A 127075-nucleotide genomic window follows, 5' to 3' on the forward strand; every position below is an offset into this window, starting at 1 on the left:
AGCCAAATTTGAAGATCGTATGGTTTGGCATGATTAGCAATTAATGGTAAAAAACGTTTCATATACTGTCTCAATTTCTGCGTAGTTATTCCAGGTTCTTAAATGTAATGTTATTAAATTTTTGCTGATCGTACGATGGTTATTTGGCGTGCTTAGGAGTGAGTAAATTAAAGCATTTAACTGAACATGACACAACAAAAGATTTTCCTTGTGATTGATCCTTTTCACATGGCGGGTTCACTGAAGCCCTAATTCACCCACCACAAAAGCTTCAATTACCGTCAGGGTAAAGACAGAGCCAACACAAAGACTTGCCCTGAGGCTTTTATTCAACCTGCAGGTTAGGCACCTTTGAACCAAACGCATCAGGGCTTGCAGCCCTCATTACGCCTACGCAGAGCCAGCCCCTCGCGCCGGACAATGCAGGATGTTGATCCTTCGAAATCCTGCGTGGTAGTTCTGCACCTAATAAACACCACAGTTAAGAGCTTCAGACTCCCTACGCTGATCTTAATATCGGAATGTTCCCTGTAAGCGCCATAACAATCCTGGACACTCATATTCTACGCGACTGGCGTGAGGAACGAGTCAGATCTCCGTCAGGTGATGGCCTTAGCTGACGAGGACTTAAGGGCGGTAGTGTCTGTGACTCTGACCCAGGAAACCGAGTGGGAGAGAGCGGTTATATGATCTTTGTGACTGCAAGATGATTTAAGATGAGCTCATTCAGTGACTTATCAATTTACCGCCTCCAAATAAATGTAAGTGGGCCGAGTGCGAAATTTCCAAAAATTGACTAGTTCTTCAAAATTTGAAGAAAATATTTTATGAAGTCACTATTTAGCTGCGAACTAGAGTGAGTAAGTCAATTTGAGAAAAAAATCTGTTAACATGAAGTCACTGTTTGATCTTTGATCTGTATTGAGTAAATCCATGGGCGAGCTAAGGGGATTTCGACCAGGCTGTGGGCAGATGATCACAGGGCGGCGACACGCGCGTGTTCTGGTGCCTCCGCTGCTGAGTTTCTAGGAATCATTTCGAACCTTCAATCGTAATTAATGTGAAATACCCTCAAGATTATAGGAAATTTAGGATGTACGAGGATTAATTTGGTTTACTTCCTCATAATAAACTTTCAAATTCCGACTTAATCTGATGGCAAAACGAATCGAAAGAGATTTTCTGCAACTTTAACTTGAAGAATTTTAACCTTCGAAGAACTATAACACACCATAGGTTAAGATTGCAATTGACTTGCGACGCGTGATAGCCTTCATCCTCGGGTGTCCCGGTGGTGATAAATCAGCTTAGAACAGCGGGTCAGGATTCTCAAGCTCAAGACTTTAAATGCAAATTGGAAATGGCGGGAAATCTATGGAGAAACTGCTTGCGTTCGTACTGATCGAGATGAAGAAATCTACTGTAACTGCATTCAAGAAAGACTTAAAAATAAAGCGTTCAGTTGACAATTATAGACAAAAATGTGGCGGTGGAGATGTGAGACGAGAATTGCTCATTAGGGGATGCCAAGGAATAGCGCTTCTGTGCAAAAGCAATAGAAATTTGTTATAATGAGAAGTCAGAAGATAACCGCTCCTATACGATGACTAGCGTATGGTGCTGCATTGTAAGGTGAAGGCCGTCTTGCTTAAACACATGAAGCATTCCGCTGGTCAGGCTTCGTGATAATTCCTGAGTGATATTTGTACGAGATAATGCCAGGTATAAATTTTTAAAGCATATTTCTGATAATTACGCCTTATTCATCCCAATATCATAGAAAGGGATCAGAATTTATATTCGGATAATGTAAGTTCGTAATCATGGAAAAATTGTTCACTGGTACTTGATAAACAAGTGGTATGAACGTTAATATAGTTCCGTCAATGTGTGTGTTTCATCGGGCAGGAAACGAACGTTTTTTTCACGTATTGCCTGGAACATGTGCAGCGCATCCTGCACCTCGGGAGCCTCCTTCACGTGTGTGTGACTCATTCCTGACGTCATCATCACTAGCAGCATCAGTATCATCGCCAACATTATAATCATCACAGCGGTAGTATCATCATCACCATTATAAGCATTACAGCATCAGTTTCATCGCCACCATTATAATCATCACAGCGGCAGTATTCTTGCCATCACCATTCGCATCACAGTAACATCAGCTGCACCACTCCTCCCTAATGTTGTTGCCAATTGAAGGCACATTCATTTTTTTAATCAAAATTTAACTAAAATTTCTATCGTTAAAATATATTTACAATATTTATATGTTAAACAGTTCATATATTTTCAATGTATTCGCAGAGCAACATAGCCAGACGCAGCAGCACCAGTAGCATCCGCATTTTTGGGCAAGCTGCAGACTCGCTCAATCTTCGTTTACTCCGGACAATATAATGGGAGCCAGTTGGGCTAGAGGAGTCTTTGCCACTGTGTCAATATGAAGAGTCTTTGCCACTGCGTCGATGCGAGGAGTCTTTGCCACTGTGTCGATGCGAGGAGTCTTTGCCACACTGTGTCGATATAGGAGGAGTCTTTGCCACTGTGTAGATGTGAAGAGTCTTTGTCACTGTGTCTATACGAAGAGTCCATGCCACTGTGTCGACGTGAAGAGTCTTTGCAAACTGTGTCGATGTGAAGAGTCTTTGCCACTGTGTCGATGCGAGGAGTCTTTGCCACTGTGTCGATGCGAGGAGTCTTTGTCACTGTGTCGATGCGAGGAGTCTTTGCCACTGTGTCGATACGAGGAGTCTTTGCCACTGTGTCGATGCGAGGAGTCTTTGCCACTGTGTCGATACGAGGAGTCTTTGTCACTGTGTCTATACGAAGAGTCCTTGCCACTGTGTCGATTCGAAGAGTCTTTGCCACTGTGTCGATGCGAAAAGTCTTTGTCACTGTGTCTGATACGAGCAGTCTTTGCCACTGTGTCGATACGAAGAGTGTTTGCCACTGTGTCGATGCGAGGAGTCTTTGCCACTGTGTCGATACGAAGAGTCTTTGCCACTGTGTCGATACAAAAAGTCTTTGTCACTGTGTCGATGCGAGGAGTCTTTGTCACTGTGTCGATATTCCAGGAATCTTTGCCAAATTAAGTGACTCGCGCTAATTGGCTTTGGATTGGATGCCTACGTAAAGGCGGAAATTAACAATTACAGATTTTACGGCGGTGACTGAAGGAGTAAACATTGACAAATTTTAAGATTTGAAACGCTTAAGAAGACAAACACGGACAGGCGCTGAGTCATACAGGAGCAATATGTTGGCGCGGGAGATCAGATGAAGTGCAAGTTTCTTGTAATAGAATGTGAGCTTGAAACCTTTTGGAACTCCCACGCGATGCAAGACTTTGAAGTAGGGGATTGAAACTTGAATAAAAGCTGTTTCTTGCTCGAACTAGTCGAACTGCTCCTGATAATCCTATAATCAGTGACTTATTTCAGACAATTTACTGTTGCTTTATATGCGATTACCTTTTATGAATAGGAAACGAACAAAAAAAAGGCCATGGAAATTCACCTTATATCCTCGTCGAAAGACAACAATCTTTCAGTGAAGAAATTGTGGATTTACTTGAGGTTTCCAACAATTTTAGTTTCTCGAGTAACCTGTGACTTACTCGAACAAGCACTTATAAATACAGCTTATAACGGACGAGTTTTGACTTGATATTTTAGATTATTTCTCGTCTGATCACTTTTACTTTCGACACAGGAAATTAAGCGAATATAACAGGGGAATGTGTAAAGTAAGCTTATCGGAAGTAAAATATTCTCAGCATGTTTCATGTGTAACCAAAGATATAATAAAGTAAATAAAACACCAAATTTACTTCCGTTAACAATAACTGCTGGCAAAGATTACGTCATGTATTTTGAATTGCATTTACACGATTTTTCCAACTCCGCCACGTCATTCAAATCATCTGACCAGCCTCAGTAGAAGCACGTTCAATTCCTAGTATTTTTTTTAGTTTTTTTTAAGAACAACCACAGACAAATTGCAGTCAAAAAATGAAACTTACATGCCTGAGATCTCTTCTTATTTATTTTATTTGGGGCAGAATTTCGTGCTGATTACAGGACCCAGCGACCGTGGGAGGCGTGAAGGGCCAAGCGTGGGTGTAAATGCCACACAAATTTAACCAATAAAGTTCACGTTCTTCATCTTTGCTTTGTCTGAACTTTCGTTAGTTAACCTTTAATGCTTTAGCCACACTTCTCTGTGGTAAAACGTGGAACTCATTCGAAACAACCAAGTTTTATTTAAGTATTGATTTGTTTTAGAGAAAACAAAGAAAATGCACAGAATCTTCATTCGTAGCCTATACAAGAGTGCAGTCCACTATAATATAATTTAAAAGACTGCATGCAGACTCTATTTAAATTCTGCTATAGCTATTAAAATAAACATGGTGGAATGAATGGATAGTTTAATGAATGGGTTATCAAAATGAACACGGTGAATAAGACTCGCATTCCTCATCCCGCAGATTGCAGAGCACCACATCGATGTAATGACATTGCATTGCATTCATCACTCGCAGAGAAAGCGTTAGTGCAAGGTTATGCGCCCCTGAGAACAGTGGCCAAATAACCGCTCATAAATCTTTGATTGGAACATCATTAAAATAATAACCGTGTCAAAGATCCATAGAAGTGTTTACAACAAGCATCAACAAGCTCGCGCACTCAGAGGCAGCGCAATGAAAATAAAAACAAGATTTGTACACTGATATAATTCCTTTGAAATTTTTCCCAGTAGAGATAGTAAAATAATGGATTTGGGGACACTTGTGTAATGATTGAATGGCGTAGAGATAAAAGAAGAAGAATATTCAGGTCTCAAAAATTTTACATCGGCGTTCTACCTGCTTCCGGCACTGAAGCTTCCAACATTGATTAATTTAATGTATGATAGTTTTACGATAATGTACAATATTGTTTTTAATGTAATATTTATGTAGGCATAGAATGGCAGTTCAGTATTATGCTTCAGGGTTCAGACCAGTGTATGCAAGAACTGCTGTTGGTTGAATTATTAAAGATTTCTCTGCAATACTGCAGGCTTAATCTAGTGGTCGAGAAATTCAATCGTAATTTTTTAAACGATTGCTCTTCCTAATCATCATAAATCCTGACTATCCATAGTTATTGTACCAAAATTATATGCGTGAGTTAAATCGATGTCGAAAATTATTCTAATTGAAACGTATGTCTTAGATGAAATTAAAAATGTGTATCTATCAATTTCCTAGTTTATTCTCACCAACACTGGAAAAAAATTCGTAAAAGTAAAAATGATTCCTTATAAATATCATTCCAAGGTAAGCACATAATAAAAAATGGTAAAAATTCGTTATTTTTCACTTGAAAAAATAGTCAATCATCAGCCGAAGCTACAGGAGAATGTTAGATAAATAATTTCGAATAGATAAATAGGCCTTGACGAATTTGCTGCTGAAGAAAAGCTTACGTCCATTCTAAACTCGTGGAATGCTCGTTCCTTGCAAACACCGCGGCCATTGCACAAGCGAGAGATGGTCTTTTCCAGCGGCTAAAATGTCGCACCGAAGTGATGCTTCCTACGGAGCCTTTCACTTGTATTGCTGTGTGTCCATGCCCACAGTCAGTTCGAGGTACACTTGAATAACCATCCCTTTCTTGTGTGACCATCTTGTGTGACCTGTTGTATGCTAGACAGTCAAATGCTCGACTATCGAAGTGAAAAGCGAAGGCAGACAGTTGACGGTATATTCTGAAGACCGTCTCCTGCCCAGTCAAGTCAAGTGAAACAGTTGACGGTAGATTCTGAATACCATCTCTTGCCCAGTCAAGCCGAGGCAGACAGTTGAAGGTAGATTCTGAAGACCGTCTCTTGCCCAGTGCCGCGAGGCAGACATTTGACGGTAGATTCTGAAGACCATCTCTTGCCCAGTCAAGCCGAGGCAGACTGTAGACGGTAGATTCTGACGACAATCTCTTGCAGACAAGCCGAGGCAGACAGTAGACGGTAGATTCTGACGACCATCTTTTGACCAGTCAAGCCGAGGCAGACAGTTGACGGGAGATTCTGACGACCATCTCTCGACCAGTCAAGCCGAGTGAGACAGTTGACGGTAGATTCTGACGGTAGATTTAATCTCTAGTCTCAGGAGCGCGCAGTCAAATCCAGCTGGCACTCCCACGCGCTACCTGAACTCACTTCCGTCATCTGTGCAAACTATAGAAGTGACTAAGCACAGTCGAAGATAATTTATTAATACTTGATAGTAAACCATCTTTTTTAAAAATATGGCAGGTACTAAGCACCATTGATACGCGGAAGTTAATTTATCAAACCTTCAAAACATTGATATAATGACACCAGCTAATCGATACTTCTCCCATCAATATTAATAAATATTCCATTAAAAGAGATTGGTTCTAGAAGAATTTTTCAAAATGTTTAAAGCAATTACGTCATGTGCAATTCTGAGGAAATTGTTTCAAGACTTCTAACAGTAATTAGCAACAGACCCAAGGATTTCACCGTCGCTCGTTCCATTTCCATGCCATTGACGTTTACTTCGTCGTGAAGAATTTGTGGGCATTCGGAGTGCAACACTCAGCGAAACGTGTGAGACATTGTTCAAATGGCGATGCCATTATAGTTATTGTGTGGGTTATCTGGCCAAGTCTGGCTCGACAGAAAGGCGAATCTGGGCTGCTTGCAGAAGGTTTGTTACAAAGGATAATAGGATAATTTAATCCATTAATTTTGCTGCGTGTAAGTTCAGAGGAGCTGCGGTAGCCGAAGTGGCAAGCCCAACTGCGCCTCGAGGGCCTTCGTGGTGTCCTGCATTCCAGAAGTGTACGCCAATTAACGCAAATCCTTTTAAAATTTCAAGCCCGTGACCTCGGAAAATGTTACGTAATATTTGATCATCTTTAGATGATATCCTCAAAACAATGACGATAGCTGTGTCAGGTGTAGGACAATGAGAAGAGGTCCGTTAAAGTGTTAAATAATCAGAATTAATCGAAAATTGCGATTAAGATTATATATTATATGAATTTTTATGAAAGAAATGAAAGAAATGCAGTACTATCATAAAATTGCTTTCATTAATGCAATAAACACTAAATGTCCTAGAGTTATTTTGTCATCATTTTTATTTTACTTTTTATTTATGATTTCTTTTTTTCAACAACATTATATAAATGAAGTGTGCTGCTTACACATGAGGTGTGAACAAGTCTCCTGCGTGTACACGAGATGGCGCGCGCGGTGCTGTAAGAACTGGACTTGGAGGAAGTAATGCGCTGTCCTTCTATTGAGTTTGTTTAGACGCAGCATAGCAATGATGCTTTTGCTGTCATCATCATGGACATCACTCTCTCGCTCTCTCATGCTGTCGCTTATTCAAGCTGTATATAAAAACATTCAAACAGGCTCTACAAATATTTGGAGATTAAGCGAACGGAAACTGCAACAAATACATCAGAACATTATAGTAGAAACCCTAGTGGCTGGTAGTGACACAAGAATTAGTATATCAATATTACTCACTACTTATAATTTAATCATGATGGCGATGATTATTCATAACTGCATGGATTGATAACCGTCCCAAATTAAAATAACGTTGTAAAATCCAAACCAGAACAAATGCTGGCGCCATAATTGCCAAGTTTTGGCGCTTCCTTCGTCCTGCACTGCTGGTTTTATATATACTCATCGTCAGACGACCATGCAGTGACAGTCACGATGACGTAGACTGCAGCCTTGCACGTCATGTACGTCCTGTCATCGTTAACACGCAAGTCCTGCCCGTGCCATCGAACACACCGTAAATAATCTGCAATAGATGCTCGAATATTTATTTGTTTGTTTTATGTTTGATCAATAGCACGAGAAATATTTAAGGTTCATTCATTCGCTCGCATATTCACAATTATTCACTATAACTATATGGTATTTGACTCTTTCTGGAAGGGAAATTCAAATCTTAGTGAAGATATCATGAGGGGCTCAGGATATCTTCACTGAGGATATCCTGGATAAGGCAAGTATCAGAATAGACAGTTCTCATATGGCAATATGTATCAGCAACGCTGGAATAGCGCTCGAGTGAAGAAATTTGTCTTCTGATTTCACAGAAAAGATTCAAGTTCCTTTCACTTGTTCATCCCACGAGCGCTAAACCGGTCCTGTATTCTTTTAAATCCGGACGACATTGCAACGTCGGTTAGTCTTCCGGGAGAACCTACCAGGTTTGGGTCGCCTGCCGAAGACCACCAGTGCCCTGGATGTAATGGATCGTCATGATTCCTGCCTTCCGGAACGTAGCCTTCAACACTTCAAGCCGTCCGTATCTAGGCCGTGCGTCGAACCAGCCCTCGGTCGAACGGCCACTCGTCGAAGGACGATAAATTTTGGAACAGAACTATGCTATCTGAAACTTAACCTCAGATGCGGTGAACGTAAAATTACGTAATTTAACGATGCTCGGAAGTCATTTTCGATCCGCGGCCTGGTGGTGCATGGCAGGTTCTATGCAAGGCCGGAGGAGGACAAAGCCGAGTGGTTCACGGCTGATTGGTGGATGTCCGGAGAAATCCAAGGCGTTCGATACAGGGCTTATTGGTGCATAAAATTGGTGGTGCACGGCTGCGCTCCCCCAGGTTTAACTACAGCACCGAATTAATCTGGTTGATAACCCATCAAGTACTGCAAGCAACACTGGGTTAAACTAACGGGTGTACTCGAAACGTCGAAATTATTAAAAAAAACAAAGTCGGTGCCTTGCTATGACAACCTCTGATGACTTCGCGGTGGGGCGCTGCCATGCTGCGCCTGGCGGGGTAGGCTGTACGCTGATTAAACTGCTTTTAGAACAGAAAATTCTTGTTTCTGAGTTTTGTTCCGGCCAAAACAGAATAAAATTGGTGAAAGTAAGATGACCATTCTAGGATCTAAATAAACTTTAACTTCCCAATGCCTAGACGCAATCTGCATTTAAGCTAAGCACAAGTAATATCCCAAGCCCAACGCAATTTTCCTTTACTCCATTCTTATTTCTCAACTGTATATAGTCTAGAAATTCAGCTGATAAACTTGCTAACTTTAACGTTTTTAAAATGACGCAGTTCAAGTTAGGCCTCGAACGTTGCTGTATTTGTCAGCAAAGTTCAATTGCGGTATTGAATGTCCCTGAATTTTCAATCTTTATATCGTTGTGGGATTGAGTTTTTCTTCCTTCTTTCGCTGAAATGAATGGTATTTCAGATAATTACCGGTTTTTGAAGTAAACAAGCGCAATAATATTTGAAATCGCCATTATATGGATCATTACCTTTTAACTGATTTCAATTCACTTTTTATTGAATTAAATTTGAGCTTTTTTACAAATTACCTGAATAACTGGTGTGCACCAAGCCACTCATGAAACCTCCAGTGAGCCTTCTATGTGAGGTGGTAAAAGTTTTTCAATAAGCCTCTATATATAAATATGTAGCCTCATTTGAGCCTCTCGACCGTATATAGTGCATGCGCAACGCTAGCGTTAATTATCAGGAGCTGGCACGACATAAGTTAAGGCATACCATATTAAATAACTTTTCTACGATACTAGTCCATTACAGGGACATCGAAAACTAGTTAGAAGCATTATTAGAGACTCGATTCAGACAATTATTTTAGATAAATGACCTGCACTGAAAATGAAAGTTCTTGTAATGAACACTTATTCAAACAATCAACTTGCCGATAATCTCTTCACCCCAGATTCTAATTCCCACTAAGTAATCAAGCACAAGCACTTCTCACTTTCTCAACTGCCCTCTAACTTCCCTCCGAGAGTCGTCGAGATGATGTGCAGGTTGTGGAGTGCCTGCTTGGAACCAGAATTTGACCAGGTGATGCGCAAATTGTGGAGTGGCTGTCTGGGTTCAGAGTTTGACCAGGTGATGCGAAGGTTGTGGAGTCCGTAACATGACTGAATGCTATAAAGCTGGGTGTGCGTCTACACAATCATATCTGAGACATTCAGTTCTACCTATTTAAAAAATATCGTTGGAAACGTGAGGCGTTAATGTTGCTCCAATGGTGATATTTAATCATTCTTCGTCGTGCAAGGAAGGTTTAAAAATTAATGCCGGCCCTTTTTAAAAAATATTCGAACGATTAATACGGTCCATATTTTTGAGGGATTTTAAGATAAATATTAGCACTTTTAATGAGAGTATTATATGTATATAAATACTGACCTAGTATCTTGGCATTGGAAAAATTTCAGCATTTGCAATTCATGACTGAATTACTTTACCTTTTTTTTATTAAATTGTGACAACCACCAAACAAGTACATTGGAATAAAGTGCTCTCTTGAACGGATGAAATTATTTGACAAGATGAGATCAAATTTATCGTACTTTTATTTCATTCAAGATGGAAGCGTTACAAGTTTTAATGAAGATGGTATACAATGCATGTTTTTGGACTCCCCGATCGAGGAGGAAATTTACCTGCCTCAGGTATTAGCCTATTTAAAGGTAAATTTGAACAATAATATTCCTCTAGTATTGGAAAATAATTTGTACAGCGATTTTTATAATTACAAACACAATAATATTGCGATTTATTTACATGGGAAACTCGCAACTTATGTTAAGTATGCGCACAGTGGATTTCAAAAAAAAAAAAAAAACGGATTTCAAGTGGTTATAATGTAGGACACTGAAGTCAAATGTATTCCTAGCAACAAACAAAAATTGTAAGCAGGCCCATGTAAACTAGGTCTTCCTTGTCACTGACGGAAACGCCGTGACCGCAAGAATGTCAGTGTCTTCAGTGGCACAAACAACCTCCCCCTCTGGCACCAGTGGGGCGGCCGGAGGCACTCAGCTGACCTCTGCGGACAATATTCAAGTGTCAAGGCTGGCACCCACGACAACTGTGTAGAGGTGATCACTTCACGAGGCCGTTAGTGGAGTGCTGTGCTGCTATGATGGCCGCACTTCTTTTGTTCACGCTGCCAACAAAGCAGCAGTTGTGGGTACACAGCTTGACTGATGTCGCGCGAGTCTTCGTCGCTGCAAGTGTCGCAGTTTAAAAATGCAAGGAATCTAATCTGTTGTTGAATGCGTGACTAATATTTCCGTTATTTGTCATTGATTAATGTGTTTATTCCCAATACCTTAAAATGTATCAGGTTATTTTCAACCCTATCACCTGATTCTGAATAGAATCGTTTAAAATAATCATACACATTTCATGTGTCATCAACATGCGCTTTGAAGAAAATATTACCGCCGCACGACATGCCATCGAAAAGCTCACCATCTCGGGTGTTTGCTGACACAACCCACAGCACAGCGTTGCAGGGAAAGGCATTTGTTCAATCTTTCTATTTCCGAGATCTCAGCGTGATGCCTCGGTGTGAGCGATGACTGCGCACTATCTGATTACAGTGCTAAATTTCCTGGCTGTTGCATGTGTTTGCAGTGCTTTGACTGTAGTGGCAGTGCTTTGGTTGCAGTGGCAGTGTTCTGACTGTAGTGGCAGTGTTTTGACTGTAGTGGCAGTGTATTATTTGACTGTTTTGGCACTGTTTTGGTTGCTGTGGCAGAGCTCTATCTGCAGTGGCAGTGATCTGGCTGCAGTGACAATGTCTATATATAGTTGTTCTGCTTGCAGGGGCGGCGCCCAGGTCACCGTGCCCTCGTGATGCCCTCTATTGCCATGACCCCCCCGCCGTAACGTGACGCTTGGCGTACCCATAACCAGCTTGCCGAGCTACCACCACACCGAGCGGTTGTGACTGATCACCATCACTGATCGCCATTACTGATCGCCATTACTGATCACCATTACTGATCGCCATTACTGATCACCATTACTGATCACCATTACTGATCACCATTACTGATCAGTAATCACCATCACTGATCACTATTACATGGTGAAGCAGGTTTGGTTAACGGTAAATCTACTGAACAACGACGTCCCTGGTATTCTTGAAATATCGATGTTTGTTTCATAGTTCTATTGTTTTTGTGTGTTTCAGTATTAGTGCGTTTGTGTATGAGTGTTTGTTAAAAGCCATCTTTGTTAGACCAATTCGTTGTCTGCTGAATATCAGAAATGAGGCTTCATGGTGATAAATTCATCATTATTTTATTATTTAAAGTTTTTAATAGATCTCTTTACATTTTTACCTTATTTTTATACCGTTTTAATTTATTTGACGTTCACTTTCTATTAAGTTCAATATATATTGCCCAGACGTTAAGTGTTTTAGGTACAATTATTTCAATTTCCCTATCATTATGCACTCAATTTATTCGCATCGAGAAAATATTTTTTTATTGTATATGAGTTCAAAAAGAATAAACTGGACGATCCTCACCTCACATAAATTCAGCTAGGTGAATACCGTTTTAGTCCGATTTAAATAGTAATGAAATTATTCCATGTCAGTGAATGAAGTAATTTGCCATTCCTATAATTTGCCATTCCCATAACTTAGAGTTTCAAGAGCACATCCATGGCATAAATTGTCATATCTTACTGTGACAGAGCACATCTTATTGTCATATTACGTATTGAAGATAATCGGAGCATTTGAAAGGTTTGGAAAGAACGTACAAAAAAGGTATAATTTAACTCCGATATCGAAATTGGAACTCCTTCCTGCAATTGTTTGTCGTGTCAGCGCGCCCAACGCATTCAAATTTTTGTACTTCAAGAATAGCAACTCATATATAGCAGCGTGATCATGGCAGCTAAATAACGGCGCTTCCATTAGAATAATTTTTCATGACAGGATAGCCACTGCTCGTAAGTAATAAATTTCTCTCATAATAACCTAATTAATTCGATATATAGGCATGTGCTATGAATTCTTGCATAAAAATAATACAATATTTAATCTTCTTATACTTGTCGAGCAGTCTTTCCGTGCACAGCAGACAGATAGTCGACTAGTCAAGTCAAGTTTCAGCTGTGGTCGAGAGCGGACGCTCGTGTTTTGCGGTCCCAGATTTTCAACTTTTAACTTTAACTGTGCCGTTTTCGGAACTCTTTTTGCATTGTTTTTATGATCCGTGTCAGTGAATGACTGAATTTTCAGTGAAGTCAGTAAAAGAGAGTGCAAATAGAAAAAAAAGCCTATAGTAAAAGTGTTTCCATCTGAAATAANCTCAATCAATCGTCAGTTATGGAAAGATCGGGTTCCAAAGGCCGGATCCCTTGTGAATCAAGTCACGAAAAGTTCAAGAATCGGCAACAGGCCATGGGCCTATTTCTTCAACGCCGACACTTCTATTCTATTCTATTCTATCACCAGCGATCAGGAGTCAGAGTTTCTTTGTCCAGCAAGACGTTTATTCAAATGCCGCAGCCAAATATTGTCTCCATCTCCAGACAAAAAGTGTGACTTGGTGCTAGAGGTCACGCTTCTTATTTACGAGTAAAATTTCTCCAGGTTCACAGGAAAACATATGAGCAACGAACGAGCTCAGGGGCGCGTTGAGCTGCGCGTATGTGCGACAAAAACAACGCACATTGAAAAAAATGTGATAAAAATTGAAGACCTGAAACATACATGGAAAATTTATTGTTCCGAGAGCTTCAATTTCATTTCGCACTTTCTAGTCATGTCACTATCCGAATGAATATACTGAAACTTGATGTTTTACGACAATTTCAATGTAGATGGCAACATGGAAAGAAGATGAATCCACGCGTAGAAGATAACCAGAAAATTATTCAGTGAAAATTTTGATGAATTTCTAATAAAGAATGAAATGATTTATTGTTAGCGCCGCAAGTTAAATTTTCCTTGACCTGCTCGGCAATAACGCCCATTAGCTCCGCGTCGACTCTCGGTCTCATACCCCGCGCACAGGTTCTGCAGTCACGTCGACCACTAACTCTTGTCTTCACACCTCATTAAAGTGCATCGCTTACTCAGGACCCTACACCTCATTTACGTCTACCACTTACTCAAGACTCTACACCTCATTTACGTCTACCACTTACTCAAGACTCTACACCTCATTTACGTCCATCGCTTACTCAGGACCCTACACCTCACTTACGTCCACCACTTACTCAGGACCCTACACCTCACTTACGTCCTCCACTTACTCAGGACCCTACACCTCATTTACGTTCACCACTTACTCAGGATTCTATACGCATCATTTTCGTTCATCTCTAGGGATGTATCTCAATTCCTTAAAAATTTAAGATATAAATGGAACGTGAGTTCTGTGAATATATGTATATATTATAATTAGCAATATACTTCCTGAGCATAATGTTTGCATTAGTTTATACCTGGAAATTTCGAGTGTTTGAAGGCTTGTAATAGCGCCAGTGAAACCTGTTACAAAAATACGGTCGAAGCTCGCCAGGAGGTGCTGTCACCAGTAATGCAGTACGACTTAAAAATGTTACAAGACATTACGGGACAGGTATCTTGCTTCGCTAATGGCTTTTATATCGAGTCACTGAGAAGACAAGATAACGCGGAAGGTTTTCAATTCTTTCTATTTTTATGGGCAATTTATACATGATTGAAGGGCAATTACTGGACGACGTAGCCCGATGATCACGCTTGTCGTGAGGACTTCTATAGCAGGTTCACATTTCCGAATCATTGAAGCATTTGTGACCTGACTGAGGTCACGCTCGGTCATGTCAGAGTCAATGTCACGACATAGCCAACCAGCTGGTCTCCTCATGCAGCCAGTTGTTGGGAGAAGTTAAGCTTGGTTGGGCGCCTGCACCGCAAGATACACGAGTACCGCGATGCTTGGATTCACCATCACTAACCCATCACCGGTACCCTGAATTGCTAGGTCAGCGCTCAGATTCACGTAACCCCTTGTCTTCTGATGCATTAACAGTCGTAACTCCGATTGGGCTCCAGTTATTAAATATATCGCCAGTGAACAAGGCGTTTATAAATGGCCAAACGGTCGGCCGCTGCGACCTCGGGTCAATTATACTTTATTGAACACAATCACCCCGACTTTCTACGTCACTTAGTCGTACGAACCGCAACTCGAGTTCTTTGATTTCTTCGGGCATTAATACTGGACGAAACATGCGCACCCCAGCGCACCGTGAAACTTAATTTGCTTAGCATCTCCCAATTACACTCCCCAGATGACATTCACCTTCATCGCTTTGATTATCTTCGTTAACGAGCACCAGCCATGGGATATCAACCCCTGCTCCTGATTGACCAATTATGAATATGAAAGACGTGACCTGGCGCCAATGATGAATGCCAATTGCGTGTCGTGGAGCGAAGATGTTGACCTCCTCAGCTCGCAAGGCCGTCTTTGGTGTCTGGAAAACGGAGCTGGGCAGACGAAGCATTTCCTGCTGTCGGCGGTGAGATCACCGCGCCAACATGAGGCTCTTGGACTTCCTAGACAAATATCCTAGCTGATTGTGGTGAAATAATAAGCGAACTAGGAACGTCTTGGTGTCATTACTATATCAGTTTAATAGAATTTAAAATTTCTCGGTCTGGTCGAGATAAGGATTTCACAAATTATTTACTTATTGTTCATCTGTCATCTATGTGATTTTGAAAGTGTTTTTATTATAAAAATATTTAAATTAAAATATTATTTATTTGTAGGATAAAATGAACATTATAGGTAGAAGAAATGAAATCAATTTTGCTCGTTGCAGCTTTATTGCTCAAAAACTCTAGGTAACCAAGGAAGCAAAAATTGGACAGCTTAAATTATTTTGTAGTGATATTTGAGACTTTTACAGAGCCTTAACCAAGTCATATGTTGAAATACTGTAATTTCGTATGTGTGGCTGAGTCGTTCTCTCAGGAATGGCGTTAAGGGCAGAGCTGAGTGACCTTATCCTTCGCTTGCCAAGCTACATTCCCGCCTCAGCTGCTCTCGCCTCATATGGCCAACCGACAGGGTGCTTGCCAATATACAATCCCACCTTTCGCTGGCCAAGCTACATTCCCACATCTCGCCTGCCAAGATATAATACCACCATTCCCTTGCCAAATTGCATATCCACCTTTCGCTTGTCAAACAACATTTCCACCTGTCGCTTGTCTAGCTACATTCCCATCTCAGATGTTCTCGCCTTTTTAACCCCGACCGACCGGGCGTTTGCCAAGCTACTCACTCTCCTTTCGCTTACCAAGCTATATTCCCACCACGCTCATTGAGCTCTTTTGTTTTGAATCATGACTTAGTGTCCTGATGGCCAGTGTGTATTGGGACTTAATATCTCACTGTACAGTTTGTGTCGGGACTTGATGTCCCGAGCTGGACAGTATGTGGAAGACTTAATGTCTTGCTGGACAGTTTGAGTCGGGACTTAATGCCCCACTAGATATTGGGTCGGGACTTAGCAACGTCCCGGGACGTAGCACGTAGCAACGTGCCCGTACCTGGCATTGTCCAGCGCAGCCACGCGCCCGTTGCCGGGACCGTCCAGCCCAGCAACGTGCCCGTAAATGGGACCGTCCAGCGGGGCATGAGAAAACTTGCCCGATCTGCGTAGACATAACAGGATGTTTGCATGCGATTTACCTGCCTTTACGTCGACACTGCGATTCGTAATGCAGGCAATATTAACATTGGAATGCACCGGTTTGATAAAACTTAGTAGGGAGACTAACACAAATGACTGAGAAACTCAGATGTACTTAACGCAACTGTCCGTTTCGTTCAGAAGTAATTTTTTTAAGTTAAATTTTCCAAGTTAATCCTTCAACATTTAATGTGCAATCGAATTTCAGATCCGGCACCAGGCCGGATCTTGAAATGAATAGCCAAAGACCCTAACGTTGCCCAAATAAGAAGTTATTCAGTAAAATAATAACTAACGTTACTAAAATAACCAATCATTTAAATGTGACTCACTTTACGAGATGTATTATGGTTAAAATCATAATTGAGATTAAATAATTGGATTCGGAGCTCGTGCCATTTATATTGGTGGATATTCGTTGCTCAAGCTGGATCATTCGTTGTGTTTTAATCAACGATGAAGTTTGACGTAGTAGTCACTATCACCTGCTATTAAAGGAAATTTGTATAGAATGTACTCAGCTCATAGTGAAACACTGACCTCCAGCAGCCGACCAGGCATGTCTGCTGGACCGAGGGCCTCGATACCAGCTAATGAGGCTGCAATTGATGACATGTAGTCTTACTGCGGCCTGACTGCAGCTAATGAGGCTGCAATTGATGACATGTAGTCTTACTGCAGCCTGACTGCAGCTAATGAGGCAGCAATCGATGATATATAGTCTTACTGCAGCCTCACTGCAGCTAATGAGGCAGTAAGTCGTGGGATCTGGTCGTATTGCAGCCTGACTGCAGCTAATGAGGTAATAGTTAATAAGATCTTGTCCTACTGCAGCCTGATGCGCTTCTGTTGTCACGTTCGGTTGTTGTTTGGAGCGCAAGTGTTTGATCAGGTTTATAGTGAAGTACAATTCATATTTATACTGAATAATAATAATAAAATTAATAGAAAGTACTGTTAAGGATATGAGACTAATTTTACATTCTCCCAGTATTTAAGTTATCTCAATTTCCCCTATCCAGGCAAGAATCTACAACGATTATAAAATTAATTACCCAAAATTGATTTTGGAAAACTGGAATTATCATAAATCAGTCATCATCATGAACTTTTTAATTGATTTACGTCTAAACCTGTCGAGCGTCTCATATATATGAGTAAATCATTGGTTTGCTGTTATTCAGGCTTTTGCTATTATTTATATCCCTCATTAGTTAAGAGACTGTGCGGTTATCTCTGCTCTTTGAAAAACTCGCTTAGTACAAAAATACTAACATTGTATCTGCTGGTGCAATTTTCAACCGATGCAATGTCACTAATATATTTAGGAATACTATTACCAGTTGAAACAAAAAAAAAAGAATAAATGTATAATAATATAATGAAAGAAAACTTTCCAAATCATACAAATTCAAATTTAGTGTGCAAACGCCGTGGATTTAATGGTTTCGACGTCCCGCAATACAGAATTCACAGCATTTTTGATTCCTCGTTAAGAATGATCTCAAATGAAAAATACGGAATGTTGTGAAATGTTGCAAATTATTTGAAGATAAATCAGTTTAATAAATTGCTTCAAAACCTCCTGGCATCAGAAGAACGACTGTTTTGAGTAGTTCGAAATCACATCAATTTATTTTTGTATCTGAAAACAATGACATTGGATCTCAAGAATTGAATTTGTTTGTACAATAATATTTTAAACATCACTCAAAACTGGAAATGTACTATCAAACAAAGTGAAACTGTCCTACGAATACGCAAATAAAGTCAAATGTTCGTTTAACTCGCCCGTCGTTGTAACCGGATACTGATTGAGCTCCCATCATTTAACAACAAAAAGCTACTCATGAGACACAAGACGACGCATAAGATCAACTTCTCTACAGAGGCATGCAAGTGTTTCTTGTCTTACAGCGCACAGCTCGGATGTACCGCGCCGCATTCTCTCCCTTGACGAGTTTGCTGAGAAAGTGCGGCCAATTTACACTGGTCCAGTATGGTTGCTATATATAGGAAGAAAGTAGATGTTGAACTCATCACGGAGGTTGTCGATGAAGGTATATAATATTCACCAAGAAGAGGTTCATGATGATTTTTTCCAATCAAGACTACATTTAAATTGATGGGCAAACATATCTAGAGCTATCAAAGAGAAGCCATTATCAAATGGAACTCATAATAGCTAAGCGAGGTCACTTCGAGCCAGGGTAGCTTCTGCAGAGTTATACTCTGTTAGTGCATTCTCACTAATTAATTCGTTGTATACAGGAAATTAGACCTCCAGATGTGTATAATATACGTAAAAATCGATATGTTGTAATTAATTTTACTATTCGAAATCTTGTGTTTTTTTGTGTTCTTAAGCTTTTTTCGAGCACACGACCTCACAGTCTAGGAGAATCCTTTCTAGGAACAAATATCACACGCCAACGCATCGTTGACGTTAATTTGTTAGCTTCACGCAAAATTGATGGCTTTACTGGCATAGTGAGAGGTCGTTCTGGGAACCGTTCAGCGCAGGTAAATTTTACCGTAGTGAATTCTACCGCTTTGAGACAGATTTGTAGCGTTGTTCATCTGATATGTAGAGCCCCGTATGATCAAAACGTCCCTAATATTTAAAATGTGAGAAGTCGGATGATTACAAACGCTGTGAAATTGTGAGCCATGAAGAAATAGGTTACACTTGAGGACTCTCCTTCGGAAGAGGACTATTGCGTTCAACAAGTCTGCATCAGGGAACACTTTACAGACTATACATGAAGATGAGGTAACTTACCTCGAGGGTCGACGTTACAGACTAAATAACATAACATAACATAGTGATGTCGGCGCTAAAGAGTAGGCCTGATGTGGCCTGTCGCCGATTCTTTTCCTTTTCGCGATATGGAAAGTAAACAGGAAAATAATCATAAGAAATTATTTAGAAGTATTCGTGTTAAATTATCTGATAAAAATTCAATGCCAACAAAGTCTAGACACTGTTAGCTCCAAATTTTTTTCGAATAAAAACAGACAAATGAGCTGAGACTCCATAATACATATTTTGTTGGTTTCGGAGCTCCAACGATTTCGGTTTCCAGCATTTTATACGCCATTTGCATAACAACGATATAAATCGATTCATTTCAAGGTGCAAAAAGTAGAAGTGACAAATGTTATTGCCAAACAATGTAAACAATGAACAAAGTATCTATGACCTCAGTTTGAATGCTCAAGATGACGTGTCAGTAGCCTACGGACGACGCAAAGAAGACGGTGCCATATAGTCAACACGTCGTTATAAATCACCAGGCTAAGCTGACAGCTCCAGTCGCTTTAATTGGTCTTCCAGAGTAAGAATCTCGGGACGAATGTAAAACCTGATGATGATGGAACATTCTTTCGCACTTTGAGTATACAAACCTTGAATTTGTCATGGCTTCAGTCTATTTAGTTTCTAATAATAAAAAAGTCTCACTAAAAATAGTATGCTAGATTCGTTATTTTTATTATATTGCGATCAACGAATCTAGATTTAAACTTTTGTCGAATCTCGGTGCAAAAAATCTAAAAATTCTTAGTAACTGGCTGAAACCTAGTACCTGCTGCCAACATAATCTAATATCGGCTTGTACCTTATTCACATATCGTAAAATTGAAATCTCATTGCTTTTACCGAATCCTGATAAATTTATGACTTGGACCACAAAGCTAAATAAAATCGTGTTTATTTAGACGTAAAACTCAAAATTACTATTTAACCAACCAATAAAATTACTATCATCTCGAGTATTGTCAAGAAACTGCCCCCGTGAATGTATAGTGCTGCTTATGGCGGGCAAACAGGTCTTCTGGCGCGATGACATCATCGGCCGCGGCAGCAGGCGCCCATGGCGGTGCAGAACCCAGCCTGTCCACCACCGGTGTTCGTCCTAAGCGTGTCCCGCTTGGCGGTGCAGAATCAAGCCTGTGCACCACCGGCGTTCGTTCTCAGCGTGTACCGCTTGGCGGTGCAGAACCAATCCTGTGCACCACCGGCGTTCGTCCTCAGAGTGTACCGCTTGGCGGTGCAGAACCAAGCCTGTGCACCACCGGCGCCCGTCCTCAGCCAGTACCGCTTGGCGGTGCAGAACCAAGCCTGTGCACTGCCGGCGTTCGTCGATCAAGATTCGTGAGATAAAGCGCCTAATGGTGGAAGCAAAATAAAATTTCCCGTCATCGAACGAGCTTAGGGAGAGTGAGAAAGAGGAAGAGTGAGAAAGAAAGAGAATATAAAGAAGTTATCCTGATTGTAAGGTGGAAGAAAGACGATAGATTCTCATTCCTGGCAGAAGATTACCTGCCATTTTGGCGGGTGGTCTGCTGGCTGTGGCCTTGTGCTTGAAGATTAATTACTCCGCTGCGTGAGGCTGCGCCGTGTGCAAAATAGAAAAGACTAAACCTGTAAACCGAGGATAGCCTCGAATAATTTTATATATTGAATTTAGTAAACTATTTCTTAAGTAGAAATAAAACAATCAGGCAGGTAGATTCTAAAACGTTCAGTTGTAGGTTCAATTAAGTATAGCTGTTTATACTGGGAAGTCATCTCTAAAATAATTACAATGAATCAATTACATTCAATTCCATTAGCGATCGGGAATTTGGCTTGGCAGTCAAAGGCAAATCAATTGAATCATCGATCCTTTTTTTATATCCATGGCTCAGAGGATTGTTTTGCATTTCTTTGTCCTTGGCGCTGAGCCTGAGTGTTGCTCAGAGACGTGTTATCTCAGCGGTCTTTTCTGGACTTTTGGGCTGGAGTGTTCGGTGAGACTCACGGACCTGGCGCGGTCCTGTCACAGACAAAAGACCTCAGAAATCGTAGCTTTTAAGCGTTCCATTTCCTTAACAAGCATACATGTATTTATTATGCTAACAAGATTGGCTAAATCATAGTTTAGCGAGCAGTCGTTAGAAGTGTCTAGTAGAATAATTGTGCACTGCAAACAAAGCGGGCATGAGCTGTACTCAAGATCATATTCGTAAAACTCAACAGATTACCGGCATGGTTTGCCGTTATAACATAATGATTCAATATGATTTTTTACTTTTCTTCAATTCCAATGCTCAAATTTCATCATTGTATATTATTTGTGATACTTTACAGCTTTCAAAAAGATTTTAGATCAGCAACATGCAGCGATCAGCTAGATCGGCAAACAGCTAAATCAGCAACAACAAGCTCGCTGGATTTGCTTTATTTCTCTTTGCTGTTCATCATGAAAGCATCATCATCCAGAAAACATGACAGGCTCATTATTTAAGATTCAGATTTTTGTTAAGACTTGGAAACACTCTGGAACCGAATCGATTTCATTTAGTGTTCTGTTTATGTCGTCGCATAACATGGAGTGTTTATTCCTATCTGATTTCGGCATGAAAAATATCAGGAAGTTAACTTTAAATCTGGATCACGAGTAGCAATTTAATTCAGAAATAGCGCTGATATAGATTATTTATACATTCCAATAAGAATTTTCTGTTCATAAGGTTTCCCCAATGGCTTTTCTACGTTCGTATCCTAATGTGTAAAATTTATTTGAAGAAAACTCTAACTTCATTGTGTGATGAAATGCTACAACTTCCGCATATTATTTACCCGCATCAGAAATTTGCTGGAACACAATTCGATTGAAACGATTAGAAGACAAAATATCATTTCGTCTTCGTGTGCAAAGAGTCATAATTATTGAGTGATTATTTTCAGATTCAATCAGATTCCATCACAGGAGTTTCGATTCAATAAATAGCAAAAGAAAAATGGACATTGGAAGCTGCTGTCTCTGTGACGCCTCCACATCAGCCACCGCACATATGGCGCGGGAAGGCCCGGGTAGTTTGCAAGCAGGCTGGCGGAGGCTTAATGCACGCAGGCTGGTGTATTCTGACTGCAGGCACATGGCATGATGTAGGCTGACTTCAGACACACGTGTGTAGGCTAACTGCAGGCAGCCTGGAGTAGGCTGAATCCAGGTAGGCTGGTGTAGGCTGAGTGCAGACAGGTTGGTGTATTCTGACTGCAGACAGGCTGGTGTAAGCTGGTGTATTCTGACTGCAGACAGGCTGGTGTATTCTGACTGCAGGCACATTGCATGATGTAGGCTGACTGCACACACTGGAGTACGCTGAATGCATACACACCGATGCAAGCTGACTCCAGACACACGTACATGTGTAGGCTGAGCAGGCAGGCTGGTGTAGGCTGACTGCAGGCAGGCTTGTGTAGGCTGACTGCAGGCAGGCTGATGTAGGCTGACTGCAGGCATAAAAGGCTCGTGTGAAGGTCGCTGGCGGGAAGTCGTCAGTTTACTTTTCTTTCTTCTTATAAGCCGCCGTGTCATCCGCGGCGCTAAGATGCGCCTCCGCTCAGCAGTTCGGCTCGTCACTCCCGGAAATGCTCACGCCTGCTCGCTGCTCACTGCTCACTGCTCAGTTTCTTATGAACGAAACACGTAAATACGTCCTGAAGTCAACACGTACAGATTGAATGATTGCATTTCCGACCGAAAACGTCCACCTTGCCTCGAATAAATGCCTAAGAAATTTTCCAAAATATCAGGAGTATATGGAGGTAAACCAGGTCTGTTGTGTAATGTACGGAGCCTGTATTTCGAATAGGTTTTATTTTCAGAGTAAAGAATACGAGTTTATGAAAATGAACAGAACATCTTTTGGATTAGGATTGAGTTAAATGTAGAATTGGATTACACAAGCTTCGGAATTCTATTATTAGCTGGATTCATTTGTGATAGCAATTTTTGCAGCAATATTTCGTGTTTTGCATGCGTAAAAAGATTGACCATGAACTGAACGAGAGAGTAACGTCAGATAGACGAGAAGACTGAATGAAGCTTTCAGCAAAAATGAAACATTTAATTAATGTGAACAGGTGGTTACAGATATGTGCAGTCATAATAAGCAACTTCTTGTATTCCGATCTTCATACTTTCTATAATGGTTGACTTAGGAGGATAGTTGGTCTTAGGAGAGTTGTTAGTCATCACGTTGTAGCGACAGTCGGTGAGTATGTATTCAAACCCTGCCACTTCATGAATAGTATTTGTGTGAACTTTTCTGAACTGCTAGCTTCCTAATCCTGTTTTTCTTATGGATTAGAAACTTTGACGATGAGGAAGATGACGATGACACTCAGTTGCTCGTGCAAGTTAATACACAGGCTATTTCAAATAAGCGCTATAATAGTTGTTAACGTTGTACTTTTTTTTGTTGAAGAAATCTTTAATGCGCTCTCACTGCTAATTTCGGGCGGGAAAATCTCAGTCAACTCAGTACCACTAAATTGCGTTTACATCTGAAACTGGAATATAACACGATTTATGTACACCCTTATTAATACTCGTCGTGTTCACGCAGAAATTGAGAGCATACAGTGCATAAGTTCATGCAGTGCATATGAGCATGCAGTGCATAAGTTCATGCAGTGCATAAGTTCATGCAGTGCATAAGAGCATGCAGTGCATAAGAGCATGCAGTGCATAAGTTCATGCAGTGCATAAGTACATGAAGTGCATAAGTTCATGCAGTGCATAAGTACATGTAGTACGTAAGTACATGCAGTGCATAAGTTCATGCAGTACGTAAGTACATGCAGTGCATTAGTACATGCAGTGCATAAGAGCATGCAGTGCATAAGAGCATGCAGTGCATAAGAGCATGCAGTGCATAAGAGCATGCAGTGCATAAGTTCATGCAGAGCATAAGTTCATGCAGAGCATAAGAGCATGCAGTGCATAAGTTCATGCAGAGCATAAGTTCATGCAGGCATAAGAGCATGCAGTGCATATGTTCATGCAGTGCATAAGAGCATGCAGTGCATAAGTTCATGCAGTGCATAAGTTCATGCTGTGCATAAGTTCATGCAGTACGTAAGTACATGCAGTGCATTAGTACATGCAGTGCATAAGTTCATGCAGTGCATAAGTAAATGCAAGTACACGCAGTACATGAGATCACGCACTGCGTGAGATCTAACACGTAAAATAAAAGATTGCACGCAGTTGACCTCCACAAGCGGGGTTGGTGTGGCAGGATCACGCGGTTCATCACGCGCGCGACGCTCATGGTCAAGGTTGCCTGCTCCAGGCTCGGCAGAAATGAACTCATCGACGTCTTGTGCTTGCGGAACCGTCTTGCTTCTGGTCAGAATTACTCGGGGTATCATTATCTTAATCTTCTGCCTATCAAATATTTTAAATTTACAAGGAATTTTAGCAAAGAATTTATCAAATAAATGTTGCCGAATTTTCCTGCCGTCATTATTGCTTATCCGATTATATTCCTAGTAAATTTGCGACCTCAGCATTATATTGATCTGAGTAAAGGTTGAGTTATTCTATTATCTATTATACGGAATTAAACTGAACTCATGAAAAAGTATGGGAAAAATTCATCGATTTATTAAGTTTCAGGTTATAGATGCCTTCGACTGAACACAAGATAAGAATTCCGGCCGGAATCCTGCACATTTTCTATAGAAATGTTTAATATAGCATCTCCTGTATTTGAGGACACTGTTGCTCATTAAAAATGCTTAAAAATTCAGTGATTGTTCACTCTGACAGTAGACTGATCGTAGGCTCTGATAGAAGGGTTAAAATTTCTGCTGTATAGAAAGGTTCTCGTCATTGGAGTACCGCTGTGCAATTAATCGCATTTACTTACCTCAAACTAATCTTGTTAGGGTGTGCATAAACAGTGGTTCCACCTTACCATGGCAGTGGTGGATTAATACCGAATCTCCTTCATTGTATTAATTTACAGAAATAATGAAGTAATAGTCAATTAATTCAGAAAATTATCCGTCATGCCCCCATGTCCGTGGAAAGTAAAGTTTTTATTGTAAAATCCTACAATTTTCACAATACAGACACGTAATCGAGTTGGCCATGAAGCAAGTTTGAATCATCGCCGTGCTGGTCTATGACGATGCCGTCGTTGAGTAACATGAAAGAAGAGACGCATAAAGAGCCTACTAAAAATTGCATATTAATTCTTGAGGATGCCGTTTGGAGCATGCAAGCTAAATAGAATGATAAGCTGCATGCCTAAAAGAATTACTATTAGGCTTGCATGCTACTTCGAGAAGTACATGCATGACCATCAGGATGTGAACCGTGCATGCTTCTTCGTATATGTTGGCCTTCTAGGCCAACACACTTACATTTACTCGAGCTTTTGAGGAGTACACATTAGCCTTTTAGGGTATGTAAGCCTCTTGAGGAGGCACATATGTCGGCCGTTTAGTAGACTCCTGCGTTTGGCATTTTGTTTATTCCGAGACGAGACGAGACGAGACAACAGGCTCTGTCTTGGTTCGCAATAAAAACCGGGACAATTTTCAGCCCTCCGTAGGAATTCCGGGACGATACCGAGACGAGACGAGACATCCCGGTTAAAATAGGCACCTTAAAATTTCCCGGAATTTATAGCCATTTTAACGAGACATAATGAGACGAATCAATTATTGATGACTTTCGTACAATTTTATTCTGTAATTTATATTATGTATGTATCATGCTGGTTTTTAAATAATATTTAATACTATTAAGTAAAACCTAAAGGCTTCATCTATAAATGTAGCGGTAGCGCTGTAGCGGCGGGCGCTACCGCTACCGCTACAATTGCTTAAATGTAGCGCCGCTACCGTTACTGAAAATTTAGCGGCCGCTACATGTAGCGCGCTACTGCCCACTTCTGCATTTATATAATAACTTGAGACGTATCCTTTTACTATTCTGATTGGAGCTCGGCAATTGAAATGAATTTTGCTACGAATACATGTTGTGGTTTATTACGGTACCTAATCTTGACAGGCAAATACAAATAAAAAACATGTTTTTTTTTTCAAAAATTGTGTTCTATGATGGTTTGGAGGAGGCCATACTAGCTGTAGCTGGTGACATCGGCTGACTGGACAGACTTTGATTTGCCTCCAGCTCAATCACAGAATCAGATTCATCGATCTTGCCTTAAGCAATCTCTTTCAACAAAAAGTTTGGAAAGAAATATCAACAACATTTTAAAATACAACAAAGTTTAAGTTGGAAAAATATAATAGTTTGATCTTCAAAAAAGAACTCGAAATATCCATGTGTATCCTTTCTAAATAACGTTAAACAAACCCAAGTGTTTGATAACAATTTAGGAAACTGCGCAATTGTGAAGATTTCCTGGAGGCGTAGCACAAAATTTTACTAGAGGCAGAGATAATCTAAAACTAGCTTTAGTATTATTAGGAATATCTTTATTATTAGGAATATCTTACCAGGACTCCACTCCACTGTCTAATAATTGCCCGACTAATCTAGACACTGCGTCCCTACTCCCCATGCGCTCCACGGCGCCTGAACTCGTTCCGAACGCGTAATAAACTCGACTCATATTCGTACGATTCCCATAAGTGCCATCGAAGCCTTAGTTAAGACTTAAGAGTAACATTTTTGACTCAATACTCAGCCATGCATACATCGACAGGTTTGCGGTGTTTGTCGGACCACTAATTAACTGCCATGTCAGTTAGTCAGACAAATTTTACTAAATCTGCAATTAACTCAATTTAACTGGTAACCGTCTATGGCCCTATTAGCAATAAAGGGCTAACTTGTCATTCTTCAACCCATGTCATCGAAATAATTCGAATCGTAATCGAAAAACTTGTTTTGTCTTAAATAATTAAGACAAATCTCGTCTCGTCTCGTTATGTCTCGTTTCAAATCTGTCTGTCTCGTCCCGGTTCATAATTTACCGGGACACAAGTTTTAAAGTCCGGGACAGAAGTCTTGTCTCGGTTCATACGTTTATTCCGGGACAAATTTTACCCTCTGTCCCGTTATTTTTTTCCCGGAATTTTCTCGTCTCGTTTCGTCTGTCCCGGTTCATTTCGAGAAAATTATTTCGAGACGCAGGGGTCTACCGTTTAGGGTGTGTGTCTCTTGGAGGAGTGCATGGCCTCAGTGTATGCAATCGTATTCAAAGTGTTCAATTGTGCAATTGATGATACACTGTTAATTTGTATCTTTCTAATATGGACATGCATCTTGGGTGGAGTCGCTCACTTGGTTATTGATGAGCTCTTTAATTGCATATGTGGCTTTCAGCAAGTGTATTTGAAACCAAAAAGATTATACATGTCTATCTAACAAATTTGTATGTTTATAGAAGAAAAAATAAATTGGATCTTCATAGTTTATTTGGATCTTCATAGTTTTGGACTAGTAATTTTATCTAGGCACTTGGCTGTGTATTTATTTAAGTCGAAAAATATAGAGCATGAAAGGTCTATCTTTCCTCTAAGTGTATATATGTATTCACGGATGTTTTGTTAGGAAGATGCACCCCTGAAGAGCGCGAGTCCCGTATGGTAAACAGACTTTTAGTTTCCGCCTCACCATGACGGCAATGAGGCACCAAATCTTACGAATATAAACTTTAGATGAAAACACACCTTTTTCTGATTTATTTCGAGTTTCAGGCAAAAAAATACTTGTCCCTGCCAGCAACAACAATGAAATTTTTGAGCAATGACGACCTTATAATTAGAATATACGAATATACCCCTAGAAGTATCATAAACTAGACGTTTATCTATTCGCAAGTCCAATAATGGTAAATAGGAAAAAGATCCTTGAGTTAAATCACATCTCTTATTTAGCTGTCTTCAAATAAATACAGACAAAAGTGTCGGTCATTGGAAGACACGCACATTGTTCAGGGCCAGCATAGCAAGGATGATACGTACGAGTGCTGAGATCACCGGTGCCGATGGAGCAGTGCTCCGCGACTGGCTTCTTCGATTGTTTTATCGATTTGTTTTCTATTTAATTAAATTTTCAGTAGTGTTAAGCATTGTTTTCGTCGAGACTACGGACACCATAGAGTAATGGTAACGTTTCTGAAGCTTATAGTAGTTCTGAATACTCATTCTGATATGGTAATGTTTCTGTAGTAATTGTGATTCCGAACTTTAATGACGATGTGGAAACGATCCTATAGTGATTGTGGTTCTGAATACTCACAATGATGTCGCAATAGTTCTGAAGTTGCGGGTGTAACGATATGATGGGTTGACGTTATTGCTTAATTAAGTAGACAGAAATCGTGCTGATAAAAAAAGGTATGCAAAGTCCGTAGATTTCTTCGAGAGAAAATGCGTATATAATATTTTTATGGATGACTCTCTCAAAGCAAGGCTGCAACAATTTTACCAGAAGAGTCTGATCAGAAAATAAAGCCGTATAAAAATGAGGGATCATTGTCTTCTAAACCTTATGATCAATGTAACACTGCAATGTTAAGGGGAGCGTCTCGGTCACATAAAAACTTTTTATTTATGAACGGATCACTTTGAAACTTGATACGCATAAGTAAAACAGAAATCCAAGAATTTTTTGAACGTGTAAACTTTTCGAAAAAAAACAACAGAAACGTGAAATTCATAGAAACGGAAAAAGGGGGTCTTTACAAAATCTAGCAACTCATTCAATTAACGTGCTATAACATCGAGATACATATCATTCGATTCGTAAAAATCGTATCTAGCGATTCGTCGCAGCTTTTTTCCAAATTTTTATTTATGTGGGTGGGGGGATTTTTCGTCCGTGTTTCGATTTATGCCCCGCTCTCCTTCCCTTTTTAGCGCATTTTCTCATTTATGGAAAAAATGCACTATTGTGCTCGCCATATCCGTCCGTCCGTCTGTCTGTCTGTCTGTCCGTCCGTCTGTCCGTGACCTCAAGTTTTCGTCCACGACAAAATGCCCTCTCTGTCACTCACTGCAGTGAGTACTGAGTTATATTTTTTACAAAATATTTCCAAACTAAAACGAAATTACAAAAAACCTACGACCATTCTCTAGACCTTTTCTTAAAAAATCGAATAGCATATTTCTCAATGCTGGAGCTTCGAAATCATAGGAGGAGATAGATTTTTAAGGTGGCTTATTCTGGAAATATTAATTGTTCAGGGGAGCCAAATAAGTGAAATTTATTTTAAAAAGAAGAATATGCCTAGTAAATTGCTTGATATTGTAGTCAAAGCTTTTCCATGGTAAATTAGTTGCATTTAGGGTACCAGCAAGAGTCTTTTGACTTACTTTTGACCAGTTTACCGTTAATAATAAGCTATAAATTTAGCTTTTTATTTATTTATATGTATGAAAAATGTTCATTTTAAATAAGTTTGCAACGGCCTAACGCCAAAAGCATTGCATGTACATCAGTGGTATTTGCTTTCTTGAACGCGAGTCGTTTGTAGCTTTCGAACGATGGCAAACACTTTTCAATTTCCGCGAATAATGAATGATCTATAAATAAAAAATTTTATATGAAAATTTGTATATATATTTTGATAAAATGGTCATTTTATAAAGGTTTCAAACCGCCTTACGCAAAAATTATTGCATATAGATCCATGGAATTAGCATTGTTGAACGCGTCTTGTTTGTAGCTCCCAAATGATTGCAAACACTTTGAAATTAACAAGAAAAATGTTCGATAAATACAAATTTAATTTAAGGAAATCTTAGTAGATATTGTTAAAAAATGTTCATTTTATATATTTTTGAAATTGTTTTACGCAAAATCTAGAGCCCGCACATACATGCGGCTTGCTGCGTAGAGCTACAAAATGAGCAAAGAAAATGAAAAAGTCAAAATTTTCGATTTTTGACCAGACGCTCCCCTTAATTATCATTCCCTAGCCATAAGAGCAACCGAGCTCAAAAACGTTAGCTTTTGCGTGTTTTTTCTTGAAATGTCGCGTCTTTTTTGAATTATCGAATTTAACGCCATTTGAGACGCGTGGCATGAGCCGTTTATTTTATGTGCTTCAGCGTACGCAATAAACAACTGCGGTACACACTGACACGGCTCCTAATGACCAGCAGTTAATCGCCTCTACCATCATCTCTAGCGGGGACTTTACTATCGCATAATCTTGTAGTGTAGCATGGTGTAGTGTGGTACAGTGTAGTGTTGTATCATATAGAGCTTAAAAATAACGTACTAAATATTATATATTTTTGATTGTAGTGTATATATGCAGAAAGCATAATCAAGGGTAAAATTAGTTTTGCTACGAAATGGAGGTGGTTTGCCACGGTATATAAGGCGGTAGGCTCGGCAGGTAGGACAGTCTCGGATTGGACGGCGACGTGTAGGGCTGTATAGTTTAGGGGTGCAGAACGCGTCGAGCCGAAGCTGCAATTATCTGCGCCGATACTACGACTTTGGGATGGACCGAGGTTTACAATAAAGGAGAAGAAGCTACTCAACATTACTTAATAATTTATCTTTTCATTACTTTGAGCTTCGTTGAAATGAAGAACAATAGACGTAAATCGCACAACCAGCAACGTACATGCATTCGAAATATGAGTACCGCACCGTTTGTATTCACCGCCATCAACCATAGGATTCGAGCTTTGACGCCGAGAATCAATCGAGTTCGTATCGTAGCCGGGCACGTTAATATATAGATACGACACCATCGATGAGGTCAATATTTTGCTACAAAGGACATTTGCTGCGCCGTAAAAGACAGAAGTTAAAAGCTATAAATAAAGTGCAACTCACAGCCTCACTGAAGTTTTGCCGGTCCAGAAAAATTTCCTGCAATTAATTTTTTTATTTAATAATGGAAATGTGCAAAAGTTATTATTTAGCTTAGCAAGATTAAAATACTTAGGGACTTCTGTGATGAAAACTCATGTTAGATAGGGGGCTATATAGGCTAAAGAAGGTATAAAAATAATTAATTCTACCCTTTGCACTTATTTACTAATTAGCAGCCCTGTTGAAAATTTAAATATCAATATAATCATTGGATTCGTAAGTTAAAATCTCAAATATTCTTGTCGATAGAACCTTCTAGCATCACCGCGTTCCAAGAAATAATCTTATGTCCTTCCATTCTTTTCTGTCCTTCCATTTTCTTTTGTCCTTCTTCCGTCACTGACTTTTTTCCATGCGACAAGAACTGATAAATAATGAAAAAGATCGGCCAGGCTCGATAAGAGAGTCCAGACACCACAGTGTTGGCAAACTCGGCGCATCGAATGTCATCACCGCAATTTCCACACAATGCTGACATCGAGGTTATGCTGATGATACATGCAGATCTGAGAGAATATGAGCAGAGTTGGAGCTTAGCGCCTGTATTGGTGAACAGTCGAGTTTGTGTGAGCTTGTGGATATCTTCTACGTGTGTATCGCAGAGGGATTTAGATTCATTAATTGTATTTAATTGATCAACGGTAACTAGCATTCCCAAATTGTTGATCATCTTCTCGGAATAACGTGAAGAATAAAATTGCGCTGAGAAAGTACCTAAACTTCTCAGAAGTAAAAAATATAACTCAGTACTCACTGCAGTGAGTGACAGAGAGCGCATTTTCTCGTCGACGAAAACTTGAGGTCACGGACGCACGGACAGACGGACGGACAGATAGACAGACGGACATTGCGAGCACAATAGTGCATTTTTTTCCATAAATGAGAAAATGCCCTAAAATGTAAAGAAATGCTATCATGTTCTCTCGCGAGTTTGGCACATACTTAAATTTTTCATATAAGCTAATTTGTCCCTTATTTCTTTACTTAACGTCTCTGCCTTGCGTATAGCAGTCTCTAAATATAAAACAAAATCATTTCTAATCACTTGCTAAACAATAATTTGTTGTGCTGAAAATACGTTGCATTTGGTCAACTCTGACTATATATATATATATATGTCGATGTGGAGTTGGGAGGCTGCGGCTGTGGCGGCAGCAGGTGGCGCGGCGGTGGCCGTCGTCCTCCTGATCCTCAACAGGAACTACCATCGCAAACCATCGCCCCCCGGCCCATGGGGCTGGCCTGTCGTAAGTGAGACATTGTCACGATATCTGAATTGCGTGAAGCTGTGAAAATACATATTATGACCATCTTGGCCCTTATTATGACCATCTTGGCCTCACTACAACTGTCATAAGCCCGACGTTCGTGGCTGTTGCGGTGTGCCAAATAAATTTTTTATGATTATTGTAAACGAAAAATTAAATTCCTACCAAGCGCGATCGGATTTAAAACTTTAAAAAAACCATGATAAATTCTCCTGTAAAATTATGCTGAAAACGTACATTATTACAGCTGTATAATTAGGCACTCAAGTTAATAAAGTGAGTGTCCACAGCTGCCTGGATTGCATTCAGTTATCCTGCAATTAAGTAGCGTCTGACCCTGCCAGCTATATCAACGCTAGCAAAATTAATCATTATTATTTATTAATCAACTCGTTTCTTTTGAAACGCACACTTACTTATATCCATGCTTTGCTATTCCTAAATAATACTTCATATAATGAAATCGCATTTAATGAATATAATAAATTTTAATAAACAAAGGACTAATATAATTTATTATAAACTTAAACCCAAACCAGATCGGATCACTGCTGCTGCTCGACCCCAAACAGCCTCATGAGAGCCTTCGGTCGCTGGTGCGTCGGTACGGTCCGGTGGTGCAGCTGCAGCTGGGCGAGGTGCGTGCTGTGGTGCTCGCGAGGGAGGACCTTATACGCACCACCTTCGCCAAGGAGGCCGCGTCAGGCCGAGCACCGCTGTACCTCACACACGGCATCATGGAGGGCATGGGTGAGTGAATAACTCAGGACGAGGAAAAGGCGAGGACAGGAAGCAAATCAGAAGGACATGGGTGGGTTACAAGACAGTAATATGGATTAGGACATGGCAATTTGTGAAACTTAATGACAAATAAATCGTCCATTGGTATCTACTGCACTGAACGCGCATCTCATCTATAAAAAGAGAATAATACAGGTCGGAATTACAATCTATTGGGTTCCATTGCCATACTATAACTAAGAAGCATTTTTAATTGCTCTAGAAAACTGTTGTTAGTTTTTAGCAAAATAGATCGCTTCTTTTAAAGGCCGGCGATACAAGTGCTGCGGCGAAGTTTATGGCTCCGACTGTAGATAGCAAGGCGAATCGCCCAGCGCTGTGGAGTGCTGAATATAGATTAGTTTACGTTCGAATTATTTTCTGTTAAGAAATCAGAAAATGGATAAAGAAAATAATTAAACAACACTCTTCCCTAATCTGGTCGCGCGATGCGTGCATCCTATTAATTGACTTGTTTCTCGTCATTAAATCGATACATCATGAACATCGAATGAATGCTATACAAGAGTCCTAGTGGTTCACTCAAACATTGACTGATGTTTCTTCATTTTTGAACATGAAATCTTGAGCGGTTGGCAAAACATAGTTTGTGCCAACCGTATATGTATATGCCAAAGCTGCTTCATGTTGGCTCTAACTTATTTTTCCAAAGACACCCAGTGATTACTTAATACATATCAAATCAACTTTACTATTCATATTGACTTATAATCGTAGTAGAATTCATAAATTCATATTTTTATTTCAATGAAGGCAATATCATTTAAAAAATTAAAGCACTGTAAGATTTTGTGTTATTGTGCCAGATCACCATCATCACTGCGAGTCGAAACCTAGTGAGCGTCTTTCATGTAATTCAAGTGATTGATCTTCTGAGGTGCAAAAGAATAGTTCGCTAGCTGTGTTATGTGCATGGATTAATAGGGTGGAACTATGCAGCCACAGGTTGTCAATAGAAATTCATTAAAAATTATTTTGCGTGGATGATAAGGAGATATAGATATGATCAGTTCAGAAATTTAACAACCCTAAAACTCAATTATATTTAAAGAATCGATCAGACCGAACGAAGAATGTAGAGAAATAGATGAAATTTTCTAACACCAAATGTCTGACTTCTAAGTTATCAGGAAGGGAAAATATTTTTGCGATCAGCTAGCAGAAAGTTAACGGTCAAAAGATTAAAATCTGAAATATCAAAAAATCAATATAACCGAGAAACAATAAATTAAAGCCATTCAAACGTATAGCATGTACAAAATATCATAGGTTCCATTTAAATGCACAATTCAATTGCCCACCCAACTAACTGTTGCCGAGCAACGATATATTAAAACGTGTCGAATTTCCATGTCGACATTTTTATGCAATACCTCATAGTCTATTTTGCATTTAGATACACATAGCATTCTCTCTTAAAACCGATTACAACTCGATTCTATTGAGTTATACCAGGATCTCAGTAAACCGACTGCCATGAGTGAAATGGCCTTGCATCCTCTCACCCATGGATGGGCGTTCAACAAGGTAAACAGCGCAACTGGACCGATCCGGCAAAGTCTGGAGTGCAGTGGTCCTTTTAACCATGTGAAATGTTTCGAAAACTGTTCACTGGCCTTGGCAGAAAGGTTCTTTCAGACAAGACACGCAAGTTTTTCTCCATAGTACGTAGTGAGACAAGTCAAATGAAAAAGATGCTCAATTGATGCAGAAAAGGAGATAATATATGTAATCCCTGTATAAAGTATAGATCAAACGCGTGTATATACAAATTCTTTTGTGTTCGTTTTATAAGCAAGAGTGAGCTATTTGTTACGATACTGAATTGAACCAAGTCTTAGTTTTGCATTTTCAACGCAAGTGGAGGGCAGGAATTTAAGAATACATATTCATCTGAAATTTTGGCCCTGTTTTTTTTTTTGTGACGTTAACGAAGCTCTATAAAGTAATTAATCCATTGCAAAGTAAATGACTGAAACTTCGTGAATGATTTTCTGCCTAGAACGGACTTCTTCACTCCTGCCAGAGAAAATTGACTCCCGGAAGACTTATGTTCTCGCCCCACCTTCGTCTGCTCCAAGGCCACCTGGACAAGCACGCCTTATGTCTTAAATAAGGCAGAAAAAATAGACGGCACTAGATATCAGTGAATACCAAAGGCAAAGGGTGCAATTCTAAAATTATTGACGGGCAAAGCGTCGTGCTCGAATTTAACGTGATAAAAAACGCTTCACGCTGAGCTCCTCGCAAGGCTTCAGACCTATTTTGGTGTTGACTTGGTTTTATGCATTGATGGCGCTTGATTGTTTGCAACGCTAGCAGTTGAAACACAGACTTGCGCAAATATTAGAACTGCTTTCTTTTTTCCATCATTTGTAAAATTTTACAAAATTTAACGAGTAGAAAACTTGACGTATCGACAATTATTTGAGATTTTGACATACAAAAGCAAATCTTTAAAATTGAACTAAACGAATATTGAATTAAATTTTAACAGTTGTATGGTAGCTGTTAACGATGCATACGCCCTTCATGCTCGTATTGCATACTTCCAAATAATTGTCTTGAGACTCAAGCAAATTATGTTGCCCGGCCAGTCCGGTTTCGATTTATCATTATTAAAAATTTTGACTAGCAAATGCGGAAATTTTTTAATAATATCTCAACTGCTATTCAAGTTTTCAAGAGTGGAAGGCAGCCATTTTATCTCCTCTTTAAAAAATGTACGGACACAATTTTTGGAGGAGAATCAGTACGAATGCCGGCATTTTTTCATTTATCATTTATTTGGCTGATGCCATCAATTATCAGAAATCTCTTTTATCTCAATGATTGAATATTAGTGATTTTATATGATTTTCGCGATACTAAAGGACAATCAACAATAATGTATTTAGTTTTTTTCGACATTCAAAGCGTGATGGAAGTATAATCTGAATATCATTATATGCAAATGGAAACACTATCAAGTCCTTGCCGCTTGATGAGTGAAAAATAACAGCGTATTCCCTTAGGATAAGCTAAATTGTACTCCTTGCTAACATACACGTTCAGTTCAAGGACTAACAATAAGATAGTTCATACCTAAGCCAAAATTATATAAAATTCCCGAACTGTGTTATCGAAAACTGTATAGGTTTTATTCAGAGGGCCTTAGTACCGTAAAAAGTGGATCTCAAACATCCGAGTCCGCGTGTGATGAGTCCCAAGTATAAGTATAATGTATATCCTGGGGAGCAAGTATAATCCGTCCTATGTATATATGCATGTGTGATGTGTGCAGAGTCCATGTATAATGTGTCCATTAGCAATTATAAAGTTTCCAGAGTCCATGTATGATTTGCCAGGGTGAATGTTTGTGGATTTGTGACCAGAATCCAAGTATGATATGACCAGGGTTCAAGTATGATTTGTCCAGGGTCCAAGTATGATGTGACCAGGGTCCATGTACGATCTGACCAGGGTCCAAGTATGATTTGTCCAGGGTTCAAGTACGATGTGACCAGAGTCCAAGTATGATTTGTCCAGGGTTCAAGAACGATGGGACCAAGGTCCAAATATGATGCAACCAGGGTCCATGTATGATGTGACCAGGGTCCAAGTATGATGTGACCAGGGTCCAAATATGATGTGACCAGGGTCCAAGTACGATGTGACCAGGGTCCAAGTATGATGTGACCAGGGTCCAAGTACGATGTGACCAGGGTCCAAGTATGATGTGACCAGGGTCCAAGTATGATGTGACCAGGGTCCAAGTATGGTGTGACCAGGGTCCATGTACGATGTGACCAGGGTCCATGTATGATGAGATCAGGGTTCAAGTATGATTTGTTCAGGAACCAAGTATGATATGACCAGGGTACAGGTACGATGTGACCAGGGTCCAAGTATGATTTGTCCAGGGTTCAAGTACGATGGGACCAGGGTCCAAATATGATGCGACCAGGGTCTAAGTATGATGTGACCAGGGCCCAAATATGATACGATCAGGGTCCAAGTATAATGTGACCAGGGCCCAAATATGATGCGACCAGGGTCCAAGTATGATGTGACCAGGGTCCAAGTACAATGTGACCAAGGTCCATGTATGATGTGACCAGGGTCCAAGTACGATGTGACCAGGGTCTATGTATGATGAGATCAGGGTCCAAGTACGATGTGAACAGGGACCAGGGTCCATGTATGATGTGATCAGGGTCCAGGTACGATGTGACCAGGGTCCAAGTATGATGTGACCAGGGTCCAAGTAGGATGCGACCAGGGTCCAAGTATGATGTGACCAGGGTCCAAGTATGATGTGACTAGGGACCATGTATGATGTGACCACGGTCCAAGTAGGATGCGACCAGGGTCCAAGTATGATGTGACCAGGGTCCAAGAACGATGTGACCAGGTTCCAAGTATGATGTGACCAGGGTCCAAGTATGATGTGACCAGGGTCCAAGAACGATGTGACCAGGTTCCAAGTACGATGTGACCAGGGTCCAAGTACGATGTGACCATGGACCAAATACGATATGACCAGGGTCCAAGTATGATGTGACCAGGGTCCATGTATGATGTGGTCAGGGTCCAAGTATGATGTGACAGGGACCAAGTACGATTTGACCAGGGTCCAAGTATGATGTGACCAGGGACCAAGTACGATATGACCAGGGTCCAAGTATGATGTGACCAGGGTCCATGTATGATGTGGTCAGGGTCCAAGTATGATGTGTACAGGTTCCAAGTACGATGTGACCAGGGTCCAAGTATGATGTGACCAGGGTCCAAGTATGATGTGACCAGGGTCCATGTATGATATGGTCAGGGTCCAAGTACGTTGTGACAGGGACCAAGTACGATGTGACCAGGGTCCAAGTAAGATGTCTATAGAGTCCAAGTAGAGTGATGTGCGAAGTAGGGTGGCTGAGAGTTTTTACAGGGCTTGAGGTAACTACAATGTTTAACACGTTGACTACGATTGCTTCATCTTGTATTATTATTTCATTTTTGTACTGTTTTTAAACAGGGTTGCCAGACGGTCATTTTTTCCGGACAAATTCCGTGATTTAGTTTTTCTCAATTGCGTTGGCCAGCTAAAATTTATATAGGGGTACTTCTTAATTAAATTTTAAATACTGCAAAAAGAAAATAAATGGAATTTTAATAGCGGAACCTACAAATAAATTAGTATATATTAAGGGCTCGGCCTTTTTTGGCCTTTTTTGTTCTCGGATTTGGCCGATTTAAGGCAACCTGAATTATGTACCACTACGTCCTGGAAAAATACATTTCGTGGTACGCATATGTACCACTTCGCAGTCAACGTGTTAACCAAATGTTGCGGCAACAATATCATTTAACTTTGAATTCACCGATTTATAAGACTATCATTTAATGCAGTTTCAGAAAATACTTGAATAATATCATATTATGCCGCTATGATGTTGGCAGGGTAGCAGTTCTCTCCAATAGAGAAACGATTTAATTTGCTGCGAATTTCAATGGGTGGAAACTAGAACTCGGATCTGGGATAGAAGCTCTAAAATTCTTTCATATCAGGATCCTGCAGGCTAGTCAATTATACTTCATATACTTATCACGCTCATCGTCCTCTTGATTGCGAATATCTCATTAATTACTGTCTCCTTATTAATGACTTTACACCGCTGAATTACCCCACTCACTTGTTTAATAAAAACAATCAACCACGTCTGATTGACGTATGAAGTTTCCAGCCAAGTGAACATTGAAATAATTCAGCTTTTATTCGAGGCAAAGATTGCAATCTTATTGCATCACTTTTGTGTCGGCGCCTGTATGCGCTCTGGCATGCATGAGCGAGCAACCTATACCCTGGCAAGGCACTCGCACTCCATCACCTCTCCGGCTCCACGTGGCTGGCACGAGGCTCGCTTGAGCACGATGGTCGTTTGAGTACGAGGCTCACTAGGATACGAGGCTCACTAAGGTACGAGGCTCGTTCTCGGCACGAGACTCGCTCGAGTACGAGTCTCGCTTGTGCACAAGCCTCGTTTGGGTACGATGCTCGCTTGTGCACGAGACTCGTTCTCGGCACGAGGCTCGTTCAAACTTGTTAGGGTACGAGGCTCGTTTGAGCTCGAGGCTCGTTCTGACATGAAACTCGTTCCTGGGACGAGGTTTGTTCGGATACGAGGTGTACGCCTCGCTTTAATTACATGCCGTCCACAAGCCACCATCGTAACTTAATACGATCATCGTAAACTCATATCCTACCAGAGCAATCGGCTGATATTCTTTGAAACCTGAATAGTGGCCGGCCGCAAGATGCACTAAAGAATACTTATTCTGAGTATTTAGCTTTAGAAAACGAAAAGGTAAAAGTTACATCCACCTTGGGTGTGCTAGAGAAGACCTGATGATGATGATTATGATGATTATTTGGCTTGTAATTGATGAGGTATTATCAAGCATCGATCATGTGCTGCTGACCTTCAGCAGTCCGCGCTCTGCAAGTCAAGCAACCGAGTCCAGGAGGCAGGCATTTGTCTCGGTCTCTTGTGGGCCTTAATTTTTTATGGACCGGCAATAAACGCAGGTTAGATTATTTGCTTCTTATAGCGTACCCTCAATGTCATGCGTTAGGATATAAGGTATATTCATAAAATATCCTCTCGTATTGAGGATACTAATGTCATCGAATAGGAATGATCTGCTTGAAATATTGAAACAGATTTGTGCCTAACGCAATTTAATGATATATATACTTTATATTTATGTTTTAACAAAATTAAAAAAAAAATTCTGCGCATTTCTCACAAGGTTTATATCTATTTTCTTCTGGTGATAGATTGAAATAAAAAATAAATAATGATAAAAAATGGATTTAAACGCAGTTTCCCTTCAATAAAAAATAGTTTATACAAACGATTCTGGGACTACACAGTTCGAGAATTTTAAAAATCTCAGCTGGGGGAATTTTCCGGAGAACATAAAAAATGTATCCTTGGAGACTGATTCGCAAGCTGTAAAAACAAGAATAATGTTTATATGATGGTCTTTAATCTTGGAGGTCGGGCGCAGATGGAAATAAAAATTAAAAAAGTTAGAATGGGTGCAAAAACCTGTTGGTATTGAATAAAAAGTTGCACTGAGGTGGATGTTAAGGAAAGAAGAAGCTTAATTACCATCTAGTTATTAGGAATATTAAGATGTTAATTAATAACATGAAAATTGGAGATTGCGGGGAAAATCTCATTTGAAGGTCGAGAGTCGATTTCTATAAACGTCCCATAGTAAGCAGAGCATTGACTATGCAAAATTAGCTAAAAATTTAATAGGGTATCAGAAATACCAAATGAGTGGAGGGCGACATAAATTAATCCACCGGGTAAATGATTTTGAAAGAAACGTACAATGAACATAATTTCAACTTCGAATACCTGGTGAGAGGCTTATAGTTCTACGTCATTCGATAGATTTCAGGGTCGTGGATGTTGTTGGCAAGCTTGCACGTCAACGACTTACCTGCACAGCAAGCAATTGCATCACAATTCGAACGATGTTCTTGTACCGTCAACTTCCAAGAAACGCCCACACCGGTCCTGGAATTCGGAGAAGCTCTAGATAAACTTGTTGGGAAATAATGCACCGAGATGCATGGGCAACCGCGCGGGGCGGACCGGTTATACAGCGGAATGCAGTCGCTTGGATGGCGTGAGCGCTCCTGACCTCGCTGCACATTTGGTGCGCGGTCTTTGACGACGGTCTCTTCCACGTCTGTACGACGACCCTTCCATGACGACATTTGTGTGCGGCATAAAGTCGGGAATTTTATTAGTTAAGTGATTAGTGTGCTTCATGCTATGAAAGAAGTGTCGCAAGTATTGTTAGTATAGTTTAATCAATTATCCGACGATTGAAGCAAAAACTTATTTCTGCTCACTCGTTTCGCACCGATCAACCCGGCATATACTTTGGTATTTAAAACAATTTTTAGTTTGCCCGTAACCAACCTGCACAGCCTGCAAATTAACAAATTTATGACGCAATTTAAGACCAGCGCAATTAGGGGCTATTCGAGTTTGACTTCCAGTGCGCAATTGAATCGAAGTCCAAGGAGGTTCGAGTGTCCACTGCGCAGGCGCAGCGAGGTTGTTGACATCGGTGTGTAAGGTCGGCCTTGGCTGCGGTAGTGGCGCCAACGATGGCAACGCAAAAACTCACTGGCTTACTGCCCCCTCTAGACTGCACGCGCTCCGTACCTCCTCTGATGGTGAAATCTGTGTGCACTCATGAGAATTATGTTACCTGCGCGGAACTAACATGCCAAGGTACATTTTTGATCCTCGTACAGTGCCTTGCGGAACTAGGGGCCTCGTTACACTTTTGAGACTCGGTCCTGAGCGGAACTATCATTCTCGGTACCCTTATGAAGCTTGTACACTTTTATAATCTCCGTACACTTTTTAGCCTTGGTACACGTTTGAGCCTCGATACACTTCTGAGCTTTGGTACAATTATGAGCCTCAGTACACTTTTGAACCTCGGTACGCTCTTGAGCCTCAGTACACCTAAGAGCCTCGGTCCATTTTTGAGCTTTTTACTTCCTGACGTACCTGAGGAGTTGATAGCTCCCCGTATATATGATACCCCGTCTTATCATGCTTGAATTATTCGATCCTTGACGTTAACCCGGCATTGTACGTAGAATTAAATGAGATTAACTACAGTACAATGCACTCTTAGAATTCTGCTCCCGTGGCTGCTTCTTCTATTGATATGTGGCCCGTGATACAGTCTAATGTACAATATTATACACGTCGTACTTCATTGCAAGATCTGAATTTGAAGTAAACATAGTTCATGTTTAGCAGGACAACTGTACTTGTCAAATTGAACGTGGATTTGCTCCAGTAAAATATATCATTTGATATTTGGAAAACGACCACTGGATAATTTAATACAGGTAAATTATAAAGTTTCATTCTTAAAATCAATGCCTATATTTCTGAAACATCTCTGATTATAATTTCGGAAATGCGCACAATGGTTTATGCTCACGTGGAATGGTTTATGCGCACGACGAGACAAGTTCCAATCGCTGGTACGCAGCGAGTGTTCGTTGACGCCAAGAATAATGAAGACGCGCCAACACAAATACAGGGGAACACAAATTTAGTTATCGGATTAATTAAAAGCGATAGCGTTTTTAACGTTCAAGTTTTGCTTCGATTCAACTGGTGTGTCAAGCAGATGTTCCTAAAAAGCGTGAATTCATACAGGCTTTTCATGAAATTTTCACGGATCAAATTTTGAGCTTCTAGTGCACAAACCAAATATATACTTAACAAGCAAATGGATACATTACCAACTAATATTTAAACAATCTTAGCTTTCAAAAAGATTATATCTTTTTGAATCATAAGGTTGGATTGAATCAAGATCTAGTTCAGTACGCTTCATTATCTTTAAAGAAATTGATTGTGACGTTAAATGGCTGATAGTAATATTTATTTTGCAAATTATTGATGCAGTTATACCAACAATCCATCAAGCCATTATTTTTTTAAACCAGGGACAGACTTATGAGTGAGACTGATGCGTCAATATCAATAGATTGCAACTAAATTATCAAATTAAAAACGTATAGATGTTGGAATCAGAATTAAAAATTATGGTAATCGCTCAACTCACGACCCCCTCGTATATATTTATATTTCCGGACTCACACATCAGTGTGTTCTGCAACAGGGCACTGAACTATGCTTATAGCGGTTACCTTGCGGATCCGATATAGAATTTGTAAATCATGAGGTCTTCCGCATTCAAATATTCATATCCACACAGCCTCGTCTTCAGGATCGAGTGGCTTCCGTAGCCGTGAGCTGCAGGTAGTGTTGGATATGGCGGAACAAGAGGGAGATCATTCAACTCTTGCCTTAACTGGGCCAGCTATGCAAACTACGACCTTGGCGGTGTTATCTAGTGAGCTCTTGTAACTCAAGATTTTTCTTCACTTTGAACCCAGCGTCGGGGTTTTTCCCTTGGTCTTGCTTCAGGGATTTAAATGTTGTAGTTCTCTATAAAGCGATTCAATGAACTCAGCCTCAGTCGCTGGAATATAAGGATTGTCTCATGGAGGTGGGGATGGCGGTATATTTTTTATTGATACTGGAAAACTGTATCCGGAATACGGAAAAAATGTTGACAGATATTATAGTGGTCATTCGGAACTGCCGCTAGAGTTCACTTACGAAGGTTATGTGAGTGTACATTACAAGCAAGAATAATGTATTGAGATACTTTAACGAGCTAGATAGGCGCTGTCAAAAAAGTTGTGATACTGAATTTAACTTTAAATCATTTGATCTTTTATGTAATCAGGGTAGTTAGCTCTAATATTTCAAGCAAAGGCCAGGTGTCAATGGCAGATGCCAAGGCCTGTTCAGAAACCACTCCAACTGTTAAGAGTTTTATATCAGGTCTATCATGGAACCACTGTCATGGAAATACTTGCATTTCCACATTTTGAGTATTCCAGTACTATGATAGTATCAGAACTTACGATAATTTTAGAAGACGTGCATAGAAAGTATACTGAGGCCCATAAAAATGTGCAGTACATGTAGGCCTAACAATGATTAATTAATCAATTAGTAGGATATTAAAGCTGCATTATCACGAGGAAACAGCGAGACAATAGCTCGAAACTTTTACATTCAACTGACATTTGTTGATGTCTAAATAAATTCTGCCGTTGAATCTGATCTGATTTTATATTTTTTATCGTCAGTATGAATTTTGGTTTCGATTTTGATAAATAAATATCGCTTTCCGTTTGTGGACTCAAACTTGCTCAATCGTGAACTTTTGATCGTGAAACGAAGCGACGAAAAGATCAGGAAATTATCCGTACTCATTTGGACCGCTTACCTGTGTGTCTTCTTAATTTGAACAAAAATTACAATAATGGATCTAAATTACCTGATGGCCTTAAAATTATGTAGTATATTATGACTATGCAAGCATAATGTTAAGACGCAAGGGATTTGATTGATTTTATTGGAGCAGTTTTAATTCTTTGCATGACTGTACAGAGATTTCTTGCGTTTTTAGCGCATTTTCTCATTTATGAAAAAAATGCACTATTGTGCTCGCCATGTCCGTCTGTCTGTCCGTCTGTCCGTCCGTCCGTGACCTCAAGTTTTCGTCGGCGAGAAAATGCGCTCTCTGTCACTCACTGCAGTGAGTCCTGAGTTATATCTTTAAAGTCCGTACGCCGCCCAACATAGCCACACGACGCCGAGTCGCGCACAGCGGCCTCTTGAGTAACTGATGTGTGAAGGCCGACTTCCGTGGACTAGTTGACCACTCAGGCTGTCTCCGCAGTACGCATACAAAATCATCGAATAAAATGACGAAGTTTAAAAATTTACATTTTCAACGATTAGAACCACCCAGGCTAATCAAAATAAAGATCTGTGAATGTGTTTGGCCGAAGGGCTAACAATTACTGTGAAAATTTTTTCAGAATTTTTAACCTGAAAATAACGGCCCGAATGGCCGATTGTTCCAAATAACCTTAATTTCGAAATTATTTCTTCAATGATCTTTAATGCCGTGAACTAACATTAGACGCAACTAATTATTAGCACCGCAGTTTTGCAGTTTTGGATTCCGCTCGTTGGAACTCACCATAAGGAAACTATTCTCGAATGCAATTTCAGAAGGAATACAGAATTAGCTGCTAGCCGTGTTATATATGAATAATACCCATGCATACCGTCTGGGCTAAAAACAAAAATCCCCCGAAACAAATCTTTTTCCCCCGAAATAATGTTGGCTACATGTTTATTCCACTTAAACAGCGTTTTATTAGCGTTATTTCAACGTTAGATGCATAATGGGTTATAACGTCTCACTGAATATCGGAATAGCCCGTGGCCATCTTTTTAAGTAAATAGGTATTATAGTGAGTAATTAACTAGTAATTCCTTAAAACATAGTAATTAACTGAATTACGATCCACAATATTGTGTATCACTATATTTTACAAACAAATGCCATTTATTTATTTCAAACTTTACAAGCGACGCAGGTAAATGCATTCATCTAGCAGGGGATATTACCTGCAATTTCAATAAAAATATTATGAATAGTAAAGAATTTCCTACATGAATTCAATGAAAGATTTCATATAATGATTTGATGTTCATTGTGAGCCTGAAGAAGGGTCGATTTGAGATCAACTAGGTGACAAAGAAAAGTCTTCCTTGTAGCCATCAGAATTCAATAAGAAATAATTGAGAATTAAAATAAAAATCGTTCGTTTAAATTATGATACAACGCCAATTTAATTCTTGTCAGATAAAATTAAATTCTACAAATCAAATTTAAAAATTTGCATATGACCAAAATTTATTATTTTGGGTAAAACGTACTTTTGTAATCCCAAAACAGAGTTCACACAACTACGAAATCTTGCAATCAATTTTTTGGCAATTGAATGCATGAAGGAATGCATGTGAAGGGAGAAATTCATTACAATGCAAGATTACTCTTGAAATAAGAAAACTGTAGGGAGGATGTGTAAAAACAATAACGTGACAAAAAACAAACAGGAAAACATTATAAGAGAGTAAAAATTTGTGTGAAAATGTATGTAAAAACAATTAATAGTGGACGGACATGATTGACACTCAATGAAAGATTCGAATTTAATGCAGATAATTGAATGCAAATTGATTGAAAGTTGATTGATAAAGCAAGGCTTTTAATGAAAATTTATGGACAGTGGAAGGTTGACCACCAACATAAGATTACTCAAGTCGCTGACATTATTTTCCGAAAAAATTGTCACTATTTAAATTTTCATCCTAATTCCACATTTTGGCATCATATTTATTCATGTCTTTGTCGCCAAATTCGTTACTGTATTGTGCATATATTCATTGGCTTCCTGCCCTATTAATTGTTTTATTGCATATTATTAAATAATTTTTCATTTATTTACATTAATATTTGTTTATTGGACTACATGATTAGCACCTGTTTTCAACAATGTTCAGTATGGTATTACATATTTTTCTAATTGATAGAATAATATAACATCATAACACATATATTTGCATATTGTGTACTTCATACTAAAAGTGTTGTTTACATCTCATTAACACTTATTAGCATAATTATATTTAGCAGCTTCTGGTCAGTATTTATAAAAATTTATTATGGCCGAAGATATTATGGCCGAAGACTCAAAACTTTCATTCCTTACACGTTTCCCAGATATTGTATGAATAAATAAAGCTCTATTCACCAGTGAGGTTGCAAGCGTACACCTTTAGCCTATAGCATCTTACCATCTTACAACTCACGACTGTGAAAATCTTAGACGTTGTGGTACTACCACTTCTTACTCGAACATACAGTTACGTTCTACGTGACGCAAGAACTTACAGTTCACACCTGCGAGCAGTACTGAGCTGTGGTGATCATGATATATATAACTCTTGACAGATGTAGCAGTTACTGAACAGGCCTTGGCATCTGCCCTTGACACCAGACCTTGACATGATTAGATATCTCACTTCCGTTTTTCTACTATTCTCTCGTGGAGACAAGCAGTCTTATCTATTAGACGTTCAGACGCATCAATCCTCTCGACTACCTAATGTAGACTAATGTAGACTCGTGTAGATTCATGCAGACTCATACAGAATCATGTAGACTCATGAAGAAATATGGCAGACATCATGCAGATAGAGTTACGCTTGCAACATAGTCTTCATTGAAGTTCATGAGTGAACTCATAGCGCCATTGAGTTATGACTGATTAATAAACATCGACCAGAAATTGCGATCATCACAGAACAGAAAATTAACTCAAGAAGACGATATAACGCAGGTCTATCATGGAGCTATATACTGTCATTCCCAATCTTTTGAATATTCCAGAACTAAGATCTTTCTAGAACTTACGATCATCTTACAACGTGCGATGACTGCAGAACTTGAAATTATTATTGCATCTTATGTGATTCGACCACGAAATCAATTAATCGAACAGCATAACACTATCGTTTTGAACTTGAAATGTTCGTTGAGCAAACAACGGCTGTACAACACTTTTAATTAAACTGTTAAAACTTAGGTTTCTCATTTTAAGCGACCATAAGTTTAATTCGAAACGATACGTCTAGATACAAAATTGAGATCTACTAATTGTTTTCGATATAAATTATAAACAAGTGAGTTGTTCATTGAACTTCAGTATTCCTTCCAGAAATGTTGTCGTCAATGTCAAGGCTTTCGAGTCTATCGTCGGCGGAGCTCGAGTCAAGGCTGACGCCCGCCGCGTCATCGGCCCGAGTATAGAATTCTTTTCCTCCTAGGAGAATGTATCAGGGGATTTTACTTAACTTTCTATGCACGTCTTACAAACTTTATAAAATTCACATAACCCTTTAAAATCACGATTATATTCTCGACATTGTAGAAACTTCGTAAACACGTGGGTGCTCATTCAAATTTATTTATTTTACGCGTGTGCTTTTGTTCAGAGGATAATGTGAGCACGTGATTATCTGTAAAATAAAACAAATAAAAAAACTTTTAAAAACCACGTTTTCTTAATTAACGGACAAAAAAGAAAAACATTTACTCCTACATAACATTTAAGTTATGTAAAATGTTATGTAATGTTATGTAAGAGCAAATGTTTTTCTTTTTTGTCCGTTAAGAAAACGTGGTTTTTAAAAGTTTTTTATTTGTTTTATTTCACTATTTTTAGTTTTGTAAAAACCAGAAAAACGTGGTTTATAAAATATTTTTATATTTATTTATTTTCTACTTTTTAGTTAGCAATTTTAGCAATTCAACTCAATTTCCAGGGTTGGCAAGTGTGGATGTTCGAGAAAAAACTCAATTCCAAACCGTGAATTTTTAGTGTTTTTTTAATTAAAAAATTTATTTTTTTCCAAAATTATCATTTCTAATGATCAAATCTTGAATTGTTAGGCCGCATAAGCATGCATGCCAAATTTCAACTTACTAGGATGTTTAGAAGTGCTCTAAATTAAGGTTTGAATTTTTGATGACAGACACACGAAACGAAGTCAAGAAAAACGTGGTAATATTCTGAAGATACGTGCGTATTATGAGGGTATAGAGAGCGTGCAGTTTTCTTGCGTGTTTTATCAGGACCTTTTGATCGAATTAAATTAGCCAGATCATTGGTCTCAAATTTTTCTAGATTTACTCTAAAAAATATAGAGAATATTGCTCAAAAAAATTATATCGTGGATCTTACTCTCCCCGCAATCCGAAAGCGCAAGAACTTTCTTATATTCTTTTTTCTAATATTTTCGTGGCCAAAGAAACTTTATGTTTTGAAAGATATCCTGAACAATTTATACAAGAAAACAATTGTTCCGTTTTATTTTTTCCTATGCATTGGGGCCGATATACATATACAACGTAAGATAAATTCCTACTTTTCAAAGATTCATCGATTTCTTTAGGTCATTATTACTCAAAATGTACTGGGTTTCACATCAATTATATTTATAATGTTTTTTGTTGCGGTACAGGGCTCGTATGCGCAGAGGGGGAGCTATGGCGCGACCAGCGGCGCTTCACGGTGTCCGTGATGCGGGCGCTGGGCATGCGCAGCGGCGCGGCGCGGGCTGCTCTGCGCATGCGCATACTCCAGACCGCCCAAGAGACTGCCGTAGTAAGAACTCTCGATTATAGTGCAGTAGCACATAATTATTATGATAATTTCACAATTTTATGCTTATCATAATATATATTATTACATTCTTCCAGGAATTTAATATAATCGTAATATATCACAATATTGAATCGTTTTGAAATTTGGTAAGCTTATGAAGAAAAAATGATCCGAATCACGTAAGACAATTTTTACTAAATAAACAACTAAATATAATTTTGCATTAATTTGGTATAGTTTATTGGCGCTGTTCTTGTGCAGAGTAATATTGTTTGCTATAAATTCCCCAGAATCTCGGTAACGGAGACGAGGTGAGCATCAGGGACCCCAGTTCAGAGCTGCTGCACAGTCTGGGCAACACCATGAACCTGCTGGTGTTCGGGACATGCTACGACAGGCACGACCCGGAGTGGGCCCGTCTGCTCTACCTCCTCGATGAGGGCAGCAAGCTTATCGGAGTCGCGGGGCCTCTCAACTTCTTACCCTGGCTCAGGTCTTGTATTTTAAGTAATATTGATGTATATTATATAATATATACAAATTGTAAGTCGGTGGCGTCAATGATGCAGCGCAAGGCGATTATAGAGCGCTATGTCGGTGGCATTAATGACGTCAGCGACGCCGTGCACGACGCACGGCTCCCAGAACCGCACGACGCAGTTACGCATTTCTGATATCGTCACGGCTGAGTTCATTGGCTTCCTGGGGGATGAGTGGAGTGGGGAGGAAGGGGTGAGAATGGGTCCGGTCTCAGGCAGGTATCCCGGTAGAAAAATACTTCTCTTCAAATTCATATTTTAACTTTGGTTATTTAAATTTTTATTGAATAATACATATAGGATTAAGATTAATGTTCCTGGAATCAGAGAGTCTTACTGGTCAGTTTGTATGTGTGCTATTTGTACCTCATGTCTAGATAGCAAATGTGTTCTACTTTTTTCAGCAATGTTTGATGAAATGTCGGAATGACTCATTGCAAAGCAATAATCTTCCAACAGATTTTTGCCGCAACACCGCCGGACTCTTAAGTTCATCAAGGAGAACCAGATCAAGTCCCATGCAATCTACCAAAGAATCATCGACAAATTCGTCGCGGAGAAGGCGCTACAAACTGAAGAAGATGCGAAGGAAGTTCGGCACTTCGTTGACGCTTACATGCAGGTTATTTGAGTACCTGGAATATGATTACCAGTCGCCTGAGTACCAGTCGTCTGAGTACCAGTCGTCTGAGTACCAGTCGTCTGAGTACCAGTCGCCTGAGTACCAGAAACACATTCGAGATGTGGTCTGACGTGTGGTGACGTGCAGGAGGTGTGGTCGCGTGGTGCAGGCATGGAGGGGAGCTTCACCCCCCGCCAGCTTCATCACCTCGCTGCTGATCTCTTCGGCGCAGGCACGGAGACCACCGTCACCTCCCTGCGCTGGCTGCTGCTCGACCTCGCTGCTCACCAGCACTACCAGGTCACGACTCACCCGTTCTGCTCTCCTGAGCAGGATTGTAATTTTATCTATCATGAGCAGGATGGTACATCCATCTATCCTGAGCTCGATTTAAAATCCATCTATCCCGAGTATGATTTCAAATCCAGCTATCCTGAGCATGATTGTGCTCTTGCATGCTACCCTTAACTCTTGTTTATAAATCTTCGGTTGACGAGATTATTGCGGCCCATTTGGATGTATATCTTTTAGTAAGTTCTTTCTTTTAGTGGTTGTTGTTAATGATCAAATTCTGCGAGCAGAACTTATTTTTATATTTATGTTTTAATTATATAAGCCAATGTTATAACTTCGTCTAGAATTTATACTCACCGACATGGGTCAGACATTGAACATAAAAGACATTAATTAATTAAACGTAAGAAGTACTACCATTCTGTGCTCAGTTCAGCGCGTTTGGGACACTGTTTCATTACTTGTCAGTCATATTAACAGCAAGAGTGATTGACTGATAATTCATGTTTCACTGATTATTATATTTCACTCTACAGGAGAGAATATTTAGTGAGATATCAGCACTGGCTTCAGAAGGATACGTTCAGTTCTCGGACATCCCGAAGCTCCTTCTGACGCAGGCGGCGCTGCAGGAGAGCCAGCGGCTGCATCCTGTCGTCACGCTCGGCGTCCCGCACGGCACCACGCAAGTCAGTTACGAATTTTATTTGGCTTATCAGTTATTGTATTTTATAAAAATGTTATATATCGATTTTATTTCTATAAAACGAATTCTTCCAATGAGTGTGATTGATTTTTTTACTTGTGTTTCAGAGAGAAATTTAATCCTCGTTCACTTACTGATTTCTCGTATTTCTATAACTTGGACTGTAAATACTTTTTAGTTTTTGTCTAAGGAGTAGAGCGCAAAGATGTTATTTCTATTCAGCGATTACTTAATTATTTTACATTTTAAAGTGACATTTATCTAATCTACAAATCTATCGTTATTTTAGATATTCATTTGAAAATTATTATTTTAGTACACGCAGCACGCATGCTGTGACGTGGCAAGTTTACTAAATATTTGTCATATACATAAAATCCATCATCAGGTGGAATAAATACTATAAAAGAATAAGATTTAGATTAAAGGATTTTCAACTTGCAACTCGAAGTGTAATTTTTTGAGCTTATTGATGGCAGCCGAATATCAGGAGAAAAAATCTTAATTATTCGCGTCACAACTTTGAAGTTGTTTCTATATCCGCTCGAATTATACATATACTCGCTTATAGCTGCTTAAATTATACATGTACTCGCTTATATCTGCTTGAATTATACATATACTCGCTTATATAGCCGCTTGAATTATACATATACTCGCTTATAGCCGCTTAAATTATACATATACTCGCTTATAGCCGCTTGAATTATACATATATTCTCTCTCATTCTCTCACTCGTGTTTTTAGTTTTTTTTATGTTGCGTCGAGGGCGTAATAAGTAAGTAAAATAAAAATTATAATGCATGAGTACGTCCACTTATTCACCTAAAACTTAGAATAAGAATGAAGGGGGGCAAGGCCATTCCTCAAAAGTAATAGCCAGCCTTCGTTAATTGTGAAGTAGCGACAGCATGCGTTGCTTGAAGGTTATAAATAAAATTGCACAGAGATAACCCGTCGATTCGATTTGAATAAAATGTAAAGCATTTCATATGGGCTTAGGTTATGTCATCTTTAGCGTATCCAATAATAAAACAATTACTTTTTTTAGTTTCAACCCAATCGTAAATAGTCACGTTGTCAATATCTATTGAATACGTCACCATCCGTTACGTTCCTTCGTTAATTTTGTAAGCCCAAAAGTTACTGCAAATCCTACTGCCTTTTTGTGATCATTTTGTTTTTGAATGAAATCCTGAATGTCAAATCTCGTGAAATTTTACTGATAAAAGATAGCGTCAAGAATAATTGTAGTTGTGAATCACTTATTGTTGTGAACAGCAAGTTGAGAAATTCTTCAATACCGGATTAATCAAGTTTTTAAGCCTGGGGCATCAATAAAAATCCGACTCTCTGCGTTTACCTAATTATCATTGTACAGCGTTAATCATGAATGGTTAATCAACCGCAATACCTACACTCCAGGACCTGGAGATCGCAGGATACCACGTGCCTAAAGGAACTATGCTCATCCCGCTGCTGGCTGAGGTACATAAGGACGAGGTGCATTGGACGAACCCTGAGCAGTTCCTGCCAGAAAGATTCATCGACCACAACGAGATGCAGATCATCAGGCACGCCGCCTTCATGCCCTTCCAAACCGGTTTGTTCGACAAGTTTTATTAATTTTGTTATCATTTTAATTTATTCTGTTCTTAATCCCGACTCGTGCTTGCTAAAAAGATTAATTTTTACTGAATCGCATACTTCGGGTTTGAAGGTGCTTTGAAGGAACTGAATATTATGTGTTTATATACTAATAACGTTGTATTGAACATATCTACCTCTGAGATAGAAGCAAATGTATAACAAAAAATCGCGGAGGCTTCCCCGTCTATGAAAGGTTATGACCTTTATAATGTTTTTGTAGGTCGCCGTGTGTGTCCCGGCGAAGATTTCGCTCGTCTTGTCCTGGTGCTGTACGTGACGCAGATCTTGTTGCGCTATCGCCTCGTGCTTCCTAAAGATTATTATAATAATTCTTATCCAGCAAAAAGTGGCAATCCAAAAGCTTGCGGCTCCACAAAGGGGGCTGGAGAGACGACGCCATCTTCTTTGCTTCAAGAAGGACACGGCGACCGGTTCGAGACCAACTCCGAAAAAAATGAACTTTGCCGGAAACCAAATCCTCTGGCAGCTTCATTAGGAGATGCGACCAGCGACGACGACGTTGATGGAAACGAAGGCAAGTATGAACATGTCTCTCCTCGTCAAGAACCTCAGAACGACAATAAATATTCAGGACAGGATGAACTGCATGAATGCTGGGACGACGATCCGTTTCTGAACCCTGTCAGTGGGTTCACAACCTCCCCCAGGCCTTACAAACTTGTTTTTATGCCAAGAAAACATAATACTTTTATCAAACCACAATTTTTTTAGCCACGTCTGTCGTTCGGTCGAGAGGATCCACTGATTTAATCATATTGTTCTGATCCTTGTTGTCTTCATGGATTGAGATCCAAGTTATTGGCATTGTCGCCTCCTAGAAAATTTCCATATATTATTGTCACCTCGTGTTTGATGTTGTGACTTATCGTCACAGCATCAAACACGTCACAACATCTCGTCAATTCTGGTGACGAGAAGAATTCGGTGACGGACAAGAAATACTAAATAACATCTTGAGGGGAGTGTTTTCATGAACGAATTAAATTCTCGCTTCAGTGGTGAAATGAATCGTAGCCTTGTACGGACAACCAGCAATAAGTATTATAAGTGAAGTATTCATAATAAATTTTTTTAGTGACCGAGTACCACTTTGAGATCCTGCAAACTCGCCGAGTACCAACAAGGACACGTTGAGACGAGCGTGGGACAATAAGTTGCAAGGTTACATTACCAGTAGTAGTTTTCTGTAGTAAATGTTTATTAAAATCATTCATGACCGAGAAAGTGTTCACGTTACCCCTGCAAGGCCCTTTTATGCAAATAAAGGCTCGCGTAACTCTGGTCGGGAAGGTCAGTGGTCCCATGCTGTGAGTCTCATCGAGGATCGTTCCGTCATTGACTGACACTCACGGGGCATCGATTTCCTAATAATAAAGAGCATCCTCATTCAGCCAAATACATGGCTTTACAACTGTAACTGTAAATATATTTTTCGTCGCTCTCCATCCATAGATCCAATCAAGCACCAAAGCCAAGAGCTTGAATGTAGAAGAGGTATATATAGGAGTAGTTGTCTACCGGCAACATAAGCTTAGATAATCAGAAAAATATTATAAAAGTTTGAAAAAATATGGCAAGCAATAAGTGAATACGTACTCAGAACAGCAGCGTAAAATTTTATCTTTGCTTATAGGGGAAATAATTTAAGCTAATCTGTATGTAATTAATTTGATGAAAGTGTGAAAAATAAATAGATCACTAAATTATGCAAAATAAGATACGAGTAATAATTAATACGGTTCTCACGGAAATAAGCAACAACGAACTACTACAAAACAATCATGGTTGAAGTTTCTATAAGACGTACCTTTAAATTGAAAGATTTTGTCATATACACAAAAATTTATTTCTTGCTTAATAAAACTTCATTGAGTCAAAAAAACTTGATGGGTCTTACTTTATTGCGGTAATTTAATAATTGGGCATCGATAAAATCACAAAAGATCACTTTAATGAAGAAAGATAAAGTTTCAACAAAACAAATTTTAATTGTATATCAAAATTAATTTATTGCTGACAACCGCAGATAGACGGAAACCCGCCCTGATCATTCGACCGTCTCTGCTCAAAGACTGCTCAAAAACCGCCTCAAACAGCGGCTCATACATCAGACATACTGTAACTCCGGCTCAGAATGCCACTCAAAATAGCGTCTCGAACAGCGGTTCAAACACCGGCCCAAACACTTGTTCAGACAGCTTCTCTAACACTAGACTAAATTCCGGCTCAGATTGCGGTTCAAACAGCGGCTTGAACAACGGCTCAACGACGGCCCAAATACTGGCTAAAACACTGAACCAAACGCCTGGTCAAATACCTGCGCACAGCGAAGAGATCGATTCAAACAGTTAGTAAATATAGGCTGTGTTTAAAGCATCTAAAATTGTTCTGAATAATCTGAAGGCGGAATTTTCCTCGGTGACCTCAGGTCCGGAATGGAGCGACACCAGCGATCTGCCAGCGTCACTAGGTTAGGCCTAATCGCCGGACGGGGCAAACCCCATCCTGGCAGCATCTCGAGTTCGCTCGCACCGACTTTCACCCGCAATTCATTCGCTTTGTTTGGGTTTCTTGCGTTTTTTTCGTTGTTGTATAGGGTTCAATGCCCGTCTTGGCTTTGGCTGCCATACGTAGGAATGTTAAGTCAGAGAACGCAGCGTATTCAGCTGCACGGGAGATTTATATGACTGCGCAACGTGGACGGCGTTGAGCATTAAGGTTCGTAGTGAAATCCTATTAAAATTACAATTAGAAAAAATCTTGCAAAATACCAGCAATAGTATCAGATCAACAGAGACCCAAATGAAAGATTATGCAAACCTAGATATCATGCTGCATAAATAGATTTCAAAATTAATTCTCCGAAAATAATTTCTTCGATCCTTTATATTTCGACAACTCTCTTTGGATAGTTATTAATCATCCAACAATCTTTTCAGTCTTTCGTGTAAAATTTGTGTTTGCAACTAAAATCACAGTCCTAATGTAATAAATATTTTCTCCGTTAATATATGAATAAATTTGCCAATCATTAACAAAACTTAGAGCTACAGTTGAAGTAATAAAAGTGAATGACCATTTAATCTGTAAACTTCAGTAATTAATACATACATAATCAGTAAACATTAGTAATTAAAATATAATCTTGAACTTTTTCACAGCCTATAGCACGCCAGGGAAATTATCTTCCTTAGAGAGCAAGCACTCTCGTTACGTAATGTTAGTGTCGTAATTCCTTGACCAACATTGCTATTTTTCAATTTGCAATCTGTATTATATTTTAAACTTATTAAGTTATTAACAAATGGGGACAATATGAGTAAATAAATTTAATTTCAGCACAGGTTAAGTAGCAACCTCCCACATATCATTTGAAACGCATAGGAAAATGAAGACGGTAAGAGAAAAGAACTATAACCTCTACGCTAGTCAAGCAGCGATCCTTCATAAAAATGCTCCTTGCAACATGACTGAGACCTTCAAACAATATTCTGAAAGTGCGAGTAATTAATTTAATAAAGCTTGTTAAAAATAAATGAGGACAAATTCTTGGACGTTTGACTAATGTGGCTTTCAGATCGTCAGACACTTAAATACCTTTTGAGTAACTTTTTCAGTACTTTTAGCCGTTACACACGTTCGTAAAATATAAATGAATACAATTTTGACATAGTTTATATTCCAACGAAATATTTCGACGGTTGCCAACATTGTGATTTAACTCTGCTTTATACCGCCTCTGTCCACCCCTCGCCACCACGCGTCGGTCTCTCGTGACGCGCACAAGGCCGTCTGGACCTGTGCCGGTCGACGACCTCAGCGCCGGCCGGTCGCTTCAATACGTTTAGTACAAATGGTTTTTAATATCATTGCTTTCCTCAGAAGCTCAAGATCGAAGCTGAACTATTAACACTGTTCAACACAATGAGTTACGAAATTTCTGTCCTGCTATCGAAAATATAAATCTTGCTTTAACCACTAGCTATAGATTTCACGAAACAATCACTCCTTATTTTATAAAAAATATTTTTCATCGAAGAAACCTTTTTTCTAGCCCTAATAATTTCTCGTCGGAATAGTTTTCAAGGATTGCTTTCCGTAAGTACCTGCTTATTTTACTCCATATGTGGTTCGCTATAACAAATCCGTAACACCCCAAAAGGCATCGAAAAACCGCAGTAAAGCAAGACCAAAGTTTTACCAGACCGGCCGGCACCCTAAAAGCAGCAAGCGAACACGTATGGGGTAACCTAACCTTCAGCTTCGCTTTCTCCGTTTTAATGACCAACACTTTTCCTTCTACGATGGCCATCATCCTGATTTCGGGCGCCATCAGGCTGAGTGAACCCTGACGTGGTACCTGGTGAGAACCCTGGCGTGAACCCTGACGTGAACCATAGGCTTCAACCTTGGTATGAACTAGAGCAGGAGCTCTGACGTGAACCCTGGCCTAAACCCTGGAGTGAACCCTGTCATGAACATAGGTAAGAACCCTGCCGTGAACCTTGGCGTGAATCTTGGAGTAAACCCTTTAATGAGCCCTGGTGTGAACTCTTGCATGAACCTGGGGTAAACTCTGGAGCGAACTCTGCCGTCAACATTGGCCTGCATCCTTTCTTTATCCTGAGATATTCATAGGGATTCAGTTGTAGTGAGTTGAGTTCAACTTCAGCTTTCGAAAGTCGTGGAGGACAAATTGATTCGTTCATTTCAAAATAATTATAACTTAAAATTGATATTTGTTTTTGAAAAAAACATTGCGCTCTAATCTAATTATCACAAAAAAACACCAAGCTACCACTCCCATCACCCGTACATTGCTTTAAATCGTAGCACTGAGATCGTTGTATCCAAGATACCATTCCATCCAGCCGTACAATGCTTTAAATCGTAGCACTGAGATCGTTGTAGCCAAGATACCACTCCCTGCACCCGTACCGTAATTAATATAAATAATATACGTTTATATTTACTTTTTAAAGACAACACTTCTAAAGAATTCATTGTCAATTGATTATTCTGTCAATTAATTCATGAATTGTCTCAGACTTCATACAAGTGTGTAAATTTTCAGATCAATTGGACAGGTAAAAGTGTGTCAAATATCAGTTTTAAGATTTGTAGCTGACAAAATTATTTTTTCAATTTTTTTAACATTGAAAAAAAAATAATTTTCAAAATCATTTATTTTGCCATTTGATTCATGCATTGTCTCCACCTTTACGCAAGTGTGCAAAATTTCAGATCGATAGTTCAAGTAGAAGTGTGTTAAATTTCGATTATAAGATTTGTAGCAGAGAGACAGACAGACAAACAAGAAGTGAAGTTCATGAGAAGTGTTGTAATAATAATATACGTTTAAAAATTACTTTTTAAAGACAACACTTCCAAAGAATCCAGTGTCTCCAATCTTACAGATGTACAATGAATTTCTCATTTAATTTTCGAATATTAGAAAAAATAATTTTTCAATTTTTTTAATGTATAAATTTTTTCAAAATTATTTATTCTGTCAATTGATTCATGCATTGCCTCCGACTTCACACATGTGTGCAAAATTTCATATCAATTGGACAGGTAGAAGTGTGTCAAATATCAATTATAAGATTTGTAGCTGACAAAATTATTTTTTCAGTTTTTTCAATATTGAAAAAAAATTTATTGTTATTATTAAAATTATTTATTTTGTCATTTGATTCATGCATTGTCTGCAACTTTACGCTAGTTTGCAAAATTTCAGATCGATAGGATAAGTTGAAGTGTGTTAAATTTCTATTACAAGATTTGTAGCAGACAGACAGACAGACAGACAAACAAGAAGTGAAGTTAAAGAGAAGGGTTGTAAAAAAATTGCATCGTTTTATCAAAGATACCAACCACTTCATTGAGCCGTGCAAAGATAAAATCTGTTTCACACAGGATTTTAGAGAACGTTTGTATAATTCTCATTATAACTTTTCCGACTTCATACTCAAGGTGATGCTTGAGTGAAGATTGTACAATTTATTTATATCAAATGTTCGGAATTGTGGTTTGATGTTGTCGCTTAACGAAAAGGAAAAACGAATTTTCAATACAATTCAACTGAGCGAACAACGAAGCTGAGATGTCGGGAGTGACTAAACAATTCGGTATCACGGTAGCAACATATGCTTAGGGTTAATGGCCAGTAGACTGCCGTCAATTTCTCGGTATCAAAACTAAAGAACAAAATTATTATTATTGTCGATTAGTACATACATATTTTTAGTGTTCGTCCTACAATGGAAAATTTATTTATATCAGAATATGGTAATAGAAGATAATAATAGATTCGCCATCTTAAATACCTAATTCAGCAGCCTGGTACAAAATTTTCCGGCCTTTGAACTCAGCCCAGCAGAAGACGACTTTCACTGGCGTAGCGACCATAGTTTCCCCCTACACCCAGCCTCTGGGTATTCACATCTTAGGGTTTCACAGCCACGACAAGTTGCTACAAGAACGATAAAGAAATAATTTTCTTTACAATTTCCAGCCCACGTTATACGTTCAACCTCCACAGAAGTATTGCAGGCTAACCTATTATCGATTTTCTTACAATTATTTCATATTGATCTGGGATTTAGATCAGCGCCAGGAATGAGGGAGTGAAATGCCGGCAAGACGCAGGGCATGACCCCGCTGAGCTGAGCGCCGGGGCAGTTCAACGTCCTCAGACAATTCGATACATTGAAATATCCTCATAGATTAGTTTACCTTTTCTGTTGAAGCTTTCGTAATGACGATGAAATTATGTGGCGGATGTGGGAACGCGGTCGTGAGGACGATGAAATGATGTGGCGGATGTGTGAACGCCGTCGTGAGGACGATGAGATGGTATGGCTGATGTATATTAACGTGATCACAAGTACGATGAAATGATGTGGCGGATTTATTAACGCGATCACAAGTACGATGAAATGATGTGGCGGATTTTTTAACGCGATCGTGGGGGTGACAAGACGGGGTGTGGCTGATGTATTAACGCTGTCGTAATGAAGATTGCTCGCACGAGTGATCTCGATGCGGTTGATCTATTAAGGGTTTTGGAATGTTGACTCCCGAATTCGGGTTTCTTAATATGAATTATTCAGCGCATCATTAAATTATCATAAGAAGGCGCTAATGAAAACGATGTTATCGAATTTGTTGCTGAATAAACTCGCAGTTTAAACAATCAGTTATGTCATTATTTTATTTAAATCATCCATGCCAGCAAGAATTTGAAACGAAGAAAAGATTTAACTTGGTTTAAAATTAAAATTTAATGTCAACAAAATATACTATTGGATTTGATACGGCTCAGGTTTCGTTATAATAGATGGTGAGCGTTGGGTTTGGAATGTTCAACACGATATCACAAAATATGCGTATTGCTCACTGTGTTGAATATAAGAAATAATAAGTAGGGGACGCAATAACCACAGAGGAAAGCAAGAAAAAAACGTAAGAAGCCCTCAGGGCGAAGTTATGCCTAACCTCCAGTTGCTGTTAAGGGCTAAAGCGACGTCCTGTGGAGCATCACGAGACGGATGTTCAGTTCGGCCGATGTCATGGCCGTTTATTTTCTTGATTATTAATCACTTATACTAATTTATTATTATTTTCAAGACCTGGATGCTTATTACTTGATTATAGACTTTTAAAATGTTTTTGAGAATATATACTGGTGCGGCTTGTCAACCTCGAACACCGTAAAATTATTTTTATAAATACCGTGTTTGTACTATTGTAATCACTCATCAAATTGTGTTTGAATTTTGGCCGGATTTTTCATCCAAATAAATTTAACACATTAGATTGCAGATATTTTCACAGCGACATGATCGCGAAAGCTGATTTCGGCAGAGCCATTTCATTCTAAATGGAATGGTACTGCGCCCTCCCCTTCCCTTTGCGACTTGGTCTGTTGATGTCTTCACCGCCCGCCAGGGTTCGAAGGCAGCGCGGAGGCTGAGGAAAATAACACGTCACCACCGAAGCAGCTAAGAGATCCTAAGGAATAGAATCGCACCACAGGAATGAAGGCAGCATGGAGGAACAGAGGAGTTTTACCTCATGACCTTCGGAGCTGGAAGGCAGCACGAAGGCTTAGTACTTAGAAGAGCTTAGTTCGAGTACTTAGAAGAGCTAAGTACTCGAAAGAAAAAGCTACCTCGTATATTTTTTATGCAAGTATCTATCAAGTTCCCGTTTAGACCTCCAAATCATACATGGTTCAGCCGGATTTATATTTATCAAAATAATTTATTCAAAAACAGGCAACGATTGGTGTCTCACCATCAAAATAGATGTTGGTGATGCAGCCGCTAGGTTTGTGCTGCTCACAACCGTAATTAATGTTACTTACTGTATAATACAGTACGATGAATAATATAATACTAGTACGATGCTCGAATGTGAACAGTTGTATTCTATGTAATTTTTCGGGTATTAAGATGCGTATTGATGATCATAAATCGGGCTCCTATAGTTCTAGGATTGAATGGTTTTTGGTAAGAATTATAAAATAACAGATACAGATTATTAATTATTCTATTCCACGTATGGTACGATGCGGACGTCTGTGCACAACGTCACAGCTAGAGGCTGCGGACGAGAAATTAATCCCGCGTGTGACAAGAAATTTAGTTGACAATAGTAAAATCCTTTATTATAAAAAATAGATTTGTGTAACTATTGCTTTTCATCAAACTTATCATCATAGATATGCTCTACACATCTGAGCGCATGAGCGTTGAATAAATCAGCATTTTTGGAAATTTCATCGGGAACTAAACGAAACATGTTTGAAATTCTTTAAGATTTAATTTAATCTTAATCTTAAGATTTCTGGACCTGCTCGCCGTATCACGAGCCTCTAGTGGCAACAAATACAGATCGACGCGTTCGCTTCCAAGCAGATTCCCCCTAGGGCCCTAAGGTGGTGGACAGCGCGGGCACCCTGCGAAGGATTTAGTGGCCGTACAGGTGTGCGTCATCTCTCACCCAAGCGCCTCCTTCAGGACTCTTTTAGGACTCCTGTCACTGCAGCAGCGAGGATCGCTCCTCCTTCAACGGGAACGGGAACTTGCATTCTTCGCGCAAACTCCGCCCTGCACCGATAGAGCACGCAACTTGCGCCTATATAAGCGTCCGCGAAGTCCAACGCTCGTAGTTATTCAAGATGCTTCTGCACTTCTTAATATACGAGGCTTCCCACCTACTGCAATGTACCCTCATCCTTTTAATAGTTTTTTTTATGGTGTCCGGAGTGAGGAAACTAAGAATGAATCTCCCGCCCGGACCGTGGGGAATCCCGTTCTTCGGTTACTTGCCCTTTTTGGGGCCCAACACCTACATTGCCATGTACGAACTATCGAAAAAGTTTGGCGACATTTATAGCATTGCTTTGGGACAGCGCGTCATGATCGTTCTATCAGACCCGATGGTGATCAGAGAAGCGTTCAATCAGTCGGCGTTCACGGGCAGACCCATGACTCCTCTCTACGGAATGTTCAAGGGATTCGGTGAGTTCAAACAAAACTACTGGAGACATTCATGCATTAAATCATCTCTCATATTCATATATCTATGTACTTTTTGAGAAAAATCACAGCGAAATTTCTTTTCTTTGAGCACATACAGAAGATCGTTAATAAATCAAAATTTCTTCTGTTAGCCTACATCTTTATCAACCAGCGTCTTCTGAAAAATATTGTTCGATCCTGAAAATTTAAGTCGATAAATTCTCTGTTCGTAAACCACGCGTGTTTAAACAAGTTTATTCCGCCATCTAATACTGCCAATATAAACGTGCACATCTCGATCGGATAAACACCGAAGCAGATTAATAGTTTAAACGAAGCAACAAATTTCCAGTGAATCTTTCTTCTTCCGCGCATAATAATAATTTTAGCAACACGGTTAACAACTCGAGGGACATCACAGACTTCCGTCAGGAGGCTAACCGTATTCTAAAAGGCTGATGACGGAATTAATTAATAGTAATGTGAAAGCCAAAGCCTAAAATATTAGGGTTTGATCTGAACAGAAGTGCGAGTAGGTAAAGAAAAAACAACCATATAGAAGCAGGGTCACTACTCATTCGAGGGTCAGTGAAAGTTGGAACAGCATACGGTAGACTTACTATGCTTACTGTCGCCTCCGGTGACCTGCAGATCTGAGACTGACCTTGTCTACGCACCTAGTACTTGTATCGCTCAGTAACTGCAGGTGCATTTATGTGGCTGTATTTATGCAGTGGTTTCTACGATCAAAGAGCATGGTTCTTGAAGCATCGTGTACGAAGTTTATTTATCGTTGACCAGCTTTGATAATTTTCTAACGTTTCGAGTGTAGTTTCATCTTTTAATAACTATGCGTTTATTCTGCTGTTTTGACATGTTTTTTGAGTTGACGAACTTCAAGTTAAGCGTCAGAAACAGGTCGAATTTATTATGTTGGCAGAATAGAGGCGCATTAGGGAAATTACAAGAAATATTATATTAGTAAAAATTGATCGAACACGGTTCAACATCTGCACTCAAATTTACGCCGCATCTTTAACGTGAAATAACAATTTTGGCTAGAACTGCTATCACAGTGATGCAAAATTTCATTCCATCATTCATCATTTGCTTCTGTGATATTTTCGCTTTTTCCTTGTTGCGCTTTGTATTCTATTGTGTTTTGGAAAATTCTACTATAATTTTCATCTATGCTCGTTATCGTGATTAGATTCTTCTTATTCTTATTATAGGCTTCTTCTTATTTATTATTATTTTTATATTTATTTATTATTTATTTATTATAACCCTATTATTTGTTTGAGTGAACTTTATCCTTGCTACCGTATTGTGTTCGCGTTGACAATGTCGTGTGGTGCCAGGTGTGCTCAACACGCGCGGCAAGATGTGGAAGGACGAGCGCAGGTTCATCCACCAGAAACTCATCAAGCTCGGCATGAAGAAATTCGGCTCCGGTCGTGAGCAGATGGAGCAAAGAATCCAGGTAATTTATCCAAAGTTATATCAAACAAGACACAAATCCTATTTATAATAACAAATGTGCAGTGTTTTACGCTAGTAATCATTTTTTCATGGACTGGAAGTAGATTTTCCAATCATCTATGAGAAATTTGCTTCACTGGTTCATATCGTTTATTCTTCTCGCCCAGACGGAAGTTCGCCATTTGCTGGACTGCGTCCACAAGACGGGAGGGGAAGCGGTCAGCATGGATCAGTTCCTGACGGCCCTCTCCACGAACGTCATCACATCTTTCTTATTATCAACTCGGTATGATGCCTACGATCCTATCTTCCTGAAACACAAAGAAATCAACGGAGAAGGATTCAAACTCTTTGCTAAGTTGGACATGGTGAACTATATCTGGGCTTTGAAGTTCCTGCCTGGGGTCGTGAAGGACATGAAGAAGCTGTGCGCCAATCACGCCGAGTCGATGGATTTCTTCCGAAACTTGATCCAGGAGCGCAGGAAAACTTACATACCCGGGGACGACAAGGACGTACTGGACTATTACTTGTCCGTCGAGTACGAGCGAGAGACGCCCATCCTCAATTTCGGTGAGACTCAACTTGTCGATTTAACTTAATTTTAACGTAATATAATGTTATTATATTATACCATATTATATTATTTTATATTACATTCTATTTTATTAAATTATATTATTGACTGATTGCAATTTATTTATTGATGTCCGTCAACTAGTAAAACAATGAAAATCTATGAAAATCGCTAATAAATTGGTTAATCTCTCTGCGCTCAGATGAGCAAGTCGCTCAGGTGCTCTGCGACTTGGTGAGCGCAGGCAGCGAGAGCGTCAAGACGACCGCAAGTTGGGTGCTCGCTTACCTCCTCCACCACGACCACGTCGTCCACAAGATGCGCTGCGAGATCGACGAACACGTCGGCAGGGATCGGCTCCCAAATATGGCCGACCAAACCCGACTAATTTATTGCCAGGCCGTTATAAACGAAGTCATGCGCATTGCCAACGTTGTCCCTATTGCTCCGAACCACGCAGCGGAAGCTGATTTCAATTTACATGGATATTTTATCCCAAAAGGAAGTTCTGTCGTGGCTCTTCTCTATGCCTGTCACATGAGCCCGAAGTATTGGGATGAACCGCAAGAATTTCGGCCTGAAAGATTCATCAACGAGCAAGGGCGGCTAACGTGCCCTCAGGCTTTCATACCTTTCGGGAAAGGACAACGGAATTGTTTGGGTGACACTATAGCTCAGTCGGAAATATTCCTTCTTCTCACGGCCCTCATTCAAAATTTTACTCTAGAAAACCCTATTGGTTGTCCTTTGCCTTCATTGGAGGGCGTCCAAGGCGCAACATTGTGTCCTCAGGACTTCAAGGTGAGATTTAAGAACTTAGGAAATTATCGCACCACGGAAACTATCACTAAGCATTATTTATCAGTATTTCTTGACAGCATAAATGATAATATCAACGCTTACTACCTTCATTCTATCAAATAATTAGAACATTGATTTTCAACTTATGCATATTAAACGAATGATTATTGTGTAGCATTATATCATATCACTTATATAGCTATAGAGGATTGATTTATTTATCTCGAACTTTGTTTGTGTAAGTAGTATTTAAATTAAAGTCCTTGTTTTCTCTTGTCTCCAGGTAAGCATGAAATCGCGTTCAAGTAAAACTGTCACCAGCGATCCGCGGCCTCCGCCCGCGACCACAATTCTCATGCATGGTTAAATGATCGTCACACGTTCATAATGCCAACTACTAATTACCTGATTATGTCAGCTCATTACCTGTTCATTGCTTTCAAGAAACATTTTGATCGTAGCATTAATTCTGTTATCTTCATTTTTTAGAAGTTTAATTGTTGATTTTGTTGAAACCCTTGAAAGAGAATCCCTTTTCGTCGCCATCACGTGCGGCTCGCGTTGTGGCGACCAAATGAGGCACATTGTGTTATTATCAACTGAATCAAATTGTTGAGATGTGTTATCGTCGAGGACAAATACTCTTCAATTAGAAGCTCATCTATTTATAAAAAAAATGTTTGTACGGCTATTGGACTATGTCAGTTTAATTCTCTAATCTATAATATAAGCTGAGACCAATATTGTAAAGATGACCAAACCCATGCGGGGAAATGAAATCAGGCAAGCCCATAGCCGAAGAAAAGATTATGGCTTTCAGTGATACAATTAAATCAACTTGGGCATCATAGTCAGCTCACAATGTTGATGATGGTGATCACATGCAAGCTCTCGAACACACCGAACATTACGAATACACTGAGCGTCCGGAACACCTCACTATAGGCCGTGAGCTTCGAGACTTTATGTTGTGTTTTGAATAGTTTCGTGACGTATTAAAGTTCTTGATCGTTTGCTTATGCATTTGTGTTGCTAGAAATTTGTGTCGGAAAACAAGAGGTGCAAATCAGTGTTGTTGAGAATCACATTTTATCTTGCTTATGGTATTACATTTCGTTTGATTACATTTTTGAGTCCGCTTTAAGATGTACCATAATCACGCTACATCTAGCGCTAGTTCAAGCTAGATAATGACTAATCCCACAAATTATAAATAAGTGCCAATGTAGCTTCGACGAGTAAAAATTCCCAATTGTGTAAGTTACCAACTATATTGTAAATAGTTTATCTAAGTATTATATTTTTAATAACAATGTGAAGACTATATCGTCAACGCAAGCTCGGTGAAGTAAATACTATCATGGCTAAATTTAAATATGTTACGGGTACTCTTTGTTAAGTAATAATCATATTATCGTAGCAAGTTATGGAATTTCATAACTACGCAATCGGCTACCTTATATTGACCAAGTTAATTATAAACAGCGCACGTAAAAGCTTTTATCCGTCTCAGAAATTCAAAATTTTCATATCAACTTCATGGTATCCAATAATTTCCAGCCGTTTTTGCACACCATTCCTGAAACAAGCATTCGTTGTTCTAGGCAGTGGCGCAAAATTACAGTAAATTAGTGCTGCTTACAAACTGAACTATATTTGGAAAGAACTTTAGTTTTTTGATCAATTGTGTTGTTATATTTTGAAGTAACTACGATACTGCTTGATTACCTTGGGCCGTACAATCAAAACTCGCTTAAGATATCGCAAAACTCGCGGCCAAAATCTCGTATGTCATTGGTGGGTTCAACAGGAAAAGCGGTCGTTGATTGGTGGATGAAAAGTTTATTTCTTAGCTATTTTTGATGGTACGGCACCATGGTCAACCGTGAATTTTATTTCTCTCAAATGTAGCCAGCCGATGCGCGCTTTAACGTAATGTACGCGCTTTAATGTAATGTATTATGTAGAGAAGCTCATGTGATATGTATGCTACGTACGTTTAAGATTTTATCTTACGCTCATCTCTGAATGGCATTATGTTCAGACAACTTTTGTATACGCGAGAAGTCAAGTCCAAGTTAAATAAATAGCATTTCAATCTATTTGTTTTGCTCCTACCTACATTACGACAAACGTTGGTCACAGTGAAAGAGTTTTAGAGTTCTACGAAAAAACTTATTCGTTAGTTGACATTCTGCCGAAGAAATTTGAGCATTTAGAAAATGCCTGAAGTATTAAAGTAGTGGATAAATTAACTAGAGCAATATTTGTTGAAATCTGAATTGACTCACAACGCGCATTAGACCAACAACGAGTTGTTACGAAACAAATTCAAATCTCTGATGCTGGATGGTGATTTCGACTGATGGTGATGAAATGCTGATAATGATTCTGACTCTGGATGCTAATAATTACTCTGACTCTGGATGCTGACGGTGAGTCTGACCATTAATACTAATGGACGGCTGGACACAAAGATTTGCAACAGAGTGAGCTATGTTCTTTATCTCTATCGGAAGAAGTATTTAATTAGCGCGTGTCGGCATTCAAAAATAATGGTGGAGCAGACGTTGGGCGTCCGGCAAATTGATGCAGTTTCTTCGCTAAGCAAAAAGCTGTATAAGAAAACAAGCGGTAAATCAATGCGATTATCGTAAGCTTACAAGAGCGAGGTAATTCAGATATCAACGCTATAGAAAATCAGTCGCTTTCGTCAAAAATTTCAACAACTACGCAGAACCTAAAATTTATAACGTCTTCGCTAGTTTGAAATAACTATGAAAATTACAAAAGTTATCGTAATTTCTCAAGTTTCAAAAACTAAGAAAAATACGAAAATGATCACCGTCTTTTAAATTTTAAACAAAAACGAAAAGTATGAAATTCATCGTCAACATTTTTTGTTTCATACGCTTTTTTGGAAGTCTTATATGAGCTCGATCAGTTCTTGCCAAGAGTCAATGGATAAATTCTTCACATGGACCACTTTCTTATGTCATCACTTCCTAAATTGTTCAGTAACATTCTAAAAACAGAGCAAGTTATTGGTATATTTAGATTCTTGATATTAATGGTAACCAGCAATTAACTTATTCATGCCAGTGATGCTTCTGTCTTCGATTGAAGTGTTGCGACATGACTGCTGCCAGATAAACCATTATTCGGTAACTTTTAAACATAACGATTTATAGAAAGACATTATCACGTTTTTTATTACACTAAAAGGTTCATGATGGATAACCAGGGTTGAGAGTAAGTGAGGCAACGTGAGCTTAAGTGCGCAGCAACAACAGCGTCAGGTCAAGGTTGCTCTCATGGCTGCTGGACACATGGTGGCAACTACTGCCTCTTTTTCTTGACCTCTACCAGCTTTTTTTGTTAAACTTCGTCTATGAATACATAAATAAGCGATCTCGAAGACTATCACTAAAATTCGTTTAGAAAAGGTAAGGTAAATGAATCAGTAGTAAATTGTCACGCACTCGTTAGCATGAAAGAATTTAAGCTTCCCCCCCTTTGTAATGCTGATCTGCAGGGTATTATTATTTGCATTAATGCATTTTTTACACAAATATTTTTTTCACAGATATTAACACAATAATGCTGAAAATAATAATAATAAAAACTGACGCAGGTTTCACCCTAAATCAAAAAACATCCCATAATTTAGAAATGTGAATTGGTATAAACGACATTTGCATTATGAAAACACCAACATTAAGTATCCATTGAATTTTCCAATTGTAGCAATTTTCTTATCTCGTACCGCATGATAAAAGTTAGTTTCTATAAATGAAACTATAAAACCCAACCGATATATATTCTACAATAAATTATTTTCATTTTGCATTGAAGAATTGTCGAGGAAGAATGTTTTGATCCTCTTAGAAAGCAGCATATTAACCTACTTAGAACCACTGAATTGCTTAGAACCACGTACGAGTAGTTGTTTTGATCCTTCATAGATTTTAATCTCTCCCATCTTAGAGTTTGAGAGATTTATTTGAGTACTTTTTATTGAACTTGATTCAATTCTTATAATTATTCTAATTATATGAAGGTTGATCTTCTATATCAGTATTCCAAGGATTTAGCCTGTAAATAATTATATCTTATCAAAATTAGATTAACCAAAAACGGTAGCCATATGAAAACAATGTATTCTTTGCGTGAGTTTCTGACTTCGATATTTGGCTCAGATTCTCGTTTAAGAATTCGAGTAATCCTTTTTTCTCCCCTTGTCATGAATTAGCTGCACGACTTCATGCATTGAGACATCCCAAAAGTCGCCGTGAAATTAAAAACTACGAAGTTAAATAAATTTCTCAGTTCCGACGATCAGGTCAACGATTTAAGTTTTAGATCTGCGAAATTAACGAGAGGCAGCAGGTCCAAATTTCGCTAAATAACTTTTCAATAAAAGTTCAATCAGTTTATATATGTAAGGAAGTAAATTCATTGGATCGCAATAATCATTTTTTCCATACATTTCTAGACGAATATTTTTCAGGATCAATAAATCTTAAAATTCAGACGTATTATTTGTAAAGTAAAAAAATTTTATTGATAAATCTATTTTTCCAATTGAGCTCGTACATGAGAATATTGACTTGTATGTGAAACTTTACAAATTACATTGTTGAAGTGTTCGGAAAAAACTGAAATGTCTCGAAACCTTAGAGTTTTATTTTCGTTTGAAATTTGAAGCATCGCATTGTCAACATGCTTTTTATATTTTTTTCATAGTGTATTGCGTTACTTTTTGCTGTTTTATTTCTAAATAGTCACTCTGATGTTAAAACATGTGGGCTGAATTTGACTGTTCTCGCAGCATGATATATCGCCTGTTAGGAAACGTACTCAAGACCTTGTCTCCTTAAATTAAGTGTATATTTATATAGATATTCAACGATTATTGTTATAACGAGAAAACGATTATTGCACTGTTTCGGTAACCTATTCTATAAACTTAACCAATTAATTAAATTAATTGCTTGTCTTCGATTTATATTTCAATAAATTGATATTCAGTGACTTTGCATGCTCGCGTTCAAGAAAGCGCCGCCATTTTGAGACTAACTACGTTAAGTTGTCTGGCAAGTTTCCGTCCTTCAATGTCCGTCCTGCTTGAATTCAAATCCGATATTATTTAATGCAGTAATTTATGGATTTTTTTACTTCTTACAAAGCGCTCTATTAGACTTTTTTTAGTGGCCTTCAATTACCTTATAAAAAATATTCACAACTCATATAACAACTCCTCTGTAAATCCTAGAGCTAAAAATTCCGATGTAATGTAATACGTGATCTTCATATTTTATGAGCCACAGAGTAACTTGAACTCCGTCAACCTCCAAGTTCTCCTACAACACCAGACCCTGAAGGCATCTGGTACGGCGTGGCCAAAGAACTACACAGCTATTTTATAAGCTTCTTCCAAGTAGCTATCTCTATTGGTGATTCAAATAACTCGTTGATGCCTGAGCCAGCAGTAACCTTGAATGTGGCCATTGAGTTCAGGAAGACAGCCACCTCGGAGTTTTGATCACCCGTACGAACAAACAAAGTCAGCTCGAGGGGCGCCACCCCATCACATCTCGCAGCGCAAGGCCGTGTGGGCATCCATCATCCTCGTCGATGCTGCAGCGATGCTTAATGCAGGCGTCACTGATAAGCTCATGACTGCTGAATGCCAAGCCAGGATGAAGTGCAGCAAGGCAAATATCAACATGGGTCATTCACACCACATCTCAGGTGTGTTTTTGCGCCGCCGTTCAAGGATTGTCGAGATCTATTGATGTAGGAAGAAGCTTGTTACTGCCCCCCCACTTGCGTGATGAACGTTCACTTCCTACCCGATTAACAACTTGCTAAAAGTTCAAGCGAGCTAAAAATACGCTGAACAGCTTTCTAGCTGGATAAACACGTAAGTTAGTGTCCTCTGAAGTTCATACCACTGGTACTCGAAAAACTAATTTCACGAAGATCTCCGCTTCGTTACGTCCTTACAATACCATTTCCTTCAGGACTAACGTTCGAAACCAATATATGTCCGACTGATCATGAAAATATTAAATAAGCATTGATGAATCAAATTCAAAACTAGTGAAGGTCCAACAGAACATGATGTTACCGGTTGAATCACATTTATAACTAATTAACGTCAAACAAAAGATAAGTTGTTTAAATAACCAATGGAATCAAATTTGAAAACAAAAAATGTCCAACAAATAATGATTCCGTTAAGCAACATATTTATGAACATATCTCAAAAATAATGGAAGTACAAAATCATCATTTTATTAAGTTACTAATTGATGAAACATTTTGCAAATCAATGAACTTCGAAAAAATTATGATTTTATTAGTTAACCATTTGAATCGAATTCAAAACCAAAAACCAAAACCAATTCTAACCAAAACCATTAAGTAACCTATTGATGAATATTAAACTTAAAACCAATGAATGTCCAACAGATCATGTTTACATTAAGTAACCTATTGATGAATATTAAACTTAAAACCAAGGAATCTCCAACAGATCATGTTAACATTAAGTAATCAATTGATGAATTCAACTCCAAGCCATTGAACGTCCAACAGATCATGTTTACATTCAGCAACCAATTAATGAATTAAACTCAAAACCAATCAACGTCCAACGGATCATGTTTGTATTAAATAACCAATTGATGAATTAAACAAAAAACCAATCAACGTCCAACAGATCATGTTTATATTAAATAACCAATTGATGAATTAAACAAAAAACCAATCAACGTCCGACAGATCATGTTTACATTCAGTAAACATTCGGTATTAGGCTTTGAAATTCAGCAACGATCGTAAGCGGACAGTCAAGGCCGGGATGGTGCAGAGATCGTTCACCCGCGCTGTGTTGCTGTTGAATCTTGCGTACGCAAACGCTTCTGAAGCGCTGGTCTAACCAGAGGTTGAATAATGCATTTTAAAGTAAACGAGAATTCAATTCTAGAAAAACAGATGAAGTAAAGAATCCTCAACGGCATTGCACCGCTTAGAGCACCTGTTATACATATCTCAGCTGAAATTGGACCAAAAAAGTTTCCTAATCATTTATGATAATGAAAATTTTATTTCAAGTTCGCATTTAAGTTTTTTTTCATTACTAAGATTCTCTTGTCTCATATAGGCTCAAAACAGTTCGATGATATTATGAGACGCAATCATGCCACTGAGCAAGTAACCTTTCACTGTGGATATCGCAACATAATCTGTGCACCTGGTCTTCTTATGTTCACCTTATATTCAAGACGTTATCTAATAAACAACTAATTTAGTCATACGAATTTTATTTTGTACGTATAATCGAGTGCCATATCGAAAACTTAAGGGTCATGGTTGACTCAATTTATGGAAACAATAAGTGATTATTTGGCACACATGTGTCGGTGCCAACTCGAACGTTCTGGCGCCAAATTTGTGACGCAGTAGAGCTGCAGAAATATTTTATATTTATATCGACGCGTCTAAGGTAATGATCAGCGCTTTGACTTGCATTAACACGGTGAATCATCAAGTTTATTTGCCTTGCTGGTCTCATTTAGGTTTGTACTCAATCTGGATTCCAGTCACAGATTGCATTGAAAACTTATATTTGAACAAATTAGCCTGCAATCGAAGAATCATTTTAGAAGAAACGTCACTGAGTCCAGTTCAATCGCCAGTTCAAACACTTTCTTCCATGAAGATATGGTGAATTTTAGTGTAATTTTTTTCTCTATTAAGTTCTTGATGAATTTTTAATTCGATCAATCAAATGATCTTAGTATTCAAGAAATCCTTGATTCATTGTCTGTTCTATTAGATCGCCGATGCAATCGTTGAATAGATGAAACATCAGCCTCATTTAATGGCGTTGTAAGGTCTATGAAGATTCTCCGTTTCGTACTGTTGGACTTCATATGTACTATTGAGCATCAAACTATTGGGCTTCATATTGTTGAGCTTCATACTGTCGGGCTTCATACTGTTGAGCTTCATACTGCCGGGCTTCATACTGTTGAGCGTCATAATGTTGGACTTCATACTGTCGGGCTTCATACTGTTGGGCTTCATACTGTTCAGCTTCATACTGTCGGGCTTCATACTGTTGAGCTTCATAATGTTGGACTTCATACTGTTGGACTTCATTCACCTGGGCTTCATACTGTTGGACTTCAAAGCGTTGAGCTTCATACTGTTGGACTTCCTAATATTGAGCTTCATACTGTTCGGCTTCCTCGATCCTGTTAATCTTCGTACCGTTGGGCTTTATAGTGTTTGGTTTCATAGTGTTGGACTTCGTACTATTGGGCTTCACACTGTTGGACTTCAAACTATTGGGCTTCATACTTTTGGGCTTCGTACTATTAGGCTTCATACTGTTTGACTTCATACTATTGGGCTTCATACTTTTGGGCTTCGTACTGTTAGGCTTCATACTGTTGGGCTTCACACTGTTGGACTTCAAACTATTGGGCTTCATACTTTTGGGCTTAATACTGTTAGGCTTCATACTGTTAGGCTTCATAATGTTGGGCTTCATACTATTGGGCTTCATACTGTTGGGCTTCATACTGTTGGACTTCAAACTATTGGGTTTCATACTTTTGGGCTTAATACTGTTAGGCTTCATACCGTTAGGCTTCAGACTGTAGGCTTGATACTGTTAGGCTTCATACTGTTGGGCTTCATACTGTTCTACTTCAAACTATTGGGCTTCATACTTTTGGGCTTAATACTGTTAGGCTTCATACTGTTAGGCTTCATAATGTCTGACTTCATACCCAGTAATAGAAACCTTGTTGCTAATGTCATCGAAATGAATACGTAGAATTGTCCAAGGTCTGCGATGAACGTTTCAGTTGCTATTTTCCGCCCTTCACTGCGGCTGAGCAAAAGTGAGAGCTCAAAAAGGGAACGAGGATGCCACAAGCCAACCGAATCTTGCTTTAAAAATTTAATTTGCAGTATAAATAAAAAAATCATAACAAATACATAATATAAGCTCATTTCATTCTCTGCAGAGAAATTCCGTCTCATTAATAGACATTTTAATCAATGCCGGCATATGGTATTCATGAATAGCTGCAAATGACCCACACGTCACCAAAAGGTTCATGCACCTCACTTATTGAAGTCAAGGATGATTAGAATTTCACTCTGAACTGCATGCGAATTTAGAGATTCTATTCCCGAATAGAAGGGAAATCATTGGGTGATCAAAAAATTAACTGTCATTGTAAATTGAATGCTGAATGAAATATTAGTTATATTGTTCATGGGCCCAAAATTGCTCTGATGAAGCTGTTCTCTATGTCTACTGTGGCTTGAGAAACCAACCAAATTATTTTAACGATTATTCTGAAGTCGGGCTTTAATATAATACCGGGCTATTAAAATACTTGGCTTTAAATGTCGGTTCCTGGTTCTTCATCAGTAATATTTCATGAACTCGACGTAAAATATTAACTTCCAGTTACGTGGTTTTAATTCAATTATTTATTGTTCGATATAGCAGCAGGTGCGGCCAGGACACGCGTACCTGCGGTCAGTCACCCTGGACCGGTTGGGGTCAATGCACTCTGGACTAGCCAGCGCTGTATGCACATCGTTCTCTTCACTGTATATTCATAATTATTATACCTCCTACTTATAAAGTATCACGATAAAATGCCTTTAATTATCTTTATTTTATCTACATGTTTCAAATGACCACGCATTACATTCATGCTTGGGTGTCAACATCCAGTTCATTTCATATCTTCTCTGATTTAAACTCTACGAACGTACAAATTGTTCAGGAGATCTTCAACCAAGTCAGCAGGGAAATGAATACTTCTATTCACACCTATTTTAATAAATCAATTTCTAAGTTAATCATTTTCGGCGTAGGACAATTATTGTTTTTTCTGTTAAGTTTGCGGCCAATGTGAACCGTGGCTGTGCCGACGGGGTGAATAACCTGAGAGCGGCGCGGCTGAGGGGGCCACGCCAGCACTGTCGCTTGAAAGTGCCACGATGGACGGTATTGCTTCAGTTTGACGTCATTTTTCAGGTAATTAAAGTGATTGAGTGCTTTAGTGATAAAGTGTTTCCTTATTTTGTGGATAACAACTGTTTCACTATCTGAGATAAGTATTGATGTAAAACTATGTGTGTACAGTTTGAGCTTTTTTCAATAGACTACACGTGCGCAACTTTTCAGCCGTGTATAGGGATTGTTTTAGCGTGTGCAATCATCACTTTTATTAACAGAAATAACAATTTTGAACCAAGCTCATTAATTCCTGCCAACCTTCTAAATCGTTCATGTCAACCAAAATTTTAGAATCTCAAGCCATGAATGCAACAGATTTCCACAACTTTCACCATTCGCACTTCAGTTCCAATTAAAAGATATATTCAGAACATAGGTGTAAGAGTTAATGTTACACCTAATTAACACAACGTGTTAATTCATTGATTTTTTTTTCTATAAATTTCAAATATGAAATTCATGACACCGAGGTTTTACTGTATATAAAAACCTGAACTTTTAACGATGAATTCTGCTCTCACAGAAATTATTTATATGAACTGTTTCAGTATTCTCAGCCATGTAAGAACAACGGAACACCAACACTAAAAAAACACATACCTATATTATTCTGACTTATTTCCAAAACTTTTAAATGCGTGAGAAAATTTTGTGACTCTTTTTAAATAATATTATATGTCTGAATGGAGTTTTTTGAATACTCAAATTGTAAGGAATTCGATCGCTCGACTGGCAGAGTTCAATGAGAAGAAGAGGCGCGCCAAAGCACAAGTTGAAGTATAACTGCATTTACGATGGCATACTTTATCTCCCGTTATATACTGACCATGTGCAGCAAATGGACCGTTGCTGTAAACTCAGGCTAGTATGAAGACTTTTTAACTGCGAATCCTTTTGATGGCTTCCCTAAAAATCTTAAATGAAAGTAATGTTTGCCCAGCGACCTGACAGGGCAGTTGACCTCCTCGATGTCAAGTTCAGTTTACCTTCAACCCCTTCAGGAAAGTTGCAGTGTTTCAAGTATTATGCCAAACATTTCCAATTTTTATTATTCAGAGGCGTACGATATTGCTTAATAAGCTTGGCATGGCAGGTAAGTTCAGCTCACACGTTCGAGGGCGCCCTGGCCCGTGGGGTCAATGACCGGCAACGCTGCACGGCAGCCGCCGCGACAAATTTTGTTGTGTTGTTGTTTAGCAACGATGTTGTCGTTGTACATTAAAGAATAAGATCTTTGTGCAAAGTTAACCTTGTTGACTGGACACTGGACTTGTTTTGTATGTATATCGTTTATACATCAAGCATTTGATTACGTTATGGTTGAGACGTGGTTAAAATTTGTTCTCTAATTATTGTTGCAGAATAATAGTTAGTTATGGCATAATTCTATTGTTAGCTTCTAAAAACTTATTTTAAAATATAAATGCTTTGCAGGAATAGAATGCCTTTATTGAGGGTGAGTCAATGTTTATGCACTCTACAGGTTTTAATAGAAATTTTGAGAGAACGAACATCTAATTTCATAGCATGTGAGGTAAACTGCTCCGAGAAAATAAAAAAATCATAGAAAACCGGTCTATTGATATCTCATCTTGAGGGAAAAATATGTGTACGTGAGTCAATACAAACAATAATGAAATTCGCCCAAAATGCACTTTCATACTTTTATGTTGTGCTGATAATATATTATCCGATGATAAACTGGTACAAAGTTAAATCACAACGTCATAAGTACATAAACTATTCAGGAAATTAAAATTTAATCTTCTAAGTTCGCCATCAACTATTAAGGGATTAATGTTCCATTATCTCCTTAAAATCTCCATTTGTTTGTGCAAGTGTGGAGTGAACAATACGGTGTGACGGGTGTGTTGTAACTTCATTCCAACTGCATGATATTTCTAGCCAGCCGTAGCTGCCTCTGACCGAACACCTGTAACTTTGCTCTCACTTTCTACTCGCCTGAACTGTGAGAAGTGACGAAGGCAGAATAAATTCACCTACCCTGGGTACTGATCGTAAGCAACTCAGTATGTTGTACCTCGGTCTCTCGAGCCATTCCGGTGATGCGTAAATTTATAAAAGTTACTCCAGAAACTTTCTTTGTGATAGACGCACAATTTTTGGGGTAAACAAATATATTTTACTCGATATCCACTTTTTTGCAATCGTTTTCTAAAACAGCACATTGCTCCTTTAAGTTAAGAACTTGAAAAGCAGGTGAATGAGTAGCATGACTATAAGTAGTTGCAGATGAAAATAATTTCTTCACATTTTTAACATCTTCCTATTTTTTCTCAACTAAGACCGTACGGCGTTTAATAGAATCCAATGATAACCCTAATGATAGATACAAACCAACAGCATAATTTTGAAACATTAGAATCGTTGCACATATCCTTTTATAATTTAAATTTAGTACAACATTAAATTTGAAGACCATAGTAAGATGCCTTACAATTATCTGTAAAACAGAACTCGCATCTCCACACCTCTCGCGACGAAGTAGTATCGTGGTCGCAGCTCAGGCAAGATCACACACAAACCTGCGCAGAGCGGAACACGGCACGGCGGTGCCTTTGTATTCGTCGAAGCCGTCCAGTGCCATGCAGAGTGCCTCTGCTCCTGGCACTGCAGGTGCCGGGGGCTGGCCGGCACTCCACACCGAGTCCCCTACAGCACCTTCAGAGCACGAGCTGTTCGCCCACCGCCACCCGTCGAGGGTCTGGCGAGCTCCCGCCCACACCGACCAACGCACTCCTAGTGTTACATGCATGGTGAGGTTAACCATTTAGTTTCGTAACGTATCGTCAATAATTAAAAGGTTTTGAAGAAAACAAATTACATAGTGGAGTTAACATGTTGAAAATAGATTAAAATATATTTGTTCGGAAAATTTGATGCTGATCCTCAGCCACCCTTATGGATGGAAAATTTCATAGAATATCGATTACATAGATTACAGATAAAAAAGAAGAGCTTCTATAACTTTTGAATATGCAAACTGCTATCTCTTACGCGAGGCATTAATCCCGTATATGCTGGTGAGGTGTCGGCTGAGGGTCGCCAGATCTGCTTCGCCTGCCAGAGTGCCTCCCAAAGACCTGCAATAATACACACGAATAATTCTAAACTTGAAAAATGCGCTAATAAATAAGAAAAATCTGAGTGAAGGTAGATACTTTTGCCTATTGAATACATTTTGCTGTTTTCGAAGAAGGATGAATTTCAATAAATTTTACATTTCATTAAAGAAATCTTTAGCGAACAATTCGACAAACAATGGATCCCTTGCTTCTGACGACAAGATCTATGAAATTTTATTACTTAAAAATTTAGTATTTATAACGGAATCATCCTTCCTAACCTCCCAGTAAAACAAGCCCTGATCGGTCAAAAAGAGCAATGTTTGTTTTTCTGCATCCACTAACGAGAACTAGAGACCGATGCGGCGAAGATAGCACCGTTGTCAAATCAATTAAATTTTTATCAGTGGCGCACATGCGGTGAACGCATCATACATTCATCCATCGCTACGCATTCACGATTTCCTTTCAAATAAATAGCATCCAAAAGCTCGTTTCCAGAGTTTTGCATTTATCAACTCCAACCCACACTAATCTGCATCATCGCCCCCTTGGCCATTGGACTGGGTTAGAGCCTTACATGTACTTCTGAGCATACAGATCCTGTAATTAATTTAACCCTATTAGTTATGCTACAGCATAACTTTGCTGCTTTGGAGCAAACCAGGAAGAACCTCATTAAGCGTTGAAACCAAATAATTTAATCAGGGAGTTTATATTTGCAAAAATTAAAATAATTTACTAGCCTGCAGTGTTTCTGAGCGTCCGTCCAGGTCATCAAGCTGTCCGTGATGAAGGCAAGGCATCGGCCCGCCACGACCTCTCCCGGCCACACACAGCCTCCTGCAAGCAAAGCATCTCACATTTAATTTGGGGGGAAACGAGACACTTTTTTTCAGTCTAAGTATAAAAACCTGTATAACAGATTGCTACAATTGTTACACAAATACAAGTACATAAAAACGGTTATAAAGAATATAAATCAATTCATCTATTAAACAAAGTAATTAATATGGGATGACCGTTGCAACACCCAAGTACTTACTCTAAGAGGTTCCTGTTGAATGAATCAAAATACTAAAACCTGGAATGAAGTTAACTATTGTCGTATTCATTGTGGTGACGTTCATATATAAAAAGTCTTATTTTTACAATTAAATCTAATACTAAATTTTTAAATATTTTTATTATATTAATACAAAATCTTGAAAGGAAGCGCTTCACAAGGAACCAAACTTCGCTTCACAAGGAACCAAACCTCCTTTAAAATCAGGTTCAAGTTATTTCTAGGATGATTAATTTTGTCCAATATCTCGTTATTCAAAATGTTTTTTTAACAAAAATTATCTGACCATTTGACGCTGCAAAAATCAGCGCTTGTGAGCTATAAAACTTTGCTAGCAGCACATGGGGTGTTTAGTACCAGCAGGACTTATAAATGAGGCGTTTAGTCCTTATAAGTTATTTTTGTATAAAATATTCTGCTCCAAATTGTCTTACGTAGAATTTTTTAAAGTCATTTTAAGTTCATAGGTTAATTCTCTCAAAATTTGGAATCATTTTTCAGCTGGATTGCTTCAATTTATATCAATTAAAAATGATTGAAACTTGCGATCATAGTTATTCAACCTAGTTCATTCATAATTGAGAATTCTTGTGGTGAAATTATTTTGTGTGATATTGTAAGTTAAATATTTGCAGTATTTACCGTAGACTTATCAAATCCAATTTAAAGTTCTATGGGATACTGCAGCATTCAGGTGACAAACAAACATTTTATGCTCTTTCTATTTCATGGCATAAATACAATTCTAATTTGATAAATTCATCATCTAGATCTGACGCACGCAAAAAAGATTATGGGAAGCGTCAAATAATTTATTCACAGATCTTTACAAGTATATGCATAGTTTACATGAGAATCCAAAAGAATTACTGGAATATGGAATAGAATGAACCATGAGCCTCGGATAAAGCCTTAAAAACTTCGGGATAAGTTATCAATGAGATACGATGGCTTATCGCTTCGCATCCTTGACATGTGATGCCATGGTTTGCGAAACTACCTAATAGCATCGTTGACGCGCCAGGTTTAGAACGATTTCAGGAAAAAATTAGTCCAAGTTATGCAGGTGTATTTTTCTCTCCCAGAAGAACGGTGACGAACCTCACGCCTCACAAACATTGTAAATGTTCAGGAGCTACTTAGCTTTAACATCAGTTATGGAAAAATCTTGATTTGAATGTTTAAAATCCCGTTTTTATTGCTTCGGAACACAAGTCAGAATCATCACATTTGAATAGACGACAAGCCAAGCATGGTTCGTTCTATATAACTAAAACTACGATACTATGCTGTCCCACAAACTTTCATTGTGTTAGTTGAAAATTAGGCAGAACAGTTTTTTTTATGCCTAGAATATTATGTCACTAATGGATTGTAGAATCAATGGTAAATACTCAACGGGAAGATAACTTAACTCAACATAATCATTCAGTACTGACTGGTACTTCATCGTACTTGAGTACTCAAAATTAATTTAGTTCTTTACCTGCTGCGGATGGACCTGCAGGAATTTTCTCATTTTCTTTGTCTTCTTCTGCAGACGTGTCTTCCTTGTCAGCTTTACACACAGATGATTGTTCCTTCAATTCCTTTACTTGCGACAATAATTCTTTGATGGCTGTTCTCGTTGAGAGAAGGTAGAACCTCAAACTTTGCAGTGCCTCCCATTGCTCTTTCTGAGAACTTTCGACAACGGACTTTAGGGCATGTAACTGGGTTGCAAATTCGTTAAGGTCTGCTTGCTCTGGTCCCACATTTTCAGGAGAATGAGTGGCAGAATGAACTGCCGCTTGACATGATGCGAAAATTATCAGAATTGTCAGAGCTAACTGCATTATTGCTGATCAACGTTATACTGTAGATGAGTTATGCAACAGGCCTTTGGTTGATAGCTTTCAGAGCATGAATGTCACAAAATACCATTACCTAGTGCTTCTTCATCAGCAGCACGTCGCGATATCAATAGATAGCGTCTACTTGACCTGATCTATCAAGTGTATTTTGATAAAATGTTGATATGAGCTTGAACATCGCCCATTCTTCTTGAAAGCTATTTTTTTTTTAATAAAGTCCTAATTCGTTGTAAAACTTAGTGCTTCATTTTAATTTACTAAAATGTTTCAATTATTATTTGAAGATGAAACTTATTTCATTCGCAAATTACTTCCTGCATTTGTGATGCTTTAGAAAAAGTTCCCATGCATACGTTAAAACAGGTCTGTTGAATAATCTAAGTTGAATAGACAATTTTTTATGGCGGCTCATGTAATTAGAATGAAAACCCTCTGACAGATGTTTTATATACCAGCTTGCATTTTTTTCCATTACTCCGGATGAGGAAGATTGTTTATCACCATCCGCAATAACCTCCCCCTTAGAAAAACCTTGTAAGTGAAGTGCCAAATACCAAGTGGCCCCCCCCAGGCTAGACCCTCCTTTAAGGTGGTGCTTGAGAGCCGCGAGCCCTCAGGCAGGCTTGGCTGGATCCCTATGGGAATCTATCACTAGGTATAGTCATTATAACTCCGCTCGTAAATAAAATATCAATCTGAATTTTGTCATGCTTATTCAGCTATTTATTTACAATTTCTCTACAGTAGCAAAAAATATGTAAATTTTGTCTAACATTAGTTATGATAGAGGAAAATGTTGTAGATCAATCAATCAATGTTCATTATACTATATGCGACTTACGTAATTTTGTGAGACATAGGGATGTAGTACTATTTATTCTCTATTGAATATTGATCGATATTAGAGACATATCTGAATCAACCTCTATTGTGTAGATATTTTCTAACAAAGTATTTTTTCATTACTGCTAAATCGGAGATTTCACATTTTCTTTGGAAGCAGCAGTTCTCATGAAGGAGTTGGGGAAAAATGAGGGGAAACACACCTCGTAAATTACCTGCCTGTCACTCTTGCGGTGAAGGGGAGCACAATGAGGGGCGAGTAATAATGGATGGCCAGTGGTCGGCCAAGGCCAGTTAGTTCTAGCCGACTGCAGGACATTCCTAGGCCACCTATGAGACGGCCGCAGCCCTAAGATGGGTGCTGGCTCAGGTATCATATTACAAAGGCAACAAGCTCGAGCGCAGCAACTTGCCGATCTGAACACAGAACAAAGATTCTACATCCTTGTCGCGAATTTCTCGCTCACGGACTTCGCCGCACTGTGACGACTGGCCTTAACGGTTAGGTTCTCGTATGTGGCACAAGGTAGGGCATTCCTTAGATACTAACTGGGGTATCATAGCTCAATTGCATGCTCACCTTATACTTATTAGTCCTAGTAAAATGTAACAGAATTGTCTTTACTATGTGACCTTGAAATATTTTGCCCCCTGTATTGCCCTCAGCAAAATATTCCCTGTCTCCGGTCTCGATACTGAAACATACTCCCTATACATGATACCTTTGTCCTTTGGTTAACTATCATTGCCAAGTTTACAGTGCTCTGTGCTGATGACTTTTTTCATCTGTCCACAGTTGCTGTGGCTGCTGCTTCTACATTCCAGTGATACCACCCTTTCAGTCATGGAGCTACATGGACCGTGATGGACGTGTCTCCAGAGCTTCAATAATCACCACACAAGAAGAAGTGCTAGGGTAAACGCGGTATATTCTGACATCGTAGGTAATTCCGTCACTTCTCTAGTTTTTTCTTTATATTAAGCTTTGTTTTAGTTCCATGCCGCATGCGTTCATGCATAGTGGCAAAGCAGAGAGTTTTTTAGACTCTCCCTCAAGTTCATTTTTGAGTCCTATAAGTAGACTAGCAAAGTATCCTGGATACCAGCATTATCATACATAACAAAGTGGTTTAAATTTTGATTAAATGAGAAAATTGAAAATGAACTGATTCTAAAAAATCTCTGGTTTGTCACTATGCGTTCATTGATGGTTGAAATGGTGACGTCATACATTTGCGTGTCGAAATACTGCAAAAACACTAGGTCTTGGCCATCTAGCGGGAAAATATTGAGATCCAAAGAGAGACAATGCATGCCACGTGGTGAGATCATCAAAAAATGTGTCAAATTTAAATATGGCAACATTTTGTGACTTTTCATCGTTGCTGACGCGTAGTGAAGTGTTTTGAGAGTCATGTGAAGGCAACAGAACTTACGTAACGCATACGTTTTTTTATAGTTTTTCATTTCTTGATGCGTCCTTAAAGTGTCGGAATATACCGCGTTTACCCTATTTGCAATTGTCATATAATCGTGTAATAGGTAGCTGTAATGTAGGTAATCAGTTTGTTGTAGTTGTACTAGATTGAAAATTATACCAACACAATTAAGTCACATGTTATGTGTCATGTGATTTTCAAACTTGTTCTCTCTTCTCTGATCTTCATCATGGTAAACTTTGTATCTTGATTAAATTATTTACAATTCCTAAGTCCAAACTACTTGAACTTTTGTTATTAATTTTTCTGAATTGTACATTACTTCAGTTCACCACTGAGTTCAGTAAGCCTAAAAATTTAGTCATGATTGTAAGCAATTCATTTGTTAATTTTCTGAATGGCTTGGATAAACTGCAATTGAATATCCTGGTTGACCAAGTTTCTGCAGCGTTGGTGCTGCTGCTTAGTAATTCTACTGCCAGGTAAGAAGTATCAGTTTTGGTACAATAATAAAAAATTGTCATTTTTAGGTTTCATTACTGCTATTGTTAACTGCTATCAAAATAATTCAGATGTAAGGAAACTATCAAAAATTTTAGCTCTAAGTTGTTAAACTTAACGATTGTCTTATAATGTGAATAGCATCTTTTTAACTGTCATTTTCAAAGAATCTGCAAGATGCTTCCATCTAATAGGCAAATCTTTTTAAAATCTTAATAGTACTGCTCATTCATTGTCATTAATACTGTAATGCATAAAACAATTGGTTTCTTGATTATTTGTTCTTTTTTGTAACCACAATGGTCTATCTTTAATCTTTGTAACCAAAATCTGCATTTCTTTTATAGATAAATTCTATTGTTATATTTTTTGTCAAAAAGAATTTTGAGAATGAATATAATATTAATTACTTTTTAAATAACGGTATTGATTAACAATTATGAGTTATCTTATATTCTAGTTAGGGCCTATCAGCCAGGCCCTAACTAGCATCCAATCTGGCCAGTGTCCAAACTGAAAAATTGAGCAGACGTTGCCTCTGAATGTCATTATATGAGACATAAACTTTTTCAGGTTTTTTTTCTGTGCAATTTTTGAAAAAATTACTTGTGTAAAGATTGTTTTTACTTGCAATTCTTGGAAAATTCTGTCCACATTGGAATTTATTCAGTTTAGGAGCCACTAGGCAGAGCTAGGTTATTAGGTTGCCAAGATCATGTTTTTAGGCCTAAAATTTTGCAAGTAGTAATAAGGATTTTTCAGCAGAACTTCCTAAATTTTCTTGTCAAAAATAGATGTAAAGACTTTTTAAAGAGCAACATGCTCACTTTGAATATTTGCTTACTCTCAGCTTCACAGTTCAGGAGTTTCAGTTTCTTCATCATGAGTGCTTGAGTGGTAATTTTCCATTGTTATCATTTAATATGTTATATTTTTCTGTACTACCAGTATATTATAGTTTCTTCTTGTGTATGATGAAGTGTTATTAAAAATAATTCTTTAAAAATAATAATTCTTTTCAGTTTTAAGAATTATTTCAAAGTTTTAAATAAAATATGTTGTACATCTTACAATGCTTTATGCAAAGCAAGTACCGTCAACTGTGGTGACTTTGGCCACCAGGGGTGACTTCGGCCACACCTAAAACAGAAAGAAATAGCAGCAAAACAAAATAATAAAAGTTGGCCAAAGTGACTGGGGTGACTTTGGTCAACATTTATTATTTTGTTTGGCTGCCATTTGTTTCTGTTGCAGGTGTGGCTGAAGGCACCCCGGTGATCAAAGTCACCTCAGTTGACAGTACCATATATACTTTGCAGTTGTTTTATAATTTATTTATATATCTTGTAAAAAGACTTCTCTTCTAACTTCTGTATCTTTTAACTTTGAATAACTTGCTTGATCTACTATGTATGGCATAACTGATGGTTTTTATGTCTACAGTCTTGCTGATTTGTTTAAGCTCTCTCTGAGTGGTTCTGGGGAGCAGGCTTTGATGTCCAGCCTTAGCTGCACTAAAGCCTTTGTACAGCAGCTTGTGCCTGCTGTTGCTGCTCTCATACTGAAGGTCTTCCTATATCATTAAATTTTCTTGATACCATACACTGGAACTACACTGTTTATAAACATTATGCTTGCTGATATTGAAGCACTTTAGATTTGGCTGCTGATTGATTTGAAACCATTTTTATGTACAGTAAATTTTACACTACCTACCTATAAATTCTGCGTGATCAGGATCTTTAGATTTGCCTCTCGATATAATTGATGTATAATTTTATTATATGCACAGGGTGATCAGTGTAAGCTGCTACATATTTGGAAAACAATATTTGCAAAGTTAAATCTAGAGTTTGAGTAAATTAGTAGCAAATTCTAAAAAATTACATTTAATTAAAATGCCATCTATTTGAATTAATGTTCAGCTGCAGATGTTTGGAAAATGGTCAACAAGAGTAACAAATCACAACTGGGGTATTCAAGTTCTTTCTAACTTCTTCACTAGATTTAAATTCATTAAATATCCTAATAATTGCTGTCAGTTTATTTAAAATTCTAGCTATTTTTTTATTTAAAAATATCAAAGTACAAAGGTACCAGTATTCACTTAAAATTTTCCAAAGTTTTAATACACTTTAGAGTAGTCAGATAATATGAGTGTATTTAGCATGAAATTATTTATAACATTTAATATTGGTAGTCCTGAAGAAATGAGCTCATTCCATATTTATTGATTTTACTTATTGTTGAGATAATAAATTTTGTTATATTTTTCAGTGTGGCTCATTTGGACCAACAGAGAGCCTTGCAAGCTGTGGCTTGATGCGACCTCCCTCAGAAGTGGTCCTCAGAGCCTACAACAACCACCAGACGCTGCTCGACCCTCTGCTGCACTCCCTGCTCAACAGCGCCCCTTTGATGGTTCGTCTCACCATTTGATGGTCTCCTCAATCTTTCTTTGGCATTTCATTTCCTCAAGTATCTCCTGATATTGTTTTGATGTACCTACGTTAAATTTCATTAAAACCTACAAAACGTTTGACTTGCCCCTATTTGTTCAGGAATTATGTGGCGTATCTCACGAACTGAGCGTGGTTTCTGGCATCTCTACTCGTTCGCGCCTTTGTGAGCCTCATGCCTTCCTACAGCTCTCCACCTGCATTCCACCCCACCTGCAACACCTGCAACGAGCTGCATCTAACCCCGAGACCACGGAAGGTTCTGAAGATACAGCTACAGAAGAAGCAAAAAATGAAGTTATATTGGATCTCTACAAAGACGATCTCGTCAACTTGCATAATAGTCTAGAGGAGATTCAAAGAAAGCTTGATTCATTCCAATACCAAGGTTAGACTTGACATGTTTAACCGCTACAATATTCGTGATATACCTAAGTTGTGTGACGTAATATCTTTAAATTCTACCTGATAGTAACTTGTTCTTTCATATAGTGATGGTTTACTCAATTTTGTACGGTTTTCCAAACTGTAGGATCGTTTTCAATGACAGGAAGTGGCTTTTAGTTAACAAGAACTAAATTTTAGGGCAAAATCAAATGCCTGTATGCCGGTTAGGACAGGTATTTTGGCTCCCATTTTGCCTTGTATTTTGAAGTCTTGTGGAGCTTCACTAACATGATTATTTCTAAAGAAACGTATTTAAATACTGTTGTTATTTTAAATATTTATGTAATACGTTAATATATTCCATGGAAAAATTATTTATTTATGCCAGTCAACTGTTTCTCCTACTGTTCTACTATTCTATGCTAATATTATGAATTTTCATGCAATTTCTTATCAAACTTAAGCATACAAATGTAAAGAGTAACTATTTTACTTCAATATAATTCGAACCCAAAAATTACCTTGAATAATTCAATAGATATTACTACTTTCTTTTTTTAAGATATGTGAAAAAGCGTCAATTTTAGTGTCCCAGCCAAAATTTTCATTTAACTGTGCCCATTTTAATTAGTGGCCATGGTTGATGGTGATAATGTGCGCGGAATGATGGTCAGATAATTAGTGATTGGCTGAGGCATGATAACGTAGCCTCAATTACAAACCTCGGGCCCTGGTGGGTCTTTTTGGGAGGAGTATTGAAGTGGCAATATAAAGCCACTAGCTCCTTCATGGGTCAATAATCGGACTGTTGATCAGAGATAAAGATATCTATTACAAGTATGTCTGATCGTTATCTACATGTTACTTGATAACATCACCTAACCAAGCAATAAAAGTTTCTATGCTAGTGTGGTGATCTTTTTCGTTCAGAGAAAATAGCATACATACATTACTAAATTATTACGGTTAAAAACAACAGTGTGCATAGTAAAAGATTTTTGTCCATCCCTACTCGTTACGCATGAATTTCTCGCTGAAGTGCACTGGTTCAAGCCGTGGAAGCGTATCCTGCACCAAACCGCGTATTCAACTGATAAGAAAGCATTGCTTCTTTCTTTTCTACCTCTTTTCTTTTGTTACTATCTTCGCATGTAGGGAGCTGGATGTGGTACTCTCTTCCCCCTCTCACTGTAAATGCCGCACTTTCCATACTATTTCGTTGAGGACTATGGTATTTCTCTTATTTTCGTCTCAATGATGCGTTCAAATGTATATGAAAAGCACAAGGGGCTAAGACACCGCCCAGATATACTTTAAATTGTGTTGTAAATTATCCCAAAGGACCTCCTGAATTAAACTCGTTCCGCCCAAAAGACTGAGAAGAAAGAGACAGCGTCTATAATTCATCTGAAAAAGATTGATCACGCGTTCATACAGTAGGAACCTTTCGTGGCTGCCAGTTCTCTTTAGCTAATGCCCAAAAATATAATACCGGTACGCCATTCAAAAACTAGATTTTCAGTAAGACTTTGTGGTCAGAAAAACAATTGCAGAACATTTGGTGTCCATACTTACAATCTTAGAATATTAATGTGCGATGTCGTCATCACAATATACGGAGATGAGGCGTACTTGACTGTAATCGTTATAAATTTGATGTCGACAACTAAAATCTTAGACGATACGTTTTTCGCAACAGCAATCTAAGAAGATAAAGTCTCCACCAAGGATCTTCATGCACCTAGTTAGGTACGTATTAACATCGCCAAAAAAATACCGGCACGCTTTTCATAGTTATGTGCATCTTACCTTCTAGTAATGAGGGCGAAAAATGAAGAAGAAATTTCCATCAGTGCATGAATTATTCCAACTCATGATTTTTCATTCATGACTTAAAGATCGAGCCTCATCAGGAAGTTGATACGACTCGAATGAATGGAGTCAAAGTTCATCGGCAGGGGAGGAGCAAATGATGACATGAAATCGATATATTCTGAAGGAGTAACACGGGATCCGTTATTCCATCTCTGTAATGTAATATTCCTATGAGGATAAATCCCCATAACAAGTGTCAAGTTAGTTACCTGACCATCCTAATGCCGCGTCACTAAAAAATCCTCGTCTATCAATGCTGGTGAAAAGATGTCTAGCTCTAATAAAGCTGTTTTCTTACGATAACATGGCCAACGGCACACATTGTTGTCTTACGAAAACATCTGCGAGAAATATTTATCTGGCTCTGACCCCCGAAATTTTTTATGAGCCAAAGCCTTGTATTGGTTCCTGTGGTCGTATTTATTTAATGCCGAGTACACCTGACGCGCCGCTTCGTCAATTCTGTTCCTCTGCCCCGACGTGGCGACAGAGCTCGGGGGTGACGTGCTGCCCCCCGCGGGGCTCCAGTCTTGGGCTGTCAGGGCCTCATCCTCCCCAGGGTCCTCCTGCCCCTCTCTCCTGCCGTAGTCCTGCGGATAGGATATGGGCTGCACCGCGTAGTAGGTCTCGTCTTCGTAGTCTCCGCCGAAGTAATTCTTTTTCAAGTATTTGTAGATACTCGCTTCTTCAATGATGAATGCTGGAAACGAAGGGGAGATTAGTTACCCCAACATTGATGTCCTAGCGCAATAACGTCTGCTATGTAATTATGGAAATAATTGCCTTGCAGATTACTCTTGCACTGGGATATAAATATTATTTTAGAAGGACCTGGATTTCTTATTTCTATGCAAGCTATTATTTTTTTAGAGGTATCACGTTCCTAATTTAATGAGAGTTGAGAAATTCATGGTAGATAGTGGCCTCGGATTCATATTCATGGTATTCCGGATGAGGGACAAAACTTGTACAAGAATATTTTTCTATTAAATTTATTCTTCCGATCCTTGTGGACTGTGGAGTGATGTTCAACCAATTACACTTAACTTCCCGGTTAACGGAATACTCATAGCCTACTCAAGTGACTGACGAGTGTCTTCATGATTATTGCTCGCCAGGAGTGAGCAACAATCTTGAATTAACTGGTGAACATCATACGATTCATCTATTCATGAAATATTCATTTATTCAACCGACCATGAACGCTTGATGTCTTACCAACGACCAAAGCCAGGGCGATGATAGCTAATATTTGATTGGCTATCTGGATGGGCACGAGAACTATGCCGAGGAGCGCCCCGACGCCCGCACCAAAAGCGGCCAGCAGCGATACCGTCAAGACGATGGGCGCCGCGGCGATGGTCGACGAGTTTCTGAAGAGCACCGACGCCGTGTAGATGGAGAGCAGACTGTTGCCGAAGGTGGACGCGTAGAACTCGGGGGAGATCGCCTACATGGGGTACAAAGAAGAAGTTTCGCCAAAGTTGAAAGAATCACCAAAAATTTCCTTCAAATGCGCGCATTGGCAGTACAGGGCTGAGAATATTTACCCGTCAACACTGACAAACGAATATTATTTGAAAAAATATTGGCTGACCTACAGTCCGGCCCAAAATTGTTACTCATTCTATGTTGGAATTCTTAGAATTTTCTACGTCTATGCAGACCAGAATATTTAGAGCCTTTCTCAACAGAATACTCGGAAGCTGCACTGCAGCTTTAAAATCGACTTTTTTCAAACAAAAATATTTTATTGAAGCTAAACGCTTTCAAAACGGAATTACAGCAACGCTTCACCTCCTGTAGACATAAAAGATCAAAAAAATGAAGATATTTAAATCAATTTCTTTTTTTTGAGAAGGCGCTGTATGCCTTCCGATGTTCATTTAACAGATACAAGAAAAATAAATTTAGGCCTAAAATTACTCACTGCGAATCTGGCCGTTTCTTCGAACGGAGAATCGTCCTGCCAGTAGTCAGGATAAAGGAGATTTGTGTTGACGGGTTCACTGGCGTTATCTTCCTTTATGTTGAACTCTTGAACTCCTGCATCGTACTTCTTTGAACTATGGTGCTCGAAATCGTACGAAATGTCTGACTTGTTGTTTTGTTCTAAGCCTGCGATGAAATTCACACAGACACACGTCAGTAACAACCTTGTGATGTAATACATCGCAGCGTACACCTATTTGACGGGAGCCTGGGCTTAAGCTCCAATTAAAGAAGCAAGTGCAATGATACTTTAATCAGTTCATTGGAGTGAATTTAGCACTATGTAAATTGATTGAATATCCACCTGCATTTTTCTCGTTTAACCATCATGTTCTGAAAATGGAAAAGTCTGAGTGCATCTTAACAAAAATGTAAAAAAGTTGTCTTCTGTGTTGGCCTCTATGATGCAAGTAAAAGTAAAACATTACAATGAAGATAATAAAAATACCACCAATGAATAACATAATTCTGATCGTAGCCGCTAATCGTGAATTCATTAACGAAAAAAAAAGAACAGAAACTCGCTATAAATATTCAGCATGAGATTAGTTGCATGCGTTACACAACCCGCGCATGATATGCACATCATAGATATTATATTATTAAAAAATAAATTTTTAAATTATTAGTAATTATTGATAATGTTATTAAGTCTGCTTTAATAAGACCATGCTGGTGGCTTACCGCTGGTTCCTATCTACCCGGCCATGCACTTTGCTCATCTCGACCTGAAATTTCACAACTAGTTGCGTGATTAGAACCCCAAACTCGCTGTTCCAATCTTGGTGATCTGAATCACTCGGCACATGCCCCAAATACATGCGCGTATGATCCCGCTCGACAATGATGTATTACACACAGCCAGCAGCACGACGATATTGTACTACACACAGCCAGCAGCACGACGATATTGTCCTACACACAGCCAGCAGCACGACGATATTGTCCTACATACAGCCAGCCACAGCCAGCAGCACGACGATATTGTCCTACATACAGCCAGCAGCACGACGATATTGTCCTACACACAGCCAGCAGCACGACGATAATAAGACTGAGCTGAAACCACGTTTGCAAATTACACTTCAGGTTCTGAATTGTGTCAAGAGATTTAACCGCTTTTAATCAGTTGACGATCATTATTTCACCTTCCACTTGGCGTCTCTAGTCTATTATGGATATCAATGCAAAGGGATAGATGCAAAACATATGACGTTTCCGACTTATTTCGATGGCCGCACGCCCTCTTTATTCTAATAGGATTCAGTTGCTGCGGACGGCTCTGATTGCAGAGCAATCTCGTGTGACCTCAATCGTAGATTGGCTCGTGAAACTGGACCGCCTCGAGCGTCCCTGTCTTCTCCAGCACTCGAGCTTGGCCGAAGTTCAGGAAAGATCGAATGTTTCTTTAAATAACAAAGATCAAACGGTAAATAGTTTTTTTTACTTTATTATTGACAGCTGAAGTTGTACGTGACGGCTCGATTGTTTTTTTAAATGAAGTTCATTACTCGCGTCTTGCCCTTTATAATTTCAGAAGAGTAGAAAATGCTTTTCATATTTTTAGCGATTGATGGTGTGAATATCATTGGACTTTAAAAGAAGTCATAACTTATCGATAAAACTGACATTAGCCACACAGTTTATGGCCCTTAATTAAGCATTACTTAAGTCAAAATAATGATTGAATAGAATAATCTTATAATGTGGCATAAGCCACATCGCCTTAAGAGCCCTCAGTTCGGTGTACAGAATAAAATTAATCGAATATTTATTATTTGGTATTATTTCTCGGAGTTCATTACAAAGTTTTCCTTGTGCTTCACTCTAGCAATTGTCATCATCGTTTTTTACGGTCATCCGTAAGTACAATGTTATCAATTTGCTTCTCATCATTTCCAATTTTCGCACTGAGAAATCGAATTGAGGACATTCTAATGACGAAAGTCTCGATTTTAATGCTCGTTGCTTAATCCATACACAAAGGAATTGCGGAAAATTATTTTTCAACAGGAAATATATGACTAGCTTTTAAACTGGCGTTAGAGTCTCTGGGAACGCTTCATACTCGACTCGTGTCGTCAAGATGCAGCAACTTCGAACGATGATCAAAAATTTCGCAACTGATTAATTTTCCTCTTCTCTGCTAATGAACTTGCCATGTCAGCGCAAACTGAATAATGGGGATTCGCTGTCCACGTCTAGATATTCAGTTTCACTAAAAAATACTTCATTCGCAACTGCATTTAAAATGAACCGCTCATCACGACATGATCTATAACATATGCACCATGCACCATCAATGCGAAATCACAGCACCACCATCACGTCACTACATCTCAATTGATGGTCTTGGTAACTCCAGAACACAGCATCACCACTGCAGCACCACATCACCTCTGCACTGCACTGTGATGAAGACCTTATGCAGGCTCCTCCAGCATCCCGTGGCGTGACCCCGCTGCCCGCCTCATCACCATGACAATAACGCAGTTTATCACTCGATTTGTTGTGGTGATTTATTTGAACTTATTTATATCATGATATAAGGTTCGGGCAAAAATTAACGAAGGAAAAATGCGCTTTATAATTTCGATACGGAGTACGGACTGCAGAATGCGATTGAATTGTCCATTTGAGGTTTAAACTCTCACGCACCATAGTCTTCTAATTGATTATTATCAATGACTGTAGCAAGGATTCTTAAAGCACAATAGAGAATTACTGTGTTCACCCGTTCTATTAATCGAGTAATCACTGATAATTTGAACAAACCTTGCATGTATTATCTCAAAAATTCATCCGGCAAACCAACCAACAACTGAATTAGATTTTTTGCAAGCAACGAAAATCAGGCATTGCTGTAGAAAAATGAATAAATCCCACGATCAAATTAATTGGTTTATGAGCTATAGTTAAAACTAATGTAACTCAACGGAGAGGACATCTGGGGCACTTCAACGTTCATGTCGGCAGGCGGACATCGCGGAACTGAAATTGTCAGACTCTACCGACCCCAAAACGCACTGACAAAAAACTCGCGTTTTTTGCGCATCTGTAGTAAGACTCCTGCCGAGAACCTACTTTCTTGGCTTGCATTCAATTATTTAAAAGCGGTTTAGAAACCGGTTGCAGTTCATGCCACGGGTTTTTCTTCTGCCGTGACGTTCCTCTTATTTTTCTTTGTTTGACAGATATTAATTACAATTATAGAAATAGTTTATTCAGAAGTAATATGCTTCCGCGGTGTCCCGTTTCACCGTTACTGTTTAATGTGAGAATTTGTGCATAAACAACATATTCACACGTGGGTTACTCATGTTATTTTATGTGCACATATTATTCGATTATAGTTGAATATTCAGTGATACCTGGATTTATTAACCATTCCTATATTGATGCTTCCCAATCGAAAATGTGAAGTAAATAAGTGGCTATATGATGAGCCGATGATCAGCAAAAAATTATTTATAATTTTTTGCTCTGGATAAAGCATAAAGTCTGGAGCTGCGGGGTACGAAGAGTTTAACGTTAGCGGCGCTAATTAAACGTCTGCATGACTTGACCACCTTATACCAATGCGCAAATGTCAGACATTCAAGAAAAATGTACGAAACATCTGTCACTTGGGTGACAAACATTTGAGAGAAGTCTGCATGACTCGACAGTCAAGCTGCAATTGATACTTTGATCTTGTCCTGACACCAAAAAGTTTCGACTCTCCTCAGAATGTGGCTTTTCATCACATAGATGAGCAGGACGGCGCGTGTAAACAATGAGTAATATTTTCTGTTCACATGGTTTCTCTAAAGTTTTTTTTTTTCTCGAAAAAACGAGTGAAACATTTCCTCATAATTCTCCCCTTTGCGTAGCCAATACCGCGGCTACGTGTGGAGATGAATGAGCATTACTTTACAAACTTTGGATTACTGAACGCATCCCATTCCCATTGCACAAAAAACATTGAATTCTCCTTTTGTTTTTCGAAAGTATCACAAAACAAGGCCAAGCGTGAGCTGGTCGAAAGCTGATAACTGAAATGTGGCAGCCCGAATAGCGGAAGTTGTGATGTGGCGATCAAGCGGTTGGGTTGGTTTTTGGTCGACGATCCAATGACGATGGCGAGGCAAACAAGACCGCTCAAACCAACGGGATTCTCGCCTCAGCGTGGCTGGTCTACTCGGGCCGCTCTCACTGCCCGCACTTCTCGTGATGGTACCAAGTTTGGGACCCAAACCTGTAATATAATTTTAGGCCTGGAATTTTAACAATTCCGGGACCTGACCTGGAACCCTTTTGGGTCCGGCCGTGGAACAGAAGAGGGCCCGGACCTAGAACACATATTGGGGTTCGCAACTGGAACAGTTTCTGGGAGAATCGTAGGCTCGTACCTAGAGCCCAATTTTGGGGCGGGAGCTGGGACCCAGTGTCAGGCCCAGACCTGCTATGTCGAAAAACGTATTACCGACTTGCCCGACTGGGCTTGTAGTTCTTTCCGCGCAAATGATAGTTCAAAACACTGAATGCCACTCCTGGGCGCTTTCACAATCAAAAACCAAGCATTCTAGTATGCTTGGTTTAAAAAAAAAAAGATACAATATCTCAAATTTAGTACCGATATGAAAATGTCTCGAAGTTTGTTCCTATTGTTATGCTATGGCAAAAATGCCATGTCCTAACTACCAAAATGCGGCTCACCTGGAATTTATCTTTAGTGCATCAAATCATTTAATGCCATGAGCTGGTCTTAACTTATTTTCAGCCCTTGATTTTGAAAATAAGTTTTTAAACTTGTATTAATTCATTCATATGACAGGTGAATATTTTTATGATTTACGCATATTTTAGAATTTACGCCTATTTTTCCTCTAAGGGATTCCTCTGCTTGATGTATATTCATAGGCTTGATGTAATTCCTCTGCTTGACATATATTCTTCTGATTGATGTATATTCCACTTATTGTGGTACATTACAAAATGAGGATTCTGCCCACAAGTGTTAACGTAGGCATGTTGCAGGGCCTGAGAACCACTGGGTCCAGAGTGGCCCAGTGGTTAAAGTTCAGAGTATCAAGATTGGCGCAGAGAGGCGCGGGTTCGATCCCAGCTCTGTGCGCCAGTTTCTGGTCAGAATCGGCAAGGAGGCCGGGCGGTTAAGCATAGCAGAATTGTTGCAGTGAGTTGCGAGTTCGAGACCGCAAAATGCTGTGAATGTTCTGCGATGTTAAGAATCGGCGACAGGCCTACGGCCTAATAACGCTGAAACCGCTATTATTATTATTATATTACTCCTACTGCTATATATTCCTCATATTGACTTATATTCTTGTTGTCCATGCAAATTCATTGATATATCATGGCTTATTGATCAACTGATTATACATTTCATTGATCATCGGCCCCTGCAGCTTATTCATCAAGCAGTCGCGCTGAGAGGCCAGGGCATCGCAGCTCAACCATGCAAGTCAGGCTGACACCAATACAAGCGTCCTGCCTCACAAACTTTTTAAAAACTTCTTGAAAAACTCGATCAGGATTGACTAGTGCTTCTAATTATGCGCATAACTTTCACTGTGCTCTTGAAACCGTGATCAGGCCATCGAAATTTAATTAACAGACGTATTGGAAATAAGCCTCGACTGATATATTTTCTTAGATATTAAAATTCCTAGTTTTACATACAAAACCGATCGCTGGTCATAATAATAATGACGATAATAATAATAATAATAGCGGTTTTAGCGTTTATTAGGCCGTAGGCCTGTCGCCGATTCTTAACATCGCAGAACATTCACAGCATTTTGCGGATACACGACACTTCATGAAAGGGGGGCGGGTGGGGGGAGTTCTTTCAGTAATAGATAGGAGATAATTCGCTGTCCAGCACTACAAATATAGTGTTTTTATGAGGTCTGACTCAGTGTGCCTCCGGGCGTTGTACGGAGAGATGTGCATGTGTGCATGCCCATCATCCTTGAGTGGAATCAAGCTCCAGAAACGTTTAGTTTGGTATCTATGCTACATTGAGCGCCTATTGCAGTGCGCCCGGGACTTTGTCGCGCTCTCCTCAACATTCATACTTATTGTCATGGAAAACCTATCTCCTCCTAGAGTTTTGAAGCTACATCAATGAGACATATACCATTCGATTAGAAAAAGGAAGATCTACAAACGTCACTTTGTCGTTTTTCCAATTTCGTTATAGTTCGGATTTTAATCTTCAAAAAGTGGGGGAGGGCAGGGGTAAAATCGAAAAATTTCGAAAAATATCGGAAAAAATGCTCCCACACCCACAAAAATGAGAAATCCAAAAAACCGCTAAGTTACGTTTGTAGATATGGTCTTTACGCATCGAATGATATGTGTCTCGATGTTGTAACTTGAAAATCCTAGGTGGAGATAGATTTCTACGGTTCCCCCTTTTTGGCCGTTTTCTAAGAATTTCAAGTTTTCTTTCATTTTTTTCAAAAAAATTACGCGAACAAAAAAGTCTTAGAATTCTGTTTTACATATATGTACCAAGTTTCAAAGTGATCCGTTCGTAAAAAACCAAGATAAAATTTGGGGTAGACGCTCCCCTTAACCGCCCGGCCTCCTCGCCGATTCTGACCAGAAACTGGCGCACAGAGCTGGGATCGAACCCGCGCCTCTCTGCGCCAATCGTGGTACTCTGAACTTTAAACACTGGGCCACCCTGCCCAGTGGGTGGGGGCCACCCCTCTCGAAATTATTCCTGGAGTTTTTAGATTATAAGAATTCAACATTAATATAAACTTAATTGAGATTTCAAAATAAATAAATAAATGTCTCTTTAGGATGCTGCCAGAATTTCATTGCGTTTTTTAGAGGTAAATTATCTAATTTTAATTTCCACTAACATTGTTGCAGGTTATCAATCAAGAACCGAACTTTTAAGCTTAGATGCCAAAATAGAACTCAAATTTTCTAATTTTTCCAATTCGTTTACCTGTTACTAAATGCAAACTTTGAGTAAAAATATATTTCTCAGATTAAAAAGGCTTGTATTGAAATGTGATAGTAAGATTAACAGGCAGGAACAAAATGCTGGAATATTCTCGCCATGGACTCAAGTAATATAATAGATGGATCAAAATTAACTCAGCTGTGTGTCTTTTAAAGCCAGCACAGGCTCACGTATTCTGGTTCGTTGATACAATAGCATCGGATATACCAGTAGAGTAAAACTAATTTTCGGCTAACCTGATCTAATCACAATAATTCAGCCATGTGTCATATAAAAAAATCATGATTGAATGGCATCGGAACTACTTGCAAAGAAGACCTAGCTTTCGCTTGATCCTTGGCCAGCTTACCCAGCTATTGGAATAGTAATAGTGGTGTCAGCGCGGATTAGGTCATTTGACCGCAAGCCGTTTCTAAACATTACAAAGGTTTCACATCTTTTTGCGGTTTTAGAATCCACAACTCACTGCTCAAATGCTTTGATGCATTTAACCGCCCTGCCGCCTTACCGATTTTGAATAGAACTGACGCAAGTAGCTGGGATCGAACCCGCAATTCATTGCTCCTATTTTGGTACTCTGAACTGTAACACCTGGACCACCGTGCCCATTGGCCACAGGACCACACTTCTAATGACCGCACAAGTGACACCAACAATCCACAAGCATGACATCCTCTCAGGCAGCACGCCTCGGCAGTGCCCCTCCATAGTACCTGTTTATTAACGGTGCCTTGGGGTAGGTAGTGCTGGCCACTGTGACACTTGCGGAGCTAAAAGCTGAAATTATGATAGGCGCCATACAAGTCTCATCATTACTCACGTGGCGATATCATCGTGTAGTAATTCAAATTGGAATTGAGCAATTGGTCAACTGGAGTCGGATGATCATTATCATATCATAGTCAAGAATTTGAAAAGTGAGAGAATATTAAGAAAATGCACCGCAGCATTCAATGATTGATCATAATTCATTAATACAAGTATATTTTATGGCACGACTTAACCTGTACAATAGAAATTATAACTTAACTGATCAGTAAAAGACGTAGTAGTACGATGTTCAAATGTTGGATTGTTCTTACGTTTTCGTTGCTTGATAGTTCTTGGTTTATTTGCTATTCAACTTATACATTTTTTTATGTAACTTTTAGAGTCCCTCCTTAAAGATCATGATGAGAAAACGAAAAAATAAATTCGTACTTCCATGGTTGACTTTCATAAAGTGTTAGATGCACCTGGGATGCCACCATTCGCTCTCCCCATAAACCTTTTATGAATGACGTTAAATCACGTCTCGAACAATTTGGTGGGAGGGGCAAGGGTTGGTGGGCTTAGAGCTGGTGGGTTTGGGGTTGTTCGGAGTTGATGTGCTAAGAGCTGGAGCCTGGTGGGTTTGGGGTTGTACACAGCTCATGTGCATAGAACTGGTGGGTTTAGGGTTGTTTGTAGTTGGTGCGCTTAGAGCTCGTGGATTTAGGGTTGTGGGCTTGGAATTGGTGGGTTTCGTGGTTGGTGGGCTTAGATTTGATGGGTTTTGTGGTTGGTGGGCTTAGAGCTAGTGGGTTTGGAGTGAATGGGCTTGAAGCTAGCAGGTTTAGAGTAAGTGGGTTTAGAGTTAGTGGTTTAGAGCTAGAGGGCTTAGAAATGGTGGGCTTAGAGCTGATAGGCTTAGGGTTTGATGAGTTTATAGCTGGTTTAAGGGATGTGTATCAATGTGAACATTTTGCTAATATCTGCACATTCGTGATTCAAATCTGCATTGATCATGATCATTATGTAGATAATGATCTGTAGTCGATAATTTAAATTATTCAATTGCAACAAGGATAGAAGTTAACTTACTATTTTGGAACTAGGTATCTTAATTCATATTAATTATAATGTATGGCAACACATTCAAGAATTAGCGGCTGAAATCGGAAAATTTTGCATGGGATCATTTTTCACAGGCAAATTGTATCAATAAAATTATACGGAATTCGTTGTCCATTTAGAAATCCCATTTTGCAAAGCAAGATTTCAGAGACCGTCATAGCCTAAATTTAAAAAGCAATGTCATTTTAGTTTTAAGCTCTCAATTAGTCAATACGTTTAATGTTACTGTCTCACAACATTTTCAAGCTCCACAATCGAGACGCTTCGGCACAGTTTCAAAAATCGTTTAAATTGTACATATAAAAGAATGACATATCAAGATGAAAGCATTCATGTTGATGATTTGATATAATATTTCCTAGGAAGAGACTAGGCAGGGTTCGGCCACTGCACCCACAACGTCACTCATGATTGCACGGAGCGCGACTCTCAGCTGGCCACTTACGGGCCATCAATTAAAGCTCACCGCACTGTTCGCTGACAATAAAATTACTAGGGAATCTTCCGGTATGACCAACGCTTGTCTGCAATCAACTCGAAATATGAATCAATTTAGAATGATCTTTCTCTCTTAGCTAAGACGAGTGTCTTATATTGGTTAATGATTTCTTTGTTTTGGTATCTGGACGAATGACGCAGTCAGGCTCAGGCGGTCTCTCGGCTGCATTAGAATATGCCGAGCGACCGGCCCGGCAGCTTCCCACAGCTGAGTTTAGATATTAGAAATAAAAATACAGAGGCGACTTTTAGACTCTCGAGACGTCGACTTTACTGGAGCAGCCAGCCTCACGCTCTGTCCTTGGAGGCGTGAGGCTGAAGTAAATTGCTGAGCTGCTGGACACTCGCGTCGCGGCGACGATCATTGATCGACGCGTGTGGCTCTTGAGCGAGTCTTGTGATCAAACGATCTTGTCAGGCTTTTTGGCTGGACTGCAACCATAAAAAGAGTGTGATCGCTCGTAGTTTGGTTCAAATCTGCCGATAGACCGAAGACAAGAAGACTCGAACGAAGCCTGACGAACACGCAGTTGCAAGGCGGGATCAAAGGCTAACTCGTTATCTATATCCATCACGGAAGCCAACGCACAACAGTTGTCACCCCCAGTGGCCGAAATAAGTATACAGATCAAACGTTATTCTCTCTAGAACATCAAATTTCTCAGGAAGTCAAGTTTTATTTCAAGGTTCATGGTGCTAAGTGAAGAAACGTGAAGTGATTCTGGAAGTGTTCCTGAGTTAACGTAGGCGGGGAGCGACCCTCCATCTGAAGCTTACCCCTACACACCCCCGGACGAATTGGCCCCTGGATCAGTTGGTAATAACGGAAATTTAAGCTGCCAGTAACGCCAAGTTCAGCTGCTAATAACGCCAAGTTCAGCTGCCAGTAACGCAGCTGCTACTAGAATTTTCCTTGGCTGCTAGTTGTGTTAATTCCGAGCAAAAGCACTTACGGATCCGAACAACAAAATGACCGCCAAGTGCATTTTTGAGCAGCGAACAGTCATTTCACTTTCGTCCCAACGCGTTCGTTTTCCTCGATAAAGTTTACATTAGACAAAGAACGGATCCAATAAGTAGTCAAAAGTCAAAGATAATTCCGTGAAGCACGCAGCTTGTGAATCATTTTTGTGTTTCTTTTGCTTATTACTTGGTGTAAAAAAAATCGACAGCGACGAGACGATCTGCGTTGTTGAAACTGTGACGTGCATAGTGAACAGAGTGATACCGTAGTCCCGAGTTATACCGACGACCTCAGCAAACTTCGTCATGACGATCATGAGACGAAACCTCGTCGTCCTGCTGCTGCTCGTGAGTATTGCTCGTCATATATCTTGTGTTTTTCCAGCTCACTCACAATACCTGATTAAGTGTGGCTCGTGTTCCAACAGACAGAGAACCTCTGACTTGTACAGAATCTGTGACGACCACCTAAGGCAATCTCGAACTGCATTACAAGTTTCAAAATTCTCTAAGGTGGATAAGAGGATGATCGCACAAAATAATTCCAGTTTACGTAATAATTTCAAGGTGATTATCGCCTAACAAAGTGTCCGTTCTTTTTCGAACTTTAGCATTCGTTGGCATCGGTAGTCAGGACTGCAGGACGCTTTTTAAGTATAGCATGCATTATTACGCATGGAATGGACTTTTGCCATGCACCCATAACAGTGTGACCTTTCATTTGAAATAACTACACCTCGCTCAGGGTGGTCGGTACCGACGTACAGGCTTCAGGCTAGGCAGCAATTGATCAAATTAAGGGGAATCATAGTCCACGTAAATGAAGGGCTTGAAATTCCTCATAAATGTCACAGGGGAGAACACTTTGACGCAAATAAATCGACCTACGCCCAAGCTGTCCGTCAGCTGAGAGCAGGCGTCGGCAACGGACAGTTCGACGTCAGTAACGGTCAGTTCGACGTCAGCAACGGACAGTTCGAAGTCAGAAACGGACAGTTCGACGTCAGTAACGGACAGTTCGACGTCAGCAACGGACAGCTCGAAGTCAGCAACGGACAGTTCGACGGCAGTAACGGACAGTTCGAAGTCAGCAACGGTCAGTTCAACGTCTAAAAAGGCCTATATATTTTTTTTTTTTTTGTGGGGGTCCCAATCTTGGTTTTGTTCTTTTTTTTCTCATTGATGGCCCTTTGACTGCAGCTCTGCACTTTATTGCATAACGCAGCCTCGATACCGTGATTGTGATCATAGATTGATTAATTTTTTTTAAACTAAACTCGCAACAATATTACTTATGCATACATATAAAATGGGAACATATTTAAGCATTTTAGTTAAGGCCACATCAACCATCATCCCCTCGTCTTGCGTCCCAAGAAACTGGTCGCACAAAGACACACCAGACCGGGACGAAGGCAGCGGACCTGCAGTGGCATTAATGCCGGAGCTCATTTCTTCTAATCTTTTCAAGGTCTCGTCTGACACCTGAAGAGTCAGCTTACATTTAATTGCTTGCTTCGATTACAAACCGGATTGCTGAGGAAGGCGAGGTTTTGAACTCGGCAAAAAGTGTTCACTTGATTCTTAGTAGCAAAATTCTTGTTTGTACGAGCGATGAACCAGACTCGCTCGCTGTCTCGAGAGGTAATTTCACAATTCAAAATAGAGCAAAAATTTATTTTGTATAATTTTTTATGAAAATGTTGATGAGTGTCTTTTTCCACATTTAGTAGAATCTAACCATTTTCCGGCTTCTTCGTCCTCCAATAATTATATTCTTCTTATCACATACAACTTAATTTTGAATCAAATGACATCAAGAAAAAGTACTAGAAATTATATTTACTTCTATATACTCGAAACATCTTGATTTTTTACATAGTGGACCTTACCTTCATATCAATATATCAATATCTTTATGCATTGAATATCTCAAAGTCTTAATGAAATCAATTCTATTGAAATGCTGGCCGAATTCTTAACAATTAGGAGTCCCCTTCGATCCAGTTTTTGTCTCATGCTTGAAATGCCTGACGCGCGACGAATGACGGCTGCCGCTCAGATGCCAACGCTGTGACGACGTCTGCCAGGATTGCATTCTCTTACGCAATATGATTAATATTATCACAATAAACATATAAACAACTATCCATGATATTATATAATAGGTTAAAGTCAGCAATTTCACGGTTTTGTTCAAAACCAGGTAAGTGATGGGAATAACGATTATTACAGCTTGACAGGAGCTTCACTTGAGCTCGTGCGTTCTAGATCAATAAATAATACAATTCTCCTTTCACATTTTATGTCTGATTTAGATTAGCTTCATCTGTAACTGCAAATTTAAAGATGTCTTTATAATACCTTGCCTATGTATGAGCATCCATCGCTATCGCTCAACAGTTTAACCAAAGCCTGCAGCGTTACAATTGCGCTTATGCATGTTCCATTAGAAATAACCGAGCAGGGAAACATAGCGCGAAAACTAATAATGTAATTTTGGTAATATTTTCTAATTTAGGCATAAATTAAAAGATAATCATTTCATTGAATTCATTTTTTTCTTAAGGATATTGAAATGCGCCCGTCGTCCCGCTGCAGCTGCTCGCAGTTGAGCCCAATCTTTCTTCCACCCTAGATACAATCCCCAATCTTAATCCCCTAGATCTTAATCCCCTAGATACACTCAGAGTAATGAGGGAGACTATGTCCTCATCCTTGCACTTCTTGCCCTTATGTCCTCCTAGCCAAGTTTGACACGCCTTAGGACGCATCAATGATGAAGGTGTGTCACTACCTGAAAGTGTGTCACTATCTGAAAGTGTGTCACTACCTGCAAGTGTGTCACTATCTGAACAATACCATACATTTTTTTCTAAGTGAAGCATTCACCGACTTGCGGCACGCGTGAGTGCCGTGAATGCGGCCGACATCTTTTCATTTCTTCATTAATTTCTTTATTTATTCACCATCCTGTACCACATCCGTCGTTTAGCTCACTAATTTCATTTACCCTGCGCCATGCATTGCATTGCTGAACCATGACCGACATCGGGCTACGATAGTGACGTCTCGCGGTTCAGATTCACTATTTAATTTATTTCACTATATTCATTTCAATAATCATTATTTCATTTCATTACATGCATTCATGTACTTATCAATATATTTCACTACACACTTACATTTATGAGATGAACACGGCAGCCATGCACCACCCCAGCCTCGTTGCCAAGGTCAGCCGCCATTAACATGGATATATAAAGCAATAAAACAGTCCCGCTGTGTCCTAAACTCGTTCATAGGACGCTAGGAGTGCAGATCCTTCTGGTGCCTTTAATTCTATCTACACTCAGAAAAATTGTTGGGTCATGTTTTAAAGATATTGACACACTTAATTTACGCAAGTATTTCTGATATGTACTTTGCCAGCCATTATTGGATCTGGATGGCCCACACAAGGGCAAGAAGTGAATCAACATTTGGACGAAGTTTCTCTATTTTTTCTGAGTTTACGTGTTGCTTTTATGCGTATAAACTTTATGTTAACTTGGGGCCTGGTCCTTTATATTTGTTTGGGTCATTACTGGGCCCATAAATAACAACATATTCAGAACACAGAACAAACTAGATGAACATTTTGTATGAAATTCACGGTATTATTATCACACATATTTATTGTTGCCTGCACTTATGCTTGGCTTCAAATATTCGTCTTGTTGCATGAAAGTATTTTGTTTATTTACGTATGCTAGCAAACATATTCTCTGCCTTGATAAATAAAAATTAGTTCACCAAATTTAAAACTATTTGATGATTTCCTCAAGCAAAAAGTGATTCAGTAAGCGCAGGCCTCGCATATCAAGTTACTCATAAGGTAACGAAGTACTTATCGCGTTGCCCTGATTACATAGATAAGATCTTTATATTCTTATGGCAACGTACGACGTAACTGATATGGTGCGGCTTAAAAACTCAATGACGTATAATAAACAGATATAAACTGTACCAGACATTTCCAGAGCATTTATTAATAATTTATTGAGGTGGGGCATCAGGTGTTCACAGGGCATTGATGGGTATATACTCATTCTGGCTCACGTACGCGAACAGACTGAGTTTACTGAGTACGAGGAGCGGGTATACTGGCAGGTAATTATGAATCATTTTACTGAGAGGTAATTATGGATAATGTTGTTCATCATTACGCTGATGCAAAAACAGTTTCATCAATCAAATTCACGCGTTGTCGACCACACTGGCTTCTGTGAAAGATTCAACACCAATCTATTTAGATTTAAAAGTATAAAAAAAAATTAAAAATTAAATTAAATTAATATTAATTATTATTATATTATATTATTATTATATTATAATAATATAATATATTATAATAATATAATATATTATAATAATATAATATAATATTATTATATTATATTATTATTATATTATTAATTAAATTAAATTAAATTTAAAAGTATAAAAAAATACCTGAATGCGAGACGCTCATCAGAGTTTCCTTCGATGGGCAATTAGAAAGATAAGTTTTTATTAACGTGTAACCGACACGAGAGAAAATAGAAGCATCGTCCTCCCGAGCGCATCTTCAAATCTTTGTAAAAAAGAAACCGGTTGTTTGCTTTGTATACTAATACTAATAGTACGAGATGTTTAAAAACACGCAAAAATACCCGTTGATAATTTGATGTTAATGCTATTCTTACGAGAAATTTGAAGCAAGACAGGACCACGCCCAGATCAGAACCTGGACAGACTCGCCCCCCAAACTCTGCTTGCTCTGAGAGAAGAATTTATCGAATATAGGAGTGGCGTGGTGATTGGTTACGCTGGACATTCCAAAGATTACAATTTAGACCTAAAATAGTTTTTTAATTAAAGATATTGGCAGTAGCTACATGTTTTAGCATGACTGTTTTATGAGGCCAATTGAAGCGTCAACTGTGTAATTAGATTCACGCGACAACGAGGCGATTGAATTTCGATTCTACATTCCTAGCATCAGTTAACTACTCATTAAAAGTTCTCAATGGAGAAGGTATGCTAAGTATCATATTGTTAGCATTTTTATTCGATAAATCATTGTTAATGGTAGCAATGATTTATGCCGTCACAAGTGCTACGCATTCCATTGGCCGAAGTGGTTCCCATGTTTCGATTTTACAGTCATCTTGTGTGTATACTTGTACAGTCATACAGTGTGGTTTCAGTCACGCCACAACTCTAACGACTTGTCAGCCACGCCACAACTCTAACGACTAGTCAGCCATGCCACAACTCTAACGACTTGCCAGCCACGCCACAACACTAACGACTAGTCAGCCACGCCACAACTCTGACGACTTGCCAGCCCCGCCACAACTCTGACGACTTGCCAGCCATGTCACAACTCTAACGACTTGCCAGCCACGCCACAACTCTAAACGACTTGTCAGCCACGCCACAACTCTAAACGACTTGCCAGCCATGTCACAACTCTAACGACTTGCCAGCCACGCCACAACTCTAAACGACTTGTCAGCCACGCCACAACTCTAAACGACTTGTCAGCCATGCCACAACTATAAACGACTTGCCAGCCACGCCACAACTCTAACGGCTTGCCAGCCACGTCACAACTCTAAACGACTTGTCAGCCACGCCACAACTCTAAACGACTTGAAACGACTAGGCAGACACGCCACAACTCTAACGACTTGCCAGCCACGCCACAACTCTAACGACTAGGCAGACACGCCACAACTCTAACGACTCATCACTCCCATAGCAACAAAGTTTATTCGTTAGTTCTTAGAATGTTTGCCTTCTTATAATAATGCCAGTCAAGCTCTACTTGAGGCTTACATTGATCTAAAAATAACTTTAAATCTAGATCTCAATAAAAAAATAAAAAAGTTACTTAATGAGGGTAACGACCGCATCACACGTGGACAAGTGGGCCCATATAAGCCAATAATGATTAGCAATACAAAGCTTAATTGGCAGGTGTGTAGGCGGTTGCTAATTAGCCGCTTCGTCGGGAACTAAAGACACTTAGAAATATGAATGGGCCAAATTGTTCAAATAGCGGCTCATTTTCGGCACGTGGCGCTAATTACGCCTCCTATTTCGGATCAAACTGGGTCAGGATGACCCATGCAAGTTCAAAAAGTCCATCGATTTTTGCAAGTGCGAGTAGCGCATCTAATTCTGACTAATTGCTCTAGTGCAGATAATGGATCGCTTCGTCGGTAACTGGGGCCATACTTTCAAAACTCGCTAAGTGAACGTAAGTACTTACGCTCTATTTTCTTGTCTATGATTGGTGGATTTTGCTTGAAAGACCGTCATTGATTGGCGGATGAACTTACGATCACTTAACTCTTTTTAGCGCATTTTCTCATTTATGGAAAAAATGCACTATTGTGCTCGCCATGTCCGTCTGTCTGTCCGTCCGTCTGACCGTCCGTCCGTGACCTCAAGTTTTCATCGACGAGAAAATGCGCTCTCTGTCACTCACTGCAGTGAGTACTGAGTTATATTTTTGAAAGTATGGGCCCACTGGTCTACAGTGGACAGCAGTGACGCGGTCGCTGGTCACTAGCAGAGCATTCCAGGCAAGCTTGACATGCTTGCCGTGCGTCAGAGCTACGCAAGCAATGAAATTAATCGTCAACGACGATGCAGGCAATGCGTTCCCGAAGCTACCGTGCACCGTACATGCCGTCCAGCATTACCGTGCACCGTACATGCCGTCCAGCATTACCGTGCTCCGTACATGCCGCCCAGCATTACCGTGCATTCAAGTCCACCATTTCATCATCATGCACCACTTTATTAATTGACTCCCAATTTAGTCGTTCGTCTCGTGATTATGATGTTAATTAAAATATGTTGTCATCACACCCCGACTGCTTGTGATGACAAAAAGGCCCGATTTATTACGCTGCACTTGAAGTCTAGAGCTGCCGCTGTCGCAGCCATAACTCAGATCCCTGCTGTAACCTCCACCTCCATGATGCCAGCAACACACCAAGCACCAGACGCGTTGAATAAACGTTAATTGAACGAAACTAACCAATAATTAATGTTATTTCAACGTGAAGTGCTTGGAGGGAACGCTCGAGCTGGCGCCGCTGCCTCTCTTCTGTATTGACATCAGCTTCTAAAGAGTGGCAGTTGCTGCATCAGCACACACATCGTCAGCGTCGCGACGTCAGGAGTGTTGATAATGGCAGGTAAAGCAGCGATGCAGGCTCACAGTAGCAGAGATGCAAGGCTCACAGTAGCAGTTATGCAGGCTCACAGTAGCAGTGATGCAGGCTCAAAGTAGCAGCGATGCAGGCTCACAGTAGCAGTGATGCAGGCTCACAGTAGCAGTGATGCAGGCTCACAGTAGCAGAGATGCAGGCTCGCAGCAGCAGTGATGCAGGCTCGCAGTAGCAGTGATGCAGGCTCACAGTAGCAGCGATGCAGGCTCACAGTAGCAGTGATGCAGGCTCACAGTAGCAGTGATGCAGGCTCACAAAAGCAGTGATGCAGGCTCACAGTAGCAGTGATGCAGGCTCACAGTAGCAGTGATGCAGGCTCACAGCAGCAGTGATGCAGGCTCACAGCAGCAGCGATGCAGGCTCACAGCAGCAGCGATGTAGGCTCACAGCAGCAGTGATGTAGGCTCACAGCAGCAGTGATGTAGGCTCGTAGCTTCCAAGCAGTCAGACCAGCGACATTTACCGGCGCCTACCAAACGCCGGAGCGCTCTAGCCACAGGAGGAAGCTGGCCAGATTTCGGCCGCCCCATGTGAGTGCCCGACGCTATCAGGGGACGAATTATCAAAATAGTTACGGGTTCATTACTCCGTCAGCCAATCACTGGTGGGTTTTCAAGCTAACCCTACCAATCACAGACCAAAAATCGGCCGCTACGTGTACTTAGGCAGCTACATGAACTTAGGCCAATTCGTGTACTGAGGCGGCTACGTAGACTTTTGACAGCTTCTGAAAGATTCGTGTACTAAGGCTTCTACGAGTACTTAGGCTCCTACATGTACGTAAAAAGCGAGTTTTGAAAGTGTGATCCCATGTTCCTCGAAAACATTTAAAATCAATGCCTTGATGACTCCTTCCCTGCAGGCAAATGACGCTGGAAAAATGTTGATTAGATTTGATTTCCTTGAAGATTGTTTTCTTCATCAACTATTTTTCAACCTCTGATGCCTGGTGAGGTATGAATTACGTCCACCCACCTCCAACCGCACATTTGGACATTACATTCTCTAAGGAACCTCTCAATACTAATCTAATTACGTTGATGTAAAATTTATCATAACAAATCAGATTATATTTTAAGATACTGAAGCTAGAGAATGATGAAAACTGGTCAAAGTTTAGCCTGTGGAGTGACTGCAACCATCATGCCATAGCCCGGGACAGGGAAGTCGCCCTGCGCTGCTGCGGCGTGTCGTCCGATAAGAACATTCCTCAGACTTGCTTCATCAGGAAATCTTCAAAGAATTTCATGCGGCAAAAAACATGTGACATTTAGCATTAGTAATACTAACTCCATAATGACTTTAAAAGGATTCATCATGAGCAGCTGCTGCTGCCTGTAAGCTGCGAGTATGGGGAGCGAACTCGATACGAGGTCCTAGAGTTACTTGTCTTCAGAGTTACAGGGTTTAAATATAGCAAATGATCCGCGGGCCACTGTCCATTTATTTGTGCCAACAGGTAGCCGCATATTGTCCATTCATAGCCCAACTATTCAGTGTCCATCTCTTAAGCTTGGTCTAGAAATGGACAACAGAAGCCACCACCGTAGCAAGTCACCTTTGCCACTTTTGACAATTCATATGAATGAAGCGATGATTGGAATGTCACAGCAATAACCCTGCCCTTCCAGCACCACTTGATCACGCGGCCTGCACGGTGCAGGCTGTACGGCATCACGCGGCCTGCACGGTGCAGGCTGTACGGCATCACGCGGCCTGCACGGTGCAGGCTGAACGGCATCACGCTGCCTGCACGGTGCAGGCTGTACGGCATCATGCTAGCGCCGCCTGATGGGTGTGATGCTAGCACCAAATTCCTATTATTCCGAGCCAGCCTCCGTTGGCAAGTCCTACATCAATGTTTCATTCAAGACTCACATTATGCTAACATGGCAGACGTCATGTCAACATGGCAGACGTCATATCAACATGGCAGACGTCATGTCAACATGACAGACGTCATGTCAACATGATAGACGTCATGTCGATATGGCATACGTCATGTCAATACGAAAACGCATCTACCGATAGGTAAAATACCGAAGAGTCTTTTTGGGAACAGAGCGCCTCATGGAGCAGCCTGGAGCAAGGACATGAGCAACAAAAAATCCTTGTTGTTCTCTCAATGAACATACAGGACAGGCAGTGCACCCATTTAATCACCGCTGCCTCAAGTGAGTCATAAAACCCAGACGCCAATTAAAGCGTAACTGGACCCAGCTGGACGAGCGTAGCACAGCTGGTGCGTAACTCATGCACCAGCTGGCGTATATTGGCAATCTATGCTACCGCAGCATACGCATTAAAGGCTCCAATATATTGCTCCTCATTCTTCATATATTGAGCAGGGATAAATAAAGCGTTGAGGCCTCGTCCCCATATAGGATAATAGAGTCGTCCCATATAGGATACCTAACAGAGATGTTAAAAAAGAAGTGGTATGAATGAAGTTGTAAATGAGAGTGGTGGTAATAAGGGATCTTAGGGAGGTGTACCCTCCCATCACAGGGGAGGGTGATAGCTCCAAGGGTGGGAGACGATCAAGGTAATTAAACTATTTTAGAAATACCACTTGTGTTCGAAAGAATTTATTAAAAAATTTTTTACCTGATGTATCTAGATTAAATATTTATTTTTTTATTTATTAGTCATCAGCATTTTCTGAGCAGCGTTAATATGTTACATGAAATTTGATCATTATCTCTAACTCAGGTGCCGCCCGCGAGTGTAGACCAGTTTATGAGCACCAAAACGATTACGAAGAACTAAACCCGCAGAACAATTATTTCTACATGAACATAAAGTGCCAAGTGGAGCCATGGTGAGGTTACTTGGGGTGAAGTGGGGCACGTATACGATGGCGTTAACATGCGCGGCACACGCATCAGTGATGGCGTTAAAAATGACGCCTGCTCTTGTACTTGGTTTACGACTCTGAGGCAGGCTATAAGTTTACGACTCTAAGGCCAGGCTATAAGTTAACGTCTCTAAGGCCAGGCTATAAGTTTACGACTCTAAGGCCAGGCTATAAGTTAACGTTATGAACATCACTATCGTTATGAACATCACTGGCGTTATGAACATCACTGGCGTTATGAACATCACTTTTCATAAACATCTTACGTCTCGACTGCCGCTTAAGGCAAACTAATTCACATCCGCAATACATTTTCCGTTGGTTCTAATGCTATTCTTACCAGATATTATAATGCAATCATTTTTCATTGGTTCCTACACTATTCTTACCAGATATAATATGCATACATTTTTCATTGGGTCCAATGCTATTCTTACCAGTTATTATAATGCAATCGACAAGGATCAAAGCGCTATCTTAATAATCGAGGTCTAATTTCTGGCATTGCCTTAAAAGCCTAAACTTGAGGGAGTCAAACATTGGATTCGGTCACCGGGTGGCGTCGAACTGATGGCATTTCGGTTCTTCATTTTATTTCATACGCAGGGAAATTCCATTCAGAAATTTCATTCACTTGGAAGTTCTTCAATGGTAATTAATTTCCGCTCCAAATTCCATTCATATGGAGATAAAAATAATATAGAACGGATATCGATGGTAATTTACAGGTAAAATTTAACTATGCCCGTAGAGACGAATGAATGAAATAAACCTTGATTATTAAAGTTTATTTTATTAAAGAAAAAAAAATCTTATGCAATTTGTGTTATTGTACCGTTGAAATACGGGAAACATTATTACTGAAACTTTATCGATGAGTCACGGATCAGAACTTCATACCAAATCAAATTTCAAAACATTTCTTGCACTCTTCGCGATCCTAACCTTAATATTCCATCAAAAATATTTTCGTATATACGCCCAGCAAGCCTACAATATATATTTAATGACCTCTTACGCAAGCGCTAAAAAAATTTAATGACAAGCATGGCATGGGCACAAAAGCGCGACCTTTGCGCGTCGCTCCACCTTGTGTCGATCAGTTGATCACTTCCGTAAGAATAGCGTCAGGAAAAGTGCCAGCAGACATTATACTTTTACGGTCTTAATATGATCAAAATATATTTAAACTTTGTCAATTTCTGGTCCACACATGGAACTATACGGCCGTTGCCTAAATTCCTGCAAAAATTCATTAGTCCAGGAAATGGCGATCAAATAAATTCGCATAATGCGAGCGTGGAGGGTAAAACCTACATTCCTGTTAAATAGGCTAATTTCGAGACTTTTGGTGCCTATAGGCCCATTATATATGCTAAGTCTTAAAGAATTTAAACCTATAATTGGAATTAATTATGCTAAGTTTTAGATTATTGGCAGCTATAACCCTATGAATAAGATCATTTTGAGAGAGTATACCGAGGTATAGACTTTCTGCCATGAACGCTCCTGCGCAGGCTGGTCGTGTAATCAGTAAACTTTTACCCTCTACCGCCCGACACGAGTAACCGGAATAATATTGTCACAATCCTCCTTCTCAAAAAGGATACGTTCTAGTGAGCGCAACATGACTTGCACTGATGTTTGTCGCCACGTATAACTTTAAAATGTTCTCTGTTGCGTACAAACGCCCTCAGGTTGCTACACTCAATATTTTATGCATGATTTAAGTTGGAAGTTATGTTCCCGGAGAGTGACATACGGCGGTAGAGGGTTAACTACGATCGCAGGTTCGACTGGTATTAGAGGTGTTCAGCAATGCAGAAATATGTTATCGATTATATGTTGGTGAACACAGCCGATGAACCCTGTCTATGAACCCGGTTCACTTCACGTAGAGAACACAGCCTGTGACCCCTGCCTGCCTATATATGAACTGTTCAATTCACGCAAAGACATAGGATCGCAGGCACCGGAAGTGCAGCCAAAGTCTATTTTCCTGCTTGAACTTCAACAAATTTCTTGGTAGGGGCGGGGAGGGGCGCGTTTGTCCTCAGCGCTTGCAGCTTCTGTGCAAAAAGCAGTTATGCCCTGCCTCATCGAGCGGAAGCTAAATAACAGTATATTACCTATACAAAAGTATAGGTATATACTGTCATATAGGAGCTATTTTCTTGACAAGAGTACATTACTTATACAACTGTATGGGTAATATACTGTTAAATACCTATTACCTTGACAACAGTATAGGTATTATACTGTTATATGCCTATTACCTTGACAACAGTATAGGTAATATACCGTTATACACCTATTACCTTGACAACAGTATAGGTAATATACTGTTATATACCTATTTTCTTGACACCAATACATTACCTATAAGCCTGCACAATATACTGCTGGTGCTAGGAACGTGAGCGCCAGCAACCGCTGCGCAATGTCGGGAAAATGCCACCTGGGCTGATATTTTGGCATCACCTAGATAAGTTCTGATGAGTTCTAGTGAATGAGTTCTAGTGAATGAGTTCCAGTGAATGAGTTCTAGTGAATAGGTTCTAGTGAATGGGTTCTAGTGAATGAGTTCTAGTGTATGAGTTCTAATGAATGAGTTCTAGTGAATGAGTTTTAGTGAATGAGTTCTAGTGAATGGATTCTAGTGAATGAGTTATAGTGAATGAGTTCTAGTGAATGAGTTTTAGTGAATGAGTTCTAGTGAATGAGTTCTAGTGAATAAGTTCTACGAATCTATTCTACGAATGAGTTCTATGAATAAATTTTAACGAATGAGTTCTAGTGAATGAGTTCTTGAATGAGGAATGAATTCTACGAATGAGTTCCACTAATGAGTTCCATATATGAGTTCTAAGAATTAGTTTTATGACTGAGTTTTACAACTGAGTTCTAGTGAATTACTTCTACGAACGAGTTCTACGAGTGAGTTTCATGAATGAGTTCTACGAATGGATTATATGAATGAGTTCTGCAAGTGAGTTATATGAATGAGAACTCATTCGAATGAGTAGACCAACATGAGAACTAATCAAGTAAACGTTGAAAAAAACGGTCAAAATAGTGTATTTTGCGGCCAAACACTCTCATCATACTTTCAAATGTATGAAGCCAACATCGCATCAACAAAAACTCTCATCATACTTTCGAATAAAAAATTACGCCGTCGAATGAAAAAAAAAACTCACCATACGTTCGAATGCATGATGCAACATCCCATCAACAAAAACTCTCATCATACTTTCGAATGTATGATGCCAACATCGCATCAATAAAAATTCTCATCATACTTTCGAATGTATGATGTAACATCAGATACCCCTAGCAAGACCAAGCCTCGCTCGAGAGAAGGCCGAAGCTTTTTTCTGCCAGAGCCGCAAGTAAAATAACTCGGTAAGTAAAGTTCAGTTGGACTTGCCCTATATGCTTCACGTTCGTCTCAAGGATTACTTGATGGAAAAAACATGGATGTTTCCGTGAGATTCACAGCATCGGTAACTCACCGCTACGAAAACCTTTCGGTGGTGCAAAAACCGAACGTGCAGTGACATTTATGCGTGCCGCTACGGTGCGTCTGCTAGACCTTACTCCGGCCTACAGGCGCGTGATGTACAGGAGCAGTAATACCCCTAAGACTTTCATACATTATGCATGCATTCGTCAATATGTCTGAATAATTTGTGCACCTTTTTAGCGCATTTTCTCATTTATGGAAAAAATGCATTATTGTTCTCGTCATGTCCGTCCGTCTGTCTGTCCGTCCGTGACTTCACGTTTTCGTCGACGAGATAATGCTCTCTATGTCACTCACTGCAGTGAGTACTGAGTTAAATTTTTTATTAACCAGTATTTCAGCTCCTGATTAATGTTAAAATCAATTATGCTGTAGAATCAATGTATATTGTGAATTTATATATTGTGTGAAAATTTGTATTGAACATTCCACATGATGAGGAAACTTATTCACATGAAATTTTATTTTAATAATCAATGGTTTAATGTGGCAGTCGGCACGTAAATATTATAACTTTTTCAGTGAATTTCCAACGCATGCCCCCAGCTTCTGCAGTGAATTTCCACGCATGCCCCCAGCTTCTGCAGTGAATTTCCACGCATGCCCCCAGCTTCTGCAGTGAATTTCCACGCATGCCCCCAGCTTCTGCAGTGAATTTCCAACGCATGCCCCCACCTTCTGCAGTGAATTTCCAACGCATGCCCCCAGCTTCTGCAGTGAATTTCCACGCATGCCCCCAGCTTCTGCAGTGAATTTCCAACGCATGCCCCCAGCTTCTGCAGTGAATTTCCAACGCATGCCCCCACCTTCTGCAGAGACTTTCCAACGCATGCCCCCACCTTCTGCAGTGAATTTGCAAGAAAAAAATCCGTGAAAAGACGAGTTCCATGAAAAAAAGTTAATCGGGAGATGCTGGACTGCCCATTTAATGCCCTCGTATTGCTGATATTGATGCCCTCGTATTGTAGATACTGGATGCCCTCGTATTTCTGATACCTGAGACTCTGAAGTGCCAGGTATTACAAACACAGTGAGCAAAATTGGAAATTAAAAGAGACTGGAACTAGGGATTTAATGCTGTGTAAATTAATAACAATGTATACTAAATGACAAATAAATATGTAGCTATGAAAAATATTTTTGCCGCACCGTTTAGGCAATTTCCTAAAAGGTTTTGCCAAGGTAGAAGGAAAGCTATAATTTTATTAGAAAATAAAACTCGTAAAATTTGTAACACTACAAGACCCTAGTATTGCTGATACCAGATACCTTCGTATTGCCGATACGTGATACCCTCGCAATGCTGATACCAGATATTCTCGCATTGTTAATACTGATACCTTCAATAAAAGAGAAGAAAGCAATGAGAACAAAACGCAAAGAAGAAAGCGCGGAAAGAAAGTTAATAGAATATAAAAGTCTGGTCGCCGATTAGCTGAGCGTGGAACTGCAAGTAATTTTCTATTACGAAAATGAAACAAAAACTATCACATCTACCAGCAACTGATCGATCACGCCAAATTAAAATATTGATCCTAGCTGTGGCTTATGTAAGTTTAAACACCGCAAAATTCACGACAAATTCAAGACATTTTAGGACCGCAGCCTAATTTCAGGACCGTAGCCCTGATCCCACTTTGCGCTGCCTTGAGGACAGTTGCAGTGAGCAGTATTATTGCGTCCTCAATCTTTATCAATTGTGGTGGCTAAAATAAATCTGGGCTGCCTGAATGGTGGATAAAAGCATGGAAACAGAGACGTCAGAGATGACCTTGGCGATCCTGCAGCGGCTCCGTCCAAATGCCAGGCGCGGATCCTTCGTTCATTTTTCCACTAATTGGCTGGCGTGCAACATTCGAGGGTCACGACCAATAAACATTTCTGCAGCTACCGAGTCAGTCCTAAGTATTTAATGGCGGCGACAAAAAGTATTTAGTGTGACCACCAGTGGCGGGCGACACAAAGTATTTAGTGTGGCCACCAGTGGCGGGCGACACAAAATATTTAGTGTGGCCGCCAGTGGCGGGCGACACAAAGTATTTAATTTAGTGTGGCCACCAGTGGCGGGCGACACAAAGTATTTAGTGTGGCCACCGGTGGCGGGCGACACAAAGTATTTAGTGTGGCCACCAGTGGCGAGCGCACCATGCAGAGTACAGAGTAATTAATTATCTTCCTGCTCTTAGGAAGATCGAATAATTTTCGCACCTTTTAATTTGATAATCATCAATTATCACGCCCGCCAATTAGCACAGCAACTGGCACAACCCTGTCAATTAGCTAATCAATTTTCACGCCTTCTAATTAGGCTTGTTCCCTAACGAGCTATTCACAATTAAGAGATTTATGTGCACGGTTTTATTCAAAGCTTACGTATCTTCACGCTTTTTTCTCAATCATGCAGCAAGAATGTGTGATAAGTTAATAAATATTCTTCAAAAAATATTATCTTCCAAGAACAGTATTTATTTTCAAGAATTTATATGTATTTTTTATCAAAAAGATTTATCCTTCCTCCTCTCATTCCTTTTGCATGCCTCCACCCCTATGGGACCCCTCTCCTACCATCAAACAAAAATACATTCAATTTTTGTATCGCTTTCATTTTGGCCTCACTTCCGCTGTCTACTCAAACGAATTATACAAATCCAATACTTTGCACAAAATACAAAGGCGTTAATAATACAGTGTACACATGTGAGTGAGATCTCGAGCACAAGCTGAATGGCATAATTAGCTGTACAACGAACACTCAGACACTTGAGAGGGACCTTGTCCAAGAAGCGATGCAGTTATTATTCCTGTGTGGGCAATTCTGACCTAGTTTGATCCGGACGAAGAGCGTTCCAATGTTACGTACGCTCTCTGCCTGAAAGTGCGTTATTGTTTGGACAATACTACCCATTCGCTTCTCTGAGTGTAGATATAGATGATGATGTAGAAAGTAAAAACACACTGACGGAAACTTCATCGACCCTGGGCCCAAATATAAGAATGAGGTTGTGAAGGTATGAGGTCCCGGTTTGCTGGTATGAGGCATGGGGTTGTGAAGGTATGAGGCCTTGGTTTGTTGGTATATGAGGTTTGAGGTTGTGAAGGTATGAGGTTCCGGTTTGCTGGTATGAGGTATGAGGTTGTGAAGGTATGAGGCCTTGGTTTGCTGGTGTGAGGTATGAGGTTGAAAAGGCATGAAACCTTGGTTTGATGGTATGAGGTATGCGGTTGAAAAAGTATGAGGTCTCCATTTGAAGAGGTGTGAGGTCATGGTCGTGAGTTTTGAACTTGCAAACAAGAAAATGGACTGGTAGATCCATTTTTTTTACAAAACAGGCTTAGAAATAATAATATTAGTAATAGTAATAATAATATCAGTGATTATTAATTAACAAATTATTTTAGAATAATATCCTGCATCGCATTTAACAAGCGACTTGTTCCAAACATTATGAAACGATGAAGCCGCAAACTCAGTGTTGAGTGTTGCACGATTCAAAAGCAATATGTTGACAATTTGTTGACTACGTTTCGACAATGTTTTGACAACTGTTAACGCTACTGTGAATAACACAAATAATAAATCATTAAGTTTGTGAGTAAAAATACCATTACGGTTGGCAAATGACATACAAGCAAGCTAAATACAAGCAAGCGATATACCAGATATACAAGCAAGTATAGCATTAGCTATAGGGCATACAGTGCTCGAGGTGAGCTACTGAACTATAGCTACCGCGGTAACTATATGCCTCACACTGGGACCACACGCCTCTACACTGGGACCACACGCCCCCCACACTGGGACCACACGCCCTCACACTGCGACCACACGCTCCCATCACTGAGCCCCCCACACTGGGACCACACGCTCCCATCACTGGGACCACACGCCCCCACACTGGGACCACACGCCTCCCACACTGAGACCACACGCCCCCACACTGGGACCACACGCCCCCCACACTGGGACCACATGCCCCCCACACTGGGACAACACTCCCCTACACTGGGACCACACGCCCCTCCACTGGGACCACATGCCCCCCACACTGGGACCACACGCCCTTACACTGGGACCACACGCCTCCCCTGCATGGCACACAGGGACCAAAAAAGCAACATTTCTGCCAATGAATAACAACCCCTATGCAAGTTTTATTTGCTATTTAACATCAATCCCTGACAATCCTTATGTTCGGATTCTGTGTAGAATTTCATAAGGATCAAGACACGTCCTCGCCTCACCCTCCTATAAAGGAACTACCAAAATCCTTCCATATGCAGGAGCTCAGAATTAATGTGAAGTTATTACGACGCGTCTGGCAGGTTATCCAACCGAGAGTGAGCGAATGTTTGGATCCGGTTTTAGCATATTATTTTTTAGCAAGTGACTTGCTTCAAGGAAAACTTGATTATTTTATTATTTTATAAACCAACCATTTGAAAAAAAAAACAAAGGAACCGCAACGGAGAAATAATCCATAAGCGAGCCATGCTAATGTGGCTTATAGAAGAGCAAGAAGTAAAGTATACTCATTAAAGTTAAATCAATTCTATAACACAGTAAAGATGTCAAGCAATGATGTGTTGATTGATGTCAACTGGACCAGCGTGTCCAACGTCTGCCATTGCGTCTCAATCGACCACCAATCATGGCAATCACGAAGAATATTCACTCGCAATTTATTTATTAATATCGATTATAAGGAACTCGGCACGCTTTTACTAAGGAATTTAATTTTGTTCCATTACTTCAAGGCGTCCAAGTTTCCAGAACAGGTGTTCAAAAAACTGGTGTATGGCGTTAGATTGTTTGATTAAAGCAATGGACTGAAGGGGCGTGAGTAGACCAGGCTCTGCTTCCAGTAATCACTATCAATATAATAAATGTAAATTATAAAATATTACGTTTATTGTTTATTTTCCTTTATTTCCCCATCCGATAATTAATCGGATGCTCTTAACAATGATATAACTACATATAGTGATACACGCGTTACATGTGATTTTCGACGACATAAATAATAATTTCTTTACAAAGCAATAGTTAGTTGGTGAATAAATGCGTTAGCTGGTGAGTATATGCGTTAGCTGGTGAGTATATGCGTTAGCTGGTGAGTAAATATGCTTCACTGGCGTTATTTATGAAGGTTATTCATAAACAGCAACATTTGGTTAGTTTCATCACACTTCTGGGCACGGCGAACAGGTTTTCTTATTCCCGTGATTCTAATGAATATTTGAACATTGCCTTGAGCTGCCCAACCTCACACGTAGACCTGAAAACGACACGCCTAACATTTGCTTCTGGAATAATGGCAGAGCATTGGTTCGGTCTCTGAGGGGGCTTGGTTCGGTCTCTAAGGGGGCTTGGTTCGGTCTATAAGGGGGCTTGGTTCGGTCTCTAAGGGGCTTGGTTCGGTCTCTAAGGGGCTTGGTTCGGTCTCTAAGAGGGCTTGGTTCGGTCTCTAAGGAGGCTTGGTTCGGTCTCTAAGGGGGTTGGTTCGGTCTCTAAGGGGGGCTTGTTCGGTCTTTAAAGAGGCTTGGTTCGGTCTCTAAGGGGGCTTGGCTCGGTCTCTAAGGGGGCTTGGTTAATTCTCTAAGGGGCTTTGAAACGCAAAAAAAGAAATTTTGCAATAAATTTACGAATTCGTATAATTTTATTTATAATTTACAACCGAAAAATGTATTAAACTGTCATTTATTTGAACTGTTTTACAGGTTGATTGTATGAAGTGTTTGTTGAACGGCACGCGGTCTTGAGACTTGATTCACATCTTAAAAGCCCGGCTTGTTGTTCAGCTTTTTTTTCCTACACAAAAACCCGCGCGACAGCGTGGGGACTTCATGGCATCAAGCAAGAATGCATTTGCATGCGGCATAAGCTATGCGGTCTCGGGTGTAAAGATTTGCATGCGGCATACGCTATGCGGTCTCGGGTGTAAAGATTTGCATGTGGCATACGCTATGCGGTCTCGTTGGGTGTAAAAATTTGCATGCAGCATACGCTATGCGGTCTCGTTGAGGGTAAAAATTTGCATGTGGCATACGCTATGCGGTCTCGTTGGGTGTAAAAACGTAACTGTTCTCACGTACCTCAGTTATGACGACCTAGTCTTTGGTTATTGGGCGTTTAATCCGTACGATTGTTTATCTATTTCCGGAGCTACGCCAGGATTGATTTCATTTAGTATATAGACAGTGCATCTAAATTACTATATACTTTCACTCGTTCTGGGGATATCTATTAGCATATTAGCGCCATGTTGGCATCAGTCGAGGAATCTTCAATTGCATTCCTAATAGTTTTTTTCGACAATAATGCAATCCGCACTTATGCACTATTCTTGTCATATGTTGATATGTCCGTGAGATGTAAAAAACGTAAAACGCTAACAGAATTTACGAAGCCCATGCCAATTCGCTACGCAACGCAAGAAATGCGCTAGAAAAACGAAGACCTTCGGCGCTTAAGGACGTTTGTGCTTGGCTGATGATTATAACATTCTGCACTTTACTTGCCTGATAAAACTTCTTTTAAGTTCATAGATACAGAAGACATGGGGAATATACGCCCAGCAAGGTTAGGTTAGTTAATTATATTGCAATTCCTGCATATGTTCTGTACCTACTTTACAGTAAGATAACAATTTTGCTTCAGTAATTGGATACATTAATGAGAGCAAGCATCGTGCAATTCAGACAGTATAGAGAGGCGGCAAGCCTTGCGATAGATCACAGAATATGAGACCTTATTATTTTACTATATTATATACTATATCAGAATATTATTATATGTTGACCTCACCACGAGCCGTGGGCAGGCTTCCGTGGCTTCCGTCTCAAAATGTGGCTTCCGACAATAAAAATTGAGACGTGCGACTGATTTGTAGGATTATGGATTGAATATCGTTAAGATCAATACAATGATTGAAGATCATTATAAAGATCACATTGATTGAATATCATTAAGAAAAATACAATGATTGAATAACATTATATAGGAAAAAAAGGTTGAATATCATTAAGAAGAATATACAATGATTGAATATCACCATGAAGAATACAAAGATTAAATACAGGATACAATGATAAAATGAGACACTGGATCGCAAGCACAAGGATCCTCAAGTATTGACACATACATGATCTATAGAGAACGATCCCCAATAAGGTGTGCTGGATATATAATGCCAGTCACAGGCAAGGATTTGAAAAATAAATTTTTTGTTCACTAATCTTATTACTAAAGTTAATACTCGTACAATATAACATATTAGGTAATATAATATATATAATAATATATAGTAATCAATATAATATAGAATATTATAATATATTATAATATAATAATATAAATTAGTCAGATAGAGCAGTCTAATTTATGGTCTAAAATGAAGCAAGAAAAAATTGTAAAAAATTAAACAACATTTCATAGCAAAGAAGCAATATTTTAAAAAGTTTGCTTAAAACTCAGAAATATGAATGGGTCACATAGTCAAAATAGTGACCCACTTTCTGCACGTAGCACTGATACGTAGCCATGCCAATCTGTGTCAGGATGTCTCACAAAAAGACTACAATTGCAGCATTTTTTGTACATTTCTCTCTAATTTTTGTGAGTGTCTGATGTCATTTTCTGATGACACAGCATGTCTTTATCAATAAAAAATAATACGAAGAAAAAGCTCTAAAATTGCGTGAAAATAAAAATAAAATATTTTTTATTTATTTTATAATAGATGAAAAAATAAATTAAATAAATAAAAACAAATAATTTGCGGTTATATACTTGCCTACTCAAATGTATAGAATATTTAGAATGTTAGAGACTTGTATTTTTCCACCTGATACATTTAATTTTGAATTTTAAAGTAATTTTTCATTAATCATATTCACTCAACTATTTCTTATTGAAACATGTGTATCTAACTAACCTAACATAATACGAAAAAATGTCCCTAAAATAATGATAACATAACATAACATACAGCACACCATAACATATAGCATAACATGACATAACATACAACATAACATAAAACATAACATGTAACATAGCATATAAAATACCATATCATCACTGATAAATCATAACGTAAATAATTACCGAAAATAAATGCTGTAATGATTCGTAAATGATTATTGCAGGTTCTACTGTGAACGCAAGTGCTATAAACGCTGAGCTAATCAATTTTAATCGAAAGACATAATCTTTCTTTATTTATTATTAATTTATTATTATATTATCTTTATTATTAATCTTTAATTTTTACCGTTTTTTTAATCTAATCCTGAGTTGTATAAATAGGGTACATTTTCTTCGTGATTAAAGTCTACGGAGTTTGCACCTGAGATTTAAATATCTTTTTGCGTGTCTGGCAACTTTCGGAGACTTGAACCGGCAGAAATTTTCATGAGTTTCATATGGATTAATTTCGAATATGATTGCACGAATAAGGCGATGTACGCAATATGAGTGCACGAATAAGTCTATGTACGCAATATGAGCGCACGAATAAGGCGATGTACGCAATATTCTTCACAACACTGAAATTTGCCACCAAAAACCAATATTGATGTAAAATAATTCATTCGTTAACTTTTAATGGATCATTTTAACCGAAATTTATTTATTTTTATAATATTTCTATAATACTTTTAGTATTTCGAATACCACAAAAATTTAGAAACAAAAGACAGCAGGAGCAACCTATATAACAATAAATAAATATAACGTAACAACTTATCAATCAAATGCTGATATAAATTATTTATCGCTGCAATAACAAAAAAAAATAGGGAACTTCTATTCATTCGCCATTAAAAGATCTTATGCCATTAAATTGGTGGGTAATGGTTGATGCCTGGTCTTTGTTTCCATTGTAAAACCATTAACTGATTGAGGTTTGTTCTACACCATCAGGTAATTGATGATGTAGATGATAAATCAAAGATATTTTTTTACTAAATAAATAAAAATAAAAGCATCTGAGCAATAATAAGAATTTGGTAAGTGCAATAGAGCATTACGAGATAATTCAGTACAAGGTACAATTGTACATGTACGTACAAATTGGGTACAAGAGGACAATGAATGATGCTGACCAAGGTTATATATCAATATAACCCCATAAAATACGTGGATAGGACGATCAAATAATATTGCTCAATTATTTCGAAATTATTTTAGATATTTTTTATCCTTGAAATTGGACATTTATTATAATCTCCGAAATAAGATGTATGGATGCGATGAAAAATTATTGAAAATGTATTGATACCTAATATTGAACGCCAATATACAGTATGTTAACTAATAAATACGGACGAATTGGAAGAGAGGGAGGGATGGGTCCGAAAATTAAAATTAAATTTTGAATTTGATACAAATTAATTTTATTTGGGAGAGTTCTTTATATTTTGAGATGAAATTCATTTGGAAGTTCAGCGTTCTTTGTCAAATGTTTGTTTAAACTTTGCATATGAGAAGCATACATTAAAGTTAGAATAATGAAAAGGATTAATAATAATGTACAGAATTCGGGTTGGCAGAATTAAAACATTTTAAGGATTATCATTTCAGTTACGCGGTGTTAACCTGTCAGCAGGATAACTTAGAGGTTAACCTGTCAGCAGGATAACTTAGAGGTTACCCTGTCAGCAGGATAACTTAGAGGTTAACCTGTCAGCAGGATAACTTAGAGGTTACCCTGTCAGCAGGATAACTTAGAGGTTAACCTGTCAGCAGGATAACTTAGAGGTTATTTATAATAATAAATTGTAGGGTTATTAGAGGTTATTTATAATAATAAATAACTTAGATAAAGTTATTTATTTACCATGGAATTCTCCAGACGAGCGCAGCGGCTGTATCTTGTCCGTGGAGTAAGGCATTTCTGGCCTTATATATAAACACCTTTAAACTTCTAGGCCTATTGAAATGCCTAAATTACCTAAACCTATTTATACGGTACTATTGCAACAAATTTCTCTGTATCTCGACCTTAGGCTCATATAACTGGGGCCAACAATATTCTAATAATAATAAATAAATAATATACAATGAAAAATATTAGAGAATATCACAACTATAATAACAAGGAAATAGTTTAGGCTCGATCATATGTTACGATGTAAACTTGATAGCTTAAATAATTTTTTTAAATTGCGAATTAATAGATTTAACGTATTTTTTATCACACAAGCAACTTTATAGTTTAAGCGTACAATAGTATTACGATAGCAGCATAATTTTTGAACATATAGTTTAACATATAACATAACATATAACATAACAACATATAGTTATAGTTGATATAGTTTAACGCGTCAGGAAATCAAACGTCTTGCTTCCTTTTGAACAGAAAAGTTTAAGATGCATATTTTTACCATAGATATATAATATTTGCATCGCAAAATACTGTTTATTTAACGACGGGAGCTCAGTAGTAAAACTTTATTTTTCGGAAAATTTTTTAATTAATGATGTTGCGTCGTGGCATTATCGACATTATTAATGAATTGTTTCACAGTGTTTTCGGGTGCGAAACCGAAAATTGCTTTAAATTTCTGTCAAAACAATGTAAGCATTTGCTTTAAATTTTTAAATTTAAAATTTTTAAATTGCTTTAAATTTTTAAATTTAAATTTTTTAAATTGCTTTAAATTTAAATTGCTTAAAAATTTCTTTAAATTTTTAAATTTGAAAATTTACAAAAATTTGCCTAACAATGGAAGCATATGTCAACACTAGCCTACACTTTTCAACGCATGCCAACACTTGCCAACACTTGCCAACACTTGACATTAATTAAATTATTTAATCTCATATAGTATGTTCCGTAGAATATACGACAAGGAAAATTTATTTTCAATAAAGACTCTATCAATAAATTAACAACAAATTTTTATTTCTTGCAGAGCTGGAGCCATTTTCTGCCACAATTTGGTTCATTCGCCTTCCTAGCAGCACAAAAATAGCGGATTTCCGGGAAGAATTTCCATAATTAGATTTTTCTTAGAAATAAAACTATTTTTTCTGCCCAGAATAAATATTAAATTCAAGCAAGAGGTTTGTTTTAAGTAGGTACAAACATACAGGCTACACACTAAATAATGCTCCCCACTTAAATATGAACAATGGATTTTCTGAGCCCGCAGCTCAGCCAAACACACGACACCCTCCCCACGCCGCGGCTCGCCGCTCACTGACCGCGGCAAAAATTCCTCCAGGGTTGTTTTGGTTGTGGTTGCCATGACAACGATCAATCACATCCAATCAGAGCGCTCGCTGCTGATTCGAACAGCCAATCAGCGCGCGGGACCAAATATTAATCCAGTAAACCAGTTCACAGAAACCTCAGTAGCAGCGATGACGTCATCACCTACGCATGTCGGTGCCAAATACCGCGGCATTTGACATGCAAATAATCAAGGAACAAAGATACGTTGATAACTTTGCTTATAATGCTAACATTTCGGAATAATTTCTTTAAAATGCAATTTTTGTCTTCCTACTAAATATATGCTAAAAAATTTAAAAATTTTTATCAAAATATATAATTGAAAACATGGCTTCTAATGTTTTGAAAAAATTTATTTTTTACGCAATTTTTGTCTTCTCACTAAATTTATGCTTCTAATGTGAAAAAATGTACAAAATTGTATTAAAATATATAATAGGTAGATAAAATCGCTTCTAATGTTAACATTGCGAAACAATTTCTTTTATACGCACTTCTTGTCTTCCCATTAAATATATGCTTCTAATGTTAACATTTTAATAAAATTTCTTTCTACATACTATAGATATGCCACACAATTTATGCTATATATATCAGAAATTTTCTAAATTGATTACACTTAATTTAAATTGATAACGAAACTAAAAAGGACACGTGAAAACAAATAAAACAAAACAAAATAAAACAAAAGGTATTCCACACAATTTATACATGTATATATCAGACAATTTCTGAATTGATTACACTTAATTTAAATTGATAACGAAAATAAAAATGACACGTGAAAATTGTACAAAATTGAACAAAAAGAAAGCTTGTCCTGACATATAAAATCTAATGTCGGACTCGTAAATGTCACGGGCGCGTGAGAGGTGCTGAGGCTTCATACAAATAATTCAAACTATACAAATTATTCAAGAACTGGCCACCAGAATGTGATGAATTAGACAGCAGTTGCTTCACCACCACGCACTGTACTGCACTGTACTGCACTGTACTGCACTGTACTGCACTGTACTGCACTGTACTGCACTGTACTGCACTGTACTGCACTGTACTGCACTGTACTGCAC

The 127075-nt window shown here is 39.1% G+C and overlaps 5 protein-coding genes across 5 annotated transcripts; 3 read left to right on the top strand and 2 right to left on the bottom strand.

The window, feature by feature from the left end:
• Positions 1-32352: 32352 nt before the first annotated feature.
• On the top strand, positions 32353-54098 carry LOC108675676 (cytochrome P450 306a1). The gene is made up of 9 exons (XM_018163704.2): positions 32353-32478; positions 33039-33249; positions 48858-49000; positions 49291-49493; positions 49999-50161; positions 50309-50461; positions 50992-51144; positions 52588-52765; positions 53033-54098. Exons 1-9 carry the CDS (start codon positions 32353-32355, stop codon positions 53542-53544), a joined length of 1842 nt encoding a protein of 613 aa, XP_018019193.1. The 3' UTR covers positions 53545-54098.
• Positions 54099-62020: 7922 nt separating this feature from the next.
• Positions 62021-67321, top strand: LOC108675678 (cytochrome P450 18a1). The gene is made up of 5 exons (XM_018163705.1): positions 62021-62363; positions 63725-63846; positions 64013-64418; positions 64625-65223; positions 65507-67321. The coding sequence occupies exons 1-5, from the start codon at positions 62021-62023 to the stop codon at positions 65588-65590; spliced, it is 1554 nt and encodes a 517-aa protein (XP_018019194.1). The 3' UTR covers positions 65591-67321.
• Positions 67322-76844: 9523 nt separating this feature from the next.
• On the bottom strand, positions 76845-81467 carry LOC108675671. The gene is made up of 4 exons (XM_018163699.2): positions 80922-81467; positions 79116-79212; positions 78302-78387; positions 76845-78043 (listed from the first exon to the last, which is right to left on the bottom strand). The coding sequence occupies exons 1-4, from the start codon at positions 81268-81270 to the stop codon at positions 77808-77810; spliced, it is 768 nt and encodes a 255-aa protein (XP_018019188.1). The 5' UTR covers positions 81271-81467; the 3' UTR covers positions 76845-77807.
• A 2177-nt stretch (positions 81468-83644) lies between these two features.
• Positions 83645-87825, top strand: LOC108675686. Its single transcript, XM_018163715.2, has 4 exons — positions 83645-84052; positions 85515-85638; positions 86349-86492; positions 86633-87825. Exons 1-4 carry the CDS (start codon positions 83934-83936, stop codon positions 86921-86923), a joined length of 678 nt encoding a protein of 225 aa, XP_018019204.1. The 5' UTR covers positions 83645-83933; the 3' UTR covers positions 86924-87825.
• A 644-nt stretch (positions 87826-88469) lies between these two features.
• LOC108675685 lies at positions 88470-93743 on the bottom strand. The gene is made up of 4 exons (XM_018163714.2): positions 93721-93743; positions 90723-91117; positions 90011-90242; positions 88470-89492 (listed from the first exon to the last, which is right to left on the bottom strand). Exons 2-4 carry the CDS (start codon positions 90963-90965, stop codon positions 89122-89124), a joined length of 846 nt encoding a protein of 281 aa, XP_018019203.1. The 5' UTR covers positions 90966-91117; positions 93721-93743; the 3' UTR covers positions 88470-89121.
• Between the last annotated feature and the right edge of the window lie 33332 nt (positions 93744-127075).

The sequence above is a fragment of the Hyalella azteca genome, unplaced genomic scaffold (assembly GCF_000764305.2).
Source record: "Hyalella azteca isolate HAZT.00-mixed unplaced genomic scaffold, Hazt_2.0.2 contig12009, whole genome shotgun sequence".
NCBI classification, from domain to species: Eukaryota; Metazoa; Arthropoda; class Malacostraca; order Amphipoda; family Hyalellidae; genus Hyalella; species Hyalella azteca.

Excerpts from the sequence above, each read along its gene's own strand:
- LOC108675676 (XM_018163704.2), top strand. The coding sequence starts at position 32,353 with ATGTGGAGTTGGGAGGCTGCGGCTGTGGCGGCAGCAGGTGGCGCGGCG. Across the intron at positions 33,250-48,857 it reads CGGCATCATGGAGGGCATGG|GGCTCGTATGCGCAGAGGGG; the intron begins GTGAGTGAATAA and ends GTTGCGGTACAG. Across the intron at positions 50,162-50,308 it reads TCGTTGACGCTTACATGCAG|GAGGTGTGGTCGCGTGGTGC; the intron begins GTTATTTGAGTA and ends GGTGACGTGCAG.
- LOC108675685 (XM_018163714.2), bottom strand. The coding sequence starts at position 90,965 with ATGTATTACATCACAAGGTTGTTACTGACGTGTGTCTGTGTGAATTTC. Across the intron at positions 90,243-90,722 it reads AAGAAACGGCCAGATTCGCA|GCGATCTCCCCCGAGTTCTA; the intron begins GTGAGTAATTTT and ends TACCCCATGTAG. Across the intron at positions 89,493-90,010 it reads CGCCCTGGCTTTGGTCGTTG|CATTCATCATTGAAGAAGCG; the intron begins GTAAGACATCAA and ends CTTCGTTTCCAG.
- LOC108675686 (XM_018163715.2), top strand. The coding sequence starts at position 83,934 with ATGATTGTAAGCAATTCATTTGTTAATTTTCTGAATGGCTTGGATAAA. Across the intron at positions 85,639-86,348 it reads TTGCTGCTCTCATACTGAAG|TGTGGCTCATTTGGACCAAC; the intron begins GTCTTCCTATAT and ends TATATTTTTCAG. Across the intron at positions 86,493-86,632 it reads TCAACAGCGCCCCTTTGATG|GAATTATGTGGCGTATCTCA; the intron begins GTTCGTCTCACC and ends CTATTTGTTCAG.
- LOC108675671 (XM_018163699.2), bottom strand. The coding sequence starts at position 81,270 with ATGCAGTTAGCTCTGACAATTCTGATAATTTTCGCATCATGTCAAGCG. Across the intron at positions 78,388-79,115 it reads GACGCTCAGAAACACTGCAG|GTCTTTGGGAGGCACTCTGG; the intron begins GCTAGTAAATTA and ends GTATTATTGCAG. Across the intron at positions 78,044-78,301 it reads ATACGGGATTAATGCCTCGC|GAGTGCGTTGGTCGGTGTGG; the intron begins GTAAGAGATAGC and ends ATGTAACACTAG.
- LOC108675678 (XM_018163705.1), top strand. The coding sequence starts at position 62,021 with ATGCTTCTGCACTTCTTAATATACGAGGCTTCCCACCTACTGCAATGT. Across the intron at positions 64,419-64,624 it reads GACGCCCATCCTCAATTTCG|ATGAGCAAGTCGCTCAGGTG; the intron begins GTGAGACTCAAC and ends CTCTGCGCTCAG. Across the intron at positions 65,224-65,506 it reads TGTGTCCTCAGGACTTCAAG|GTAAGCATGAAATCGCGTTC; the intron begins GTGAGATTTAAG and ends TCTTGTCTCCAG.